The following is a 120,006-nucleotide window of genomic DNA, read 5'->3' as shown; positions in this document are numbered from 1 at the left end:
CTGATTTCTAGGGTGACCAAATCTAGCTAGGGAAATTCCTAAAGATACAGAGGCGGTGCATAGATAACGTGAAGTTTGCAGAGGGGAAGGATATAATGCCATCGAGTTTGCCTTCTGAAGATGTCATTTATTCCATGGAAATGTAATTTCTGTAGTCTAGAAATCAGTTGTAATTCAGAGAGAACTCCAGGTCCCATATGGAGGCTGGCAACCCAATCCTTCACATACTGTACCTGCAGCGTGATTAAAAGTGCTAATTTTTTTTTTACCTTGCTTCTTAGTCCAAACCCCCAACTGGCTAGGCAACATAATTTAAAAGTTAATTTTTAAACAGTGCTTGGAGAAGGAATAACTGCACTTATATGCCACTCTTCCAGATTAGTGCCCCACTCAGAGCAGTGAACAAATTTAGTGTTATTATTATCCTCACAATACAACTGTGGCTGAAACGAGTGACTTACCCAAGGCTACCCCTTGAGCTCACGGCAGTCATGAGATTTCAGCCAGCAGAGTGCTGATCTTAAACCCAAACAATTAACCACTATACAGCAGCTCTTGGGGAGATCTTTCCCCAGGCATGAAAGAATCTGGGTTATTATTACTTCTCCTTTGAGAACTTCAATGCTAAGTTTCAGTTGAGTCGCTGTGTTGGTCTGTAGTAGAAGAGCAAGATTCAAGTCCTGTAGTACCTTAAAGACCAACTAGATTTCCAGGGTCTGAGCTTTTGAGAGTCAAAAAGCTCTTTGTCAGATAGATGCAGTGTTGAGGGCTATTGCAAGGTATTTTGTTGCCCCAAGCAAGGAGTATTGTTTTCCTCCTCCTGTCAACTGGCTGAGCTTAAGCGGAGCTTGGCTTGACCTGGTTGGAAATAGTACCCATATAGAAAGGGAAGAGTGTTGTCGCCTATGCCACTGAAGGCTGGGAATGAGTCCTCGTTATGGTGATCCAGACAGTTGCTTGTACAAAGAACCTTATCAGTGGTGGTAAGGGAGTAGGGGAACTCTCTGCTGCATCACATCCTAATCATAAAGGAAAGGTGTGTGGCTGCTGCTCCTCCTTCACATGACCTTGGTAGTTGTGCTTGGTCACTGGGAGGAAGCTCTCAGAAAACATGATGTGACAGCATATGCCTGCATCCACTTCTCCCTCTAGCCTCAGCAATAGCATTTGGTTGCTGGAGAGTGCTATGTTACCTGTGTCTGGATCCAGGTGTGGTGGAAGAGGACTTGGAGGCTTCCTGTTCTTCCTGTGACTTAGCCTCACAGACATAGGTCTCACAAACAGCAGGTTAGAGGATAAACCTATGTCTGTGTACCACTTCAGATTACAGACACAATCCCATGTTTTTCCATCAAAAGAGCTTCTTTTCTCTTGTAGCAGATGGGCTGATGCTGTGTGCTTTGATGGTGGTTGGTGTGGTGCACTTTGGTTGCTTGCAGCATACGATGGCCTGGAAAATACAGAGGTTAAACCTCACTGGGCTGAAGCACGGAGGCTGTTCTCTTGATCCTCTCCTGAGTCCATTTTGGAGCTGACGGATCATTTGGACATTCTGTTCCAAATTATGCTACATGTAAAATGTATGCGGTTCAAACAGAATTTGAGCAAAATCATAATGGCATATCTTGATGGAGTTGCAATACTTTAGACATCTTTGTAATTTTCCATTTTTGTTTTAGCATATTTAGTTGACACATTTCTATCCTATCTCGAATGGCCTTGAGATGGCATGAATGGGATTATCCCATTTTATCTTCACAACAATCTTGTGTAGTAGGTTAGTGACTGGCTCAATGTCAGCCAGTGAGTTTCACAGCTGACTGTAGATCTGAGCACTGATATTCCACAATCCAAAAATATCTGCTCAGCTCAGTAAGATCTGCTTTCATGAGGCTTTGATTTCAAATACTGTAGCACTAGTGGAGTAAGTTTTGATTCCAGTAGAATTTTGAAGACCTCCAGGCTATAAGCATTTCCAAATGTGACTTCGGCTGATACCATTAATTTTTCATTGGGCCACCTTGCCAAACTTAACCCTTTTGGATGGGATCAAGTGTTTTGTCATGGTAGTTCAGAGCGATTAACAGCTGCATGGTGAGGACTTCCATTTTGATAATTTTCAAATTGGTAACATCAGAGATGCGGCTTGACATTGGATTGGCTCCCTGGAAAGGACCTGGTAACAACAGCCACCACTGAGGGATACTATGAGAACATCTAAACTAACTTGCTAAGGTGTTGTTCTGGTGCACTTCTAGACCAATAAAGAAATAACAAGGTGTAAACCAAGAAGAATAGTTTATAGAAAACTATGTAGTGTCTGTGCAGTAAGAGTAACATTCCAGAGAAATATACTGTGCTAGATAAGGCCAAAAAGTGTCTATATAAAGCATGGTTTATTATAAAGGTGGGGGGAAGGAAAGAGGTGGTTGGATTACAGAAGGGATTGAAAAATTACAGAGAAAAGCACACAGTAATTGTACTAAGAGTATCACAGTAGCACAAGCGGTTTCCCTGTTCAACTGAAAAATTTCAAGTTTGTTCAGCTTTAAAAAAAACCCGAATACAAACTTTCTGATCTGATACATTATTATATTTTATCACCTCCACAAATTAGAATGCTTGTTGGCAGATAATTTAAAAAAACAACAGATTGGGTTGAAAAAGAGAGAGGGAAAGTGTTATTTCTTTCATTTTTCTCCCCAATAGGCGTAATGATTATTTGAACATAATTACCAGATATTGGTGAATATCTCAAAAGTGTTATGATTTTTTAGAATTAATTGCTTTTGTTTAATATGATGTGTGTATTCTTTTCTAACTTGTTTGTTTTAAGGGAGGGAAATGCTGCTGCTGTTCAGTACTTCTGCACCAAGACCATTAAAACGATCTTTAAATGTAATTAGAATACCTAGGGGGAGCTCTAGCCACATGGGAAACACTAGTGGACTTATGTTCTAAAGGCTGAAAACAGAACTGTAGTCACAGATTATTTTCCCTCTTTCTTAAGATTTTAAAGCAAATATAAGGATTTATTTTACACTGTAATGCACAGCTGAGGCTATGGATCAACACCTCATGAACGTAGCTGAAGGTGCATGTGCACTCTCTGTGGGGGTCCCTGCCCTATGGAACAGCCTGCCTGAGGAGGTCAGGAGAGCCCCCCCCCCTTTCCTGGCTTTCGACAAACAATGCAAAACTTCATTATTCAAGAGAGCTTTTTGCTCAGATAGGAGGGCTGTACTTTAGGGACGAGGTCTCAAAGAGATGCTTCACTAAAGAGACAGGGAGTGTAGACTTCACCACTATGTTGCCTTATGTCCTATCTGTCGCTTTAAGTGTGTTCCCCCTATGTACCAGCTGTTACTTTAGGTATGACCCTACTGGGTAGTTCTATGTTGTCTAATGTCAGTCTTAGAATTGCTTGTGCTCTGTTTCAGCATTTCTTCAACTCTGTATTGGATTTTTGCTAATGTTATGTCTTTGTAAACTTGTATTTATTTACCCTATGGCATTGTTTATGGAAATGTCCTTGATATTGACTGCACTAATCTATGTAATCTGCCTTCAGTGAGAAAGGTGGACTATAAATGACATAAATAAAAATAAATTAAATAAACAATCATAAGAAGCCACTGTATTTTTAAAAAATTTCTTAATTCAGCCTCTCCTGAGTCATGGAATTAAAAATGCAGCCAGCATTAATGGAAGGTGAAGGGACCAGCAGCACTAAAACTTCCTTCTGCACTTCAAAGTGAAGCAGCACATCAAACCACAACATTTGCATGGGGACGCATACACGTATCTCAACTCCTCACCCTCAATGTTGACAGTGTCTCTGCTGTTTGATTCCTTTATAGTCCTAAATACATGAAAAGAATAATCCAACATTTAACAGTGACATTTGAAATATATCACTCTCCCCTAATGAAACTTTATTCCTTGATCTATATGTCTTTTTTCAATACCTTTTCAAAACCAAATGGTTCAATACAACTTAGCTTACTTTTCTTTCCTGATTCTAATCCCAATCAAAAGAATAGATGCAGAGGTGTTAGCCGTGTTAGTCTGTAGTAGCAAAATCAAAAAGAGTCCAGTAGCACCTTTAAGACTAACCAACTTTATTGTAGCATAAGCTTTCGAGAATCACAGTTCTCTTCGTCAGATGCATCTGACGAAGAGAACTGTGATTCTCGAAAGCTTATGCTACAATAAAGTTGGTTAATCAAAAGAATATGTCTCCCATCAATCTACCCTGAAATGGTATCTTTACACACCCCTATTTCCAGCTGTCATTTCAATCATTCATCAATTTCTACCTTCCTGAGACAATAATTTCCTGCCAAGCTGTTTCCAGTGAAATCTACCAATAAAGTTTAAACTTTGGATTTATCAAATCCTGATTGAGGTACATTCTAATTCCCCACTGTCCATGCACTTTCGGGTATAAGTATAACCCCTAGCACCCTCTAGAATTGAATTTGATGTTCCAGCAGTTCTACACTGTATTCCATCACCGGATCCCTTAAGATCACTAGCTGATCTGTGGCTTCATCCTGCTTTCCATTTGTGGTGTTCTATTCTTTTCACTGAACCTTCCAGGACTTTTGCCTCAGGACAGACTTGTATATTTATTTTGCACCTTTTATTCTGTTAGGACTATAGGGATTAGGATTTATTAATAGTTAAAAGTTTACTGTGATACTGTGTGCAAATGTGTGTATATATCTATCCTTTACATCTGCCTTATTCCATTTATTCTGTAACCTTGATTTTTTAATAAATCATTTGTGTCAGTTACATTCTGCCTATTTGAATTCCTTTACTTATAGCATCACCCAGACCCAGGACTCTGGTATACACCTGGCTGTGGACCCTTTAATGAAGTTATCCTATCTGCATGTGTTTGTTTGTGTGTGCTTTACATGCAAGGAGAATATTCCGAGTGTCAAGGGATGTGCACATACCAACACAATGCCAGACCACTATTTGGTGCTACATAAAGAGGCTTAGGAGGTATAATTCTTCTTAGAATGGCATCGCAAGTCAGGTTATTATAACTTGAGCACATTTCTTTTTTGAACCACAAATAATGACATCCTAATCAGAGTCTAAACCCTTTGACTTCAATGGACTTATGGATGTAACTCTGTTTAAGATAGTACTGTAACAATCCTATTCAGAAGCCTATGCATACTGAAATCAATGGACTTACATAGGATTGCACTGTGAGTTTGTACAGCAGCAGGGATGCAACTAGGCAATTTATTGTTTGTTTGTGTTCTTTAAATTGAGTGATATTCACTGGGGTATTCATTGGGAACTACCTAGGTTGCATCCAGGCCAAAATTCTTGTAGCAGCATATTAAGTTCTTGTACCATTTCATTTCACTTTTGGTTTTACTGTGATATTGTCTTTCTTTCTTTCTTTCTTTCTTTCTTTCTTTCTTTCTTTCTTTCTTTCGTTCGTTCGTTCGTTCGTTCGTTCGTTCGTTCGTTCGTTCGTTCGTTTGTTTGTTTATTATCCCGCCCTCTCCGCAAGCGAGCTCAGGGCAGGTTACAATAATAGATAAAATTGTCCTTATATATATGTCAACCCTGCTCTTGTATCCACATCAACATTCCTTTTGCATTTCGGCTCTTTTCACCCTGGAAATTGTTTGAGCATATTTCCTGTATATCTGCATTTCTTTTCCTTGAAACTGAATCCAAGAGATTTATGCACATGCACCATAAAACACTGCAGAAAAGAGCTGCACATGCTGCTGCTGCAAAAAAGTAATCCATATATTTATTTACTTCCTTTATACACCACCTTTCTCCCCAATGGAGACTCAAAATGTTTTTTTATCATTCTCTTCCTTTTTGTCCTTGGCAGAGTGGAGATTCGAAACAAGGCCTGACACTCTAACCACCACACCACATTGGTTCTCATTTCTGAAACTGCACTTAGTTTATCATTCTGTTTCACAATGTGGCACTGTGGTTTAATTACTTTCTTCTGCATAGCAACAGTTATAAAGTTTTCCAGGCCATAACAGTGTTTATGTTTGCAACTCGAAAACAAGCCAACTTCATTGCTTTTCTATTGTAATTGCTGAAAACTGGGATGCAGCCCTTAAACAAATCTCATGGTTGATTTAAGCTTTTAAACCATGTATTTATTCATTGCCCACAATCTACGCTCTTGTCCTTGTGTGCAGGATCAATCACAAATGGCCCTGTTTGCAGAAAGCTCTTCCTATTCAAAAGGTTATATATTATCTTTATCACTCGTAGACAGAACAGCAGAATGAAAGCTGTTAGCAGTGAATGAGAAGCTGATTGATGCAGAAAGCAATAAATAGTATTTCCCATGAGGGAGTAAGCTTCTGTTGTGCCAATAGGTGGCATATGAAATTATATGAAAATTGTGAAATTATGTATTGCATTTGTTGTTTAGGGCTGAGGGTAGGGTTCCCAGGTGACCCTCAGTGGTGGGCAAACTCCCAGCAGTCCCTAGATGAGGGACATCTGCTATTGGTTATTTCTCCTCTACAGACTGATGCATAATTATATGAGAACATACTGGTGTTACGTTGAGAAAAATTGTTGGGCAATGGTCAGAGCTAGTATAGCATAATGATTATAGCAGGGGTCCCCAACCTTTTTGATCCTGAGGGCATGTTTTGGAATTCTTAAATGGTGGTGTGCACAACTACAAAATGGCTTCTGCAGGAGGTGAAGCCACATATAACATTGTATCTATTTACCCTATGGCATTGTGAATGGAAATGTTCTTGATATTGACTGTACAAATCTTACACTGTGTAATCCACCTTGAGTCTCAGTGAGAAGGACGAACTATAAATGACATAAATAAATAAAACAAATTAAAAAAAATATCAGGGAGTTATGCATAACTGTAATAGCAACTCTTCAACATTTCACGCAGAAGTTCTGCTAGTTTGGTGTAGTGGTTAAGAGCAGCAGGACTATATTCCAGAGAACCGGGTTTGACTCCCCCCACACCTCTGCTTGAAGCCAGCTGGGTAACCTCAGGTCAGTCACAGCTCTTCTAGACCTCTCTCAGCCCCACCCACCTCACAGGGTGATTGTTGTTGTGGGGATAATAATAACATACTTTGTAAACCGCTCTGAGTGAGCATTAAGTTGTCCTGAAGAGCAGTATATGAATCAAATGTTGTGTTGTTGTTGTTGTTGTTGTTGTTGTTGTTAACAGGAAGTCTTTCAACAAACACATTGTTGAAAAATATTTTCTTGCTTACACACAGCTCATCTTCAGTCACACAATGAAGATCCTTGAGCCGTGGTGGCAGCTAGAGTTGCCAGGTGTCCAGTATTCACTCAGACAGTCTAGTATTCTTATGGGCTGTCTGGAGAAAATGAGATTAAAATACCTGGTCCGACTGGCTGGCCTTGCTCTGCTGCTCTACCCCTCGCCCTGCAGAGTCATCTCGGTAGTGGCAGATGATGTCATTTCTAGAAGCTGGCCTTGGGAGAAAAATTGGTTGTAAATTAAATAAATAAATAAGGGAATCCAAGATAAGTAGATAGAACAGAAATACAGCCCTTCTGCATGTGAAATATAAAGGGAGCTCTGCTGTGCACAAGTTCTGGAAAATTCTGGTGTCAGAGAGGATGATAAGAAAACAATAATTATCTTAACTGGGAATCAATGAGGAAAACAAGGTGATTGGATAAGGTCCTCAACAATGATCATAACGTTCAACCTAGCTAGAGAGACTAACAACCATAGAAGAGTTGGTCCATAATGTGAAACTACTATTTAAAGGCAGAAGCTTTTTATAATAAAGATGCTGGGGCCTTACTGACTCCCTCCCTCCTGGGTTATCAAAATTGTTAGGTTACTTTTTGATGAGCTAGATCCCTAAAATGTGTTATTCATAGAAATTACCCTAATTGGAAATTTGAAAAGGAGATCTTTGTATATCTCTGTCTCAAGATGGGAGACTCAAAGCATTTTCCCACATGGTTAAAATACTTAAAAGTAGCCTAGAAAATTGATTATTATGTGCATACAAACATACTGAGTCAGAGAAGACTAATAATTTTGTAAAGATCTCCTTAGAAATGTGAGGGGGGTGGCATACTCAAATAATTATGGTACATCTCTGACACCCAGAAAGTTGAAATTTGATATATATAACTTTTACGTTGAATACTAGGAAATTCTGAAAATGGGACATTCTTGCACCCAGTAGTCAAAGCCTGGAGCCTGAATTTTACCTCAGCATTCCAGCACAGCCAATGTTCACATGTGGCATGACGGGAGACTTATTTCTTCTTGGACTGTAGAGAGGCATGTCCAGCTGAGACAATTTACTAGTAAACCCATAAGTGCATAGTTGGGCAATATATTTGTCTTTTTGGAAATGGCATAAGCACCAGGATTTATCACAGGGTCCATTTAGGAAAGTGTACAAGGGCACTTTGCCCTGTTGGGCAGTGACAGGGTCACACAGCCCATCAAGATCCTATGCCACTCTGTGTGTTCTCTTTTTGCATTGGACCTGGCTAAGATGGCACCCACACGAACTTGGATATTGCACTTACGGATATACACTAAAAGTTCTTTCCCCAGATTTGGGCATTGGAAAGTCCATAAATATAGATTTTCCCCTAAATTCAGGTACTCCCATATTGGTTTGATATTCAGATCTCGGTTGGAAGGAGGGAGAATTCTGAAATTAACTGGGCCCATTATTCCCTAGGTGAGAAACTTTTTGAGAGGCTGGAGTGGTTTATCATGGAAATTACACCAAAATTGCCATGGAGCTGCTTCTGTCTGTCCTCTAAAGACACCTCCAGTTTTCAAGTGGATTGGGTCAAGGAGTCAAATTCTGTGGGCTCCTGTATTGGGTGCCCCCAAGTACTCTCCATTGTTTCTTATAGGGGAATCCCAGAGTAAAGAAGCCTTAGCCAAACATACAACAGCAACCAGTGACAAAAGCCTCCCAATGCAAAAATGAACCAACAAAGCTCAACAGAACCAATGCCGAAGCAGATAATCCCAGCAGATCAAACCTGGCAGTTGAAGTAAGACCAGAGTAGCCCAAAGTAGTAAAGAATGCGCTCTAAAACATCTCGCCATGAAGCTGCAGCCAGGAGGTCAGCTTATCTGTGGGCTATGAGAGAAATGTTGTGATTAGACAGATAGTTGAGTTCCCCCTAAGTGCAATGCCATTCATCCGTTTGAGTCGCCTCCCTCCCCCTTCAATTTTTTGCCCAGGAAACTGGCAAAAGCGAGAAAAACAAGCTGCTGAGACCTTTAGCGTGCCAGCCCAATTTATTCAATTAACAAATACATTGCAGAAATTTGAAATGGGAATAAATCAGACGCAGAAATGAAACACTGCTGAAACAAACTGTAAGTAATTAAACATGGCATCTTTAACAATGCAGAAACTAACTGGTAGGAGCATATCTACATCAACAGACAGTAGCTGGTAGAATAGTCTGCAGACCCTGTCCCAGTTCTTATAGCACAGCCCTTTTACCTGAGTAAAAAAGCCATCCTGGTCCTGAATCATTCAGTTTTTAATAGTTTGCAGAAAACTAGGAGAGTGGGAGTTTTTCTGACCTGCTCTGGCAGGCCACTTCATAAGGTAGGGGCTACCACAGAGAAAGTGCCAGTGTGAGCAGCTGTTGATTTTGCCCAGCGGCAGGGTAGTATCTGCAGAAGGCCCCGTCCAGATAAGTGAAGTTGCTATGGTAGAACATAGGGGGAGAGGCAGACTTGCAGATATGAGGGGCCAAGTCCATGAAGGGCTTTGTATGTGATAGCCAAAAACTTGAATTGGGCCTGGTAACTGATGGGTAGCCAGTACAGTGACTGCAGAATGGGAGCAATAAACATGCTTCACCTAGCTCATGATAGTAAACAAGCTGTGATGTTCTGTTCCAGCTGTAGTCTCTGAGGGGAGATATGGAATGCATTACAGTAGTCTAGTCTCAATGTTGCCATAGTGTGAATCCAGGTGGCCAGATAGGCCATGTTAAAGTACGGGGCCATCTTCCAGGCTAGTTTGAGTTGGGATAAGGTATTTACTTGCTTCTCTAGCAGCAGTACTGGATCCAGAATAACCCCAATGCTCTTAACTGAGTAAGCCAAGGTCAACTGAACCTATCCAAGGTCAGAAGCACAATGTCCTTCAGGATCTCCACCTTGCCAACCAGCATCACTTCTGTCTTGTCTGGGTTTAATTTAAATTTGTTTCCTTTTTGACATTTGACCACAGATGTCAAGCAGCAACTCTCCTGCATCACCAGGGGATTTGGATAGCAAGATACACAGGTAGATACCATATGTATATTGATGGGATCCAATTCCATACTTATGAATTATTTCACCTAAAAGCATTACATAGAGTTGAATCACATGGGAGATAAGACTGTGCCTTGTGGAACCCCAGAAGACAATTCCCACCTTGAAGATAGCTGGTCTCCAACAGCAACCCTTTGAGTCCATTCCATGAAGAATGACTTAAACCAGCCCAAGGCACTTCACCTGATACCTACCTACTTCTACTTCTAAACACCTCAGCAGAATAGGATGGTCTACTGTACCAAAAGTTGCTGATAAATCCATGAAGAGCAATAACAATCCATGGACTTTGTCTATAAAGCCACCAGAGCAGTCTCTGTTCCATAGCCCAGTCTAAAACCAGACTGAAAAGGGTCCAAAACACGAGTTCTCTAAGAAGGCCTAGAGTTGGTTACCTGCTGATCTTTCAGTCACTTTGCCCAGGAAGGGTAGATTAGAGACCAAGCAATAATCGGCTACCTCTTTTTTGCCTAGGGATGTTTTTATAAGTAGTTGGTGGATGATTGTCTCTTTAAGTGGGTGAGGGAAGGTGCCCTGAGTGACTGATTTATGATAGAATCAAGGGTGCCTTTATGTGGTCTTTACAAGATTTTAACAGCCAAGATGGGCAAGGATCCAGTGCACAAGTAGTGGCCTTCACAGATGCAAGGATCTTGTCAGTATCCATCACTGTAACTGGACAAAAATGGTTTAGAAGTGGACCAGATGGTAGGGCCCTTCCTCTTACGTTCAAGCCATGGAGCCATCTTATGTCACAGACAGACAAATAGACCAGCTGCTCAGGAACTCTTCAGCAGAACTGGTTTCCCTCAGTTCCAGGAAGACTGGAGAAGGAGTGACTAGGATGATGCCAGCTTTCAGAAGCTCAGCAATGGATAGAGGCATCAAGCCGGCCAGCTTGAGAGGGAAAGTGCAGTGTGGCATGTGTATGAAATAGTGGCAGAGGGGGAGGAACTTGCCTTCTAGGCAATGCCAGTTAACTGTGCCTTCTGGATAATCAAGTGCTGGATAACGAAGCCTTTACTATACTGAGCTCATATTTAGTAACATGAAGTTTCTGCTAGTGAGTATGAGTAAACACGTTACCTATATAAACATCCTTTATATAAGGCTTGCATGTTTGGTATAAAACAGATTGTACAATGTTGAAATGCATTTCTTTTGATATGCTAGAAGATGATGAAATATTTAAAGAATTTTTGTAGACTAGAAAAAGTCCAAAACACAAGGGTAACAACAAGTGTCAGCAGTAATTTTTTTCTATTGTCCTAAGTTTGCTGAACTTAAAAAATATACCAGAAGAAAGTTGTTAGGATGGTTTCTATAGGAAGGGGGAAGAAAAACCTACTGCTTTTGTTTCAGAATAGATAAAAGGAATTCAATTAAGTAAATTTGCCTACTTAGCTTTCAGTGTCATTGTAGTTTACTGCTCAGTTGTAAATTCAGCTAATTAGTTATACTTCTAATTGATTTTCAGTTGATGTGTGTTGGGAGAAAGGTCAAAAGAGGGTGAAAAAGATGCCTGTACAGAATTATTGCAATGAACAGTTCAGATGATCAATTCTTATGTGCCATTGTGTTGCCTGTTAATGTATTCTTAAATGATTTTGGATTTATAATGAGCACTATAATTGATAGATAACATTATTAAGGATTTTAAGAGTAAAACCTGTTCTATTTTAAAATCAATCAATATTGTTTATTGTCAAAAATTTCAGTGCATGCAGTTCTACTGAAGATGGAAACCCTATTACTTGAGATCCTTTCTTTTAAGTAGAGATGTTTGGAATTGAACCTGGGACTATATATATGCAAAGTATATGCTCTGCCACTGAATTATGGATCCTCTTCTGCATATGTGATGAATCTTTTAACCTCTTGGCTATGGCCTGCAGTTCTCTGTGTCTAATAAATCTTTTCATCTGTTGTTCATTTCATCTGTTGTTCAAAGGAACACCCGGAAACCTACAAACACTTCCTATGGAAACTGAACATCTTTTCTCTTTGTCCATATAGTCGTTTCTTTAGTGGGTAGGTATAGTGAAAGTTTTGGAAAATATTCTCCAGTCCTCTAGAAGTGATGCAGAAAATTGTTCTCCACTAAAACGGTGAATTTAAGCATCAATTGTGTACAATCATATATTCTAGACAGATTTAAATTATATCTTGTTTTCTTTGTCCTGGTATCCTGATTTACAAATAGGACACATGAATAATTTATAATTGGGAATCTCTGCAATATAATATAAAGCTATATCATTTCAAACAGTCATGTATTGCTAGTGAATAACTGTTTACGGTATTTATTATCCTCATAGGTAATATTCTAGGAATTCAGAACAAGTACAGATATTCAATACTATGCTTCCTAATTTTAATTTTATTATTAATTTTGAATTAATAAACAACTATAACCGTTTGATGTGGTCACATCACAAGAAGACAAGATTCTCTGGAAAAGTCAATAAAGCTTGGAATAGCGGAAGGCAGTAGGAAAAGAGAAAGCTAAAACAAGATGGCTTGACTCAAAAGAAGCCACATCCTCCAGTTTGCAGGATCTGAGCAAGTCTGTTAATGATAGGACATTTTGGAGGTCTTTCATTCATAGGGTCACCATAGGTCAGAGGTGACTTGGCAGCACATAACACACACACAAACACACACAAAAAAGCTTATACCTTTGAACTGATAAGGTAACAAGAGTTTTTTGGGGCGGTATTAACTTTGGAACCAGTACAGTGCCATAACTAATGCTACTGTACCAAGTTTAGATTGAGATGTAACAATTATTTTGCACACGTATGATTTCAAAATTATTAATATTGCAATAACCAGATATTTAACAGACTGATGTCAATATGGTGTAGTAGTGTCAAATTAGGATCTTGGAAACTGAGGTCCAGATTCCACTCTACTATGAAAATTTGCTGGGCGATCTTGGGCCAGTTGCTCTGTTTCAGCCTAACGTACCCCACAGGGTTGTCATTGTGAGGATAAAATGGGGGAAGGGGAAACAATGTTATAAGTTCCTTTGTGTCCCCATTAGAGAGAAAAGCTAGGTATAAATATCTAAACAAATCCAACAAACGGTAAGTTTAGTTTTTTTAAATACATAATTTGTCACCATAAAAATACATTCAAAACTGCTTACAAATAATAATAATAATAATAATATGTTTATTGCTTTTCCGGCCAAAGCCATAAGCCATACAAACACCAACAAAATATGAACTGTACACTTGAACATACCCAATTCACATAGACATAACTCGTCATTATCACTTTAAACTATCTAAACTCATGAAAATCTTGTTTATCACCGTGGCTAAAAAGGAAGCCTCTATAGCAGAGGTTTGATTGTCAGGAAAGTTATCAGACTACAAAAAATAATGGGACGCATTAGTTCACATTACTATGCTTTAACAACCTAGCATAGGACAGAGGGCGGTCAAGACAGGGAGGCCATAATTTAAATAATCCTCTAGAATACTGCCATGTTGAGAGCTTTGGACTAGTGTTTCTTAAGGAGCAGTGCCCCATTCCACAAGGGCAAACCTTTTCTGAATTAGAGAAGAGTTTCAAAAGCAATTACAGCAAGGGTCTGTTTAAAGGGGGGGGAAGTCTCATTGGGAATCTCTAATAATAGTCCTTGGGATCTTAGGTAGCTAATGTTGTCCCCTGAGTCACATTGAGGTGACGAGAGAGGAGGTTATGCGACTGCTAGATAATTTAAAAACTGATAAATCACCGGGCCCAGATGGCATACATCCAAGAGTTCTGAAAGAACTCAAGTGTGAACTTGTAGATCTCCTCACAAAAATATGTAATCTGTCATTAAACTCTGCATCTGTTCCTGAGGACTGGAAGGTAGCTAATGTTGTCCCCATCTTTAAAAAAGGTTCCAGGGGAGATCCGGGAAATTACAGGCCAGTCAGCCTGACGTCAATACTGGGTAAGTTGGTGGAAACTATTATCAAAAATAAAATTAGTGGGCACATTGATGACCAAAAGCTGATGAGGAAAACTCAGCATGGGTTCTGTAAGGGAAGATCTTGTCTCACCAATCTGTTAGAGTTCTTTGAGGGAGTGAACAAACAAGTGGACAAGGGAGACCCGATAGATATTGTTTATCTTGACTTTCAGAAAGCTTTTGACAAAGTTCCTCATCAAAGGCTCCTAAGTAAGCTCAGTAGCTATGGGATAAAGGGCCAAGTCCTCTTGTGGATCGAAAACTGGCTAATTAATAGGAAACAGAGAGTGAGTATAAACGGGCACTTCTCACAGTGGAGGGTGGTGAGCAGTGGGGTGCCACAGGGGTCGGTATTGGGTCCAATGCTTTTTAACTTGTTTATTAATGATTTGGAATTGGGATTAAGCAGTGAAGTGGCCAAATTTGCAGATGACACGAAATTGTTCAGGGTGGTGAAAGCCAGAGAGGATTGTGAGGCACTCCAAAGGGATCTGTCGAGGCTAGAAGAGTGGGCATCCATGTGGCAAATGAGGTTCAATGTAGCCAAGTGCAAAGTAATGCACATTGGAACCAAAAATCCAAAATATAAATACAAGTTGATGGGGTCTGAACTGGCGGAGACTGACCAAGAGAGAGATCTTGGAGTCATGATAGATAACTCACTAAAAACGTCAGCACAGTGTGCGACTGCCATAAAAAAAGCTAATGCTATGCTAGGGGTTATTAGGAAAGGGATTGAAAACAAATCAGCCGGTATCATAATGCCTCTGTATAAATCGATGGTGAGGCCTCATTTGGAGTACTGTGTACAGTTCTGGTCGCCACACCTTAAAAAAGATATCATAGCACTGGAAAAAGTACAGAGAAGGGCAACTAAAATGATTAAAGGGTTGGAACACTTTCCCTATGAGGAAAGATTGAGGCGCTTGGGGCTCTTTAGCCTGGAGAAAAGACGACTGAGGGGAGACATGATAGAGGTTTACAAGATAATGCACGGGTTAGAGAAGGTAGAGAAAGATGTGTTTTTCTCCCTTTCTCACAATACAAGAACTTGTGGGCACTCTATGAAATTATTGAGCAGTCGGGTTAGAACAGATAGAAGAAAATACTACTTTACACAAAGGGTGATAAACACATGGAATTCGTTGCCACAGGAGGTGGTGGCAGCTACAAGCATTGCCAGCTTCAAGAGGGGACTGGACAAATATATGGAGCAGAGGTCCATCAGTGGCTATTAGCCACAGGAGATAGATGGTATTCTCTTTGTGGGGAGGTGGTGCTCTGTTGTCTTGGTGCTGGAAGGAAGGCAGTGGGAGGGCTTCTGGTGTCCTGGCCTCACTGACAGTCCTTTAGATGGCACTGGATTTCTAGCCACTGTGTGTGACAGAATGTTGGACTGGATGGGCCACTGGCCTGATCCAACATGGCTTTGCTTATGTTCTTATGTTCTTAGTCACAATGTTGTATTTCAGAAAAATGTACAGTAAATCATTACCACAATATCTTTTTGGATGGATTGCTAGAGGACTGATATGACATAAAAGCAATCTGGGGAACATATTTAATATCGAGGATGAAGAATAGTATTTTCTTGGAGTTGCTGCTAAAGTTAAAACAGCAGAATATATTTCTGATAACTAAAACAGTACTTGAATATGGTGTTTTGCAAATCACTGACACCAATGGAATGATGAAAAATACTTACATGTTGAGTTCAAATGATGTGATGTAGCATTTCTGTGAACCGGCCTGAAATCCTCATATATAGTCATGATGATACAGCCATTGTTGCAAACCATTGATTTCAGTGGGAGAGATTGAATAGCTGAATCCCAATCATGTTTACTTAGAAGTAAGTCCCACTTAACGGTATTGGCAAGTTAGAATGTTTATGTGAGCATTAAAGCCTTACAGACTTTGGCATGGAGGTCATGATGATCTTTGTTCCCCTTCTCTGTGTTTATTTCTGTCCATATATTGTACGAACAGGGCTAGTATTGTTCTCGAATATTTTATTATCAAGACCATGTTTCCAGTGGAATGGTAGAAATTAGTAAGTCGTAAAAATGTGTCTTTAAAGTCACTAATGCAGTACTTAGTCATGTAAATTTTGATTGATTTTTTTTATTGCATTGCTGAATATGGGCTTTCATTTAATATTATAACATTCTCTCTTTTTTTAAAGCTATTGCTTGTCAGTTAATGGGTTGCCATTTCTGTGGGGAGGAATACATGAGAAAGAAATGGCCTGAAAGGTTACACAAATGAAGGTGAGGGATCCATACTGATCGTAGCCATAAAAAAGTTCATATGTTAATCAAACATAAAATACAATTTATGTAGGATGTTGTATTTGTGAAACTACAGCAATAAATAATTTCCTTTCCATTAAAGGCATAGCTAAAGGACACTGCATGTTAAAGAAAATTGGTTTAATAAAAACTCATGTATAATCCTTAACCTTAATAGCATAAAAGTGCAATAAATCAGCATAAAAATGTAACACATTTGTTGTTTCAAAGGGCAAAACCATCTGTTGTAGTTTTATTAGCCCTACTGAAGTAGTTTTCTAAAGCATCACACTGCTCATGTATTTAGTCTTTGGTTTGTCTTTGTTTTCTCAACTTGGTGAAATTACAATAGCATTTAATATCAGTAAATTGGTTTTCTTTGTCAGAATTTAAATAATATATTCCAGAGAGCTGGATAATCTGAAGATTATTAACACTCTCATGCTTCTTAAAATATTTGTTGTGTTTAGAAAACTTGTAGCAGAACATCCTGAATAGTATAGTATGTATATATCAAACATTCTTAGGAATTAATTAATGTGGGATAACTATCTTCCTGACTATGAATACAATAATTAACATGGATTTTAGTCATAATCTCATTTTTATCCTCTTTCCTACTAGAAGCTATTGGTGGCATGCATAGTTTCCCCTTCCCCCATAAGAACTCTCTGAAGTTTCTCTACAGGAGATGCCTCAGCATGAATAGGTCAAATGTAATGCTAGCCAAGAAGCATAGTTTAAAATGACAGAGCCTGCAGAGATCACTCCTCAGAGAGTTTGTTAAATTAATCTTCGCTTCCTCTGAAGGCTCTGTCAACTTCACCTCTCCGGTCTGTATGGGATCACAACCAGAGGGCATGTCATGGGCTGGGCCAGTCCAAGCAAAAAGGTCAAAGTCTGTTCCAAGGTCAGAACACAGGTCCAAAGCCAAGGGTGAGTCTAAAGTCTAAAAGCCAAGTCAGGAGGTCTGTCAGTTACCGGTAAGTTCAGAGCTAGATGCAGGCAGAGATAGGGCATAGTCCAAAAGCTACAGAAGCAAGGCAAGGTTCAAAGGCATGGTTACAGCAGTAGTAAGAATCCAACACATTGCTTCCATACCTAACAGGTCTCTTTGGTGGGTCTTTATAGCCATGCTCTGTTTACAGCCAGCTGCTTGGGAGCTATCCTGATGCTACTCATTGTCGCTATCCCCAAGCATCTGGCATCAGCCCAGGAGGTGAGCACTGTGCCATCTTTCCTGCAGCTCCATACGTTGCCTTTGCCTATGATGCTCTCTGGGTGAAGCTGGAGGGTTGGAAGCCCTTCGCTGAGCTTCACCTGTGGTGTTCAGGCTGGAGGTGTCATGGCTGTGCTTCAGCTGTTAGCTGTGGACTCTGATCACCTGGCAGCTGCTCTTCCTGATTGCCGGCTTCTGCTGCATCAGGGCTTGGCAACATGAGGCTCCTCCCTTCTGGAGGAGTCCTCCCTATCGCTGAGCCCCATGACAGGGCAGTGAGGAATGGAAATGGATAGAAAAGTAGACTATAAATGAAAATAATAATAAATATAAGGAAGGTGCTGAGGTTCTTGACCAATGCCTTCTGCTTCCAATAAGTGATCTAGAAAGATATCCTTCAGTGGTGTCAGTGCTGCGTTGAACATAGTTGTGCATGATTTTTCTTGGGTGACATAACAACTCCAATTTATGAATATTTAAAATCTTATTTCATCTTAAAAATTTAAGATTCTGAAGGTTTCCTTTCTATACCACTTAAGTGCAGAAACTAATGAACTTACACATTATACACAAAAAAGTAAAGTTGTCTGGGTCTTGTAGAGTTCTGAGCAGAGAAAGATGTCCTAGCAAAGAAGCTTGTCCTTAGCAAGCAGATTTGTAAAGACCTCAGTAAAATGTCTTCCTGAAGCCGAGCTACCCATTTGGCCCTAAGAGTGCTTATGTCTATTGACCTGTGGCCAAAATCTGTGTTTTTTTTAAAAAAAAGTTTATTTCTTCTAAGCATGCTGACAAGAAATATAAAACAGACTAATTTAAAATGGATTAATAATCTATCCTTTTAACTGTTCTGTCATACTCTGGATTAATTTAGAATACTATTTTCAGCCACTCCATCTATCCAGTGTTGTTCAGAATCCTTACTACTCTGACTGGAAGTTTGATAGGTATTTAAGGGATAACATACATATGGTGTGGGACAAGTGGATATATATTTCGAGTTAGATGGAACAACGTGAAATGTGGAACTCATTGAAGATTGAAAAAGGGTGTAGGGTTGTAGGTTATTTTATTTTTAAATATTTCATGGAATTTTGTAGCTCTACTTAAATACTTTGGTTTCTAGGCCTTAAAAATTGTAAGCCACCCAATTTACAAGTAACCCTCTCTCCTCTGGATTAGAATAAACACTCTTTAATTCACTTTCCTCTTATGTTATATTCAATGTACAGATGCATTTTTCTCACTTTTCAATATATATATTTACGGACGTGTTGTGAATTGAAGGGCGGGGGGTTGTTATCATTTCTATGTAATTGAGGTTTAGTTACGCCGGAATAACAATTGTGTCACTAAAACCAATAGTGCTTGAAACAGCAGCAGCTGAATGGACGGGGCAGGTAAGGAAGCCTCAGGCGGCTTGAGAGAGGAATTGGGGCGTGAGGCAGCTCCGGGCAAGAGAAAAGAAGCGAGCGGCTCTTTCTTCCGCTAGATGGCGCCATTGCCCCCGCCTCGCTATTTCTCGCTTCCTCTCAGGCTTCCCGGCGCCTGGTGCTGCTGGGCGGCGATGCCCTCCTGAGGCCGCTCGGGAGTCGGCGGTGCTCCTGCAGCAGAGGCGGGAGAGCGGCCAGGACAAGCCGACTCTTCTCCTCCTCGCAGCGGCGGTGCTGCCAAAATGCCGCGGGAAGAGGAGCGCAGCTGCCCCTTAACGTCTCTCGCCGTAGCCGCTTGCCTCCTCTTGTCGCTCTTCACCCGGGGTGAGTAGCCGAAAGGGGGGTGGACATTTTGTCGTGCCGGAGAGGAGAAAGGGAGTCTCGCCACCGTCCCCTCCTCGCCGGGCGGCTAAGAAATGTAAATAAAGCGGGGTTCAGCCGCATCCGCCGCCGCCGCCAGGCTGTCCTCTGCCTGCCCGTGAGGGGAAGCGGATGCGGAGGCAGCTTCCCCCTTCCTCGAAGTTTGTTGATGGGATGGGCTGGCGAAAGAACGGAGGAAGTCGCCTCCCCTTGGCCGAAAAGTGGGCGACTGCGGCCACCGGTCTTTTCCGCTTCAGGGCTTAACTCTCGTTTTCTGAAGCCGAATTGTAGGTGGGAGAACCGAAAAGTTGTTGCGCGCCCAGGCGAGAGTCGCGGCTCTTTCTGAAAGAGGGGGGAAGGGTCGGGGGCTTAAAGGGCGGCCGCTTTCGTGGGCCGAGGCGCGCTTCGTGAAGCGAGCTGGTGCCGGCGGTCCGTGAAAGCTTCTGTTCTGACCTAGTTGTAGCTGAGTAGCCGTGTTGGTCGAAGAGCGAGATCCGGGTCCAGTCGCACTTTAAACACCAACTGGGATAAGAGCTTTCCAGAATCAGACCTTTCTTCGTCAGTCTGGGAGCTTTGACTCTCTAAAGCTCATACCTTGGAGATCTAGTCTTTAAGGTGCTTTTGGACCCGGATCTTAGTTGTCACCTAACTGGGTGCCACTTGGCTCTCGTTATAGCTGCAACAGAATGGCTTAGCTCCCCTCCTATAGACCTTCCAGAGGTTTTTTTTAAAAATGGGGGACGGTATTCGTGTAACAGCCCAAGGAATCCAAGCTCGTCAGAACTTGTTATCAAGATGCGAGACTGCCAAAGAAGACTGGGATGGCTATGCAGAGGAAGGCAGTTGCAGACTCTCTCTGTTCCGCTCCCGTCTTGAATGCCCCATGGTTGGGGTCACTGTGTCTCTGCAACACGTTCTTCTTGCTCATGCAGATGCCACATGATAGGAAATCAACCCTTTTGCCCCACAATGAGCAGTCCCAGAGTAAAAGTCAAGTTCTTCCAGATGGATCAGCTGCTTTCAGAACCACAGCCCACCCCTCTTGGCATATCAGGACTGGGAAGAGCCCCCCTTTTCTGATTCTGAGCATGGCATTGTGCCATAAAAGGAATCAGTAATCTGGGTTTGGTGATAATTAAGAATATGCATGCCTCTAGGGGTCTGGGTCAACAGTTCCTGTGTGGGGCATTTAAAAGTTATGCCAGCTGCCTAAGAGCTGTTGGTGGAGAAATGAGAAATAAAGAGGAGAACCTCCAGATGTGCAGGGCAATGTGTGTCTGTTTGTTGAAGTACCGGTCTTGCCAAGTTGTGTTTGGGGTATTTATAAAGAAGAGTAATAATACTTGAATTCTGTCCGCTGTTGGGTTTTGACCTCCCCCCATAACCTTCAGAGAACCTCATCTGACATATTCACCACTGAAAATGTTTGTAGAAGGGGTGTAGTTAGTTTTCAACTGTAGATTCAAACTGTCAAAAGGCTTGCTTCCTATTCCTATCATGAATTGATGTACTCTATGTTAAACAGATTTCAGATTTCACTTTTAAGGGCAAAATTTGTAGCCTGCGTTTATTGCAGGAGGAAAAATTACAACCTCTGTTAGTGTTGACAATGTCATATCAAATATATGGTGAGCATGTAGCTCTTACTGGTCTTTTTCTGCTCCCCCCCCCCCGTATTATATTCTAATGTTAGATTGAGGAATGAAACCGTGTGTATTAGTTGCTGTAGTACACAAGCTTGCTATAAGTCCTGCAGGAAAGGGGACAGAGCTATAATTGGCCCGAGAAAAGCGCATTTGTGGTTTAAAGTCACTGGGCTGAAAGCACTGGCATTTGCAGAGATCAAAATCAAAATTGTGTGCCTGCTTCAGGAGCATCAGAGTTGCTTCTAAGTGAAGATGTGAAAATGATAGTATTAAAATATGACATATATTGATTATTTCTTTCCAAGGTAGGTTATAAACAGAGAGATTCACTATATTGTTAATCTGTGGCATTTAATGTATGAGAATATCATGACATAATATTTCGGTTTATGGAATTTAATTCTCGCAACACAGTTATAAAGCTAACAATTCTTGCTCAGCGAAGTCACAGGCTGTTGCTGTTACGCTGCAGCAGCAGTCAAGAGAGTTGGTGTGAAAAAATCACTGTAAAAAACCTGACTGATTTATTTTGCTGCTTTACCGCTTCTAGCTGCCACTGTATCAAAGATCCTGAGCATCTGAGTAATAGCAATATGGAAGTAGTAAATCGTGAAAATGTATTAACTAATAGGTTTGAGGTTCTGCCAGTGTAGATTAGAAAAGAAATATAATACTGGACAGGCAGGTGGGACTGGGGGCTCTTGTTAAATGATAAATACCATGTGATCTCTGGTGATTGCTGTTGTATGATCAAAATACCAGTTATGGGTAACTGTTAAAGAAATGAAAAATCTGGGACAAGTACAATACAATCCCAATTAGCCTGATTTATTGTGAGGATGGAAATTTTAGGCAAATTAAGAAATTCTCTATTGCAAAGTGTTCTCAAATTTTGCCAGGAAAGGCTCCTCAAATGTAGGGAAGAAGTAACGTCCCATGTCCAAGGAGAAGTAACGTCCCATGTCCAAGAAGTAACTTTCCATGTCCTAGAAGAAAAACGAGGGAGGAAGACATGCAGAGCTCAAAGTCTTTTTTTTAAGTGGCTGCCATTTGGCTGCCATTGTGGGGTCTCATACAGATAGCCAATATCAGGGAGAAACGCTGGTGGTGAAACATTCTCAGTAGTGGTACTGCAGTTATGAAACATTCTCCTTAAGGAGAGCCATGGACTGTTTCAGGTGGCAATTAAACTTTTGTTTCAGTAGGCTTTAAAAATGATGTCCGGCTTTTAAGGCACCTCTGTTTCTTTTGTGTTGTATGGTATTGTTTGAAAAACTGTCCTTAACAGCTTGTAAAAGGCAACTAATAATTTTCAAATAATTATTGTACAATCATACATGATTCATCAATAAATCACATACATCATTTATTAAGCTAACAAGTTCATTCAGACAGCAACTTCCTCAAAGGAAGGAATCATAAGCATTTTGCTTGGAAAGTCAGTCTTATTTTATTCAGTGGGGTTTACTCCCAGGCATGTGGGCTTTGGGCTATCACTGCCAATGTGGTAGCACTAAATTTACAGCTAGAGCAAGGGCATTTCCAAGTGGGGACACCAGGCAGTGAAGAGTTTTTGTCATACTTTAGTACAGGGTTACCCAGGGCTTTTCGTTCCTGTACACAGTACTGGCACCTCTTTTGGCTCAGGCCCCCAAGGCAGTGAAAATCATGAGTATTGGCACCTTTTTTTTAAAAAAGGGGAGGGAAAGTACTGGGGTAGCCATTCTGATCATATTATAGCCCATTGCTAAATACACATGGAAAATGCCACAGTTACCCCGTGGTTTGTGTCTCTTTCTTACACTGAATAAATAAATGTACACTTGAACAATTCTTTCTTGGTGCATCATATATAGCAGGGGTGTGTTGGAACTCTGTATTTTGCTTCTCATGGGGTGAGGGCCATTGCTACAGTTTTAAGATGTGCTGCTGTATTGCCATAGTATGAGATTGGCCACTCAAAGGTTAGGCAGATAATAAATTGCAATAAGATAATAAGTTGCAAACTCCTCTGTAATGTTCTTTCAGCAACCTCTCTTTCAGTGTGATCCAAGAAGATGGGTAAAATTCGTTTTCCTGTTTGCGTTGATTTGATTACAACTGTGGAGGTCTCTGGACACTTGCGTACACTTGCGTTTCTAAAAATCTCTCTTTTGGAATATCAGAAGTATACCATATGCCTAATGACTCTCCTCCTTTTGGGGGGGGGGGCTAATGAGCCCTGTCATTTAAAAAAAATTATCTTACAGTTATCCATGCTAAATTTGAAGTATATTATAGCAGACTTTGTTTTAAAAGATCCCCAGCAAGTTCATGCGGACAGTATTGATCAACTGGGGAATGTTTACTAGATTAGTAGTTTCTCCTTGATTCATTTGCCAGCAGTTTGAGAGTCACATCACAACTTTTAGAGAGGAATGAGGGATTATCAACAGGAGAATTCTTTTTAGAAGTCTGTTCAAGCAGGATTTTTTTAGCAGAGAGAGACAGAGTCTCTTCACATCCCAGCACAACCCTGCAGACTAATGATAACACTAGTGTTCTGTGCTAGATGAGGTAGAATTTATTGCTCTGAATATACCCTGAGATTGCTACAACATGTCTATATCAGTAACCCTCAAGAGGTGAGGTTGGTGGTGTCTTTACAGGTTCTCTGGAAAAAATTAAAGACTTTTTTTTTTGTTCTAGAAGGGCTTTGAACTAGTAAACTGGCTTAATTGTCATTGTCAGTGCCATTTCTTTTGATGGATGGACCTTCTGTCAATTCTAGGATCCTTTCCATATTTTAGGTTTGTTTACTATTTCTGTGAGCTGCACTGGGAGCCAGTTTGGGGCCAAACACTAGTGCACCACTGGCGCAGAGGGCATAAGTCTCACCCGCGGAGACTTACGGATCCAATTGGTTTCCAGAATGCTCTGCGGGATCCTATGCTTGACGGCGGTTCGTTAGATGAGCTGGTGGAGGACTGGCAATGCCGGCTCTCCGAAGCCATTGATGAAATCGCTCCCCGTCGCCCTCTTTGCCTCCGTGTAAGACAGGCTTCCTGGTATACAGAGGAGCTTCGAGAAAAGAAGCAGGAGCTAAGACGGCTTGAGCGAGTGTGGCGGCGATCTCGCGACGAAGAGGCAAGATCATCCTATAGGAAGTTTATGAAAGCCTATGAGATGGCAGTGAAGGCTGTGAAGAAGGAGTTTTATACAGCCTCCATCGCATCAGCTAGCTCATGCCCAGCAAAATTGTTCAATGTGGTTCGGTCACTAGTCTCCCTCCCAGGGGGAGGCCGCCAGATTCAGAATTCGGACATCAGCTGTGAGGCTTTTGGGAGCTTTTTTGCTGAAAAAATTTTGTCTCTCCGCCGTGACCTGCCTGCCAGCCACAGTTGATACAGTGAAGGAACTAGAGACCCCTTGGCCGTCTTTAGGGTCAATATTTGATCAGTTTAGTCCACTTTCTGGGAAAGAGATTGACAGGACCCTGCAATCAGTTAGGCCTACCACGTGCCCCCTGGACCCATGCCCATCGTGGCTGGTAAAGGCCAGTGCCGATGGTCTGCGGTCCTCGTTGGAGGCCGTTGTTAACACATCCTTGGGCACGGGTTTTTCCTGAGCCACTAAAGGAAGCCGTGCTGAGACCGCTCCTGAAGAGACCATCACTGGACCCCACTGACCTGGTCAATTATCGCCCAGTCTCAAACCTCCCATTTCTGGGAAAGGTGATTGAGCAGGTGGCGGTGGGGCCAGTGTACCTGAGGGACCGTCTCTCCCCATATATTCCCCAGAGAACCCTCTGATCAGGAGAAAAGAAATTGTTATCAGTCCCTGGCTCCAAGGAGGCCTGCCTGTCCTCGACTAGAGCCAGAGCTTTCTCAGTCCTGGCTCCTACCAGGTGGAACGCTCTGTCTACCGATACCAGGGCCCGGCAGGATCTACTATCTTTCTGCCGGGCCTGTAAGACAGAGTTGTTCTGCCAGGCTTATGGTTGAGGCTGGGCCTCCCCTGGCTGGAGGATACAACATCTCCCCTCCTTATGAGAGCTGCCCACCACTGTTCTTAAGCTGCTGCTATGTTCAACTGCACTGTTTCACTATTTGTAATTAACGGTATTGCCGCCATCAAGAAAAAGAGTGCTGCTATTTTTTAATATTTTTGTACAGTTCTTTTAAATGTTTTATATGAAATGTTTTAAATGTTTTAATGTTATTATCCGCCCTGAGCCTGCTTGTGGGGAGGGCGGAATATAAATACGATAAAATAAAATAAATAATAAAATAAATAATAAATTTAAGCTCCCCTCTGTCTGGAGATCAGGGGGCGGGGCCACCGGCCATGTGACTATTTTCACTGAGGGCGATTTAAACTTTAAAAAACTCCCCCCTTGTTCCAGCTGGCCCAAAGTGACGTCATTGTGCGGTCCTGAGTTCCACCACTGAGTTCCACCACCTCTTCTTTTCCCAGAAAAAAAGCCCTATTGCTGACTTGAATTTCTCACTTTTGCTGGCTTCCAAACTTTAGAATCCAGAGTTATAGATATAGGGAGTGAATGTGCTCTTCTTGTATCTATTTCTCCCTTCTCATGAGACAATAGCCTAAAGAATGGCCTTATCTAAGTTCCCTAGGCAACTCAGAAAAAAAAAAACATTTTCAGCCAGTTATGCTGTTCTGAAGCAACTTTCAGCAAAGATGGAACAGTGAAAGAGAGAAAGTGGGGGGTGGGTCTGTTTGCAAGCACTATTAATTCATTCTAAAATATGTATATTAAAGTATGAAAGATGATAATAAAAGATTATAATAAAAGATTATAATAAAAGGAATATTAAAAATCTTAACTCTACAGTATCAAGAACATTTCCATAAACAGTGCCATGGGTAAATAAATACAAGTTTACAAAGACAGCATTAACAAGAATCCAATACAGAGTTGAAGAAATGCTGAAATAGAACATAAGCAATTTTAGGACTGATATTAGACAACATGAAGCATAGGAGCACATATTTAAAGCAACAGGCAGTACATAAAGCAACATAGTGGTGAAGTCTAAAGTCCCTAATGCATTAGCAAAGCATCTGAGGACGCTCCCCCTACAATATAGTCCTCCTATATGAGTAAAAAGCTTTTTTGAATAATTGGTTTTGCATCATTTGTGGAAAGCCCATAATTGAAAAAATCTGATTTTATGGGCTGTAATAATTCCAATATGCCATACTTGGGAAAAAGTATGCGGGAAAATGATCCAAGGGCACATAGTGCTGCTAAGCTTAAGGCTAAACAAGTCTCAAAGCTTGGCAAAGTCAGTTTTTGAACGGGAGACAATCTTGGAAATGTGCTGTGATCTTAAGCAGCATATGTATTCATAATATTATCCTTATAGTGTCTTAAAATAGAAAGTTTGTCAAAAGCTTTAAAAATAGTGGTATGGCAGCAGTTTTTTAAAAATTTTAGTTTCAAAAGAAGCTTTCCACTGTTACTGCAAAATAAGGTTTCATAATAGCCTTCTGCTGGCACTCACAAGATAGCACTTTAAAATTGTTTTTACTTACTGAACATTGAAAAGGAGTTTTCATTTCCCTTTCTATAATCTATTGGCTTTCCCCAACCTAGTTCTTGCATTGAAAATAGCTTGAACATAAAAATGAAAAAGAAAAAAAACCCTATTACTGGAAATGCATAGACATAAAGTTATTGGGAAAACGGTGAATATTGGCAAGTGTGATCTCTTCTTTTGATTTTCATTTCTGTTATCTGGGGAAACAGACATCACAAGTGAGGACAGAGAGGGATTAAAATACAGCACATCTGTAAGACAAGCTTCCCTTTACCTTCTGCTTCATTTTTATGGAAGTAATATTGAAACGGCTGCTGCTATTTAGCTAGAGGTGAGAGTTTCTCATATGGAAAGGATAGCTACTGTGGTCTGTGCTAGATCAAATCAACTAAATGTGTCAGCACGATAAAATCTACAATACACCTACCATAAAAAACAGGGAGGTAAGAAGAGCAAGACTCAAAGTGATTCCCCCCCAACCTACTTCTGAAGTATGTACTAAGATTAAAGGTCTTTATACATTAACAATAGTCATAATACCATTCATGGTTGAGTTAAGGAAGCTCTATTGTTTAAATGATAGTAGAAATATGAGATCCTTTATTATGGCAGTATGTAAGTGAGTTCTGGTTTATGAAAGTTTATGCTGAAATTAAAATTGTTAGTTTTCAGGGTGCCACTGATGATTTATTTTGCTGCTGCAGACTAACATAAGTTACCCATCTGGAATTAACACAATAGTAGTTAGTATTTGTGAATTTACTTGTCCGTGTACTAATTACTTAGATGAACATTTGAAAAGTCATCTTGGGTTGTTTCATTTCTTCAATTTGAAAAGTGATCTTGGTTGGGCTGATCTAATCATTTTGATCTAATCATTCTTTACATGACAGCCAGTATAGTGTAGTGGTTAGAGTGGCAGAGTAAGATTTGGGAGACCCAGGTGTGACTCTCTGCTCTCCCATGGAAGCTTCCTGGGTGACCTTGCACCAGTCAAACATCCTCAGTCTAACCTACCTTGCAGGGTTGTTGTGAGGGTAAAATGGTAGAGAATAGAATAATATTAGCAGCTTTGGGTCTCATTAGATAGAAAGGTGGGGTATAAATGAAGTAAATAAAAATAAATTATTATTTGGGTGTGGCAAAATTGAAAGGAGATACCTATGAAACTGTATAGAGCCATATGAGGAAAGGAACCGAAACGAGCAAAGCAAAGAGAGAAAATAATACCATCATTTAGACAAAAAATGAACCCAACTGTTGGAGGAGCAGCAAGTATGAGAATTACTCTGGGTTTAAAAGAAAATTTAAAAGCATGTGAGATGAAACAAGGGGAATAGGGGCCCATATTTTTAGCAGTGCAAAAATGACTGTGAGAGGTATGATGTTATAAATAATTTCTTCTGGAATTTCTACCCTAGTGTTTGGAATATAGACCAGTTGGCCTCTTATTCAGGCTCACTCTGTAATCCCTGATTTGTTTCTGGGTTGTGTATTAATATTTTATAACCTGAAGATACTGTATGCTGCATGAGATATTCAAAAGTTATGATGAGACAAGCAGTGTTTTAGTCTCAGCTGCATATTTCAGTTCACATCTCATCTGGCTTCTCACTTGCATGCAAACATCTCAGCACTGTGAATCCCATGTTTTTATTGAAGTTTTGCAAAATAATACAATTTCAGTGCAATCCTAAGAATCCTGCTCAGGATTGCACTGTTAATCAAGTAATGTATTATTTTCTAGGTTAATACAAAGTTTTACATAGGAATGCTTTAGAGCAGCACTTATGAGTTGACCTTGAAATGGCAGATCTGAAAACAAAAATATGCTGTTTGCATATGCAAAGTTTTTCTTCTGTGGAGAGCAAAATGCAATTAAAATTCTTGTAGCCTAAGTCTCAACAACGTTTACAGAAAAATAATTCCCAGTTATTTCAGTGGGACTTAATTTCCGGTAAGTATATTTAGAATACTAGGCCTAGATTCTAAACTATTATTTCAAGGAAAGATGTTGTAGATGCTATAAAATATATTTTTGTTGGTAACTTACAGGATATGGAGACTTTCCAAGTTACTTCTTGAGCTTTGTTTCTCTGCTTCTATTATCTAAATTGTTTTCTTGTCCCACTTAGGCACAATTTGTCAAATATGAAAATGAGATACTATTCAATTTTACATGCTATATGTTTTATATACTGAGTAATTTATTTTGTATTTAAAAGACATGCAGGAGGCCATTTATAAGCCTACAGATCCTATTTGTTGTTCTGAGGTTATGTATCTACTTTGTAGAGCTTCTGGAGCAGCGTAGCCATTGTTTACAGGACTGTTTTAATTACACGTCTCCTTATTTTATTTGGTATGACTTTGACATGAGTAGTAATTGTGGCTTCATTGTGGAACAATTGCTAGGTAGACTTAAGTTTAAATGATGCAGATTAACATAGGATGGTAGTGAATTTTTTATGTTGAATTTTTGTTTGACAAATAGGTGATGAGTTTGTAATCATGGCTGGTGAAATGGAGATTGTGTGATTTGTGATATTTTTTCATGTAGAATACTTTAAGGAACAATAGACATTTGTTGGTATTTCTTACAAGTTTATATACTATGGTGAGACACCAGTAACATTTTTAATTGTGGTCCAAATTCAAATATTATAATTTTAAAGAATTTGTTTAAAAGAAGAGCAGGCACTTACAATTTCACTCAGGTGCTGGAAAACTGAAGTATATTAAGTAAAAACATGGAGTAATTTAAGGCTGCCAATCTAATTTCTAATATGTGTGGGCAGTGCAGATGTTGTGAGGACTGATATTATATGCTTGTTTACAATTAAGACTAACTGCAGCAATGTTTTCCCTTTGCAGTTTTTTTCTAGATTGGCATTGCTGTTACATCCATTCCTTCAAATGAGAGTCCTGTGGATCCGTTTGGCTGGGAGAGGTACTTTCCTCTGGGGGAAAGAGATTTCCTGTAATGCAAAATGTTCAGAAGAGCCAAAAGAGAGCACCTTTGCTAGCAAAACGGGTCTGTGGGATCTAACCACATCATTAATTTTAACATCTAAATAAGTTCACGTTAAACACGTATAGACTACTGACCCTATGTTGAATATTTCAGTACCCCAGCTTGCTGAGGTAGAGAACTTAAGGTTAAAACAACTCAGAATCGATACAAGAAAGAGGAACTAAAATGACCAGAGAGTTGCTGCAGTACCATAAATATGCTAAAGCGCATGGGGCTTTTTTAGTTAAAAAATGTATAAAAGTGTGCAAGGTAAGGACAGAATGGGTAGAGATTTTCACTCTTCTGTGATATAGTGAAATTGATTGGTTCTAAAATAGAAAAAAATTCTTATTTCACACAGCACATAGTTAATAAAGAATATGTTGCTGCTGGATGTGCCTGATGACCAGTAGCTAAGATGACTCTAGAAAACCAAATGCTGGGGGACATAGTAGGGAGGGCTGTAGGCCTTCTTTGTAATCTTTGTAGGAGTTTCTGGCTGTCCACTGTTGGAAACAAGAATCTGGACTAAATGATCCTACCTAGAAGAGCTGGTTTTATGTTTTTAAATCATGAATTCCTAAATCATGAATGTTTCAGCCTTTTACTTCAATTAGCTATCTTGCATGCATTCCTTTTTGTCTTAAGAAAGAAGCTCAAATTCCTTCCTTAGCAATTCATTGAGCAATTTCCAAGCTTATGCAGTTTTCTGTCACTGAGAATGCACCATTTCTTCTCACCTCCAGTTGCCAAATACAGTATCATTCTGGCAAGTTGATAAACTTATTTTCTACGTACATGAGGTAATAATTTTTAAAAATCAGGTTTCTGATGTGTTTCCACATTATCAAGATCAAACAAATTGTCATTGATACATTAGTGGCACTTGTGTTGCTGTTTACAAATCACAGCCCAGATGTATAGCAGCTTTTTGCAAGTCTAAATGAGCCCATGTCAGTTCCTGGCACTGTTTCAGGAAATGGGAGCCTGAACCCCTCTTCACCCTGAATTCTTGGGAGGCCTTCTCTAATAATAACTTTTAACCTAAGGGTAAAGAGATATTCATGACTGTTACGTGCTAGCACATTGTTCAGTAAACCAAAGTGCTAGAGTAGCCAGATGTTATTTTTATGGGATTTGTTTTGACTTGAAGCCAAAATAAATTGGCTTCACATCAAAGAATGGTTTTCTGTCCGGAGAAGCATGAGGGTAAAATTGTCAGACTACAGAAAATGATACTACTATTGAAACAGCAGAATTGTCTAGTAGTTGAACTGTTCACAGGCATTCTATGCATTGAAGAGATACTATTTTGTATCTTATATATTGTTTATTAAATCTTGTTTTGTTGTAGATTTCTCAGATTCGAAAATGAGATAGTTTGAGAAAAAGGTGGATAACATGCTTCTCCCTTCTTATTTACAGCTTTGGCTTTACATATTGCTGCTGAAGAGGTAAAGGATCAGAGCAAGGTTCTGGTATCACAGGTACTAAATTCTTTTTCTCTCCAGGAAGACACCAACATTTCAGAAGATGTACTCTTCCTTTAAATCTTACACTTCCTTCATTTCTGTTTCCCATTTCAAGTTCATAAGAAGTTCATAAATTCCACCAAGTATTGTTGCACACAGGACTTCTTGAAATGAAAGAGATGTATAGCAGTCTGATGAATTGTGTCCCTGTATTTGGTTTTGTAAGTTTTTTATATTCTCTTTTTTAAAAACTTCAACTGTAGTACAGCTCCTTTTTCTTAAATTTAAATAATAGCTTTGTTGCTTCTCTTTCATGGCTCTTTTCCTGACTACTCTGGTAATGTTAAAACAAGGTGGTCATACGAGAAAGACAAATAGATGGTTATATTTCCAGAGCCAGATAAGCTGGAGTGGGAAGTTGTTGATGTCATTGGAGCTCCTCTGTTACCTCTGACATTCTAATATTACTGGACCGGTGTTAAATGGGACTGTGAGGGAACAGCAGATGTATTGCTTCTATAATATAAGAAGCGCGAGCGCCCAACTTACCGGGCGCTCGGTTTGCTGCCGCCAGGGTGGGGAGGCGGGGCGGGCACCGCGGCTTCTGGGTCGGCTTGCCTGGCGTCCATGGGGGCAAGCCGACGGCCAATCAATTCAAATCCCCGGCCAGCCAATCGCGGGGGGCGGGGCGGGGTCTGCTGCCGGACCTTGGGGAGGCAGTCTTCCCTCTGGTCCGGCGGTTTCTTATTTAACCAGCTCCAGCCCAGCCCCGCCGCATTCCGTTCCTGGCTGTGAAATCCCACCCTCCGCTCCCTCTGTACTTGGGTTTGTGTTGCTTGTTTGTCATAACTTGTTCCTTGCGGTTGGTCATTGCATCGGATCTCTTTTGGGGGGAATCAGGGCCTCTGCCCTGGTTCCCGGTAAGGGGATTCCCATAAGGAATCTTGGGAGTGAGTTACGGAGGTGCATGCCCAGCTCGGGGGCTGCCAGGGCGTACTCACTACCAGGTGGCAGGGGAATCATGCGGGGGTGTACACCCATGTGATTCCCCCCCAAATGCCACTCCTGGGTTCCCCCCTTCAGCACGGGCCTGAGGGGGGAGGGGCCATCGGCTGGCAGGCAGGCCAGCCGATGCACAGGGATCCAATCCACATGACTGCCAATGCTCCTCATCTGCTGTTGTTTATAATAAAGTTATGGCCAGAAATGTTCTCCAGTCACGTGTGTGGTCTCAGTTTGTTGCCGCGCTCCCCCCCCCTTTTGCCTCCCCACCCCTTCAACACTAGGCTGCAACAGTCTTTTATTCTGTTTAATAATCTTCTATCTGTGCTTGCATATTGTAGGGGCTATACCCTAATTAGCGTGGAGTGTTTTCCCCTTTCCAATCTATGTTAAATAATTTCAGCTAAATTTGTATGTGTATGTGCGTGCTCACGTGTGTGTTCTCCACAATCTAAACAGAGGGGGCAAACCTGATCTCTCAAAGTAAGGTCTATTCAATGGGTGCTATAATAAAAAAGATCTGCTTCACACCATCTCTGATCTAAACACGGTGAATGGTGGTACAAATTGTCTCCCAACTACCTGAATGAGCAGAGTACAAATTGTCAGATTCTGCCAGGGATGCCGCTATGTGAGGCGCTGGCATGCCTGACCTTGATCCTGGCAGACCATCAGGTACTGTGCAGGATCCCGCTCTGTGGAAGGAGGGGAGTATACATCACCCTTGTTCCCTCTCAGTCCACTTGTAGGCCTGCTCAACCTGATGGAGCCCCGGCTGCCTTCCCTTACTCCTTGCCTTCCAAAGCCTCCAGACTCACTCCTCCTCTCCTTCATCTTCCTTACTCTTCCTCCTCCCAGCTTCTCACTCACCTAAACTCCACCACACTACTACTCAACCCACCCCACCCTGTGGGTGGACTTCCCTTATATCCCTTCACCCATTCCCAGCTCTACTTGCCAGCCATGGCCCCGGCTGTCTTAGGCAACCACACCTGGGGTTGCTCTGTTGTTGGCTTTGGGCAGCCATACCTGTGCCTTCTCTGCTGGCTGCTAGGCTTTCTTTGCTGATTGCCTCAGGCAGCCCCACCTGTGTTTGCTTTGCTCCCAGCCTCACCTGATCCTTGCTAATCCCTTCTAGCCTGCCTGCAGGTTGGGGTGTGTCCCTGTGCTACCTTTTCTCCACTGCCAGTAAGGTTGCTGGCTGGCTTGCTGCTGGCTGACTGTCCCTGCTTCCTGTGCCTTCTCCCTCGGGTCTGGTCCCCTCCTGGTGGTCCTCACTCTCCCTGCCTGGTCCCTGGCCTCCCACCGGAGGGTGGGGCTAGCTGGCTTCCACCTGCCCCGTCTGACCCTCTGTGGTTTGGGAGCTTCTCCCCCCCCCTGTTGTTGGCACATTCGGGCCCTGGGTGTTCATCGGGACAGCTGGGTAGCTGTCCCAGCTGCCTCCTGTCCCCTCCTCCTCGTAAGTCCTGGGGCTGAGCCCAAATATATTCAAGCCCTAGCTATTTGGGATCTTAAAAGTAGTAAACTGCACTTTGTACATAATGCCTTTCAACAGAATTGAGTATGTGGGAAGCAAAAGCTATTGGTTTTTCGTTCTATGAGGAAAAATACTGAAGAGAACTGTGTGTGTTCCATTTGGAGAAGCATCATAGGCCAGTTGTAAAAGAAGAGAGCAGTCAAAATGTGAGAGAACTACAGCTGAAGTCCAAAGGGTTTTTTAAAAAAACTTTCTGAGATAGTAGTCCCTTTCAATGTTGTTCTGGTTAGAGCAGCTCATGTAAGCATGCCAAAATAGTAGAAAACTCTGGTAGGAATTTACCATGATAGATAAAGCAGTTGTAAGGAGTACAGCTGTGATACTTTCTTTGATGTAGGAGCTTGAAAGACCGCAATATTTTTGTCAGATAAGTTCATTAGACCAGTAGCGTCAACAATGTAGCCCAGATATTAAATTGAGGACTGAAAGAATTTATGCTTGCCTTGGCATGCCTTCAGTCACCAGTTTTCTAAACAATTCTCTGACTGTATCTAGATTCTGAAGATGGTTCTTTTTGTCTTTTCTTGTAACAAAGCTGTCATTAAATAGCACTGGACACCACTGAGTTCAATCAAGACTTCATCCATGGCTTTTTGAAACAGGACAGGTGCAGAAGTAATGCCAAAAGGATATCTGTTATAACAAATACCTGTGTGTATTGATAGTGAGGTATTTGAGAGATGAAAGCTCGGCCTCTATTTGGAGGCGTAAATAACTGGATTTATAGTCTCTTTGAAACCTATACACAAAGTTACCTGTATCATCAATTTTAATAACAGGTGTTGCCTATTCACTTTGAGAAACAGGTGTCAGCACTCCAGTCTGCACAACATGATCCAAATGAGAGCCAATTTGGTGTTGTGGTTAAGAGCGCAGGGCTCTAATCTGGAGAACCGGGTTTGATTCCCCACTCCTCCACTTGAAGCCAGCTGGGTGCCCTTGGGCTAGTCATAGCTCTCCCATGCTCTCTCAGCCACACCCACCTCACAGGGTGTTTGTTGTAGGGGTAATAATAACATACTTTGTAAACCGCTCTGAGTGGGCGTTAAGTTGTCCTGAAGGGCGGTATATAAATTGAACGTTGTTATTATTATTTTTAAATCACCTCTTATAAGGGATCTGAAAGTGTAAAGAACCACTTATGGTTTGCAATACTTAAGTTTGCAGCAGGTTTCACTGAAAGCTTTACCAGTATATTGTTCCTACCCCCAGTTCATGTTTGAGTTTAAAGTGTACATCCAGAATTTGTTTTGGATTTGCTTGTGATGAAAAAATTGCTTGAATGTGGTTCCAGTTCACTTAAAGCCTTTTTAAACTGTCCAGATAAAGGTGAAACAGCTGACTGACCTTCCAGTTCTACTGTTGTATGTAGTATCCCTTTTTGGCACCAACTTATCACCTGTGCTCATCTTCAGGACTATGAAACTCTTTTCCAGTGGAACTTTAGACAGCATCTGAAGGTAGAGAGCCCCAGGGATTATTGACATTACAGCTGTGGTATTTGGCACAATTGTAGTAGGAACATCTCCAGAGGCAGGATGTGACGCTAATGCTTTTTGTTATTCTACCTTCAAATAGCACATGCAAGATAGTGAAAATGAGCCTATTATTTGAATTATCTTCCTATAAATTTTGTATTACAAACCTTTCTAGTGTGTACTTGTCACAACCAACTTCACAGGATCTGTTGTAATTTGGTTGGCAGAGCAACAGGCCTCTGTAATGTATCCGTTCTTCTGGCATTGTCTACAAATAAGTTGGTTTATCCAACATTCACTCTCGGCATGTATACTCTAAGCACAATATGTATGAGTCTGTCTTTCATAAGTCTTGGCTTGTTGCTGACTGAGACGATTAATTTCCCAGTTCATGTTCTATCCAGACTGTCATTCTCAGAAGCTTCCATAGCACTTTGAATAATAGAGTTGAGACAGACAGTAACTTTTTACATATCTGATATATAAACTAGCAACAAATTTGTCTCTCAAGGCATAATTTAACATTTGTCCAAATTGGCAGTGCTCTGACATCTTCCTGAGTGCAGCTACAATCTGGGCAGTTGATTCTCTACTTGTCTGATTTTGCTGATGGAATCTGTAGCATTTTGCAGTCATTGATGAGACAGGAGATAAATGAGATACCATTCTGTAATGTCTGCCTAAGTGGTATCACCAACTAGTGGTGGAGACAAGTTGTGCAGCATCCTATGTACCTTAGATTCTGTCACAGCCAGCAAGATGAGGATTCTTTGTGTATCCGAAATGGAGTTGTAGACTACAAATTGCTCAAACTATTCAATATAATGTACTCATATTTCATTTCCCGTCACTGAATACCCGAGTACCATCCAGAAAACTTACTATTGTTTGTTTAAAGTTTAGCGTATTTCTTTTGATTCTTGGATTTCCCTACCTTTTTAAGTACTTCTTGCAAGTACAGAGAGTTGTTTTTCTAGATTTCCACAAGAATAGTTATTCTCTTCAGCCAGACTAGTTTTGCTATTGCAGCCAGAAACTGCTCCACTTTCTAGTTCCCAGTTTTACTTTCCTACTTCCCTTTCCCTTCCCTAAGGCTCTGATGCTTGTCCTTCATAAAGCCCAGTACACAAAACTGTAGTGGGTCAGAGGATCCTCATTGCCGGATGTTATATATGTGACCCCAGTGATGCAGAAATGATTGCCCTCTCAGCAACCAAGCATTTAGGGTGATTTTATCTCTTTTATTGAACTGAGACTCAAGGAAATTGGAAATAAAAATGAAGAAAGTGTAAGATTTAAAGGAACAGCACATCACAAACAGTACCATCAGAATCAAGTCATACTATGGGGACTGCAAACATCTCTCTCTAGCACTTACACTTTTCAAAAAGGGCCTTGGTCTTTCCTTAACATGCTCCCATGTTTATTTAATGGAAATATGTTTTGCACATCTGCATGAAGAATTGAAGGGGGGGGCATACCAAGGCAAAACGAAGAAAAAAAGGCAAACGGTGCAAGGGAAGAGTCTTTAATGTTTATATAACCCCTATGGGTTTTGCAACAGCTTCATCAGGGGGATCTGTCAAGAATACAAAATATAAAGTCATAGTGAATATTAAGTATTCATTATGAATTGCACTCTGTACTTGCTCTGTGAAATTGTCCTGTATTTTAATTACATGTTTTAGTAATATGTTTTATTAATATTTAAGATGTTATAGTTATTATGACTTTATTATATTCTTGATAGATTCCCTCCCCCCCCCCACCATGAAGCTGTTGTGAAACTTGCAGGGTTTATATAGACATTAAAGACTCTTCCCTTGCACCATTTACCTTTTTTTCTTCACATCTGCATGAAGAAATTTGGAAAATCAAGAGTCTGCTAGGAGTCTCTGATTCAGGAGTGGGAAGGAAGGACACTTATAGAAAACAAGTTGTTATGAGCCAACAGGGGACTCAGCTACCTGGATTTGACTAGCAGGTGATGTTTCTGAAGAAGTGAGCTGTGGCTCATGAAAGCTCATACCCCACCATAAATTATGTTAGTCTTGCTCTTTTCTACTGCTACAGATGGATTAATGTGGCTACCCATCTAGGTCATGTCTTGAGTATTATGCTGCATGTAGAATTTACGCTAAGAGAAAGGCTGGGCTAGTTGCTCCATTAGGACTCCTCAAATGCTTGGAATTTAGATAGAATCTTAATTTGTACTTGTGGCATATCCAGTAACTTTGTCACTGCAGCCTCCCGGCAATCCCAGTGTGTCTACTTTTTCAGGTTAAGGGGCTGAATAACAGCAGAGATATTTTTAAAAATTGGTTTCCTGGGTGATAGTGCCATGAACTCTGCTCTTAAATACAGTGTTTAAATTCTGATACAAATTGCTCAAACTGTGTTATGAAAATAACATGGAATTACTAGGTTTTATTTTAGCATCTGCAGCAACCTTTTCATACTTGTTTAGACTGCCATGTAATTTGGATTTCAGGCTTTTCCCCCTAAGATGAATATCCTCATAAATATTTGTGTGTAGATCACATTTTTTATTATATATTTAAAACATTTATTAGCCGCCTTTTCTCCAAAGGGGCTTAAGGTGGCTTATAGTGTAAAATATAAACATCATATATTAAAAAAAAATTAAACCCAGAGTTAAAACACCATTAAAATACATTAAAAAGCTGCCCTGAATGAAACTATCTTCAGCTGCCTCCTGTGGTTAGAGTGAGAGGGCCAGGCACACCTCTCTGGGAAGATTGTTCTACAGTTGTGGGACTGCCATTGAGAAGGCCCCTCTCGTGTACCCCACAATGAAGGTTCTTGGTTGATGGGACAGTCAGAAGGGCCTCTCCTGTGATCTTCTCCTAGGCAGGAATATATGGTAGAGAAGATGGTCCTTCAGATACCCTGTCCCAAGCCATGTAGGCTTTAAAAAATAGAACAAGCACCTTGAACTGGAGCTGGTTCAGATCAGTAGCCAGTGTAGTTGCAGTAATATCAGGGTCACATGTTTCCAATAGCTGGCTGCAGCCAGCATTCTAGGTGCAGTATTCTGCACTAGCTGCAGCTTCCGAACACTTCAAGGGTAGCCCCAACTAAAGAAAGTTGGAAAGATAAAATGATAGAATATGTGGCAATGGCAAAATTAACAAATTATATAAATAGAAGACTCATTAAAGAATTTGAAAAAAATGGGAAATTTACTTCATCTATTATAAAGATGAGAAATAAAAGATAATTATAATACCATTTGATTTATATACCACCCTTCATGACGACTTAATGCCCACTCAGAGTGGTTTACAAAGTATGTTGTTATTATCCTCATAATAAACACCCTGTGAGGTGGGTGGGGCTGAGAGTACTCCTAGAAGCTGTGACTGACCCAAGGTTACCCAGCTGGCTTCAAGTGGAGGAGTGGGGAATAAAACCCGGCTCTCCAGATTAGAGTCCTGCACTCTTAACTGCTATACCAAACAATGTAAATTTGGACATGAGCCTTGACTAACAGAGGTTATAGAAATGTTATTTATTCTAAGTTTCAATTTTTCTGAAATAGAAACATATATTAATTAATTTAACTGATAATTAGTATAATTTGGTATATTATAATACAGTTAATATTAAAAATGGTTAGATTATAATGTCTTATATAATTAATTTGGAGGTAAGAAAAGTATAATAATGAATATTGTTAAATACTTTAAAATACAATATTATATCTTTAATATTTGATTTAATTGCAAGATACAGTAAAAGAGAGAGAGAGGAAACGTTTTTGAAAATGGTTGTAATAAACCCGCACATGATATTTAAATGATACATGGATATTATACTCTAGACAATCTTGCTAATGGGTACTTTAATTTTCCTTTAGTGTGATTTGTATTCCTGTTCCTTTTTTGTTTTGTATCCATTTTATTGTTTAGAAAATAAAAAAGATATACTAAAAAAAAATGGTAGCCCCAAGCAGAGAGTGCATTTCAATAAATGTCCAATCAAGATGTAGCTGAGACTTGGATGACTGTGGCCAGATCTGACTGAACCAGGCATGGGTGCAGCTGACACTTTAACTGAAGCTGGGCAAACGTATGCCAAGTCACTGCAGCCACCTGGCTTTCTGAAGTTACTGTTTCAAGCAGTACTCTTAAGCTGTCATCCGGACTTTTCAGGTGGAAGTTAACCCCATCCAAGACAGGAGAGATCAGTGTCACTTCAGTGAGATGTTCTTTTCATATTTAATTATTTATTTATTTATTTTGTGTGGGCTTTGAGTATTTATTCCCAACTGATTACAACATACATTGTAATTTTGTTTTCATTCATTAAGCATTTTAAGTAGAGGGAATTAGTTGAATCAAATGAACTTCAGTTTAGGTATACGGGAAGATTGTGCGGTATCGCAGCTGAAAATGTGAGCAGGAAAGTACCTGATTCAAGTCCCGTTTTAGACATGAACTTCCTTAGTAGACTTGGGTATCATACTGTTCTCTCAGTTTCAGTCCCTGTCTGGAGTGTGGATATCAATCCTGGTCTTTGTGAGGATTGCTGAGATGTGAGGCACTTTAAATGCTTGAAATGTTCTGTCTGATGATAATGTCACACAGCTAAATACTTCTTTTGTCTTTGAAAGCAGAAAAATTGTTTTTATAACAGTGGTGGCTGCATAGTGTCTTCAATTGTTCTAAAATCTGTAGCATTTAATTCAGTGCTTTAGTTATGCATGTACAGTTACATTGTTTGCATTGTCATATGCTCTTTGGTTTCTTAATGCAGACATCTGAAAAAAATGGAAACTCACGTGAAGTAAGCAAGGGTAAGTAAGCCTTTCTGGCAAGTCAGTCTGTCATATTTCTCATAGATGGGCTGTGCAGTCCTAAACAGAGAAACCCTCTTAGGATTGCACTGCAAATCATATATAACTGATACATTGCTGTCATATTATCCTGAGGTTTAACAGCTACCGGTGCTGCAGGATCTCACCACAAGATCATGCACTCTTGCCCCCCTTCTCATCTGCAAGCTTCCTCTGTTCCACTCTGCTTCTGTTATGTTCAGCTGTCATCAGTCCTGGTTAAAGGCCTGGTAGAGGCTTCCCTTAATTTCCATTTGGCAAGACCCCTTGACATCCACATCAGGCTTTTGTGGGATTAACATTGTTACAAATACGTTTGCAAATGTGTCTGTGTAAAATGTTAATATGGAGTACACAGTTGACAGAATACTTAATAAACATGATGATAGTAAACTCTAAAATGAATGTTTCTAGACATTCCACCCCTCAAATTAAATGTGTAGTGATCAGTCTTTTGGCTCCTCCTTTCATCACAAGATTGTCAGTGGATTTTAGCATGTGCTGGCTTGTTCATTATAGTGAATACGGCCATGAATAAAAAATATTTCAAGTATGGCATTTTCTAAGTCTGTTGTAAACTCTTCCAAAAGACAGTTCTAGAGCAGCTAAGTGATTGTACATGTTATGTGTGATTTTACAGGAAACATACTTAACAGGGTTTACCCATGATTGGAAATTAAAGAATATTGTCTTTGCTACTTTAAGCCCAAAATAAGTGAGATTCAGAAGTCTCCTAGCAAATACCTCTACAATGTATTTATAGCATACAGAACAACAGTACTTTGGTTCAAGTTTGCTGGTATGAATTCTTTGTATCTGAATTGGTTTGCTTCTGTTCATCTTAAACAAAAAAAGTCTGTAATCTTATGTGCAGTAGCAATCTTAACATTGTAAACTAGCAGTCAGAAACACACAGTGCAGTCCTAAGCAGAGTAACTGCAGACTAAGCCTATTGAAACCAGTGGGCTTAGACTGGAGTAATTTTATTTACTGATATTCTTGTTAATTGGTGAAACTGGAAGTGTTTCTTTTAGTTTGGAAGAACTGATGCATCAAAGAATTCTGCTGCATTCATGCAGTGCCATTTCCTATTCTGTGTCTATCTGGTAGAGGAAAGAACAACTATTTTTATCAGTACTGATAAATTCATAATGGTTATTTAACTGACAAGCAGTTACGAGGATAAATATACAGATCATCGAAAGTTCATTGTATCTTTCACAAAATTGCATTAACAATCTAATCCTCAGAACATATTCTTCGAGGAAGGCCCTATTGAATAGACCTATGCAGGGCTTTTTTTCAGCTGGAACGCAGTGGAATGGTCACATGAAAATGGTCACATGGCTGGTGGCCCTGCCCCCTGATCTCCAGACAGAGGGGAGTTGAGATTGCCCTCCGCGCCAGCCATGTGACCATTTTCTCTGAGGGCAACCCACTGAGTTCCACTACCTCTTTTCCCAGGAAAAAAAGCCCTGGAACTATGTACAATTCTGAGTAGACCTGTTTAGGATTGCTCTCTGTTTTTCCCATTGTTCCTGTGGGCCAGGTATACTTTTTGTTCAATTTCACAGAAGGAGCAAACATATGTTTAAGGGGGAAAAACTTCACATCAAAAGCAGAGCAAAATAAAGTTCCCTATTTATATAGGGTTAAGCAATACAGGTTATATAGGGTTAAGCAATACAGATACAAAGTAAACCCTTTATAAAACGGCAGCTGCAGCTTCATTGACTTTAAGACCTTTGTGCTGAAAGGCATGAGCTTTCAACCAGCTGATATCATTAATAATATATATATAGCACTACACCAGTTTTCAGCAAGATGGTGTGTTTTACTCAAGATAATTACGAACTTTGGGGTATCTGAGCACCTACATACTGATACCAGCAAGCTGTAAATCAGTGAGGAGAAGGGGTGATTGTAAAACATAATAGATTACATTATGTATGCTTTGTAGAATATTAAAATTGTCAAAAATTGTAAGAACATTGTATGAACTATTTTTGCATCTGTGGGACAGATTTGTTTGTACTAGGGCTTAATAAGCAATCCATAGAACTCTCTATGCTTCAGGTCAAAGGGTAACTGCTGTAGTCCCAATATAAAGTTTTTGAAATAATTTTGTTTGTGCCAGCTCTTTAAGTTTTATTGGGTTGTATCTTTCAGATTTGATTTTATATTTATGGCTAGTTAATGAACATACATAGTCAAATTCAAAGATAAATGAGAAATTTTATCCTTTGATCTAAAGTGTTTATTTCTGTGTTGTTCTCCCAAGGGTTTGCTACTGTCCAGAGTACTTTCTTTGTTACAGCTGTCTGAATAATTAAAATTTTGTTTACTTGGTTTTTATTCTCTTCTTATTATTTTTTTGATTCACAGAACTAAAAGAAATCGTGTTCGTCATCCAGAGCCAAAGAAATTCTTTTCATTCAAAGAGAGCGAATGACCTAAAGCAAAATATTTTAAAACAGGCTGCAGTTCTTGGGAAGGTACGAGTAGATATAGTGGTAAATCCGATGATTGTGTTTATAGAAAACTTCACATTTGGGAAATACAATGTATGCATTGTGAATTTCCTCCATTATATTATTCTTCTGTAGATAATATGTACCCATTTCACCTGTTAGCCTCCCCTTCAGAGGATTGGAAAGAAGAAAATGTAATACATTTTAACCAAGTTATCTGGAGGAGATCCAGGAAATTACAAGCAGTAAAGACTTCATTCCTCCATCCATCAGACAGTTTTCCATATATCTAGAAGGGGAAGGATATACACTTAGGTAATAAAAAGTCTGTAATAGGAAACAAGGCTCTCTAGAGACTGTTTCAGAGAGACAGCTGTTAGTCTATTGTAGCAGAATAAAACCGAAGTCTAATGGCACTTTAAAGACTAACAGCATTTATTACAGCATGAGCTTTGTGATTCAGAGCTCACTTCTTCACATGCTATGATGAGAAATTAATTTTCCTCATTTTTATAAGTAAAATTACAAAAAGCTTGGTGTGTATCCTGTCCTAAATCTTTCAAGTGTAATTCTCTGTGTAAGAGGCTAGAACAGATTAGTTTGTTACATATAATGGACGGGAGAGGTTAGAGGTTTCAACCTCTCAAATGTGAACTATCAAGTTATGGCATTTCTGCTTAAAAAAAGTTGTTGATGTAAGTGTCTTTACCACTGCTCCTTGGAATGCGCCCCTCTATTGCCAAATGTTTTAATGTTTATTTAATTAATTTATTTATGTCATTTATAGTCCGCCTTTCTCACTGAGACTCAGGGCGGATTACATAGTGTGAGATTAGTACAGCCAGTATAGAGGACATTTCAATAAACAATGCCATAGAGTATATAAATGCAAATTTACAAAGATGTAACATCAGCAAAAACCCAATACAGAATTGAAGAAATGCTGAAACAGAGCATAAGCAATTCTAAGACTGACATTAAACAACATAGAACTCCCTAGCAGGATCATACTTAAAGCAATAGATAGTACATAGTACCACATAGTGGTGAAGTCTATGGTCCCTATTTCTTTAGCAAAGCATCTTTTCATGGTGTCATGAACAACTTGCGTATTCAAGTTTGGCCAGCCTGAACTCATGGTGATCATTAATGTATGTATCTAACCTGGGCTGTGTGTGATTTCAATAAAGCTTTGTTTAAAAGTAACCTTACCTGGGAATCTCTGTTTGCTGTTGGATTCAAACCCACAAGGTCTGACTCTAGAGTCTCTCACCCCTGGGTTTGGTCAGCCCAGGGACGCAAGATCTAGGACCGTATACTTAACACAGGTGGGAAAGAGGCATAAAGTTCCAGGGAGGATATTATCTTGAGGTAGGTGGAGCCTACAGTTTGGCACAGTTTGGTTGAATGCTTCATAGTTGAAGTTTCTCATTGAACCACATGGGATTTGTGGGATGATCCCTGTTCTGTATGCTGATAATCTTAAGAAGATTTGGGTAGAATTTCTGCTTTGTTCTAATGACATTTCCCTGTGCATGGTTTTAAGTGAGAGAAAAGAATGGTAAAATATTTATAATAAAATAAAGGAGTTTTAGAGATGTTTTGTTCTATTCCTGAATGCCAGTGTTAGATGGGTGCACCATTCCATATACTACAAGTTAGATGTTTTTAATAGGCATATTTAGGATGAGTACTAAGTTCTTTTAGTTGGAATTGAAATCTTATGTTTTATTGGTTTGTAAAAAAAGAATATGTAAGTGATTGGTAAAATTTGTAGTCCTGCAGCTGATAAGGAAGGTCCCTTTTAGATTCTTGTGGAGGAGAAGCAGGAATTGGAAATTGAGAAGTGATAGTTGGGAATTTAAGACTGAAGAGAAAAAGCAGTGAGGTTAGAAAGAAAACAAGTTTTATGTTAAAAGTTAGTACAAACCAGAAAAGGTCACAGTTAACCATTTAGAATAGGACATCAATACACTAACTCGGTATTTCAGGCCCTGTTTCTATCACAAGGTTTTTACTTGTTGGATCTAGAAAATAACATCAGATGAGAAATCCTGTGTGTAAATGATGCATGAAATAAATATGCACTACGAAGACTTTTGACTTCACAGACAGAAGCTCTTCTTGATACTTACACTTACACAATAAGTAACATTCGTGACAGTGACACCCATGCTTAAATGTGCCCTGGTCTAGAAATTTGGGTGGGAGGGAATATTAATTTGGAGATCAATAGAGAAAACATCTAGTCTAGAGAAGGGGATTTGAGGCAGGTCACAGATGAGCAATTTCAGCTTTTAGCACAAGATCTGCTCTTTAAGTAGAGCCATGCATTTACTGTTTCACCTAAATTAATTATTTATAATTTGCTAGGTTACCACTAGATGTCAGTGTTATGTGCCTTGTTAAAATGTAATTGTTTTTTGCTGCACAACTTTTGTACAGATTTTATGCAAATGATTCTAAAATTCAATTTTCCCTGAATGAGGATGTGTTAAATGTGACCTCAGAGCTTGCTCCCTATCTGCTGCGTTCTGTGATTAACATTGCATTAACTGCTATTTATCCTCTCTATAGCTTACCCTTCCAGCAATTTGTGATTTAAGTTGAACTGAGAGATTGGCTGACTCAGGGTTATGTAGTAATGTCCATGACTGTATAGAGGTTTGAATACAGACCCCTGTGATCATGTAACAATAGACACGTCTAGTACACCATGTTGGCTGCATGTTACAGGATTAGACAGTATTAATTTGGTAGGTCAGGTTTGTCTTCTGTCCAACTACTTGCTCATATCTTTTCCAGCCTTTGCAGCTTCTCTGGGAGCAAAACTTTGGCATGTGAGTTTTGGTCTGCAGGCCTTGTATTGTGTGTCTGTGCTATACCAGGTTTTTTTCTCTGTTAACAAGCTTAGAATAAGATTTGTCCTCTGACCAACTGGTCAGTTACCATTAAGTGATAGTCTATTGTTGGAGATACCATGAAGAGAATCAGTGTTGTGCAGTGGTTAGTGTGTCAGCATGGGATCTGGTAGACCTGTTTTGAAATTCTCCTTGTACCATGAAACTCAGTGGAAGAATTTTGGTCTCTGCCTCACCTCTCTTAGAGAGTAAAGTGGAGTTGAGGAAAACTATGTATGCTGCCCAGAACTACTTGGAGGAAGGGCAAGCTGAAAATGTTACTGTGTAGATGCCAGCTTACCTTTTAAAATTTATGATGCAATCTGTTAACAAGGTTAGCAGGGGGTGGCTACTTGCCCCTTGGCCTTGCAGCAGTCCAAACATACCTAGCAGCATAACAGAACTTGGCTATCCCCCAGCTAAAAATTCAGGCATCTCTAAACAGGAACACAGGCTGTCATCAGTGACGAAGGTCACTTGTAATACCATTTAAAAGTTAATCACACTGTTTTTCAGTAATAATTGTATTTGTAAGTAGCAAATATTAAACCTGTTAATGATTAAATTATATTTCCTGTTCCAATAAAGCTAATACTTTAAAATTCTTGACCAGTATTTGATTACTCAATCTTTTTTGGCCTGTCAGATGTGCAATACACGTTTAAAAATGATTTCTACTAGTACTTAGAAAACATAAGTTGTAAAGTATTTTGTTTATATAGTCCTGCTGCATATAAGCAAGAGCATCTGGTACTGCAGTAGACTCAACCTACCAATTATATGAGAGAGAAATGTAGAAAAATGTGAAGGTGACGTTCCCAGGATGTGATTTCTACTTTGTGTTTTTCTAGAGTGTGCGTTTTTCCTTTTATGGCTTGATGGTAGTAATGCAGATCTATAGAATTCCCGATGATGGTAGTGACAATTATGTTAACATGGGGATGAAAAGAAACCATAGAGGGATGTATAGGAAAATGGTGACAGAATAGCATGCACCACTGCTTCAACAATAAAACGCTGTTCATTTCCAGCACACACCGCAGAAATTCTTTCCTTAAAACTCCATATTGCATATTGCGTCTTCCACACTTTCCTTTTTTGTATGACAGTTTAGCATTCCTAGGAAAATATTTTTGAGAATAGCTTTGAATCCTGGCAGCAGTCCCTTCAAAACGTCTTTCTCTTCCTCTTGTCAGCATTTGATGAGTATTATGGAAGCTGAGGTACTTTGACCTCACTGAAGGATAACTGTAAATTGGTTTTTTAAAGGCTGGACACTTGGCTTATGATAAAGGTAGCAAGTTCCCTACTTATTTTTTAACCTTTTGATTATCATAATTATCCGTTATTTAAAATGGGTGCTTTTCTTTTTGTCTGGAATGCACGTAAATTTGAATATAACAGAGTCAAGTTCAAAATACCATAATCAGTCGTGCTTTGGGACTGTTAGTCATGGAACCAGAAGGAGGAGAGAGAACTCTTGATTTAATCCTAGGCATTACCTGTGATCTTGATCTTATCTTTGGTAAGAACTGCTCAGTCTCTAACCCTCTGTGCTGTGGAGTTCCTCTGCCATTTTACAGCTTTATTTCCTTTTAGACAGCACTTATTCCAACATTTCCATGTTCTGCCTTCTAATCCTTTGATGACCTGGGAAGCTTCCGTTGGAAATGTTGTTCTCTTTTTGTCTTCTGTCATTTCTGCCCTCTTTATTTTCTGTGTTCAGCTAATTTCTCTCCTCCACTTATTTTCTCTGCTTTTCTAAGAAGTATTTGTCCCTTTAATGTGGCTCATAACTTCCACTCAGTACTTGGATTAATGCTTGGGCAAGCATAATATCTCTGGAAACAAAAAGAATTGTCAAATTTGGTCCACTATAAAACTGCATAGGATGGCTCTCTAGAACTACTATTCCACTCTGATACTGCAAATCTAGGAATCCTTAGTGCCTGTTCTCCATATTTACGCCTTGTTAAGACTTTCATTCTTGAACTTCCCCACTCCTCCACTTGAAGCCTGCTGGGTGACCTTGGGCTAGTCACAGTTCCCTGGAGCGCTCTCAGCCCCACCCACCTCACAGGGATAATAATGACATACTTTGTAAACCGCTCTGAGTGGGCATTAAGTTGTCCTGAAGGGCAGTATATAAATCGAATGTTGTTGTTGTTGTTATTAACTTGCTTTCTGGCCAACACTTCAAAATCAGTCAACTCTCTATCCATTCTGTTTCAGCTCTTGCTCCTTCAACACTTCCCTTAACTCTTTACTCCTTCCTCCTACTCTATCTCACTTGATACATTTTTACTTTATTGTCCTGGTCTAATCCTTCAGTTTGTTCCTTTGATGCTATCCCCTTCTCTCCAGGTTGTCATCTTCCCTGCTATTCTTCCCTAATTCCACCATGAAATTGACTTTGTCCTCCATCCCTAATACATTCAGACATGCAGCATTTTCATTCTTTTCTCCATACTTCATACAAAATGTTCCTGATTGCATGGAGAGTTCTCTGCATCCATAAAGCTTTATGCACCCAGACTATTCAGGTTTTCAGATCAACATGTGGTGGTTAGGAGCGGGGACATCACATGTGATCCCACTTACCCTCCTACTAACACATTGAAATTAAATGTTGAGCTCCCAATGGATCAAAAGCTAGAAAACGCATAATAAAGTGGTGTGTGCCAAATACATGAATGTTAATAACATTTGCAGTCTCTTGAGAAGACAGGAAGATCACAAACTCTCTGGCTTCATGTTAAAAACTGATGATTTTTCAGAATGGTCATTCCAAGAATTTTCTCTCATTTTCTTTTCATGCATTTTTTCTTTACCATTATTTTAGATAAAGGCAGAATACTAAGGCTTTAGAGAGGCAGATGTTTGCATCCTTGGGCTATGGAAGCCTGTAAGTATTACATGTTGATTCATAACCAAATGTAACAGATTGCTGTACTTTACTTTCTAACAGGAATTCACTAACGCTTCTGAAATCTCGATTGGGAATGATAGTGTTGAGTTAACAGGCAATTGATATTACAAGTGTGAATAGTTAATGAGACTATAGTAACTTTTTATTAGCCAGATATAATTAGGTCAGTATAGTATTATGTTGGCATTAGCTGTCGGAAACCCGGGTTCAGATCTTGCTCAGCCTCGTAGTGGCTGTGGGTAGATCACTATCATAGCCTATCTGACAGGGTTGTTGTGAAATTGAAATGCTACTCTAAGCATCATGTGGAAAAGGGAGTCTTAAATATTTAGCAATGATTAGAGGGGGAAAAGCTAATGACAAACTTTAAAAATTACTGAGAACAATGTCCAATTACAGTGCCATATAACAACAAGTATTTCAGGTTAATATTTCCTTAATGAGCTTTTCAGTTTTGGTTTATTATCCAAAAGCATAATTATGGGTTATTTGATATAGTTTCCATCTGTCTTGCTAGTGGCTTGTTAATTTTTTCTACGATTCATTTTTTACTGCAGTTTGATCACATTTATTTAGATGCGAAACGGTATTCTTAAGACATATAGTTTCCTGCTAGTATTTGGGAATGTTAATTGGCATAAACAAGGTAGTTTAGTAGAAGTGAAAAATGAGGCATAATTATACTTCTAAAAACATATCTTTACTGAGAGAGAACATCTTTTATTTAAATGATAAATAATCTATATAGGGCAGACAAATCACTGAAATAAATTGGAACGCTGCAAGTCACTAGTCCTCTGCATATTTTACACTTGTGCAGGGTTCTTGAAGGATCATGCCCAACAGGGTGCAGTTCACAGATATGATATTCTGCATAAATTCCTTGGAAACAAGTGTGAACTTTCTGTTCAACAAGTCATGTGAAGATTTTCCCATTACATTTTTTGCTAGTCTGTTTCATCTATTGCCGTTTGTGCGTTTTAAGAAGTAAATTAACCTATACTACTGAGTATGATTCCTAACATGTGATAGCAATGAACATGCAACTAGTATGTGGTTGGGAAAGTTCTCTCTGCAGAAAAAATTCCGGCACAGACTTAAGATTATTATCTTGGCCTGTATTAATGAAATTAAATCACATGAACAAATGAACTTGCCTTGTACTGGGTCAGACCTTTAGTCTGTCAAGGACAGTATTGCCTCTTGACAGGCAATAACTCTCCAAGGACCCAGGCAAAGACCTTTTACATCACCCGCTGTTTCATCCTTTTATCTGGATGTTCTGAGGTCTGAACCAAGGACCTTCTGCGTCCAGAGCAGATGATAATGAGTCATTCCCCTTCCCCAGTCTAGCTTTTCAGTCCATCTATGTATCAGAATGGCTTTGGTCACCCTAATGAATGATCTTTACCTAGGGGAAAATGAAAGAGGGCAATCCTTTTGATTCTCCTGCATCTCTTACTAGCTTTAAATACCACCAAGCCATGGTATCCTGATTGATTGCCTAACAGATTTAGGAGTTGGATGCACTATTCTATATTGGTTCTGCTCCTAAATGGGTGGATTCCAGTATAGTCCTAAGGGTTTTGCATGGAGATTGTTAGATATATTGAATACTTTTAAAGATACAAGCAGATAAATATCTGTTAAAAAACAGCTGTATTTTGTCATCTTCTATGTCACCAGTAACATTGTTAGGAGTAGGATATACTGATACCTGTGCCAACATGCTGTCATAACCAATGGTGACACTCTGCTGTTGTACATTTATACCAGATGTCTTGTGAATAGATGAGTATAGGTTAGTGCTAATGTACAGCCCTCAGTTGTAGATGCTATGTAGTGGCATTGTACACGGGTACAGCTGTGATTTTGTTACGTTAGATATCCTGTCTTTATTGCATCTCAAGAGATACTTTGGCTATAAAGGATCCGAGTATATTGATAGAATCCTATGTTCCTAATGTGGTAGTCATTCTATATATTAGAATAACAAGGGTAGATCCACCATAGTACCATGCTTGCGTCACCATAGTAGCTGTATTGGTCAGGACTGGTCTGTGTGCTGTGGAAGCTATTTGTATAGCTGCTTTCATTGGACTCTGAGTGAAGTAACTCTGCAGAGGGATTGCACTATAATTCTCTTACATGTAACCTGCAGTTTCTATATCACGCATATTCATTACAGGGACTTGATAATAATCAGATGTATTTGTGTATCTGCTCTTTTCATATCACCCATTGTTCTATTAGCCTTTCAAGAAACAGGCTGGTGATGCTTTCATAAGAAAATTCATTTCAAAAGGTATATGAAACAAAAGGGCATCAGGAAGAATCTGAGGCATTTGTTTGAAATATGATTTTTTAAAAAATGACTTCTAAAATTAACATCACATACTTTGAACATTTGCACTTTAATTTTTCTGTTTAGAAAAACATATAAATAATCAAGATAGTAAAGTTACCTAAAAATTCCATGTGAATTAGATGTTCCAGCCTTATGAAAACCCATTTGAGAGACCTGAGTATTATTCTCTTAGGGATACTTACTCTATGATCCCTTCGGAATGCTCACTTTATCATTGGATTAAAGCCAAGTAACCAGCAGTATAAAATGATCGCTATACATTCCACTTATTACTTAGTATTTGCTGCAGGCTGTGTAGACAATTTGGCAGTATGCCTGCAATTATGCTCTTCATTTAAATTCAGATTACAATTTGAAGAACTAAATGCATTTCTGCTTCTGCTGTTTTGGAATATAGAGTCCATTGCTAGAACTGTATTTTAATGGAATTCTGCCTCTACCAAAGTGGCATAGAGCTGCTTATTATCCAGAGATGTAAGAATTTCATATATGAAATCCCAACTTCAGTTGCAAAACTTGATATGCAATGTTTAACATCACTATTTCATTTATGAGAACAGATATTGTTCCATTCATGTGTACATTACAAGGGAATTTCTATCCCTTTAGTCTGCTACAGAATAAATAATGCATCATTCATATAATTGTATCTTTTACATTTTATGTAATACTAGCAACAAAGGTAGCAACAAAATACAACGGGCTTTAGAAAGGGCAGGGGGGCTGGCCTAGCCATTGCTACTTCTCTTGTGCCCTGATTGCTGCCGGGGGAGGGCAGGGCAGCCAGGCCGGGCATGGACGCCTCCCCTGCCCCCTGAACCCAGCCGGTGGAGGGCAGGGTGGCCAGGCCGGGCATTGCCCCCTCCTTCATGTCCCGATCGCAGTGGGCAGATGGCAGGGTGGCCGGACCAGGCACTGCTCCCTCCCCTGTGCCCCTGTGCACAGTGGGGAAGGGCTGGGAGGTGGAGCTGCCCGTCCTGCTGCCCCCTCGCTTCCACAGCTGTGGAGGTCTGTGCAGACAGGCGGGCCCTTCCAACCACCGGGTGATCGCAGCAGGAAAATGCTGGGAGGCAGGCCACCTGTCCTGCTACCTCCTTGCCCCGAGCTGGCTGCAGAGGGCTGTGTGTCAGAACTGTGGCTAGATAAAATCCTTACTCCAGTCTGCCTTCTGCAATTAGACAAAAGTCCATTGTTTCCAAAAAGCATTTAATGAAGAAAAAGATTATTATAGTCCACTGGCCTGAATGCAATATCCAGGTTGGTACATATGCATTGTTACCAATGCCAGGCAAAGCAAGAGATACATATTAAATATCATAGCTGACCCATCCTCCCCCCACAGTTCTCAAAATATTCCCTTTGAAGCTGCAAAAGCGAAAGCTTCCCCAAGGCTGGTTCTTGGTGGAACGTCGGTAGCCAAAACAATGCTGGTCTGAGAGATAGCTGCCTGGGAACCTCTGCACCTGGGGAAGAAAGCACTGAACACTGAAAGGATTAAATATGGAGTCGGTTAAGCATAAGTATACAAAAGAGCATTCTGATCCTGACATTCTGCCCCCCCTAAGAAACCCCTCCCCGGTTTATGTGGATAGCGAGAGTGGAACGCTTTCACCAGCCTAGGGGCATGGACATGTACAGCACTGACCCATTAATCAAACCCAGAATCAAAGTCCTTCCACCTAATTAGGTAAAACAGCTGGTTTCGTTTAAGTTTAGAGTCCAGTATTTGGTGTACTTCGTAGTGGGTCTGGTCATCGATTAACGTTGGAATAGGGGGGCCTTTGATGTGCCACTGGTTATCTGTTGGAGCCTTTTTTAGGAGGCTGACATGGAAAGTATCATGCACGTAGCGTAGGTTTTTTGGCAAATCTAAAGCAACAGTCACTTTGTTGATTACTTTACGCACTGGGAAAGGTCCTAAAAACTTTAAAGCTAGTTTCCTGCTGGTTTGAGATAATTTTAGGTTTTTTGTAGACAGGTAGACAAGATCGCCAGGTTGTAAATCCCATTCCGCCGCACGGTGGCGGTCTGCGTATTTCTTGTAGTCCTGTTTGGCTTTGTCGGGGTGTTTTTTGATTAGAGTCCATTGTTGAGCTGCTTCCCCCCACCATTTGGTGACGTCCTGAGAAGCTGTAGTTGGAGGGGGGAGCGCTTCAAACGGGAACGGCTTGAAATGGAAGCCATAAACTACTTTGAAAGGAGTTTCTCCGGTAGACGCGTGTACACTGTTATTATAGGAGAACTCTGCTAGCGGGAGCAAATCAATCCAATTGTCTTGTTGGAACTTGATGTAGCCTCTTAGAAATTGTTCTAATATCTGGTTAGTTTTTTCGGATTGTCCGTCTGTTTCTGGGTGATGGCTTGAACTAAGCCCTTGTTCAATTCCCAGTAGTTGCAAAAGCTCCCGCCAGAATTTGGCAACGAATTGCCCGCCGCGATCCGAAATCACCTTGGATGGAAAAGAATGTATTTTCACAATGTTTTTCATAAAAATATCAGCTAGTTTTCTAGCGGAGGGAATGGTGGTGCACGGTATAAAATGTGCTTGCTTGGAAAACAAATCGACTACGACCAAAATACAATTATGTCCCTTAGAGGGAGGTAGATCAGTAATAAAGTCCATAGAAATAATCTCCCATGGTCGACTTGGCGTTTCTAAGGGTTGCAAAAGCCCCGGAGGTTTGCCCTTTCGGGATTTGGCGCTGAGACAGATGGGACAAGAGGCTACGTATTGGGAAATGTCCTTGCGCATGCCTGGCCACCAAAATTGGCGTTGCACCAAGTGGAGCGTTTTTAAGTAACCGTAGTGTCCCGCTGTGGGGGCATCGTGACATCGTTGTAAAACATCCTTTCTCAGACATTTAGGCACATAAAAACGGTCTCCCCAAAGCCATTCCCCCGTGGCGGATTGTTGCAGTTTGTCTTTGGGCGCCTCCCCCCCTCCTTCTCCACCTCGGCTTTCAGCTTTTCTCTCCACCCCTGATCGGGTGACGGGGAGGGCTTAGCGCGGCTGCGCGTAGTCATCACACCCCCTAATTGCGTAGGCGAAAACACCGTGTCGACCGTCTCCTCCCTTTTGCTTTTATGTTGGGGCATGCGTGATAGAGCGTCAGCGAGGAAGTTAGTTTTGCCTGGTAGGAAGTTTAAGGTAAAATTGAACTTCGAGAAAAATTCCGCCCACCGCAATTGCTTGGCGTTTAGTCTGCGAGGGCTGCGCAGGGCCTCTAAATTTTTGTGATCCGTCCAGACTTCAAACGGATGTCGGGCGCCTTCTAGCCAATGTCTCCAATTTGTGAGCGCCGCTTTAACAGCGAAGGCTTCCTTTTCCCAGACATTCCAGTTTCTCTCTGCCTCAGAAAACTTTCTAGAGAGGAAGGCGCAAGGTTTAAGATTTCCGTCCCCTCCTCGCTGCAATAATACACCCCCAATTGCCATATCGCTGGCATCGACCTGTACTATGAAGGGGCGGTTTTCATCGGGGTGTCGTAGGACGGGTTCTGAGACAAATTGCTCTTTTAACTGATTGAATGCTGCCTCGCATTCGGGTGTCCATGAGAGCTTCGCCCCAGGTTTTTTTTCGTGCTCCCCCTTGTCTTTCGTTTTTAACAGTTCAGTTAAGGGGAGTGTGGTCTGGGCGAAATTAGCAATGAATTCTCTATAGAAATTGGCAAACCCTAGAAACGACTGCAATTCTTTTCTGGTGGAGGGGACTTGCCAATTTAATACAGCTTGTATTTTCTCTGGGTCCATTTTCAAGCCCTCTGACGATATACAATAGCCCAGATAAGTGAGTTTTGTTTTGTGGAACTCACATTTTGAAAGTTTAATAGGCAGTTTGTTATTCATGAGTGTAGTTAGCACCTTTTGTACAAGTTCCACATGTTCCTCCTCCGTTTGTGAGTAAATCAACACATCATCAAAATACACCACTACCCCCTGGTATAGAAATTCATGTAGGACTTCATTGATCATGGACATGAAAACCGACGGGGCGCCAGTCAAGCCGAAAGGCATTACTAAGTATTCATATTGTCCGAGTGGGGTATTAAACGCGGTTTTCCATTCATCCCCTTCTCGGATACGAACATGAAAGTAAGCATCTTTCAAATCCAATTTAGTAAAGATCTTACCTTGGACCACGACGTTGAGTAGATCTTTGATGAGTGGAATGGGGTAGGCGTTGCTAGCGGACACAGCGTTTAGTCCCCGAAAATCAGTACACAGTCTCAAGCCCCCATCCTTCTTTTTCACGAACAAAACTGGGGCTGCATGGGGACTATTAGCTGGGCGGATGAACCCCCTTTGCAAATTGAGATCAATGAACTTCCGAAGTTCGTCTCTTTCGTTGGGGCTCATAGGGTATAACCGACCCTTCGGCAGTGAGGCCCCTGGTAAAATCTCCACAGCACAGTCTGTCCTCCTATGCGGAGGGAGCATATTGGCCTCTTCTTCTGTGAAGGCTTTAGTGAATGCTCTATATTGTTTAGGTATTTGATTAATTTCTTCTTGGGTGAGTAGAGCTGAATCAGACATAGTGGGATTTCTTCCCCAGTTTTGATCCCAACGATGATTTTTGCAAGATTCATGGGTGAAAGTAATACTCCCTTCTGCCCAATCAATGTGGGGGTTGTGATCACACAACCATCGGCTTCCCAGTATCAGGGGATATTTAGCTGTGGCACTAATGACAAAGGATCTGACTTCTCAATGTGATCCCATGCCGGTTATGATCGGAGCAGTCTCTGTGGTAACCGGATTCATGTTAGTGCCATCCATTTGTTCAAAAATGACAGGTATATCCAAATCTTTCACTGGGAGTACTAGTCCATTAACTAAGGCAGGTGCAATAATGTCTCTAGAGCATCCCGAATCAATAAGCGCTTGCACATGGATGTGCATCCTCTTGTCAGCATTTACTAACGTTACAGGAATGAACAGTATGGACCCCGGGGGTCGGTTTAACACCGGACCAGACTTACGTGTGATCTGCCGTTTGGGTCCTTTTACGACAGATCCATTTCGTTTCCCGACTCCGGGCTCTCGGGATTTCCTTCCCCGATCAGGGCTGTTTGATCGTTCTCGGTGATCTCCTCCAACTCCAGTCCTCTATCTGGGAAAGTTTTTCTTGGAGCTCCCCTACTCCTCGGGGCAGCTCTCGGTACCGGAGAAGGGCGCGGTAGCGCCGGGCTGGTTAGGGGAGCTGGGCGTCGTAATTGGAGCGGAGGTCTTTGAACAGGCTGATATGGGCATTGCGCTGCGAAATGGCCACCCTGGCCGCACTGTAAGCACAATCCCTGTTGCCATCTAGCATCTCGCGCTCCACGGGTGGCATACCCAGTTCCCCTGCTCCCTCTCAGAGACAAAGGTGTGGAGGAGCGTCTTTGGCTCGGGGGTTGCTGATGTTGTTCCACTAGGCGAACTTCCAGGAGTCGATTTTCAACTTCGCAAGTCAACTGTATCCATCCTAACAGTGTAGGCGGATTGTCTTGCATGAGCGCTCGGTCTAGTAATTTTGGATTCAATCCTTGTTTATACAAGATGATCTTGGTGGACTCCTCGCACCTCGGGCATTTGGCAGCGAGCTGTCGGAATTGTGTGGCATAGTCTCTGGCCGACATGCTGCCTTGTCTAATTGCTTGCAACTCCGTTCTAGCCCGAGTTTCCTCCAAGGGATCTTCATATTGTGCCCGAATGGCATCCACTAACCCTTGGAGAGTTTCTAACTCGGGGGCCCCCACATTATATAGTCCCACGTACCAGTCAGCAGCTTTACCTTGGAGACGCGATCCCAGATGCTCTGTCTGACTGGCTTCACTTCCAAACAGGTGTCCCCAATGATTAAAAAATTGCACCACTTGTACCCGGAAAAATCCCAATTTGGAAGGGTCTCCATCAAAAGTAGCGTCCAGTTTGACCCATCCCATGGGTAAATCCTGTCTGGGGGTTTGATCTGGCATGGGATAAACGTCCATTGGCCCCAGTTGCAGCGGGGGTTGGCGCGGGTGGGAATACGGTTGAGGTTGGGGGGCCGGTTGCCTTGGCGTCGGCTGCGGGTGCAGAGGTTGTAGGGGCGGAGGGGCCACCGGCCCCGTTAGTGGTATCGACCCCGGAGACGGCAGGGGTCCCCTCGGTGTCGGCTGGCGCGGCGTCGGTCGGGTTGGCGCTGGTCGGGTGGGGCGAGGTCCCCTCGGCGAGGTCTGCGTTCCTTGAACCACCCGCGGCGTAATTGGTTGACTTGCTTGGGTTGTCGGTGGGTAAACTATAGGGGAAGTCGGCCCGCGTGGTTGTGTCGGCAAAGTTCCTGGAACCACCGTCGGTGTGGTGGGCTGACTCGCTTGGGTGGTTGGTGGAGGAATTATAGGGGAAGCCGGTCTGCGCGGCGGTTCTTCCTCCTCCTCCTCCATCTCCTCGCTGCTGCTGGTATCAGTGGTTGCAGGCTGGTCTGGGTACCGGTCGTCCGGACACGGTTCACCACCTTCTCCCGTCAAGAGGGATCCCCCTCCAGTGGCCCCAATCTCCTCACCCGTTTCCGACGGTTGCTGCGGCCATATCTGGTCTTGCAAGTTAGCCAGACTCTGGCTAATGCCAGACAGGCCCGTTGGCGGGGCCCTGTCTCTGTCTCCCGCCACTAAAACTGAAAGCAGATGTACAGCGTTGGCTAGACTCTCTTCCATATTCTGTAGTCTGTTCTCCAACCTCTGTACTCTGTCTGTGGACTGCTGCGGATCCTCCGTATCCCCAGTAGTTGGAGGGGTTATCGGGTGGTCCGTGCTCAGCGTCTGCTGCCACGGCAGGGGTGCTTCCACCCCTTGTTCCTCCTGCGACCGTGCAGCGAGTACACCTTTGGTTAATCCAGTGATTGCTGAAATCCCAGAATCAATGGCAATGGTTCTACTCTGGAGCTGTGCCCATTGGTGCTCTCCGACATCTGGTTCCCCCACTCTCGGGGTGACTTCGGCATAGTCCCAGCTCAGAGCACTTCGTTGGGAAGTATCCCCTTCCGTTCGCTCGGCCGTCCAGTTCCAGAACAGCCATGGACGGCCCTCAGCTTGCTCCGGTATAGATCCCAGGCTACGCCGGCTATCCAACTGTATTTGGGTAAACATCGCGCTGATCCTCCGCTCTCTCGTCTCTCTGGGCCGGGCGCCCCACTGCGTCGGGGTCGGCACGCTGAACAATGGAACGGCTGATGCGCTGGGCCTCGTTCTCTCCGTACTGGGAGCGAGGGTAAAAATGGTTGTAACCGTAGATCCTTGTCTCCTTGGCACAACTTGAGAAGATTCCGAGCCTCGGGGACCGGGAGAGACATACGGATCGAACAAAGGGTCCCAGGGCGGGACAGCTTTGGAGTCCGTTTGATCCGGTTGAGGCATTGGGAAGATGATTGGTAACAAAATGTCAGAACTGTGGCTAGATAAAATCCTTACTCCAGTCTGCCTTCTGCAATTAGACAAAAGTCCATTGTTTCCAAAAAGCATTTAATGAAGAAAAAGATTATTATAGTCCACTGGCCTGAATGCAATATCCAGGTTGGTACATATGCATTGTTACCAATGCCAGGCAAAGCAAGAGATACATATTAAATATCATAGCTGACCCATCCTCCCCCCACAGTTCTCAAAATATTCCCTTTGAAGCTGCAAAAGCGAAAGCTTCCCCAAGGCCGGTTCTTGGTGGAACGTCGGTAGCCAAAACAATGCTGGTCTGAGAGATAGCTGCCTGGGAACCTCTGCACCTGGGGAAGAAAGCACTGAACACTGAAAGGATTAAATATGGAGTCGGTTAAGCATAAGTATACAAAAGAGCATTCTGATCCTGACACTGTGCAGGTGGGCAGGTCCTTTCCAGCGCCGGCTGATCATGGTGGGGAAGCGCTGGGAGGCGGGCCCATCCTTTCCACTAGTGTGCAGACCATGCCTGCACCACATTAAAGGTGAGTTGTCAACAATACAGCTCACCTTTTATGTTTAAGGATGATAAAAAGCATCCAAATTTTTTTTTTTAATGAAGGTACTAAATAGCATGCCAGCTGATCGTACCCGAAAGTAAAGTTGATGTGCAAATTGTAACTCTTGATCGTCAATTAAGAGAGTTATCCATCGCTAGTTAACAACTATAATTACATTTTTAATAGTTCAGCTACTTGAACTAGATTCATATAAAAATCTTAGCCACGTTTTGAGATATTGCTGTTTTGTACTCTAACATAAAGTGCTATTCTATAAATTACACATTTACGCATTTAGATGTTACATATAATTTGTAACTCTTTATATTGTTGGCCATACACAAAACATTGATGAAAGGATACAAGCTGCAAGAAATAACAAGAGCGGGAAAGCAATTTAAAAATCTTACCCTGCCTGCCCCAGTAATGTCCTCTCCAGAGACCTCAGAGCTCTTGGAACAGGCTGATGCCACCACCCTTTTCCCCTTAACCCACACTCAAGGTTTTTCAACATTTCATCTCCTCTGGGCATATCTAGTTATCAGGCCAGTTTTTGAGGGTTTTTTCCTTATTTTGGTTAATTCATAATATATTTTTCTTCATAGCTGGGGAGTGCCCTTCCCATAGAGATCTTACCTTGCCTCTGGATGGCTGCTTTCATCATCATGAAACAGTAATAACAACATGATGATAAAATTCTAAAATTGTCAGGCTAAAAATAGACATGAATGAAACTGCTTTGATTTTTCAAAAGTTGCTTGCCATATGGCATGGGGGAAGGGGATCAAGGTGGGTTCTTTGTAACTAAACACAGAGTTGGATCCAAATTGATATTCGAGTGGGTGCAAGGATTTTCACCCACTTTAGTGTGATTTTCCTGTCTTACCTTCTCCCATGGCATCCCAAACTGTCTACTCATGCTGTTCTGATGAGAGTCCCATCTCCCCCAAGAACAGGATTTGGGGGCATTTCAGGCTGCCATAGGAGGTGAAGGGAGGGGAAAAAATCACACAATTCCACCACATTAGGTGGAAATCCTTGTGGAAGTGGAAGTGGAAGTGGAAATCCTTGTGGAAGTGGAAATCCTATGGAAGTGTCCAGTCTTGATCCAGGCCTTAAAGTTCCATTGGACATGAAATTAGGGGTGTGCACCCCCAAAGAAGGTGCCCCTATTCACCTCCGATTTCCATTGTTCCCTACTGGGAAAATGGGGAGGGGGAGTTCCTAGGTGGATTGGGGTGGCATTTTGTAAGCAAAATGCACTGTTTGTAGGGGACCTGCTCCTACCTGTCCTCTCAAGACCCCGCCCCCCAAGTTTCAAGGAGATTGGACTTATGCCCCCCCCAAAGTGCCCCTAAATTTTTCTTAGTGTGATTCTCTGGTGTGAAGGTTGGTCCTCATGGGGAACAATGGAGATTGGTGGTGGATAGGGGCACCTTCTTTGGGGCGGGGCATAACATGGTCCCCTGTAAGTCAATCTTTCTGAAACTTAGGTGGTTGTGAGAGGAGAGTTAGGAGAAGGTCCCTTGCAGGACATTTTGCTTGCAGAATGCCATCCCAGCCACCTAGGAATCCCCCTCAATTTTCCTCATAGGGAATAATGGAGATTAGCGGTGGATGAGGCACCTTCTTTGGGGAGGCATGTTATGTTATGTTATGGCCCCCCAAAGTCCAATCTCCCTGAAACCTGGGGGATCTTGAGAGGACAGGTGGAATAGGTCCCCTGCAAATTTGGTGCATTTTGCTTGCAAAATGCCATCCCCATCCACCTAGAAATCCCACTAGCAGCAGAAGCACCATTTTCTCTTGGTGTTCCTTAGAAACGGCAAGGGAAAGACTGCTTCTGCACTACCCGAAGCTTAACAAAGTGTTCCGAAATGCTTCGGTAAGCTTTGCTTCAGCGTTCCCGAATCGCTTCAGCAATGCTGAGGCTGATTTGGGAATCGATCCCGAATTGGGATCGATCCAGGTTAAGGACCCAGATTCAGAACCTGAAACGCACATCCCTACACATGAAATAATAGACTTAGCTCTTAAAGTTTAGACTATGTACAGAAGAAGCAGAGCAAGAGAGATGTCTATTTGTTTTCTGCCTGTTTCATTGCTGTCTTGAAGAGAGATCAGTTTGCAAATAGATGATGTTAGATTTCTCAAAAGGTGCTCAGAGGAGGCATTTGTATACTGTCTTTTCTATATAGCCAAAGGAGGTTTTCTATCATGCTTATAAGTTACATGACATAATTAAAATAATACAAATATATATGAATAATTTCCCAACAAAAACAATGCCACATTTGTCTTCTGCTCTTTTAGCTCTTTGCAGTATAACTTTAGCTTCAGATCTGATGCTGGGGTGGGGGGGAAGCCCACAGAAAAAACATGGCTTTACAATCCTTTTAAACAGCTGCCAGTGTTGGTGCTTTTCAAACAGCCTTTGATGGCCCATTCCACAATACATGGGCAGAGTAGAAAATCCTGGGATTTCTCCTGGGAACAGGCACAGACAGAAACCTCTGCAAGGAGTGCAGTTGTTGCAAAAGTTGATACACAGAGAATCTTTCAGCTTTGTAGGCCCCAGGCCATGACGGGCTTTAAAGGTAAGAACTGACACATTGAATTGAAATCTGAAGCAAATTAGAAGCCAGTGCAACTGCTTCAAGATTGGTGCTTTATGTACATAGCAGTTAAATCCTGCAAGTAACCAGGCAGCTTTATTTTATGTTCATTAAAGCTCCTAGATTATCTTTACAGGCAGCCCCATGTAGATTGTAATTATTTTGTCTGGAGTTTATAAAACAAGGGTCAGAATACCTAGGTCAGTAGAATCTTGAAGGAAGGACAATTTCTGAACCAGATGTAGATGAAACATTCTTAGCAATGGCTCCACTCTGTTTTTCCATTAATAAGATTGGGTCTGAGAGCCCCTTCAGACTCTTATCTATACCTATAGATAGGTATAGGTACCTACCTATAAACTCTCTGGATGTGTGAATATCCAAGAACCACATATAAATCATTTGAGGAAAAGTGAGAGAGAAGGACAATAAATACATAAATATGCCAGCTTCATTTCAGATACCAAAAAGTTTTCTCCTGGGAAATATCTTGAAATGCAAAACAATCAGATAATGTTGCAGAAAATATAATCCTAGATATCATAATGTCAAAATGGAAAGGCAAATTTCTGGTGCTGAGTATGTAAATGAGGCACACAATTACACCCAGGATTCTGTCAGTTCCTTTCAAAGGAAATCAAAGCATTTGCTGAAGTTTTCTCTCATGTAGTTCCCCATTTTTCTCTTAAAAGACATCTGAGATACGAAACACAACTTTCTCTGCTTCAAGAGAAATGATTGAAATAGGGCCAATCTTGCATGCCCTCTTAACTATGAATAGTTTCCCCCCCTTCCATTGATACTAAGGAAAATTTTCTATTGATGATGCACTTGATATTTTTATGATAGGGAACAAAAATGTACATGATTGACTGCTAATGAAATAAGTGGAATAAATACCCCAGTTTAAAAATTGTTAAAAGGTGTGTTTTTAGCTGTATATTTTTTCTTTTATCTATTTATATTCTTTTTTTGTAATTTGCAATATATTTTTGTTGTATTTTATATCATTTAATAATAAATTTTACGGCAAAAAGAAAAGATATGTGCATGGAGATTTCTGTTCCCTAATCTGAGTTTATGGAATTTATACACCCATTTAAAAAGCCATATACAGCTGACAGAGACTGGCTATGGCTTTTGTTCTTTGACTTTTATGAAATGTATTGTCAGCAAACTGAACTTTTTTTTAAACCTTTGATTTCTTTTGTCTGGAGCTTTCCATGGAGGGCCTATGAGTTAATTCCCACCTGCCCATCTTACTGGTGATCAATAAAATAACTAAGTCTGTCTAATCAACTACTTGAAATTCATCCTTCATTAGCGGCATATGATTTTGGATGTGTGTATGCGAGGCTGCTGTACCATGGCTAAGGGGAATGAGCTGTAATATCATTTGTTCCATGTCGACTTAGCTTCTGTCCGAGCTAAGGCTCCTGAAGTCTTCATTACTATTGGTTGCTTCCTGCTGGCAGCAGCCAATGTGCTGTATAATAAAGACTGTACTGTAAATAAGTTACTTTGTATATAGTTAATGCAAACTAAGGATTCTAGTTATGTGTAACTTTGACGAAAGCAAGCCGCTCATCCTTGTCTGTGATGCTTCGCCTTATGGAATTGGTACGGTCCTGAGCCATTGGATGCCAGATGGGTGGGAGGCCCCTATTGCTTATTTTTCTCGGACCCTGTCACCGGCAAAGAGGAGCTACACCTGAATAGACAAAGAAGCTCTTGCCCTGGTCGCAGGGGTTAAGAAATTTCATGACTATGTCTACGGGCTCAATTTCAAGATTGCTACCGACCACAAGCCTCTCCTAGGCTTCTTCGCTCCTGACTGACAGACCCCGCAAGTCATGTCTCCATGGATGCTGCTCTGGTTGATGTTCCTGTCGGCCTACAACTACAAACTGTTTTATCAGCTGGGCAAAGCCATAGGGCATGCTGATGTCCTCCGTCGTCTACCACTACTGGGCCCTACCGCCGACCCTTCTCCTGCGCACGGGGCCATGCAGTTGGAGGACCTGCTTCAGCTGCCCCTTGTGGCATCAGACATCGCTGCCCATTCCTCCAAGGATCCCTGAATCTCTAGGTTCATCAACTTGGTGTGGAGGGAGTGGCCGGCCAGTAGGATGGACTCGGAGTTCCAGCTTTACAGCTCCCACCAACACAAACTTTTGGCGTACAAAGGCTGCCTCCTCTGGGGGAGCAGAGTCATTGTTCTACCCAGGCTAAATCAGCGGGTGCTTGAGGCACTTCATGTAGGGCACCCACAGATTATGAAAATGAAAACTCTGGCCCGCAAATATGTGTGGTGGCCAGGGATGGACTTAGCAGTTGAGGAGTCTTGCCCTAACATGCGACAGGCCCCTGTGCAATCCTGGGAGACAACGTGTACACCGTGGTTGCGGCTCCATATAGACTTTGCTGGGCCTTTTCAGGGGCACGTCTTCCTGATTGTCATTGTCTCATTCTCCAAATGGCTGGAAATCATCCCAGTATCGGCCATGATGTCCACAGTCATAATCCGTTCCTTATGGCGCCTATTTGTGACCCACAGGATACCAGACACCATTGTGTCCAACAACAGCACCCAGTTTACATCACAGGAGTTCTGGAGGTTCCTTGATAACAATGCCATCCGACATGTCAAGTCGACACCCTTCCGCCCATCTACAAATGGACAGGCGGAAAGTATGTTGAGGTCCACAAAGGACTCACTACGCAAGTTAGAAAAGAGTCCAGTAGCACCTTTAAGACTAACCAACTTTACTGTAGCATAAGCTTTTGAGAATCACAGTTCTCTTCGTCATGTATCTGACGAAGAGGAACGTGATTCTCGAAAGCTTATGCTACAGTAAAGTTGGTTAGTCTTAAAGGTGCTACTGGACTCTTTTCTATTTTGCTACTACAGACTAACATGGCTAACTCCTCTGGAACTACGCAAGTTGGGTTGTGGGGACTTGAGCCTGCAGCTAACTGAACTCTTGCTGTGGCAGCACATCACTCTGCATGCCACTATGGGCTGAAGCCCTGTGGAACTTTTAATGGGGTGTTGGCTAACCACTCTGCTCAATCAGCTCCACCCAGACTTTGCTTTGGACACCTGGCAGAAGCCGGAAGTATTAGGGAAGTTCCCACCGGGCAACCTAGTCTACACAAAACTATGGGGATGGGCTGGTCTGGTTTCCGGCATTTGTGATTGGGGCTGCTAGGCTGGTATCCTGCAAAGTGGCCAATACCACTGGCAAGGTTTTCAGGAGACACATCAACCAGCTATGGCAGCAGTGGCTGGAGCAGGAGCAGGGGCAGAACAGAGACTTTTCCCCTTGCACCACGGACACAGGAACTGAGCCAGCCGCGGCACCCGAGGACCACAGGGACTCTCCAACCGAGGACAACTGAGACCGGGCTGCACCATCAAGTGGGGCAGAAGCTTCCGTAAGTGAGAGGGGATCCTCCACTGAAGGGGCAGAGCCCATCATGGAGACACCAGTCACTGGGCCTGCAAGTACAGTAGGATTGTGCAGGTCCCAGGGGGCTCGCCATCCCTCAGCATACCTTGGCGACTTAGGGGGGAGGGGTGTTATGTATTGACTTAGCTTCTGTCTGAGCTAAGGCACCTAAAGTCTTCATTAATATTGGTTGTTTCCTGCTGGCAGCAGCCAATCAGTGCTGTATAATAAAGACCAATCACTGTACTGTAAATAAGTTACTTTGTATATAGTTAATGCAAACTAAGGATTCTAGTTACGTGTCTATTGGTTGTTGCTTGAAAAGGGGCATGGCTTGTGTGTATATAGTTGGCTCCTGTTGAGCCTGTCTTAAGTCTCTCTGTTCCCAGTCTTCAATAAAGCTGTTACTATGAGCTGAAATCTCAATGCTTAATATCATTTATTTAATTCATACCCCACCTTTAATTCTAATGGGGACCCAAATTCCCACCTTCTCCATTTTATCCTAACAACAACCCTGTGAAGTAGGTTTGGCTGAGAAGTGTGACTGGCCTAAGGGATCCAGGAAGTTTTTACGGCAGAGTGAGGATTCTAACAAGGTTCTCCCAGATACTACTCTAAAACTCTAACCACTATACAACACTGGCTCTCAAATCTCATTTTGGCCATGAACTCAGTAGGTGTCTTTAGGTAAACCACTGTTTCTCACATCAATCTCTCATCATCAATATGGGGATGATAATATTGGCCTGCCTCACAAGGCAATTATGCGGATTACTGTTATAATGTATTAAAGTATTTGGAAACAAAGTACTACACAGATGCTTATTTTATTATTATAAACGGAAGATTTATTTGTTTGTGATATTTGTTTGTGCTTCCCTAGGGAGCTGTTCGAGATGGCTAAGAAAATAAAAACAATTTATGATTTCATTTTTAACGCCCATCAGATATAAAATCAGCAATTAAACCTGTATAAAGGGGATTAAACCTGTATAAACAGCAACAAAGCAATTCCAGCAGAATCATAAAACTGTAATCATAAAACAGCACTCAGACATGAAGCTGGCCATAAAAACAAGCAGTGAAAACAAAAGCTAACAAAAAGTTGTGTTAATCATGGTCTCTGTCCAGACAAACAGAAAGGAGACCTAGGGGCTTTAAGAGAAGATGTTTGATTACATTTTAGTGTGGTACACTTCAGTGTGTGGCAGGCAGCGTATTGTTAGTAGGAAACAGTAAAGTATAAGTGTTGTCCATATCACCAGTGATTTTAAAAGTATTTAAAAATAGGTTACAGTGGGGTGTCCTATGAGACTTGTGGGGTGAGAATCACATTCCCCCCACTCACCCACTTACCAGGTCAGCCAGGCTCCCCACCTCCTCTCTCTGCCTGCCTGGCTCACATAATTGCGGTTGGGGGGGGGCTGTGGCAGCTCCCTTTTCCCTCCTTACTTGCTGCAGTGACAGCTCTTCCTCTGCTTGCCTGTCTGTCCCCTCATTATCTGGGGTAACATCCAGTTCTGCCAGACTCCCTGCACTTACCAGCAACTCTGGGGAGTGGAAACAGGGATCTAGTGGCCTCCCAACATGTCAGCACCACTCCTGGCCCTCAGAGGGTGGAATAGACCAATACAGCTGTAGGCATTAAGGCAGCCTGTGGAAGGACCGAAGCTGGCAAATCTGCCAAATAGATGGCAGGGGTACCCATCCCTTGCAGGGAATGGGAGGGGAGGTTAAGTGAGGCCACTCCACCCATTTTGCTTAGGACAGTTGCTCCCATGAGAGGAGAAAGGGCACTCCCTTAAATGGTGGCAGTTTCCTCCAGCACTGCAACGTGTTTTTTTTTTATTCTTCTTTTTTATGTTTGTACAAACATCTCCTTACTCAGTACCTGACTCCAGTGTGTGGATTGTAATGATCCATACTCCAAGCTCCCAAGTCAGATGTAGATATATGATACTTTATCATAGTGTTCTGTATAAGTTGTCATCACTAACTTAAAAAAAAAAACAGCCATAGCTGTCCTGACTGTAGATGGTGGTCTACAGATGGTGGTCTGCATACTTTGAGATATGTAATCTTTTAAAATACACTTTGAAGTTATGGTCACTCACAAAGTTTTCCATAATGTTTAGTTCTCTCCTTAAAACGCTGGTTCTCAAACTTTGAAGTCAGCAATTTAACTTGCTGATCTTTTCAGGAAACCACTTGCAAAGTAACCCCAAACCATTATTTCTATCTTCAGGAATCTGACATCAGTTGTCACTGAACTAGGTTATGTTTTATTTTTAATGATTAGCATTTACAGACATTTAGCACTCTAAAATAGAAGGCTATATATTTAATGGCCGTTTTGCACAATTAAGCAGAGATAAAATCCAAATTTGCTGTTGAGCCTCACAGCTCACCCTATTCCTCCTTTCTCCTGGCCATGCAGTCCACCCGTGAAAGTGCTGCAACTGACTTTTGAGTTCCAGTCTAGAATTTGACAACTACTACCTTAACACAAGATGAATATGCTGCAATTTTAAGCCTCCTATGAGACCATTAAACAGAAATTTCACAGACTTCTTATTTTTTCATTGATTAAAAATGTTCAGTTAGCACAGTGGTTGAGTTACACCAGCAAAGTTTTGTATAATATTTTATGTTTTGGCACGTTCCATAAGTAACCTCAGCATGTGCCTTTTAATCAGCAAAGCCTCATGGAAAAATACAGTTGTGGATAGTCCAGATATTTTAGTTCTATTTTTTCCCATTGTGTTCTGAATATTAGAAAATGGTTTCTCAATAGTAATTCGTTATACACAAAGGTACTTTTTTGGCCATCAGAAAGAGAAATAGAATGAAAATACTTGGACTCTTCACCGTTCAATCCTTCTTATATGACAAAACCTCTTCTGTCATTGCTGCTATTGTACAGCTGATTTGACCTTTTGGCTTTGATGTCTGTCAGAAGAACTTGCTGAAAGAACCACTTGAATAAAAACATATTATGCACATTTTCTGCTTTACTGCTGTGGCAATATTATCTAAAAAAAACACCCAAAGGACATTTACTGCTATTGAGACAGTGTAGCCCAGCCCAATCAATGTGAACTTACTGGACAGGCTCTTTTGTCAGGCAAAACCTGCATGGCAGCAAATAAAAGTACTTTCACCTATTCACATTCAGTTGCACCCTAAAGACCAACTAGATTTCCAGGGTATGAGTCTTCGAGAGTTAAATCTAATAATATTCTACCTTACATCCTTACTTTAAATACCCCTCCCACCTTTTGACTGGATAAAAACCTACATAGTTCCACTTCTAAATGTATCTGAAGAAGGGAGCTTTGAATCTCAAAAGTTCATACCCTGGAACTCTAAGTTGTTTTTAAGGTGCTACCGGACCTGAATCTTGCTCTTCTACTGCAGATCAACACAGCTACCCATCTGAAACATTCACATGTTTTTGAACAAACTATAGGCCAACACAGTCATTCTGCATGTACCTTTGTGTGAATACGGTCTCACCAATGCAGCACAGAAATCCTTCAATGCACTCAGGCTGTAGAGAGTCAATTGGAAGTGATATGCTTGGGACCATAGAATCATAGAGTTGGAAAGGGTCTTACAGACCATCTAGTCCAATCGCCTGCCCAATGCAGGAACAGCCTAAAGCATCACCGACAAGTATACTCCTTGAAGACTGCCAATGAGGGGGAAACCATCACATCCCTAGGCAGCCAATTGCACTGTTGAATTACTCTCAATGTGAAGAAGTTTTTCCTAATATCCAGCTGGTACCTTCCCTCCTGTCGTTTAAACCCGTTATTGTGAGTAGCGGTGTGCAAAGGTGAGTAGGGGTGTGCAATTACCGAAACAAGAAACCGTTTCGGTAATTGCTAATACTGAAACGGCAAGCCGTTTTGGTATTCATGATTCGGTAATCATTTCGGTATTTCGGCTTGTTTCGGTAATGCATTTCAATGGGGAAAAGCCTCCCCCAGGCTTCCCTGAAGCCTGGGGGAGGCATTTTCCCACCAAAACAAGCCAAACTTGGTGGGGACCTTCCTCTAACTCCTCTATAACAACTCCTCTAACTCCTCTATAACAACCCCTCAAGTTTCAGCCTAAAAAGGGAAAGGTTTTTGCTTGCTGCTGCTAATCTCCTATTTTGTGCTTGCTGCTGCTGATCTTCATTATTTCCTATGGGGGGGAAATGAAGAGGCAGGCTTGTCTTTCCAGGGGTGGCATCTTGCATGCAAAATGCCCCCAACCCTCAGGGGCCCTTCTCCCATCTTTCCTCCCACCCCCCACCAAGGCTCAGCCTGCTCCCACTTGGGGGGCCTCCCAAAGTAGGTGCTCTCCCCCTCCTTTCTCCACTATTTCCAGCTGGGAAATAACAGAGGCTTGTCTTGCCACCTTTCCTCCCACCCCCCACCGAGGCTCAACCAGCTCCCACTTGGGGGGGGCATTTCATGGCCTCCCAAAGTAGGTGCTCTCAGCCCCCAAAGTCCACCCTCTACAGCCCCACACATACCCAATTCCCCCCACCTGCCACACACAGACCCAAATCCCCACATTAGCCCCTCACAGAACCAAATCCACCCCCAGTAGCCCCACACCCATAACCCCAGGAACAGGCTGGCTAGCCTTCCCCCTTTGTTCCCTATGCTGGGAACTTCTAAACTCTCTTTCCCAGGGCAATTCTGCACAGCCCAGAATTCAAGAAATAAAGTGTTTTTGACAGGAATTGTGTTTTTGTGATTCTCTGATGTTAAGTGAGTTGTGTTATTTTTCTGTGTGGGGGACTGCTGTTGTAATGTGTCATAATGCTTTGCCTACTTGTACTTTGAAAGTGAGAATATAATTTTTAAAAAAACTTTATTCTGTGTTTGTGTTTTATTCTTTGTTGTGCAGTTGGTTCCCATCATAGGGAGCAATGGGGCTGGCTGGCCAGCCATCTCTGTAGGTGGTGGGGGAATTTGAGGGAGGGTGTCTGTGGTTCAGGTGCTCTTTCACAGGGACAAGCTGGCACTCAGAAGTGTGCCCACCATTGTGGCACCCCTGGGCTGTGCAGAATTGCCCTGGGAAAGAGAGTTTAGAAGTTCCCAGCATAGGGAACAAAGGGGGAGGGCTGGCCAGCCTGTTCCTGGGGTTATGGGTGTGGGGCTACTGGGGATGGATTTGGGTCTGTGAGGGGCTAATGTGGGGATTTGGGTCTGTGTGTGGCAGGTGGGTGGGAATTGGGTATGTGTGGGGCTGTAGAGGGTGGACTTTGGGGGCTGAGAGCATCTACTTTGGGAGGCCATGAAATGCCCCCCCCCAAGTGGGAGCTGGCTGAACCTTGGTGGGGGGTGGGAGGAAAGGTGGGAGAAGGGCCCCTGAGAGTTGGGGGGCATTTTGCATGCAAATTGCCACCCCTGGCAAGACAAGCCTGCCTCTTCATTTTTTCCCCATAGGAAATAATGAAGATCAGCAGCAGCAAGCACAAAATAAGAGATTAGCAGCAGCAAGCGAAAACCTTTCCCTTTTTAGGCAGGGATAGGGGGACCTGGTTTGGGGGGCCATAACATGGTCCCCCAAAGTCCAATCTGTCTGAAACTTGGGGAGTTGTTATAGAGGAGTTAGAGGAAGGTCTCCACCAAGTTTGTCTTGATTCGGTGGGAAAATGCCTCCCCCAGGCTTCAGGGAAGCCTGGGGGAGGCTTTTCCCCATTGAAATGCATTACCAAAACAAGCCAAAATACCCAAACGATTACCGAAACATACCGAAACATTTCGGTAATCGCTGTTTCGGTATTATCGAAACGTTTCGGTAATCATGAAATGTTTCGGTAATACCGAAACAAACCGAAACAGGTATGTTTCGGGTTTTTTTCGGTAATCTGACTACCGAATTGCACACCCCTAATTGTGAGTCCTATCCTCTGTTGCCAACAGGAACAGCTCCCTTCACTCTTCTAAGTGACAGTCTTTTAAATACTTAAAGAGAGCAATCCCGTCTCACCTCATGTCTCCCTTCCCAGCCATGTTGTCATTGACTGTCCTTACAGGCAATATCTATCAGCTTGGTCTTGTTTAGTGTCTTGATATACTGCAGAAAACCACTGTGACACACTTAGAGAGATCGCATTAGGTCGTCTCATGGGTCAGCCACCTCGGAATCACTCTGGATGTGTAAAACAAAACCATAAGGCAGCTAAATCAGTCCACCCAGTGAATGGAAGAAAATGAGTTTAATTTGAACTTATACTTGTGGAAAGGCCCTTTGATTTGACTGCTGGAGCATACATTCAGTGGCAATTTAATTTTTATGTATTAAAAGTTACGGTTGCAGCAAGGGATGACGGTGGCCATAGAGACTAGAAACAAGAATGTATGAGATCAGGAGGGCTATCAGTTGGCCTCCAGACTTTTTAATTAACTGTTTCAAACTCAAGAACCAGAGCTGGTCATGAGCCAGACTTTCCATGTACATGCATTTCACACGGGTCCTCAAGTGGAAATGTTCTATTCATGGAAATGGCTCAGACATAATGGCAAAGCATTTTTTAATTCTATGTGAGCTAATCAGGGAGATCCTCGGCTGCCCTGTCCTTTTCCTTCCTTAGCTCATCCATGGTCAGATAACCCTGCTTTTCCATTATGTCCAAATCAGTGCTGTTTTCCACACACCACTATTACAAATTATGGTTTAATCCTGGTTTGGAAAGTTTAGTAAAACCATGTATGATGTGTTGCCCCTTTATGAGACCTGTGGTATGTAATTCCTGTAATGGCACCTTACTATAAGGTTCTGAAATGGCCTGTATTGTATTGTGTCTCTTAGTGTACCTGAATGATTTTCATTGCCACCAAAGGCTCTTGCCTTAGATCTCTGTTTGACTTGTAGTATAGGAAGGCATATTTATATTTGAGAGGTTGGTAGAACAAAGCTCCTGGTGGTGGCTATGAGGAAAATGGGATTCTTTATTGATAAGAGATGTTTTGCTTAAACAGCAATAGAGTTTACTTATAAGTACATGTGTGTATTGGTTTCAGAGGAGTTCATAAGCATTTCTAAACAGACTTAGTCACAAATACTTATTTCCCCCCCACTTAGGCTACTAGAAAAGAACACACTAGGGATGTGAGTTCAGTATTCCCGAGTCGGTTATATATTTGGCATACCTGGAGAAATTCAGATATATTCAGTATACCAAATACTGGATTCTTAAGTATATACAAATTATTCACGTTTATCTGGGAGTCATCGTATCAGCCATTTTAAAGCTGACTGGTTTGTCCCTTGTCCCCCCCCCCCCGGGCTTTCCCTGCCTCTAGGCAGCAGGGGGGCGAGGCGTGTGTGAGGCAGGGTGGACGGAGGATGAATAAGTAACTAAGTTGGAAGAGCTCTAGTTGTATGACCAATCACATGGATTCTTTGATAGGAGAGTCTTTTTCAAATTCTTGCAAGAACATAAAAGCAGGCCTGGCTCAGAGCAGACTCCATTTTAGAGCGAGATTTCTGGAGAGTATGCTGTGGATGCTGTTAACCTCTGTCTGTTCTAGGAGTTTGCCTTTTTGGATGTACTACTACCTGTTGGATCTGCACTTTGGATTACTGTTGCCTGCTTAGAGAATGACCTGAGGAACTGCTTCCTGCCTGTATGTAGGACCCCGAGGAACTTCTGCCTGGTTGAAGAAGTGTTGGTTTCTTTCTGTTTTGGGGGGGGGGGGTGTCCCGGTATTGGGGTGGGGTAGGGTAGGGTAAAGGAAAGGGGTAAGCTTTTTCTTTCCTTTTAAACTTTCTTTTTAAACTTTATTCAATTTCTTTTGTTGTTATGAGTGGGTGCTTTTTCTGGTGGTTGTGTAATACTTGTTGCTGCTGTTGTGGGGGTGGGCAGATTGTTTTTTGCTTGTTGGTATAGATTCATATTTAAAGGGTTGTTATATATTTTAAGAGCTGCTGTTCTGATAGGGGGCAGATTGCTTTTGTATTTGTTGTTTTATATGTTATATGTTTTATATTTTATATTTTAAGTGTTGCTAACCTGCACTATAGTACTATAGTCCAGTGGCACCTTGGAGACTAACACAATTTTCAAAGAGTAAGCTTTTGAGAGTCAGAGCTCCCTTCTCCCCCACAGGAAACTATGAAGAATGTTTGGGGGCATCTTGCTTAGGGACCCATAGAACTGGACCCCTTGCTCCAGTCTTCTTGAAACTTGAGGGTGGGGATGTGGGGATGTGTAATGGACAGTGATTTTGGTGGAGTTTGTACATAAAATCTCTCTCTTTCTCTCTCTCTCTCTCTCTCTCTCTCTCTCTCTCTCTCTCTCTCTCTCTCTCTCTCTCACACACACACACACACACACACACACACAGAGCGCCCTCTGGATAGTCTCCTCCATAGGGAATGCCAGAGCTGAATATGTTTAGATTCCTGAATAAAACCCAGATCCAATTACTATACCAGTATTTTTGGACCTGGATATCAGGAATATTTATTTTATTTATTTTATTGTATTGTATTTGTATTCTGCCCTCCCTGCAAGCAGGCTCAGGGCGGATAACAGCATTAAAAACATTAAAAACATTCCATATAAAACATTTAAAAGCATCATACAAAATATAAAATAGCAGCACTCTTTTTCTTGATGGCGGCAGTACAGTTAATTACAAATAGTGCAGCTGCACAGTTGAACATAGCAGCAGTTTAAGAACAGTGGTGGGCAGCTCTCATAGGGAGGGGGGGTAGATGTTGTATCCTCCAGCCAGCGGAGGCCCAGCCTCAGTCATAAGCCTGGCGGAACAACTCTGTCTTACAGGCCTGGCAGAAAGATAGTAGATCCTGCCGGGCCCTGGTCTCGGTAGACAGAGCGTTTCACCAGGTAGGAGCCAAGACTGAGAAAGCTTTGGCTCTAGTCGAGGCCTAGTGGGCCTCCTTGGAGCCAGGGACTGATAACAATTTCTTTTCTCCTGATTGGAGGGTCCTCTGGGGAATATACGGGGAGAGACAGTCCCTCAGGTACGCTGGCCCCAGTCCGCACAGGGCCTTACAGGTCAATACCAAGACCTTGAACCTGATCCGATACTCCACTGGCAACCAATGCAGCTCGTGCAATATTGGTGTAATATGCGCCCTATTTGGTGCTTTCATAATGATGCGCGCCACTGCATTTTGCACCAGCTGTAATTTTCGGGTCAGGCTCAAGGGTAGGCCCGCGTAGAGCGAGTTACAGTAATCTAACCTAGAGATGACCGTTGCCTGGATCACTGTAGTTAAGTCACAGGTAGACAGGTAAGGGACAAGTTGCCTGGTCTGCCGCAGGTGGAAAAAAGAAGACCTGACAACCGCTGTGACCTGTGCCTTCATTTTCAGGGAGGCATCTAGGATCACCCCCAGGCTCCTAACCCTTTGAACTGGCACAAGCAGTGCCCCATCGAGGGCCGGGAGCCAGAGTCCCGAATCCAGTCCTCCATGGATCAAGTACAGGACCTCCGTCTTTCTTGGGTTCAGTTTCAGTCGACTCTGTTTCAACCAATCAGTTACGGCTGCAAACGCATGTTCCAGGACGTCTGGGGCTGAGCCGGGCCAGCCGTCCATCATCAGATACAGCTGGGTGTCATCTGCATATTGATGACACCCAATCCCAAAACTTCGCACCAGCTGGGCAAGGGGGCGCATGTAGATGTTAAACAGTAAAGGGGAGAGTATTGCCCCCTGCAGGACCCCGCACACCAATGGGTGATGGGGTGACAATTTCTCCCCAAGCGCCACCCTCTGTCCCCGACTGTGGAGAAAAGAGACAAGCTACTGTAAGGCAGTCCCTCATATCCCCACATTGGCAAGGCTGTGAATCAGAAGATCGTAATTGACTGTGTCAAATGCTGCTGACAAATCCAGTAATATCAGCAGCACTGAACCACCTCAGTCCAGATGTCTGCGAAGGTTGTCCATGAGAGCAACCAACAGCGTCTCCGTCCCATGTCCAGGCCGGAACCCGGACTGAAAGGGATCTAGGGCCGAGACATTCAGAAAACCCTGTATCTGCCCTACCGCCGCCTGCTCAATCACCTTTCCCAGAAACGGGAGGTTCAAGACTGGGCAATAATTGACCAGGTCAGTGGGGTCTAGTGATGGTCTCTTCAGGAGTGGTCTCACCATGGCTTCCTTTAGTGGCTCAGGGAAAACCCCCAGTGCCCAAGGATGTGTTAACAATGTCCTCCAACGAGGACTGCAGACCATCGGCACTGGCCTTTACCAGCCACGATGGGCATGGGTCCAGGGGGCACATGGTGGGCCTAACTGATTGCAGGGTCCTGTCAATCTCTTCCCCAGAGAGTGGACTGAACTGATCAAATATTGACCCTAAAGACGGCCAAGGGGTCTCTAGTTCCTTCACTGTATCAACTGTGGCTGATAGGTCATGGCGGAGAGACAAAATTTTTTCAGCAAAAAAGCTCCCAAAAGCCTCACTGCTGATGTCCGAATTCTGAATTTGATGGCCTCCCCCTGGGAGGGAGACTAGTGACCGAACCACATTGAACAATTTTGCTGGGCATGAGCGAGCTGATGCGATGGAGGCTGTATAAAACTCCTTCTTCACGGCCTCATAGGCTTTCATAAACGTCCTATAAGATGATCTTGCCTCTTCCTTGCAAGATCGCCGCCACACTCGCTCAAGCCGTCTTAGCTCCCGCTTCTTTTCTCGAAGCTCCTCTGTATACCAGGGAGCCCGTCTTACACGGGGGCAAAGAGGGTGATGGGGAGCGATTTCATCGACGGCTTCGGAGAGCTGGCATTGCCAGTCCTCCACCAGCTCATCTAACGAACCGCCGTGGAGCATAGGATCCCGCAGAGCTTTCTGGAAACCAATTGGATCCATAAGTCTCTGTGGGCGAGCATAAATCAGCTTGCCGCCTTTGCAAGGGGGGGTGGCATCCCCAGTCGAGCCCTCAAAACCAAGTGGTCTGGCCATGGCGCTGGTTCTATTGCCTCTAGATCCACATCAAGCCCCATCCCGAAGATCAAGTCTAGCGTGTGGCCCGCTGTCTGTGTGTGGATCGATACAAATACTAAATATATATGGTAGTCCAGATACCCAGATCCAAACAATACCAAATTTTTTGGGGGGCGGGGGCGGTTTTGCATACTCCTAAAACACACATACTTCCCTCACATTACAGCATCTCACTCCCCTCTCTTTCTCCAAAACAGGTCTCCACAACGCTTGAACAATGAGCTTCCACACATTCTTTCTCTCAGAATAACTCTCTAAATCTTGCAGCTCGCTCTGTCTCCCTAGTGCGCAGCTACCATCCAGTCGCAGCCTGCTATTCACCCCCCCCCCCCACTTCTTGTTTTAGAGGCTTGCAATTTTAATCACAGTAAACATATATTGAAAACCCCATATTAATTAGCGGAAATATAACACACAACGTTTATGTGGTAAAATGTTACACCGCGTTTTTGGTTTAAAGATGGCTAATCTATGGTTTATTGCTGCGTGAAAGTCTTCCTTTAGTTCTCCATAGACGAGGGGAGGAGGAATCATAGAAGCCCGAGTATGACGGAGGCTCATTAATGTTGCAGGAAGCCGTGAATTGGAATGACAAATAAACATGGTCTATACATTGTTTAGTGTATGCTCAAGGAGGCAGAATGGCATATATAGAATAGCTCAGGCACCATCATAATACCATTAAGCTTGTGGTAGCAAAAAGTTTCCTGTTGGAAATTCCTGTTCAAAGAAATTGTATATAGTCAAAGGATGTGGGAAGCAAGGAAAGTAAAAAATCCCAGTTACTGAAGGATAAAAGACAAAGGCTAATGGCAAGCTGTCATTTACATTGCTGGATTGACAGTAATTGAAATGTAAAGAGATTTATTTTAAATTCCAGATTCAAACAGCTACTCAAATAATTTGGTCTATCTGGCTCTTTCAAAATATTGAGTAAGGATATGAGCATGAGCAAAGGTCTACTTTAGGTATGCCTAAGGGTTTGCTGATGCCCTGTGGGCATTTTGGCTTTCTCCGCTTTTGAGCAGCAGACACACATCACTCCTTTCCAATAGCCTTTGAAAATGAAGTGAGTTTCAAAACCTTTTTCCCATGAAGCATTTGGGACTGCATTTCAAATTAAGTTTAAAGCCTGTTTAGGTGTTCATAGTAAGTCATAAGATTATTGTGACAGCCAGCCCTGCCATCATCACATTCAGATCTGGCATCAGCAAGGGGACGTGTGCCTGCTGAGCTTGCGGAGAGGGCAGTCAGAGAAAATAGAGGGAGACAGCAGCTGGCTGTGGCCCCTTCTGTCGGTAGAACCAGAGAGCACTGCTGACCCCCCACCCTGGTGTCCCTGGTTATGCCCACTCTTGGGGGGGGGTGTCGAGGGCTTGGGAATTGAGTCCATGGCCCTTTAAGGCTAAAACCATTAAGCTAGCGCTGGAAGAGCATTTAGGGGAGGAATTCCATCTGGAACAGGGAGGAATTGGAGGAGCCCAAGCAGCTCAAAAGCCATAGAATGGGAGAGAATGAGGGCAGGAGGAGATCTCTGGCCAGATCCAGAGAAGAATTTCTTGCTACTGGAGCCTGACATCTGTCTCAGGTGAACCTCTTGGCCTTTCCTAGGTCTCAGTCCTGGGACATGGTTTGACTCAGACCATATGGCGGTTTGAGTCAAACCACCATGTCTCTGTATTTTATATATAGTTGAAGTAATAAATGCTTTATTAAAGAGGGCCATACATGCAACGTGCCCCCTTGGCTCCTGGAGTTGTCACAGTTACCTTGTTGCCATTGCCTTAAAGCAGAAAGTGTGGTGTTGGATAGCAAAGTAACATTCTCCTTGCAACGTCTGCATATAACTTTCTTCTTACATTGCTTACCTCAATGTGCCACTGACCAGTTATGGAGAGAGTAATGAGATTTTCACAAGCATTTGAACTGGCTAAAGAAACGTCGTTCTGTGCCTCCCTCTATGAATGATGCTTGCACTAAGGAAGGTGACTGTGCAATCCTAAGCAGAGTTATACCATTCTAAGTCTGTTGAAGTGAGAGAGTTTAGAAATGTGTGACTCTGTTTAGAGCTGCACTGTGAATTGTTTGACTCTACTATTTTACTGTGAATTGCCTGCTTGCATTGGAGTATGTTACACTTGATAATATCTGAAGTACGTATTAATTTAACTAAGATTGCTGTAATACTGAGTTGTAAGAATGGTTGTTTGGGACCAGCAGCTGATACCTGCTTGTGCCGTAATACTGATGTTTGTCCACTGTCTGGATTTTGAGTATGCTCTAGTGTCTATACCACCGGATGTGGAATAAAACAAAATGAGTTGTCAAAAAAAGAAGCCTTATTTGAAAATAAATTTCTTGTGTTAAGTGAATACTTGTTCTACTGCAGTCGGGGTAGACCCCCTAAGTGTATAGCTCATCATTGTGGTCATAGTGTAATCCCACATGGGTACAGTGCATGCTCAGTTTTACCATAAAACAAACTTCTAAAACTCTTAAGGCAATTTGAGTGCTCTCCCCCCACTAGAACTGATGGCTCCCAACCTCAGAACCAAAGAAACCACAAGGAGTGAGGAATGCCTTTAGCCAGGCAGGCGTGCAGCCAGATGCCTTTCAGAAGAGCCAAACAATCTATTTGACCAAGCCTCTGGAGTACACAGCCTGCCCACCCCTGGGACCTGACTTGGAGTGGGGGAGTGCTGTAAATCAGGCTGCCTGCATCCAAAGCCTTTCGCAAAGAGCACTTTCCTTATTGATATGACTGCCAGGTTCCCCCTTGGCAACCAACAGGGGATGTGGGGTACTCAGCAGCGTTCACACAGGTGCATATCCCTGGCTGATGATATCACTTCTGTCACAACCCAGAAGCAACAGCATTGCTCCTGGGCTGATTCTTTAACTCTTGGCTCACATTATGTTTTTGGCTGAGTGTTACAGAATTAGCCCTGGTGTGACACTGTCCTTTCTGGGTTGTGCTGGAAGTGACATAGTTGGCCAGGGACTTAAGTGCACTCTTTTTCTAGGCCTGTGTCGCCTGCTGATCAGCTGGCGATCAGCAGGCAGAGGTATAAATTTTCAGGAGATTGCCCACCACCAGTGGGCATCTGGCAAGCTTATCTATAAGTCATGGTACGCTCCCGACAGAATCAGCCAGCTTCATTGTGATTCCCCAGGCAGATACGGAACAAAGAATGGTAATCTGTTAGGCCAGGGGTGGGCAATTGTTTTGGCTTGGGGGCCACTTTGTGGGAGTGGAGGTTAGTGGAGGGCCGCACCTTTTAAAATGATTGCATTCATTAGTTAACTTTGCATTTCAGAAAAGGTATAAATTGTATCATAAAAATCAATAAATATAAATTAAATAAAATAGTGATAGTTTTATTCAATTCATTTATTGTGCTAATTTAATATCATCTGTAGCTGCAAGCACATTTAATTTTAGAATCAGTTTAATGAGACAAATGTAGGAATGAAGGAAAGGAAGGAAATCTCGGTTCAAGGCGGATTTTTCTGACTGTCTTGGTGGGCCACAAAAAACTCTGTAGCGGGCCGCATGTGGCCCGCGGGCTGCAATTTGCCCACCCCTGTGTTAGGCCATTATAGTGCACTGTCAACTTGATCTGAAGAGTTTCCTTTGCCAAAAGACAAAGTTAAAAGCCTAATATATCTCTTCTCTAAAAAGGAAAAAATTCTTGGTCTCAAGAGTGACAGGAAGAAATAAGCAGAGAACAGCAATGGAGGTTTATGTTTTCCCTCAGAGAAGGGAAAAGGTGGAGGAAAAGCAAAAACAAAAAAAAGTTTGAGAAGAAGCACAGCAGAGAGAGAACTGAGGGATATTGCTCCCTCTTCACCCCTGACAAAGGCAGAAAACGCCAGTGCAGGTGAGGGGAGAGAGTTCTCAGATTGCTTTAAGAGCTCTAGAATGTTTCTTCTACGTCAGGACTGCTCATGCACAGTACCCATGTGTGACTGTACTGGTGACCACTCTATGAACAACAGTTACCGGTAAGCATAGCCATGTTTTCTCAGAAGAAGAGAACTATATTATTAAAATAGGCTGAAAACTTTTATTATCTACGAAGTGGTTCATTTAATTGATAAGGTACACCATTTTTAAATTGGAAAGAGTTCCTTAGAAACAGGGTAATAAAAATGGAAAAGCTAAAGCCAAAATGATCCGTCATTTGAAAATAGATCCAGAGAAGTTAGCCATGTTAGTCTGTAGTTGCAAAATAGTAAAAAGTCCAGTAGCACCTTTAAGACTAACCAGCTTTATTGTAGCATAAGCTTTTGAGAAACACAGCTCTCTTTATCAGATGCATCTGATGAAGAGAGCTGTGGTTCGCAAAAGCTTATGCTACAATAAAATTGGTTAGTCTTAAAGGTGCTACTGGACTCTTTATCATTTGAAAAGAAAGCATTCTAATATTAATCTGTGGGTCACAGAAACATTTTTGTTTTTCTTAAAGGAAATACCCACAGTTCTGCTTATTCACCTGATGGACAGACATGAAGGTGCATGGACCATTCTGCCACTGATGCATGAGTAAGTATGCAACTCTGGTATTGTTATGGAGTATTGCTTTTTTGACTAGTTCAACTGATGTGTTCCAGTAAGAGGCTATCGATTACGAGCAAAGAGGTGAGAATACGGCAAAAAGGAGTAGATAATCTCCCGTAATAATTTTTTTCAGCCCAAGTTCTCTACTTCTGTCCATATGACTTTTCTATATATGTTAGGTCTCAGCTTATAGAATTTAACCTAGGAATTGGGCCTCTTTTTGAAGGATAAGAGAGCAAGCTGTTAACAGCTTCATAACCTTTATCCCTATGAGAAATCTTTGTGTGTTTAAAGGGAAGAATGGAGAGTGGCTGTAAGCAGTTTGTTCAGGAGTATTTGGGTACTGGAGGGGGGCTTTGGTTTGTTCTTTTGGGCTTTCTCTGTGTGGAGCTTTCATTTGGGAGTGTACTTTGGCCATGGTAGCCTTGCCCCAGTGTGTTTCTGTAGTGGGAGTCAACTTATTTGACTTTTTCCCATAGGAAACAAAGGAGTGGCTGGGTGCACCTTGTTCAGAAGCCATATAATTGGCCTCCGGGATCCAATCTTCCTGGAACTTGGGAGGTCTTTAGAGGGCAATTGGGAGTAGTTTCCCAGCAAATTTGGTGGAGTTTGCTTGAAAAATGACCCCACCAACTCCCCCAGATAGCTCCCAGACAGTTTTCCCCACAGGGAATAATGGCCAAATAAACCCAGATTTCTCCGATCACAGACTCTTTCCTGGAGTTGGAAATCTGGGGGGGGGGGGGTGTTGGGATCCCCAAATCCCGGATCTGGAGTTCCCAGATTTTATTTTTGGTTCACACCCCACATGGTAGTTTTTAGTTTGTGATCAAGAGCGTAACTCTCTATATTTGGGCTACTAATCAGTCTGGCCAAATAGTGTAAGTCTGATGTCTGCTTGGCCATACAACAAAATGTATAACCTTTCCATTGTTCCTTTTGGTTACATGAATAAGCCCTTCAGTCAATACATTTTAAAGAAATCCTTATACTTCCATCTAGGATATTTAATTCCTTCCTAAACTATGCTCACAATAAATCAAACTCTTTCTTCTATCAGCTTTTCTGCTTCGTACAGCAGAAACTCCTCATGGATTTTTTTCTGTGAAGAAGATACAAGAATACATATTGTAAAGCTGCTGGAAATACTTAGAAGATATGACAAATCTAAGGTGAAACATCCTCATTGGTTATTTGTTTGTAGTATATGTTAACATAAGAAAACGTTTGTACAAAATATTTTTAAATTTTTAATTTATATAGTGCTGCAGCCGTTTGGGGTGCTTTGCTGAGTAAAGGAAATGCAATTCCTGGCTAGAGACAATTTAATAGAATAAGAGTTGTAAGTAACTAATGATGTGGGATGTTATGGAAGTCAGTGGTTGTCCTGAGGCTGTATGGGCCACTTCTATGCCCTTCTAGGAAAAGTGATCCTGGCATGGAACAGATTGAAGAATATCTTTCATCCCCTGTATCTTGGCTCTGAAGTACATCAACTGGGGCCACTGGGCTGCAGTGTACCCCTACACTGGGTGCCTTTCTGGATGTCAGAGCTGACTGGCTCTTCTACTGCTGGTTCTCTGCTTTGGATCCTTTTGCCTCCATCTTCCATAGGGAGATGCCTCAAGCCATCTTTTCTGGCTCTTCTCTCTATAGTCAGTGCCAATTTTTAACACCTTCCACTTCCTGGCATCTTCTTGTCATTCTCCTTACTCCTTTTTCCTGGTTCTACTCTTCTACTGTCTTTGCCTCTTCTGGTAAGTGGGCAGCCTTCCACCTTCTTGCACTTTCTCCAGGCACCTTCAGCGGAGTTTCCTGACTGCTGCCCTTGGTGGTATACGATCCAGGACCCTGGACCCCTAATTCTGGGCGCTGACCTACAGCCATTCCAGACCTTAGGCAGAAGGAAGGTTCCTGTTCCTATGTGAGACTTTTCAGTCTCTGGGTTCTCTCTGAGGTTGTACCCACATGCAGCGCATGAATCCAGACACAGGGTTAAATAAAAACTTCAGTTTATTGGTTAACAGTGTGTTGCTCAGCATAAAGCACTCACATTCAGACAAAGACACAAAACAAATAATCTGTCTGTTGCTAACTAAAATCTGCCTAACTAAAACTTACAAAGCTTGCTACTTATGCTTCTCTGAATAGTTCTTAGCTGGTTGTTTCTCACTGGTCTCATCTAGCAGATGTGCCCTCTTTCATGCCGTGCAGCACACGGCATGCTGAAGCGCTGAGGAGCATGAAGCCTGCAGCTTCTCTATCACATGATGGTGAAGGAAAGATAAATAGAGAAGGGAACCAGGTATGCTGGGAAACCATCTTTTCAGGACTTTAGCCATCACCCTACCAGCCAACAGCCAATCAGGGCCAAACTGCCTGATTAGCATTTCCAGCCCTGTGAAAACAGAGGAGTGAAAGTAGGAAGTCTGAGAGACAGTCTCCCAAGATCGAATCTATAGGAAACAGAAACTGACCTGCAGGTGTTAGAATCGGTAAAGGTCAGCACATTTTGAAGACAAGCCAGAGCCTGGGCCTGCAACCACTTACACACTAAACCAAAGTCCAGCCGTTCTTAGTAAACTTCTGGCCTTAACTCTGCACTCCTTTACAGGTAGGCATAGCCTCAGTAGTCAATAGGCTAAAATATTACACAAGGAAGCTGTGTTTGCATTACAGATGCAGCAATGGTTTCAGTATACAAGAGACCACCGTGTCCCTGTGCTGTGCTGCTGTGATCAAGTTGCATAGAAAGATAAGATCAAAATCATCTATGTACCATACTTGGACAGCAGTCATGAATTACTAGCTCTTGTTTTTTTATGAGTTACTATGGAAGCTCTGGAAAATTACATACTTGTTCATCCTAAATTGGGGGGAAACACTATACAGCTCTAAAATTGATAAGCATTTGAAAAAACGAGCTTTCATGAAAGAGAATGAAAAATCGGTTTGGATTCTGTCTAGGGAAGGCTTGCCCGACTAAATTTTTAGGAATATCTGAGGATTATTAATAGATATATTAGAAACGATCCAGAAAGACACTGACAAAAATTATGCCCCTGTCCTGCATTTCACCATCACCCATCCTATGGGGCAGGAGTGGGGGAGTGTTTCTTCCCTTCCTTCCTTGTACTGATTATTTGTCTAAATTGTGATTAGGGATCTGTCTTTGCTTTTTTTTTTTTAAAAAAAAGCCATAATACCATAAATACTATATGATTAAATTTAATATTACAAGGTCAGAACAATATAGATTGAAATTGTTAAAAAACAAACAGTTTTCAGTTAACAATTGCAAATAAAGCAATAAAAAGTGAAATGGTAAACCAGTGAAAATCCTACATATATTAATTGGGTCCCTTAAGAACCACATTAGCCCGTATTTTTTTTGCAGCGAAGGCAAATAAGGCCATTTTATGGGAAATATTGCTGTCAGAATCGGCTAGTAAGGCTACAATCTTCTCAATGTCCGAGTGGGTACAGAGGTCAGACAACAGACAGGAATTTAGTCCTGGGTTGAGTGTACAGCGTGCAATTAAGAATGTAATGAGGTAAGTCCTCAATTGCGGAGATTCCGCACGGACAAAAGCGCTGGTCCTTACGTGTTTTACTGTGGTGACTGTCTAAAACTGCAGTTGGCATTGTTTCAAAGCGTAGGGATGTAAAAGCTGCTCTAAAATTATAATTTGTGATACTGAATAGGTAAGAGGCTCTGGAGTGGTTACACTTAAAAAGTTTAAACTAGGAGGCCGAATAGCAGTTCAAGGTCGCCTGTCTATCTATCAGGACATCGCCCTTAAAGACCCAATTTCAAAGATCTAAGTTACTTGCTGAAGGGCTGAGAAGATAGTCAGGGATGGAATATATGTCTAATATGTTATGAAGAAAACACTGGCGTATCAGGTCCTTGGATATCATTTGACTGAATGCCAGATAACTGAATAGATCCTGGCTACTTTGTTTTTCTCCCCAGAATTTTAATACAACAAGCTGCACCCGCCCCCTTAAGGAAGGCAGACCTGTTTCTGCTATCATCAGGGCAGCAGGCGCTCCTTTAGGAAGTGCTAGAATTTGTCATAGGAACTGATTTTGAATTGTTTCTAGATTAATAAGAATATCCTCTTTCCATCCCCACACCTCGGCACCATACAAAAGATGCGGAATAACCTTACTCTTAAATAGTTTTAAAGCAGGATCAATAAGTGCTCCACCCTTGGAGAAAAAGAACCTCAAAATAGAGCCTGCAATCCTTGACACAGAGGCTTTATTATTAGTTGTTTGTTTGTTTACTTACTTATTTTATTTTTAACCTGCCCTCCCCGCAAGCAGGCTCATGTAGCAACATGTACATTCCAATTCAAATTTTCTCTATATGTATTTCCCAAATATTTGAAGGAACTACACCGATTTATTGAGTTGCTTAGTATATTCCAGGAAGAAATTTGGGCCCTTTTCCTGAAGACCATAAGTTTAGTTTTTCCAATGTGTTATAAACTTTCTTTTAATGGTCATGCTTATTGGTGGTGATAAAACTCCACAAAAAGAAATAATGTTCCGTCTAGCAGTGTACCTGATTCTTTCCATTAATCGATACCAGGAAATTAATTGGCTAGGTATATCATGCAATTTCTTTGCTACCTTTGGTCATGAATATATGCTTATTTGCACTTATTTCATGTCACTTACATAGTAAACACCAAAGTAGATCATTCTTCTTTATTCATAGTAGCTTAATTAAAAAAAATCAGTGTGTTGCTGAAGTGTAATCATAATGTAGAAATAAGTATCAAGTCCTAGAATAACTTTTCCTTTTGCCACTTTATTCTCTTGACAACTACAAAATCTATTTTTAAAGTTGATCACTCATAGGGCAGTGTTTTTGATGAAATATTTACTGATGAGTGGAAGGATAGACCCAGGATTTGAAGTGTCTCCTGTTCTGGATTAGGGATGGGCACAAACCGGAAAAACCCTGAACCATGCGGTTCATGGTTCGTCACATTTCACGAACCACGAACTTTCATGAACCTGCCCTGGTTCACGAATCGGTTCGTTTTGGTTCGTGGAAATGTGACTTCCAGGCCAGCAGAAGGCCACTTTCCAGGTCAGCAGAATGTCTGCAGGAAGTCCATCCCCTGTTGCCTAGGAAACTGATTGATTGGTGCCAGGCTGTCTGCAGTGACGAACCAAATGAACCAGCCTAAATTTTGTGGTGGTTCATGCTGAATTTTGGTTCATATTTCGGTTCATGCCTATCTCTATTCTGGATGGTGTTGCATTCCCCGAAGGAGTAGGTCTATAACTTAGGGGTGCTGCTGGACCCAGGTCTATAGCTAGAAAAGCAAGTGGTGGTGGTGACCAGTAGTGCCTTTGATGGTACATGCCTTGGTAACATCTAGATTAGCTTGCTGTGAAGTGCTGTACATGTGGCTGCCCTTGAAAAGTAGTCAGAAACCTTAGTTGGTACAGAATACTGCAACCAGGATGTTAACTGGGGTGGGTCATAGGACACATATCACTCCACTCTTGGTCCTTCTACAGAGGCTTCCAGTTTGTTTCTGGACTCAATTTAAAATGCTGGTATTAACATTGGGCTGTATGGCTTGGGACCAGCATACCTTAAGGACCTTCTACTCCTCTACAAACATACCCAACCACTGTGGTCAACTACTGAGGCTTGCCTCAGGTACTGCCTCTCCTTTCTGAAGTTAGATGGGTGACAACCTGAGAGAGAGAGCCAAGGATATTTAACTGTGAAGACTTTTTTGTTTAATTTGGAATTCCCTGAATTGCCCTCTCCTTCCTGCCTTATGTTTTAACTGCTGTCTCTGTGTCATATATGTATTTTAGTTCTGATTTTAATTGGTTGTATGATGTATTTTAAGAATGCTTTGTTTTAATTGTTAGATACCTTGGTGGCCCTGAGATGCCTTGGTGGCCCTGATTGGGCAGAAAGGCAGGGTATAAATTTGTAAATAAATAAAAGGTCAGAGATGTTTCTCTGAAAAATGTACATGTGGAATACGATGTTTGAAGTTCTAGGTTTGTTACAATTGAAAATATATTCAACAGTGTCTTTCTTCTCTCACAGGAATTTTTTTTAGGCAAAGCATTACATGATGATGAATCTACAATTATTCACCATTATGCCTTTGCTGAAAACCCTACCATTTTTAAATTTCCAGATTTTGCTGCTGGCTGGGCACTCAGTATGCCGCTAGTAAATAAGTAAGAATTCAGCTTTGCGTTTGTTTCTAAATTGGTTACTAACAATTGATATTTTGAAGTGTTTTTGGAAGGGTAAAACATTACTGAGTATTAAGCATCTCTTTTTGTGGGTATGCATGCAAATAAATTCTTTGATATGCAAAAGAGTTTTTAAATCTAAAGTTAAGTAACTGTAAGCACCTATAAAAACTCTTCTTTCTTGCCCAAAGTATAACACTAGGGAATTATAGTAAGTCATATTAATAAGCAATTAAAGTTCATACATGCGCATGATAGAAAATAGGTATTTGCATATATCTTTGGTAAAATTAATATTCAGTCAAATTTAGGTCACAGCTTAATTCTTTTTAGGATTTTGTAGTGAGATATCTACATAAATGAAGAATATTTAAATGTTACAGAATGAAAACAGTAAATAGTTGAATAAGAACCAGTGAAGCCTTTGCACATTTAGAAGCAAAGTATCTTGGAAAATGTGAATATGCTGAAGAACTTCTGAAGACTTTTGTCTTCCTTCTCCTTTGACTGAAAATACTGATTATATGAAACTAATGAATATCTTTTATATTGCCAACTCATTGCTAAATATTTCCCCCCATTTTATAAAGGCAACTAGAGGTGTCATCCTAAGCAGAGATGGCAATGTAAGTTTTCAGTTAACCATTTTTCTGTTTGCGTGGTTATTGCCTTTGGATGCATAGGCAGGCATATTGTAGTCTTCTTCTAATAGGTCCTAATTTATAAAATTTGTGGCTTGTTTTCCATTAATACGTTCAAGACAACTAACAAAAAGTGGTTGCGGCAAGGATAGTTTATGGAGAGCTTTCCTGGGGCAGTGCAGGAAAATTGAGCTGCCACTCTTAGCTCCAGGGCTGGCTCAGCTCATTTCTCACTGCAAACAGTGATAGCATAGCACAGAAAGAGGTGGCGCCTCCCCACCAGTGGCACAGATGGGAGCACTGGCTCCTTTGCACTCCCACAGGCTCCTGGTGGCAGTCACATGACAGAAGAGAGTGTGTGTCTCTACAGACCATTGGAATGGGATGAGCTGGGAGATGGCAGAAGATGCAACCACACTTGTTGTACCCTTCCTTGTGATACTTGCTGATTTGGTGCTCCAAGAAACTAATTGGGTCAGCTTGGCAGTGCTAAAGAAGGAAAGAGACAGTATTGTACTGGCAGCAAAGGACTGAAGAAAATAGAGGAATGGGAAGTTCAGAAGAAAAAGATAGGATTGGATCAGAGCAACTAGTGGGTAAAGAGATGATAAAGAATTGTTTAAAGAACTGAAAAAGGCAGCAGAACACAACATCACAAAATACACTGCAGATGTCACCCCAAATATGTTTGACAGACAGACAAACTGTGTGATCTCCCAGCCTGTTCAGATTCTGCTGAAGAGCCATGAATTCCTGCTGAATGGGTTTGCATTGGGGGTTTTTTTGCGAAAAAGTGTATGCACAAAGGTACTGTTGTATCAAATTGATGGACATCCATCAGTATGGACATCTTAGATGAACACTGAATGGAAGGATTTTATTAAAACACAGTGCTTATATATAACTGACTTTCATGACTTGTGACTGATCAACTTTTCTGTTGAAACAATTTCTTGCTGAGTGGAATAGTCATGCCACAATGATGGGAGGAGTATAACTCAATCAGGCTGTGTGAGTGTGCATGTGCAAAAAGCTGATGGGGTTGTACAGCATGGTTAGGAAGGAATAATATGAAGCAGTGTGCCAAACAGCTATGAAAAGGTTGACGAACAGTTGAACTGATCATCGAAAAATCAGCTACCTGTTTGCAACTAGAGAATAGGAATTCAGCTGAACTGGCAGGTATTCAAGCATCCCTCATAAATCCTACCTGCTCTAATTTTTCAGAAGTAACTGAATATTTAAAAGGTGAACTGGGGAAGAAGCACAAGTTCAAAATCATATTCTTTGTTCTAATATTGCTCATGGTATGCAGCAGTTTTATAGATAAGAATAATACCTTAAAAATCTTGAAACATACTTTTAAATTGTACCTTGCCTTTTAGGATATGACTGCAAATCATTTGTGTGCTAGATAATGGTTTTGCTAGTAAAAAAAATCTCTGTTTTGTGTTCATATAGAACATTGTTACTATAGGAAATCTTTTTATTATCTTTACTCCCCAGGCTTGCAAAGAGGCTGAAAAATGAACCTTTAAAGTCAGATTTTACAATAGATTTGAAATATGAGGTAAGTCTTACTCTATTTCTGTGGCACTTCTGGTTGTTTACCTACTCTTGCTCTGCAAAAGAGAAGGAAGTTATATATGTACATTTTTATTCTTCCTTTTTTATTGTTTGTACATAAAGATTCTATTACTAACATTTAATAAAGTACTGGAAATCTGTGCCAGGATCCTAAGAACTTCTTAGCCTTCTGGAAGGGGCTTTAGTAATGCAGTAGCACCTGCCCCCCCATTCCTTCCCCCCCCCCCCGCTAACCAGCTAAACTCTGTGCCATATATTGCAGCCTATTTGTGAAACTCTGCTCAAATTCAAAGAGAGTTCGTCCCATAAACTAGAAGGAGGAGGTTGTTGTTTGAGGAAAAATAAGCCCAAAGCTTTCTTGAACGTGTCAGACTAGTTGAGAGGTTCAACTTTCAGTGAGATATAAGGAAATGTGAACATACAAAATGTGCATAGAAGCATTATCCTAAGACATAAAAGACAAACAGTGTTGCTGGCAACTCACTTCTTATCCCCGCGCATGCACAGAACATGGGGATAAGATGTGTGTAGGGGCAAAACTGTTTGCCTCCCCACCGCCTCCTGGGGCCTCCAGAGGCCAAGTGCAGCTGCGGGAAGGCCCAGCACCATGGCAGATAATTGCATCTTTCATTTATGAACAAAATGTGTAATGAAATGCAATGCATAAAACTAATGAAGTTCTCTGAATTAGCAAACTGGTTCAATACTCTCCTGCAGAGTACTGAAGCCTTGCAGGAGCCCTGGTGCGTGTGTGGAGCATTCACATGAACTCAGTGTTCACTTCATTGGGGATGCATTTAGGAATGATGTTTAGTTGTGTTAATGCTTCAGGCTTCATTCCTAATGTCTCAGGAGCTTCACCATTTTTTCAGTACACTGATTCAAACTGAATTGCACACTAAAACAGAAGGGGCAGGAGAGACTCACTCTCATTCACCGGTGGTGTATCTTAATTGCCAAGATAACTATATGATAGCTAGATGCAACTTTACTAACAGTTCACAATGGGCTTAGAGTGGAGTATCTCTGCTTAGGATCTCACTATTAGACAATGATCTTTTGGGTACTAAAAACAAAGTCTAAAATTTGAACTTTTTAAACCTCTCTCCCGCAAAAACTGGGGCATGAATTCTGCATCAAAACAGCATTGAAAAAGGATAGATCTTGGACACTGGGAGTTCTGCTTTAACAACTTCATCTTGGTGGAAGGGATACTTGTATCATTAACTAGGGATATTTATTTTTGAAAATTGGACTGAGCCACAGACATTTAGGTCGTCTTTCAAATAGAACTGGGTCAGGGGAGAGATCTCCTAGTGGCAGTTTGGAGTCTGTCTGTGTTGCTGAATGGAAACTGTTTATTAGTAATGATACATCTTGTTAAAGGCTACCATCTTTTTTCCAATTCTTGTGACTGTTTACTGTAATGCTAGACATTATTGAAAGTGAAGAGAATTTTGATTTGCTCCTCTGACATCAAAAAAGCATTGGATGCCCCAGGTCATAGTTTCATTCCTGCCTCGCTTAATGACATTCAGTGTGCTGCTGTGCCTGTCCAGATGGAATACAATCCATTTTTGGTGCATTTTGTTACAACCCAACTTTCAAGTCTATCAATTCTTTATTTTCCAAAACACGCCGAGTCTACTGTTGTTGACATTACAATTCATCTTTTCAGGATTTGGTTTAATACATGGTCTTCAGTAGGAATCCTAAACTGCCTCATTCCCATATCTTAACAAGCCATAAGCTTTGGAACCATTACACTACTTTTCACAGTTGAAAGGAATAATCTGTGGGGCAGCACTGACAATAAAATGTTATCAAGCAGCTGTCCAGTCTTTAAAATGTTCCACTGGTAAAAACTAGGACTTGCAACCCTGAGTCATAAGATTTTACAAACTGGTATCATTAAAGCATTTTTGAGCCTTTGGAATTCTGCCACAGTGTGGTGGGCGAAACCACAGAATGGCTGTAATGGGAAACAGAGCCAACCACAAAATTTCAGGGAATGATGTTATGCATAACTCAAATAGTCAATATTTCAGGCAGAAGCTCTGTTTAACAGGATGCCTTTTTAAATTAACATATTATTTTAAACCCTTGTGCTGTGGTCTCAGCTGCTGCCAGAGCAGTGTTTTTAAAAATCTGGACAGCCAATCAGATCTCTAATGGCTATTCAAAGCCCTGCTGGACAAAAGGCCCATGGCCCCCGTCCCACTTTCTAAAAACACTTGGCAGGTGCCTGGAAAGGTGTCGGCAGGTGCCATGGTGCCCATAGTTATCACATTAGGGACCCCTCTATGAAAGCATACAATAGACAAAATAGCTGGGGTCTTAAAATATACTTCTTCTAAATGTCTTTATTACTGTTTGTTGATTCCCCCCCCCCCAATCTATACAGGAACTAGTTGTTCAAGTATTAAAAGTAGCTACAGGGTAGAATTTACCATGTGTTTATACAGCTGCATGAACATTTACTAACCTTCCTCAGCCATCTGTTCCTGTCATCCTTAACTAAACTTATTTTCAGTTTGTGTTGTCTTGTATTCCATTTGGGCATAAATCATTGTTGCTGAACATATTTGCAATCTCATGAGACATCATCTACAATAGCTAAATTTAGAGGTATGTGAGAAGATACACTGATGACTTTGTAGTGAGGAGAGCTAGTAGCTGATTGATAATACACCACCTGCCTGCATGGATGGAATTATTAGCATAATCTCCAGCTCAAAATTCAAGATTTCTTTTGTTCTGAGCACAGTTAGTCCATCTCTTATCTAATACATATGCTTTTTGTGCTGCATAGTATGAAAAGATTTCAGTGCTAATTGATATTTACTGTACCTTTTAAAAGATTGCACTATATATCTGGGGAAAAGGCAATGGACCACATCTGACTCCAGTGCCTGAGTTCTGTACAGAAGACTTTGACCCTTCCAAGACTGCTCATTGTGCCACTACATTCGCTAATTTCCTCCCACTTTGTGTAAGCATTTCTAGATTTTTTCCCTCTAAGATTTATAGGACAAATAAGAGACCTATTCAAAACCACTTTAATATGTTTAATTGTTTAAACAGTTGAAATTTCTGCATTTTCAAATGGAGACAGAAAAGGTAGAATGTGATAGAGAAATTATTTTCTTTGAGGTACAGAACGAATATGTGAAGTTTGTACTTTTATTTAGGTTCTAATGTTGTCATGGTTACTGTCATGTTAACCAGACTAGACATGGTGGGAATAGCTATCTTCATTTATTCATGATTATGTTGCACCACATATAAAGTGTGTGTATGTGGATGGTGGAAGTTTTAACATAAGAAGGTGAACTGGTAAGGAAAATAGACCCCTCCCGTCCCAACCTTCTACCTAGCTACTCATTTGCTTCAGGCACTTTTCTTCCAGCCTGACTCCAATAATGGAAATGAGCTAGACTGGAAGAAAAGTGCCTGAAGCAATGGAACATACTTTTATTGTTTTCGAAACAAGCCTATTCTACTTCCTTTGGAAAATGGTAGAGTGTGTTTTCTAGCTAATGGAAGAGAAATTCCTTCTAATAATTATTTCCTGTGTATTCCTCCACCACAAGATACTTTATTAAATTTAAACTACAGAATGAAATGTTAATTGCCTGCATACAGCTATGAAACTGGGTTAAAAGTATGTACATTGCTTGAGCCAAAGGAATGCTGTGTGTGACACACCAGTGCCTACTAAGAACCTAACTCTGAAACAAGGGTGTGAGTCAATCAAGAGCAGAGGCCCTTCTGTGTCTCAGTGGTTTCAAGTGTGGTAGTTGAGCACATGCTGTCTTCCCATGGAGTCTGACAGTTACTTTTCTTTAGCTGCATCAGATCCTAAATACTCATATTGCAGCAATTTGTAATTTCCTCTTGTTCATTAGCTTCCTTAATCAGTTGCATCTGGCTTCAACCAGAATTGCAATCACAATTTTAGTGAAAATATGATGCCAGGCAAGACTGATTCAGTTTAAGTTACTGAATTCGAAAGATTAAAAAATCTTGCTATACTGTCTTCCTTCATTTGTGTATAGAACTGTAGTGTGAAGTCTTTTTGCTTGTTCACATGATACAAACTTTAATAGAAACAAGACATTGATGGGGTTTTAATTTTAGGGTGATCCTGTGAAGAAAACAGATATCTTTGTTGCTGTAAAGACATGCAGAAAATTCCATGGAGACAGAAGTAAGTTCTAGATTTAAGGGTATTTTTATATAATTTCTTCAGTTTCTGATAATCTTGAATGAAAGAAGGGTTGGGCATTTTTTGTTTTTCACATCTTGTTAATTTTTTTATGTTGCAAACAGCAAGTGAGAAGTGGGTGGAAAGTAGCTGGATTATTTTCATTTAAAGTCAATGAAGGCCTTCAAAACTGAATGTTTTTAAAAATTGACCTATAGATGCCAAAATAGTCCCGTTCCCAAAAGCAATGCTTATTTGCTCTCAGCTATTTTTGTGACCTATTTTGATGTTTTGCATTCTTGACAGTGAGGAAATGTTCTCTTTTTAAGGAGCTAATAAGTCAGGTACTTGGTCTTTTGAACTGTGAAAATAAAGAGGTCAAACAAATCATTTGCTAGAATACTGATGCTGGAGATGGAATTTCAGTTTTGTTTCTGTTCTGAAAAAGGCTCATATTTCAAATCTTATGTAGGAAGAACATTCCTTATTTTTAAGGCAATTTTTATGTCCATAGTCCTATTCAGGTTACATGAGACTCCTTAATTCTGATAAATGAAAAGCAGAATCAAGTGATTACCATCTCCTAAGAGTATTTAGCAGGCTTGTGTAAATACTTGAATACCTATCAAAGAAGTTCACTCCAAACTATTCCCTCTCCAGAGAATCACCTTCTCCTGTTGCCGTCTTCAACAAGTGCCTGTGACAGTAGACCCAGGCGGAAAATTATCTTAGAATGTTGGGTTAGTGTTCAGCTCTAAAATCTATAACACCACAATAACTTCATTGGGCAGCATAAAAGCAAGTCCCCTACTCCAGTCTCTACCAGTGAGAAAATGACTAGAAATCTTGTATATTGGTTAAAGTGGGATAAAGGGTAGGGGGAGATGCAGTACTGGAATAACAACAGGGCAGATAAGGGGAAGGGTCAGCAGACAGAAGGCATTTGTTCTTATCACCAGGGTGATGCATGTGACTATATCAACATCCTGCTTGGCTGTAATAGCTTGCTTTTAAATGCTAAGTCAGTTACAGGCAACACAGCAGCCATCCAGGATTGAATTCTGGATGAGAAGGCTGACCTGGCATGTATCACTGGCAGGGGGAGTGGGAGGGATTACATCTTCCAACTCTGTCTCCCCCCCCCCCCAGGTTACTTAGTGATGCATCACCATAGGCCTGGCAGGTGGAGAGAAAGTGCTGATGTACTCTTGTCAGAATTCCATCCCCCAGACTTGATGCCCTGTCCAGAACTTTGCCAGTTTGGGGAGTGTGTCTCTAGTGCTGGGAATGCAAGACAGGATTGGGATTCTGTTGGTGTACCACCCACCCCATTGCCTAGCCATCTCCTGCTTGAGCTTGTGGAGGTGGTGTTGAAGACTCCTAGGCTAGTTGTCTTAGGGGACTTCAGAATCCATGCTGAGGCTATCCTGTTGGGATTGGTTCAGGATTTCATGGTCTCCAGGATAACCATGTGCCTGTCTCAGGCAATAACAGGCTTTACCCACTGTGCAGATCACATGTTTGAGCTGGTGTTCTGTTCTGAGCAAGAAGGAGGAGATACGAAGATAGGGGGATTGAAGACGGTCCTCTTGTCATAGATATATCACTACTCCCTGAGTTTTAAAGGGATACCAAACCTCTGCAGTGGTGGGAGATTGATTAAGATTATCCGCTCCCACAGCCTGATGGATCTGACTGGTTTTAAGATGGCATTAGGGGATTTTCCTGCTGATACGGTTGACACTTCTTTCAGTGTCCTGGGGGACCTATGGAATGAGAAAATGACCCAGGTAATTGACATGATTGTTTCTAAGTGCCTTGTCTCAGGTCTAAGAGCCCAAACAGCCCCTTGAGTTATTGAGGGGCAGCAGATGATGAAAAGACAAGGGAGCTGGCTAGAGCAACAGTGGAGAAAGCCTCAGGATGAATCCAACAAGGAACAGGCTTGAGCTCATTTTACATCCTACTTCATAGCAGTGATGGTTACGAAGAAACAATATTTCTCCACCACCATTATATTCACACAGTGAATTCTTCCAAGTGGTCAGGGGTCTATTGAGTTCCAGCCTATAGGAGGAGGTGGTCTGCTCCATATCCTTCTGCAATCGTTTTGCTAAGTGCTTTATGGATAAAATCTCCCACAACTGTTCCAGCTTGGACTCCACATGAACTCTGACAGGATCCGATGGTCCCAGGATGCCTGTTTGTTCAGCTGTGTGGGATACCTTTCAGCTAGGCCAGTCTGGAAGTGTGGACAGGATTCTTGGAAGTTTGATATCTACCACCTGCTTGTACAACCCTTGCCCCTCCTGGCTGCTTAAATCTGCTGGGGAGGAGTGGCAGCTGGAGACTGGGTCTGGGAGACAGTAAATGCCTCCTAAGAGAGGAGTGGTCGCCCCTGCCTAAAGCAGGCAGTGGTGCATCTACTCCTAAAGAAACCTAGTTTGGACCCAGGAGAACTGAATAACTACCACTCAATCTTGAACATATACAATTTGTGAGCAAGGTGATTGAACAAATGATGGCTGGGAAATTTCAGGGATTCCTGCATGAAACAGATTGGCTCCATTCCAGTCTGCTTTCTAGCTGATTATGGGACTGAAGCAGCCTTGGTTGCCCTGGTGGATGATCTGTGCTGGGATATGGACAGAGAGGGTGTGACCCTGTTAATTCTATTGCCTTTCTCAGCTGTTTTTGATATCATTGATCATGGCATCCTTCTGGGGGGACCACCTTTGGGGGTTGGGACTGGGAGATGCTGTACTGTGGTAGTTTTGGTCTTACCTCAAAGGCAGGTTTCAGAATGTGGTGCTGGGGAACTTCTGTTTCACAATATGACTTCTGGTTTTCCAGGATCTGCAAGGCTCTATCTTGTTCCTCATGCTTTTCAACATCTACATAAAATCACTATGAGAGGTCATCCGGAGATTTGGGTTGAGTTGCCACCAGTATGCAGATGACTTTCAGCTGTATCGTATGCCTACAGTAGATCCCAGGGGAGGCTGTAGAAACCATGAACAGGTGCCTGGAAGCAGTTTTGGGATGGATGAGGGCTGACAAGCTGAAACCTAATCCCAATAAAGCAGAAGTGCTTCTGGTGGCAGAAAGGCTTGACCCAGAAAGGGGATATCTCCTGTAATGGATGAGGTTGCACTCCCTCTAAAGGAGCAGGTTTGTAGCTTCGGGCCGGGGGGGGGGGGCGGCTGCTAGATCCAGGCTTCCTGGTGGATAAACAGATGGGAGAAGTGGATGGGGATGGCTTTCACCACCTCTGGCTGGTGAGTCAGCTGCAGCCCTTCCTGGGAGGAAAAGACCTTGCCATTGTGGTGCATGCCCGGTAACATCTAGATTAACGTATGTTTTAGAGGAGAATAAAAGAATCATGGGGTCATATACTTTCTCACCATCCTCCTCTCCCTTCTTGTGATGACTTTCATTTTCCTTTATAGCACTTATAATAATAACAACAACATTCTATTTATATACCTCCCTTCAGGACAACTTAATGCCCACTTAGAGTGGCTTACAAAGTGTGTTGTTATTATCCTCGCGACAATCTCTCTGTGAGGTGGGTGGGGCTGAGAGAGCTCCGAGAAGCTGTGTCTGACCCAAGGTCACCCAGCTGGCTTCAAGTGGAGGAGTGGGGAATCAAACCTGGATCTCCAGATTAGTGACCTGCTGCTCTTAACCACTATACCAAACTGGCTCTCAGTTTGTACCGGTAGGAAAAAAATGAAATCCTGCCCTCGAATCATAGCTGACATTGGCGACCCCTGGTGGGATTTTCATGGCAAGAGATTAACAGAGGTGGTTTGCCATTGCCTGCCTCTGCAACCCTGGTCTTTGGAGGTCTCCCATCCAATTACTAACCGAGGCTGAGTCTGCTAAGCTTCTGAGATCTGACGAGATCAGGGTTGCCTGGGCTATCCAGGTCAGGACCCTTGTACTTGTGGACAAGAGGGTAAAAGTTCACTTTTTGATTATGCCTTGGAGGATAGTCTAAAAGAAGCTAGAGATATTTAATACTGAAGTCCCTGGCATGTTCATTATTTTTCAAAATAGTTCTTTTGTGCATTAATAGCTTCAAATTACCATTCCTCGTGCAAAACTATAACAAATTTTCCCTAATGATTCTTGGAAAATATCCAGTGACACTCTATTCATAGGTGAACACGTTTTTATTTCACATTCATGTATGGAAGTTTAACATAACACATTTCTGATCAGCATTGTGTTATGAAGCCTATCTGGGTAAAAATTAAAGATTTAATTATAGCAAGAGTTAGCTGGGGTTGAAGAGTGGCTTTGTCCAAGCTTTTGGACCAGATGGCATTTGTTACTGATGGCAGCTGTCTAAAACTTGAAGAATTTCCCTTTCACCATATTTGTTTTGTTGCTCATGCATCCCTTAGATGTCACACTGACTACTTCAGTAGCCTGCAAGGCAAATGAATTCAGCCGTGTCTTACGCTGAAGGATATCAGCCTTCAGCTTTTTCTCTGCTTTAAAATATATTTATCTCATTTCCTTATTAACTTTCTTCTACAGATGAATTATAGAGTTGGCAACTGATCTTCAGAAATTAAGTTTGCTGTTCCTTGGGTGGGAAGAAGGAAGGGAAAAGGGATTCCAGCGGTATGGGTACCTGTAAATCTCCAGTTTAAAAAATAATCCAGAGGAGCTTTTTACAAAGCAAGAGGAATAGAGATTGTAAAGCCATAGAAGGCATCTCTTTTACCTTTCCAATGGCATACTGCAAAAATGTACTGATGTGGGAAACCAGAGCCAGGGATTTGAGTCTCACCAAACAACATTCTCATCAGAACAACAGAAGGAGGAGTCAGGAGTCGGACTAGAAAATACACACCCTGTACTGCAGTTCATTCCTCCCAACTACACTGTCAATTGGGCATTAGAAAAACTGCATAAATCAAGAGAAATTTGGGATGCTCATTGGCCCAGTATATAGGATTGCTGGAAAGACAGCAGTGAAAGTCCTGATGCAAAAGAACAAAACAAATTTAAGGGGAGAAGCTTTGGCTGTGGTAGAGTGTCTGCTTTGTATTCAGATTCAATCTCCTGAGAAAAGGTGATGTTAAAAAACTTCTGCCTGAGACCCTGAGCAAACTGCTGCCCATCAGAGTAGACAACACTGACCTTGATAGACCAGTGGTCTGATTCAGTATATGCGTTCAGGACTGAGAGATTCAAGCCCTGGGAGAAGTCCAACAAACAGACATCATTATCAGTATCATCTTATATTCTAATGCCAAGTGGAAAAGATCTGGGAATATTTAAATCTGGAGATTGGAGCCATGAGCAGACAAGACAGATCTTCCTACACACTTGAAAAATGCCCCAGGGTTGCAGAAACATCTGAAAACTAACAAAATTACCTTGAGGGGGGTTAAACAACCCCAAAATGATAACAGTAGCACCTGTAACTTTAACCAGATGCCCTCAGTGGCTGTTGCTAGATAACCATAACAGCTTAGCCAGGCTTGGTTTCTGTTAGTAAAAGACAAGGGGCAGGGTCTTTTCTGGGGCTATTTTGGCGTTGGGGGAGGACTCATTGGGACCAGACCCAGATGCAACCACCAGAGGACTTGATACCACATGACTTGCACGCTATAAGGAGATAGAAGGTGAGAAGGTATGAAGATATAGTAGGATGATGCTTTGGAATGGTAATTGCCAGAGTGCCGGTAGGAAGTTTTGGGCTTGGATGCAGTGATAAAAGAATTAGAGAGGAAGCACACACAGAGAAAGAGGTAGAGATATTAAATCCTACTTTGCCTGATTCTGTTGTCCTGGAGTTAGAATGCCCAGTGGAGGACAGTCTGAAGGAGAAACAACCTGTTTTGTGGCTAAAATTCCAGTCCTTATATATCTAACATTCCCTTTGTTTTAATTAATTCTGTGATAATTTCATATTAAATTATCTGCTAGTTTCCTAGTTCAAAGAAAATCATTTCCTTGCTTAATGTTTGCTTTTGGTAATAGCTGATCATGATATGATTAACTTATGATGAATGTTTGTTTAAAGATGTGTTATGACTCAGGAGATGAATCTTTGCCCTTAAAATTAACTCAGCAAGGAGACTAGGTTTCTCCCTTGGATGTGTTAGACATTTAGATTAAGAAAATCTCTTTATGCCTTCTGTATGTCATCCTTTGCAGTCACAAATGCCATTTCTTGTGGCTTGAATCTGAATTATCTAAGCTAATCAAAGTGCTTGCTTTTAAGATAAGCTTATTTGCAAAAGGGTGCCTCACTTTAAATTTCAATTAATTTTAACTAACCATTGATTTATTTGTGAGACCGAGAATCTGAGCCATGCTGCTGCTGCCCAGGGTTTTCTGGCCTCTGTGCTCTGGATCTGAAAGTCGGGGAGTTGCCTTTCGGGGGGGGGGTGCCTTTAGTTGCCCCTTTTTCCTGTGTTCTGGAGCATCTTCAGACCCTAAATAACTACAGGGGTGCTGGCATAACACAAAGGCCACCTGTAGGTTGCTGTTGCCACTACTAATCACTCTGTTCCCCCACTATATAGTCAGCTCAGCATAGTACACCGTTGGCATTCAGGGGGACTCTGAACTCAGACGGTATGTTTATTCTGTGGTTTATTAAAGTTTTTAATGTAAATTATGTTTCACTGTTGTAACCCGCCCTAAGCCCACTTGCAGGGAGGGCAGGATAGAAGTTGACTGACTGCCTGACTGACTGACTGACTGACTGACTGACTGACTGACTGACTGACTGACTGACTGAATGAATGAATGAATGAATGAATGAAGCTGAAGCACAATTGATGAGTCCGTGGATGTCCCTGTCAGCTTCCTAGTGAGAGTGCCATTCTGAAGGCAATGGAGTTGGAACCTTGCAGCGAGAAACTTCATTGTGCTTCCAGTTTTCCCCACCCAAATGCACAGCATCATAGTGAACAGTTGTACTATCATCAGCATTACACATGATGCTAGTGATCTTAGTTTATCTTAGAGTTCCCCTTTTCTGTGCAATGTGCACTTACCCTTTGTCCCCTGAGTGAGAGACACTGCTAGCAGCTGTTGATAGAAGAAGGGTTGCTAAACCAGTATGTAGTGAGTACATATTGTCAGCATGGTTGTAGGGTACATGCAAGACATTTGCAGCAGTCAAACTGATGAATGGAATCTCACTGTCTTACTTGTATGGGTTGCATTGCTCTTGGATATCTAGCTGGAAGAATGGAGAGGAGCTTTCTGTTGAGTGTGCCTTGAAGTGGAATACCTGTAAGAGTTCTGAATAGGCAAATATTAGCAATATGTTGTTCTTGTTATCAGTTGTGGTTCTTTTTGTGAAGTGCCCTTATTCCAGGACTTTAAAAGTAATAAAATGAGCCCTGCCTGCACCTCATTCTACCATTGTGGTGTGGAATTTACTTAGTAGCCAAGTGGCTTCAGTGAGAAGCTTGCCTCTTCAGGTTTATTCCATCACAACCCATACACCTAGGATTCGTTTTCACTGCTACCACCCAGTCACAGGTTAAAATGCCAGGTAACCTGGACCAAGAACTTCCATTCCTGTTACCTACAGGCTCCTCTCAAATTGAGAATTACTGTTGTACTCAAAGCTACTCTTGAGGCTGGTAAACACTCAAAAGGGGTTTTTTTTCCTGAAATGGGGCGTGATTGGTCTCTTCACATCCTCACATGAAAGTTGGATCATGCTTACAAAGAGAGGTTAGGGAAATGCCTACTTGTAACCCTAACAAGTGAGAATTTATCAGTTGTATAAGCAGTCATTGGTTACAAAGAAAAAGCATACAGTTGAATAACGCTTGACTAACAACTGAGAAATGGGAAATAAAATAGGCAATAAATGCTATACTCTCTCCTTCTGTCTAAAACTTACCGCTATCATAGTAAAGAAGTAGGCAGAATACCCTTAAATTATTAACATTTCCAAGATTTTTGTTCATGCTGCTGTTCATATCTTTAACTTTCACTGCCATATTGTTGGCCTCCTTCCTCCAGGAATCCAAACCCTTCCTCCTCCTGTTTGTTCCCTTCAGAAAGGACAAACATTCTCTAAATAGTCTATGAGACTGGTCCAGTGGTATCTCAGGAAAATTTCCAGCAGTGATGTGGAATCCTAGAAGATTCTAGTAGTCTCCATTGAAACGAGAAGGTTCTAGTAGCTCCCCCAGGCGGGGAACAAGTCTATTGTTTTCTGAACTTTCTTATTATATGAATCGCTATCCTGCTACCTTTGCAAAGTGAAATTTGAATGGAATGTAGGAAGAAAAAAAACTTTGGACTAGGTTGATTTAGCTTAGCTTCTGAGCATCCATAGAGTGCAAATTCAACATTCACCATGTAACATTTTCAGTTCTTATACACACATCTGAAGCAAGATGTCATTACACCAAAATTTGTACTTGTGTGTTTCAACTTTGCCACACCATGATGGCAGAGAGAGGTAATTCTATGCTAGGGGTGTGCACCTCAAAAATTACCATTTTAATTCAATATAGGAAAGTCAGAAAGGATATCATTATTGTTTTAATCAAATGTTGGGAGTATTGTTATCATTCCAGACAGTTGTGTTGGGAAAAAATTCCGTTTTAATAAATATTAAAACAATACTCCCACTTTAATGATTACACTGTTAAATATTTAGGTAATTTTCGTGGCTCGTAGTAATTCAGTTACATTTATCTTTTATAATTGCTTTCTACTAATCAAGCTTTAGTGTTACGGCACCTTAATTTTGTGTGTTTGTTTGTGCATATATATTGTGGTGTAAGAAAGCGACTAAGAGGAGTTTGCTGAAAAATGTTTCCATATTTTTGATGCACATTATAACTGAAGACAAAAATTGATGGTTCAAAAAAATAGGTTGCTATGTCAGAATTCACGAAAATTATAAAGAGAGGATGAAAATTGAAGCTAAAGTTTAAATATCCTTCATGGAATACATTGTAGTGAGAAAAATGTTTGAACTTTCCTCACAGTATCAAGTGTTACCGTGTGGAGGATAATCTTGTTCAAGAATGTGAAAAATTAACAGATGCTAGTTTCAGAGAATCCTTTTTATCCAGTAAGGTTTTTTTTAATCTGCCAAAACCAACTTCAACGCAAAATTAAGGATGAGAATTTCTTTCTATTAAAGTGATACAATTTAAAAAAAAAACATTTCAGCTCCTTTTCAGTCCTTTGGAGCTTGTGTTATATGCAAGCCCCATGTGTAGGACCTGCCATCCTTTTTTGTGACTTATTTTGTGCCTGCTTAGGGATTTCTGTGAATTCAAACTTCTCACTCAATAATTTAGCAAGAGCAGAAAGCACAAATAGGCCACAGATTTAAGTAAGCCAAACAAAGGAAAATGCTTCTTTATACAATGCATAAATATCTTGTGGAAAGTAGGGGTGGCGATTCACTGAGATGGCTTCAAAAGGCATTACACAAATTCACAGTTAATCCATCAGTGGCTCACCCCTGTGAAAAAAACCCACCCTAAAAATAGCACATTAGGTTCGAAGTCTAGCCCTTCACTGTCTGTGCTAGTTTTCCACTTACAGAATTATTAAGGATGGGGAACTTTGAAAAATATAATTCCTCATCCTCCAGAGTGGTAAAATCTAATATTTCACCTTAGCCTACCTTACTCAGCTGCATGTCTACACTAGGCCTCAAGGAGCTGTTTGGAGCTCAGGCTCTACTAAATAACTAGCACAGGAGTCCCCAGTGTGGTGCCCATGAGTGCCACAGCAGCCACTTAACACCTTTCCTGGTGCCCACCGAGGTTTTTTTAAGAAAGTGAGTATGGCCAAGTGGGGCACTTTGCCCATCTGGGCTTTTTACTGGCCACTGGAGATCCAATTGGCTGGGCAGATTAAAATAGCCTTGTTTCACTGGCAGCTGCCACTACAGTGCTGGTTTGTTCTCTCGCTCCTCCTTCCCACTGTATTGTTTAAATTACTCCTCTCCAGCATTTGGAAAGCTGGAATGGAAGGAAGAATAGACTTTGGAACGGAAAAGCTCCTGGAACAGTAGGCCCTTAAATGAAAAAGCCCAGGAATGACTGGGAAAGAGAGATGCTTCAATATGACTAGAAACAGAAATCTGGTAACTTTAAGATTATTCTGCCTAATTTTCAGCGGGGTAAGTTTTAAACACAGGGAGGGACAATTGAGCTTGTTGCTTGCTTTATTTTCTTTTCGCTTGGTGATTATTAGGTAATCTTTGCTTAGCAATATGCCTTCCCTTTTGTAAATTAATGACTACAAATATAAGTAAATGTATTAATGTTTAACTTTGTTTCTAAGGTGCTATTGGACTCAAATCCTAGTGTTTAAATGGATACAGTTTCACCTACATCTGAGAATTGTTGCTTATTTTTCAGTCCCCATTGTAAAACAGACCTGGGAAGGCGAGGCTGCTCTTATGGAATATTACAGTGATTACACAGACAGTTCTATTCCTACGGTTGACTTAGGAGTGCCAAACACTGAAAGAGGTGAGTATTTAAGCAGCCTTAATATTGTATGATACTATTTTGGTTCAACAATAGAAAGTTTTCACAAAGGAATATACAGATTATGATGAGAAACCCGTGTTCTCTCCCCCCTCCCCCATACACATGATGACCTCAGTGCAATGCTTTAAAATACGGAATACTGAATCACAGACCTTATCTCCTTCTGACAGCTGCTGCTGCTGCTGTTCTGTCCCTTTGTCCAATCCATCTAGGGTTAGTTTTTGAAGAGAGCGTGGGCAGTGTAATCTTAACAAGCTATTTTTCAGTGACATTATTTATTTATCTCCATGATATGACCCATAGAGGCAACAGTAAGAGAAGCTGGTGGGAGGATTGGAGATCTTCCTTATGACTAGCTGAGGTGGGGTTCAGTTTGGGTGGCTGTTGGTAGCTATGAAAGAAGAGGAGGCTTATGTTCTTGACTTGTTCCTGCCTATTTTTTGCTGCTAGTGCCCATCACAAGCTGCTATAATGTGAGCACAACAGCTCTCTTAATTGCCTTCTTAGCTTTTCCCAGCCATGCACACAAAAACACAAGAAGCAGCGGTCCTGTCTGTGCATTGTGAGGCAAGAGAGAGTGTCGCTACATTCCAGGTGCCTTCCAGAGGGAAGGAACTAGGAAGAGGCTTTTCCTCAATCAAAACAAGAGGATAAGAAGGATCTTTTAAGACAGGGGATCAGGAAGTCCCAAACATCTTGCTCTTTTCTTTCCATCCCTTCTGAGTTCAAAGGGTTAGTACTGTATTACTCATCTCCCTCCCCTCTCTCCTTGACATTCTTAGTGGCTGAGTGCTGACATATTCTTGAGATCACACCCTGCGTGGCTCTGGTAAGACTAAAGAGGCCAAGAGAGGAAATATTGGAGATACAGGAAAGGCAGAGCTTTACAGACACTGGTCCATATAGATAGATTTATTGCTGTGTAGGTGGGGGTGGGGAGTGGCAGCACCAAATCTTTGTTTTCTGCTGTGCTATCCTATTGTTCTTTCCTTGGTCCCTAATCTTCCTTTGTTAGGTTCGCCCTTTCTCCTAGCCATTCTACTCTTTTTTCTTCATTGGTCCCTTTAGCTCACACCTCTGGTCTCCTGTGTCTTCCCTTGCCATATGTATCCCCTTCTTTCCTTAGAATTCCAAGCTGACCCTTTCCCAGCTTTTAATAACATTTATATACTGCCCTTCAGGACAACTCAAGAGCGGTTTACAAAGTATGTCATTATGTCACAACATTCAACAAAGTATGTCGCAACAATCACCCTGTGAGATGTGTGTGGCTGAGAGAACTCTAAGAAGCTGTGACTGATCCAAGGTTACCCAACTGACTTCCAAGTGGAAGAGTAGGGAATCAAACCTAGTTCTCCAGATTAGAGTCCTACATTCTTAACCACTACATGAAACTGGTGTTTGATTTTCTTCCTGTTTTCCTCACCCCTTTACCTTTGACTGATGACTTCCCTGCCACTTACATCAAACTCTTTTATTCTCAGTTTTGTTCAGTCAGTAGGAGGGATTTGTCATCATGTAAATAGGTGCGGGAATAAGAAGATAATTCATTCATTGACAGAGGCACAGAGTCCTGCTGCGTTCTTCGTCTTTGCTTGGTTTTTTCTACCACAGTTCCTAGGTGAAGGGGCATCGTAGGATGTCTTTGCCCAGGTGACAGGCTGCAAGGTCCTCAAACACAGTCTGTTGTCTTCCCCTTACTCTTAGTTTTATAGTCTCTTCCCTGGTCTAGTAGTTGTCTGATAAATCAGGCTGCCACAATAACTAAGATAAATCTTCATATTCATAGCAGAGAATCTCTGCTGGTGCCAATTCAGGTTGTTGGCGCATGAAGGACTTGATATATGGCGCTAGAATAATAGCTGCTTATATCTATCGTATATGCAAGCTTGAAAGTTTTGTGGAAGATTCAAGAAGTAATTTCATGCATAATGCTCAGTAGCTTAAAATAGAAAATATATGGTTCCTCTATATTCCCAGCATCTTTTACCAAAATTCCCTGCTTCTGTGGTATGTACATATATTTAACCACTGTGTGTGGGACTAGGATCTGGGAGACCTAGGTTTGAATCCCCACTCTGCCATGGAAGCTAGCTTGGTAACCTTGGGCCAATCACACACCGTCAGCCTAACCTAGCTCACTGGGTGGTTGTAAGGATAGAATGGTGGAGAGGAGAACAACTAATGCTCTGGGTCCCCAAGGCAGTGTATAAATGAAATAAATAAAATAAAGATAAACATGCTACTTCTAAATAAACATCATTGACCTAAAGACTTAAAATATTTTATCACTGCTACTTGATGAAGTGAATTATTTTATTGCATTTACTGTTGATTCATCTCTCACGTAGGTCATTGTGGAAAAACATTTGCCATTTTGGAAAGATTTTTAAACCATCACCCTTCTACAACTCCTTGGTTAGTCATTGTGGATGATGACACTTTAATAAGGTATGGATTTCATAATCATAGAATCATAAAGTCGTAAGGGGCATTACAGACCATCTAGTTCATCCTCCTGCCAAATGCAGGAAGAGCTTAAAGCATCTCCAACAAGTATTCATCCAGCAGTTCTTTGAAGCCTGCCAATGAGGGGGGACCCACCACATTCCACTGTTGAATTACTCTTCAAGTGAAGAAGTTTTTCCTAATATCCAGCTGGTACCTTGCCTCCTGTAGTTTAAACCCATTGTTTTGAGTCCTATCCTCTGTTGCCAACAATAACAGCTCCCTTTCCTCCCCTAAGTGCAAGCCTTTTAAATATTTAGAGAGCAATCATGTCTCCCCTCAACCTCCTCTTCTCCAAACTGAACTTTCCCGAGTCCCTCTGTTACTCAAATAGGAGGTCTCCTTAATTAGTTGGGGGAATTAGCATTAAGGAGGCAGCGAGAGAAGGTAACCAGGATTCTCCACCTATGTTTACGAGGATTATTCCTTAGAGAATGCTCAAATTAATCAGGCAGATGGTCAACAGGAAACGTTTATTTATTAAGGAAAAATAAAAGGCAAATGTACAGGAAATCACTCACAGTGTGCATACAAGGCTAACTAGGAAAATCAGGGAGGAAAGTGGTGGAAAGCAGTTAGGGAGGGCAATAATTGCCAGTGTTGAAGATAGGAAGGGTCCACGGAGGTGGCAGCAAAAACAACCATTGTTTCATGGTGAAAAGGGTCTCAGGCAAGCTTGAAGATGGGTGTATGGATCCAGAACCACACACACGGAGCACATGGCTGGAAAAGCCCAGTTACAGGACAAAATGTTCCCTGGGGCAAAACAGGCATCTTGCTCCCCAAAACAATAACTTAATGGTTTGTTTGAAGGTAGAATAATAACTAGGAAGAGGTTTGATATGACTATCTGAGGTAGACTATAGGTGATAATATTGCTTGATGACCTGGTAAGTACCGGACGGGAGGGGTATCAGGTGTGTTGAATAGCTTTGGTTAGGGGAAATTGGTGAGGGGAAATAAAGGAAGGTGTTGATGGGATTAGGCAGGGAGTTTTCTCAGGGAGCCTCCTTATCTCTGCGTCTCTCTGGGACGTGGAGGGATAGTCAGTCAGTTACCCATCTCTGATTATTGTCCTGGTAACTTTCCAGTTCTCCTGCCCAGATGGCATTCACTCTGGGCCAATCTCGAGTATCTGTAGAGCAGCAACTTGGTCATCCTCAGATACATTCGTGAAACACTGTGCAGTGGATATGGACACTTCACAGGATACAGCAGTGGCTAAGGCATTATTGCAACCTCTTTAAATAGAAAGAGTAAATTTGTATATATAAGGTTATGATATTGCTCACAAATGTCAGCACTTATGGTATTTTATCTGTATATAGTTATATGTTTAATAGTTTGTGGAATGTATACAGTTTCTTGTCTGTGGCAAGAAGTTCGGGGTTATGTCTGCATAACCTGTTCTGCCTTATTTTAAAGCATTTTTATGTTATTAATAAAATTGAGTTGAAGTTATTCACCCTGCCTCCTTATTGTGTGTATATACCTTGGTAATCTCCCATGTGGGACTGCACGGAAGAACGACAATGAAAACAGGGTTGTACATACCTGTAACTATTGTTCATCAAGTTCTTCTGTACAGGCACACGTACCCTCCCTCCTGCCCCACTGTGAACTCTGTGATGGTAGCCAGTTGTAGCTTGCGGCGGCTCAGGAGAACTGAGGGAAGGAGGTTGCGCCTTTGGTGGGTCACATGACTATTTAGGTAGGAAAAGCGGTTGCTAAGTGGCCTGGGAAGGACGACCCCCCCCCCCTCAATGGAGCTTTAAAATAGCTATGAAAAGTTCTTCGGTCAGCAGGCCTGCACACATGCGCAGTCCCATGTCTGCCTCCACAGAAGAACTCGATGAACAATAGTTACAGGTGCGTACAACCCTGTTTTCTTCTTGAATAACTCATACCTATCCAGTACCGCATTCCAGTCATGGGAATCATCCCACCACGTCTCTGTACAGCTGCTAAGTCATATCTTTCTGTCTACATTAATTAGAGGTAGCAACATTGTGTTTTTTCTTATAAGTACATACATTTCTTATAAGTACATAAGTACATCTTATTTGGAAGCCACTGTTGGAGAACTAGTATGCAGCAGCAGAGATCTTGAACACAAACTGTCAAACAGGAGATCCAAATAATTTAGAGCTAATCCAAAACATCTCTCAAATGTTAAATTAAATTAACAACTAGATACATTTAAAATTCAATATAGCAGAAAATTGTATCAGTGTCCTAAAAGATAGCAGCATAGTTTTCTTTCAGTAACAATGCCAATTCTGAAATAAACAATTCACGTTGGGGAAAGAACTGCAGCAAAAGTCTAGGAAAAGACAATCCCTCCAGCAGCTCTCTTGTGTCTTTTAGTGGGTCTGTGCCATGTTTAGAAACCTGAAATCATTTTTGGCCATGAGATTTCATAATAAAAACTTTGTTTGGAAAAAAAATGTTTTTCTCAAAATGTGTCAGCAATTAGATACTGTCTTTTCCTATGCAACTGCTGCTATTTTCCTATATGGTGTGGGCAGCTGTTTTGATCTTGTTCGGACTATAATACTGAGATAATATCATGTGTTAGCTTCACAGGATTCTCAAAGGGAGAGATGCAAATAAGAGTTATATTTGAGATGATGATGATGTAAAATGAGAAGAATAATTTGAAGTGTGCAATGTAGACAACAAGGGGGTATGGCAATTGCATTTTTCAGTTAATACAAGGAAAAGTATTTAGGAGTCTATTCTTTATATGGAAATATCATAAATCTAATCCCGATACTTAGAAGAATAAAATGCCTGACACATGTTTAAAATCTGAATTGCTTTTGAATATGTTCAGATTAGATGTTGCAAGCAACAATTTTATCCTTCACAAAGGAAGTAATGGCATAGAAAGGACAATGCATAGCACAGAAAGATATCTAGTGGCTAATAGGCTGGTTTCTGTAAAATTCTACAATAGTGGTACTTTTATGGAATCTAGCATAATGTATTATAGAAACTTCGACATATCCTATCTCTTTCCCATACTGTGTCTCAAAAATTGATGTTTGCTGCTTTGAAAATCCTTTGAGAAAAATGTGCTATTTTTGTCCCTTTGTTTAGTTAATATGTTCTTTGAATAACTCCATTTGTTCATGCTGTGTTACAATGAAAGACTGTTCCTTGCCCTCACAAATGGTTTTAGGAGCCAGGCTTGTGTTGTGCCATGGCCAGCAATACCAGCCAGACAACCTGGGCAGCTGCCGTTCTCCAGCTTTAAATTTGTTGTGACAGTGATGCACTTCACAGAATAACTTTCTGGCACTGAAGACCTGCCTCAGTCTCTGTGGGTGCTGGAGGCAAAAGCATTGTTTTATCCACTGATTCATCCTTGATGCATTGAACTGATGCCAAAGTCAGAAGCATTATCTAAGCATTATCTGATTTGAGTGTAATTTCTTCAGTGCTTTAGACAGAATGAAATAGAGCTGCCTACCCACCAGTGAGTAGTTCTTACATGTTGGCTGCGGTGTCACTTGGCTTGATAGGAAAATCAATGGCAGTGTGGAGGGAAAGGATCTTAACCATGAATAATAGCGAATGAGATGGTAGGGAACACTTCTGCTGTACCTCACTTTTTATCTGAACTGCGAAGCACCCTAGTTCTTTAAATCAAGAGTACTCACTTTGAGACTTGTTTGTGCCTCTTTGAATCCGTGGTATACATTTAATTTGATATCTATTCTATGTGGTCTTCCTGAAGGGATTTGACCCTTACAACTTTCCTTTGTCTTCTAATATCCTTTTAAGCAGCTTCATTCTCCTTTTCTGTACATGTCTAAGCAGTAACCTGGTTCCATAAAATAAAATGAATGCATTCTGCTGATATATTTCTTTTTGAATACTAAATGGTTATAAACAGAGGCCGCAATGAATAGAGAGAGAGCAAAACTTAGCAAACTTTTATACTATCTGGGGATGATTCAATTAAAGGGCAAGAGAGATAAAAGCTTGCTGTGAAGAGTTAACAACGTATTGTTGCAAACGCAGTCTGAAGTATTTGCTGTTGTATTTTTTCATAATAGCATATGGAAAACTTACACCTGATTTTTGATAAAATATGAAAATAGCCCTTAAAATATATGAAATAGGAGAATAGTCTTTGTAAATTGGACATAAGACCATTTTAAATTCACACTATTTTATATTACATAGACTTTGGGGATTGTTACAACATGTAACAAGCAAAATATAAGCCTTGAATATACTTAACTATCATGTTTTTGAGGGAAGAGCTAATTTAAAAGAAAAACAGAGGGTAGCCTTGCCAAGATGGGGAGAGACATTGGATTGCAAGGTGAGCTTTCCACTGTCCCCTGCCCCTGGCTATCCAGATGCATTGGTTCTCTTGATTCAATATGCAACATCACTGAGTTTTCTGAACTTCGCATTATTGACAATTTTGAATGTTCCCCAGCTGCTCTGACATGAAGAACTTTATGTTCCACGTAATTTTACTAGAATCAAATTAACTTGCAAGTAATTTACCTTGGCTCATCTCATGCCTTTGTAGATACATACTTCAGAATGATGCTTGTTGTATGGTGCACCACTGCCATGACCCCATAAAGAGTGATTGCTGGGGCATAGCGTATCTTTTACCAACCCTGTATATTTAGGGCACTTCCAGATGGAGGTTTTTGAAAGACAGTTGTGCTCTACAGCCATACTGTTCAGCGATCCAGTTTGGTGCTCCATTCACCTTTCTGGTTGCTGGGAAACACCATCTTATGTGCCAGAACATCAGCTTTATATGGTTTGGATCATGAGATGTAGGTAGAAATTTTGAAGTAGGAAATACTACTTTTACATTGTACAGAATAATGGTGCTCTAAACCTGCTTAGCTCTTCTTGGGGCTGCTGTAATATAGAAATATATTAAAATGATAAAATTGTCGTAAGAGAGTTTTATGAAGATATATTTGGCTTTTGAGATCTGAAATCATTCCTGTTTGCCATCTATAGGGAATAGCCTAGAGAAAATGATGGATGTTTACTTTAAATTAAAGATTCTGTGTGGCGGGCAAACTTATATATTCATTTTAAAGTGATATTTCATAAAGTATATAGATCATACTTTGGAGCAAACCCAAGAGGTTTTTTTAATCCACCTCTTTAATAATATATTTAAAGTGAATGCCTTCCAACTATTTTATCTTCAATGTCAACAATTAATATACATGTGTTTTGCTGTCATAGATCTCATACTGCCACTTAGGCTGTCAGCTTAAAGATTTTGAAATTGTTTAAAGGAATTAAATGTTTCGTTTTGGAATAATTATAGTTGAATTGCACTGCTTTATATTTTAGTATATCTAGGCTCCGGAAACTTCTCAGCTGCTATAACCCAAGTGAACCAGTAATTCTTGGAGAACGTTATGGCTATGGATTGGGTTCAGGAGGCTATAGTTATATCACTGGAGGAGGAGGGTAATTCATCTAATTTCAATTTCTCTTAAGAATTAAATATAAAGAATTGCTATCAGTTGGTAGCAAACTCATAATGGGAAAACTTTTTCCTCACAGAATGTTGCTTTTTGTAGATACTGAGTACTAGGTGGAGAATTACAGTATGTACATTTCAAGCGACTGGATAATGGTAAGGCCAATAACAAAAAAATTATTCTGTGTCCTATACTGTATTTGAGAAAGTTAGGAGCCAGTTTAATTCATCATGAGAGCCAGTTTGGTGTAGTGGTTAAGAGCGTGGGACTCTAATCTGGAGGGCCAGGTTTGATCCCCCACTCCTCCCCTTGAAGCCAGCTGGGTTACCTTGGGCTAGTCACAGCTCTTTGGAGCTCTCTCAGCCCCATCGACCTCACAGGGGGTTTTGTTGTGGGGACAATAGCATACTTTGTAAACCGCTCTGAGTAGGCATTAAGTTGTCCTGAAGGGCGGTATATAAATCAAATGTTATTATTATTATTCACTCTGTCTTCCAGGGCTATGTTATAACTTACTCTGCTATGGAAAATAAATACAAAGAGGATGCAGTTCTTCTGAGATAACTGCTTGTTGGTCAAAAGAAAGTATTTTGAAGAGTTCCCAATATTTTTAAACCCTTGGGTTGTCCTTTTAGTTGTGATTGTAGGTGATGAGCCTTGCCATAAATAGAACTGCCGTTTTAGGTACATCTAGGGCCAAACATTTTTTTTTTGTCAGTAGTTTTAACCAACAGTTAGAAATGGGTGCATATTCTGGAAAATCTACAACAACCTATGATTATTGTTATTATAATGCCATTGTTGGTGAAGGAGCAACACAATATACAGAATTATTTGTTACTGATTCATACCGGCATTATGAACCTAGTATTGATTTGTTACCTTGTCCAAATGCCTTTTGCAATAGGAGACTGTTAGTACTATGGATCTGTCGCTGTGGCAACCATTGACAGTTTTTATAATGAAACAAAATATATCTTATTCACTTTATCTTTTAAGGATGATCTTCAGCAGAGAAGCAATCCAAAGATTATTTGCTAGTAAATGCCGATGTTACAGCAATGATGCCCCTGATGACATGGTAATTGGAATGTGTTTCAGTGGCTTAGGGATTCCCATAACACACAGCCCTCTCTTCCATCAGGTGAGCACTAAGAAATGTATTTATCTATTCAACATATTTCTGTCCTACACTCTCAGTTTTAAAAGTTCATTAGGTCACTTAAAAATAAAAAATGACAATCTAATATATAATTGGTCAAAGGCTGCCATCCCTACATTGAATACCCAAGATCTGGCCTTCATGTGGATCAAAAAATCTGCAAAAAGTGTCCAGCCCCAGCTACAATTTACAGGTCTGTGAACCTGGGGCAACCCGAAAGTTTATAGAAAAATCTAATTTAAAACAGTGGGAAAGTCACTTCTCCAAGCAGTAACAGGGATGCAGATGTTGCAATCTCTCAGACCACCAGTGCTTCTTGGCACTCCCATTGTGCCTCCCATTTTGCTTTGGGAAATAAATAGTTTAGTTTAGTGCTGTCCCCCAAGTTGCCTAATATGGGGGTGCACTAAACTCTACAAGCAGTGCCCAAAGCATAACACAAGGCAGAGGACCAGGCATGGTGAGGAGTTGCCTAGGCAACCTAGAATATTGTGCCATCAGCTGACCTCAGGAGAAGAAAGTGAGAGGGGGAAGCAGAGAATGAAACATGAGCCAGAAGCAGCTTGCAGGGGAGGGGGGTGCACCTTTTCCTCCCCAGGAGTGCCCCTTTTATAATACTGCTTATTTCCAGCATGACAGCATAAACACAAAGCACTGAAACTTGAATACAGTGTAACAATAAAAATCAAATCCTCTATCAATATTTCACAAATGCCTGATTGTCAAATTGGGTTTTAAGCGTGCATTTGTGGAGAGGGAGTTTCAGGGATGAACCCCCACCCACCCGACTGAAAAACCTCTCTCTCTCAAAACTGCCTCAAATCATGGTCTCTGAAAACGATCTTGACATATGTGAAATGATGATCCTTATACTCCATATTGTTTTATAAGTTCATTGCCAAACAAACCATAGGTATTTATTTATATTATCCTTAAAATAAAATGCAGTGTTAAAATAGTATTACTTATTGTGCATGTCCTAGTCAGTTCCAAGGCCTGGACTACAAGGAGGAGCGATTACAGCCTCTAAATGGAGTGCTGTCACTTTATTTGGCAGGAAAATCAAAAAGCATTTAAGTGATTAAGCTGCAGAATGACAAAAGCTGTTTTCTTTCTAGAAAACAGCTGTAAAACCTTTAAGAAGAATGAAGTAGCAATTATAGTCAAAGTTAATAATACCTCAGTGCTTCAAAATCATCCTTTAAAAATGTGATTCATGTCCTATTGTTTGTTTGACACAATATGAAAACATTTGAATATACTGCCTTATCTGCATGTATATACAAAATTTCTTTTTCTCCCTTTCTGATTTATAATTGAACACTGAATCAGTTCCTTCTTTGTTGATTTCCCAGAATGTTGATTTCAAAATAGCTGTTTACAATATTTCACTTTTTACAATGTTTAACTTCTACAGTAAAACCATACTAGTATAATAGATGAATTTTCCTCTATGGTTATAGCATTTTTTTATCTTTTAGATCATTTTTTTGTATCACTGTACATTTAATTCTGTCTACTAGTGAATGCTTTATTAGTATGTCAAGCGGAATACTTAGCTATTAATTCACCACTTTAGGCGCTTTAGATGCTGGGACAGCACTGGGTGAGCTAAAAAAGTCCTCCTCTCGGAGGGTATAATCCTCACACAACCCTGTCAACATTCTGCTATCACCTGTTGGGACCCCAGTCAACTAGTGCAGCGCCACACTGTCCCACAAGTGTGCATCTTGGGTCCTTCTGCCCTGCTGAGAGGGCAGTCTGCAATGTCTATTGCCCCTTCCTCCTGCTCCTCACATCTCCTGCAGGATCCCTCTGATCCATCGTGACAGTCTACCCTACCATATTTCCTTAAAATGTAATGTTTGTTAGCTGTTGTTATAAGATTATGTGCAAATGCCTGCTTCTACCATATCACTACACTGGCTTCCAGTTTGCTTCTGGGCCCAATGCAAAATGCTTGTATTAAGCCTCAAAGCTTGGGACCAGCATACCTTAAGAACTGCCTGCTCCCTTATGAACCTACCCAATCACCACAGTCATTGTCAGACTCGAACCAAATGCAGGGTTAGACAGGTGGCAGCCTGAGAACGAGCCTTCTCAGTCATGGCACTGAAGTTATGGAATTCCCTCCCCGGAGTATTTGTTGTCTCCCTCTATCACTGTTACCAGTGGGTGAAGGCTTTTCTGTTTTGTTTGGCAGTCCCCCAGTGACCCTCATAGACCCGCCTTCCTATTTATGTGTATGTGTCAATGTGTTTGTATTTAACTGAATTGTTTACTCTTTTATTATGTGTGAATCAGGCCCCAAGTCCCTTGACGTTACATCCCCAGCAGAAACTCACAAAACAATCTGAAAATCCTCATAGCCAGTCTAAGTCAATCATAATGTGTTTTTAGGCCCTTTGGAATAGTTGTTACAGATTGGATGATGGAATGTGCTTTTCTCATTTCTTTTTCTTCTCTTCTTAGTTTAGTTTAATTTCAATTTAGATATATGAAATAATTTTACAAACTAGCATGCTATATCCATATCCCTATGCTAAAGAGCTCTAGATGCGATTGAATTTAGTATGAAATAATTTACAAGTATACTGGAGGGTACAAGTGGGTGGTGGCTTCCGTTGACCTCCTGAACAGCTGCCTGGCTATGGCTCTGAAGGACAGGCCTTCTCTCATCTGGGCATTCAGCATCTGTGAGGAGGAAGATTCCATTTGAGCTCCTGTTCTGTATCTTCCTGCCATTCAAGGGTAACCGTGCTCTCTGGAAGGAAAGGACTTGTCACATCTCTCAAAAACATGTTCCTCTTTAAAATTACTTTTATTAGATTTTGAACTACTGTTAAGAAATAATATTTTTAAAATCTCTTTATTCCTCCACTAAAAACTACTTCAGAGGCAAATATAAATAATTAACGCATCTACTGTGAGAAAAATGTTCTGCTTTTGCATAATGATTCTCTGATGTTCAGTTATGACACAATGAAAAGTAAATCCTGTTGTGATGCTGAGAAGTCATTCATAACTGAAAGGTTTTTAATTGTCTTCATTTATTTATCCTGATCCTCAGTAGACAACATCTTACTTTTCCCACCTACCCTTGTTCCCTTTCCCAGCCAGATTATTCCACTGCCAAAGAGTCTCACTTCTTTGTTTTTTCTAGTGGCCTTGTCTTTTATTGGATCATTCAGTGCCATAAGGATTTTGGCAACCAGTTTTTCACAGTTAGAGCAAAAGTGGAATTTGAATTTAATTTCCTTCTCAAAACAATGAGATAATAAAATTATAAAGTGCATCAGTAGTACTATTGCAAAATTGCACTGAGTAAAATTGTGGAACTGCTAATATGGCAGCCTCTTAAAAACATATTGCATGGCAGCTCTAACAATGTGGCTAGGCAGCCTTCTGTTGCTTCCAGCAACAATGTTTGTCCAGCATTATGCCCTCGCAGGGAGCCATAAGTGAACTCTTCTCAGCTCAGTTTGGGAATGAGGTCAGTAATTACAAGCTTTCTTAACGAACATTTGGAAAAATTTATCTTCTTTCCAAAATCTGTCTCTTGGTTCATAATATTTGCATGCTGATGGTGTCATATATATGCCTTGTACCAAATCCCTTCCCCTCAAATGGTAATTCATATGGAATTATAGTGGACGGCTGCTTTGAAATTCAACAATAACTTCTTTCCAAAATGAACATACCTGGAAATCAGAGAGGAGTTTTGATCTCAGCAAGGAACAATGGAATGTTTGCAAGTAGAGAAAATACCAAATAAAAAGTTAGATTAGTTCACAATGATCAGTCAAAGTTTGGGTACAGGTTTTTAACACTAATTGACTTCTGTACATGCACCTTCTTGAGTACACATAGCAGATCTTATTTTACATTCTGACCTGGAGAACATTTAGGGTAACACTGCTCTATTTATAATATAGCTGAGTATTATGAGTAGGAAACATTCTTATTCTGAACTAGATACAACCTTTAGTGACTTTTAGTATTCACAACTGCTTGAAAATCTGAGGAAGTATAATTCTGGTGACACATCTTCCCATATAGGCTTTCTGTGTGCTTTGAGTTGCTGCACAGAATTTCTCTGAAACAACTAAGTAGTGATCATCGAATAGAATGCAAACTCTGGAAAGAAATACCCCACCAAATATCTTGCTTCTCTAAATGAAAGCATGACAAAGAGCTATTTTTAAAGACTAATTATGGATCAGTACTTAGACATTTTTATTCATTTTATCTAGCTAAAATGTATAGTATTTCATTGTTAGAAGGGTAAATTATCTAAGTTGTTTCCTTAATTTCACTAGACCAGTTCCTCAGTTCTAAGCACGCTCTCTCTGAACAGCAGAAAAGAAAAATTTTTTAACAGATTTGAGAAAGCAGTAGATTGGTACAAACTGTGTTTAATAGGTAATTTAAAGTATTGTAGCTGTTTGCATCTTCCATTTCCTTCAGATGATAATCCTTCAGTTCCTATATACACTGTAAAACTAGAGTCACACCAGCCTCACTGCTGTCTCATCCTCATCCACTCAGCTTTATGTTGGCATAGGGCCTTTACATGTAGCAGGTGTAGGCAGTCTTTGCAGTTTCAATGTTTACAGAATGTGGATATCTTCACCTCTAGTTTAAGAATAATTGACATTGAGACCTAGGATTTATGGAATTGCATTGTTTTAATTTTAATTCTACTTAATTGCTCTAATAAAAACTCATATTATACATTATTTCTTTTTTTAAATCCTACATATTTAGGCTCGACCAGTGGATTATCCAAAGGACTATCTTTCCCATCAAGTTCCAATTTCATTTCACAAACACTGGAACATTGATCCAGTAGAAGTATACTTCAGGTGGCTAGCACCAAATCTGGAAGATTTGCAAGAAGGGAATATACGTGTCAAGGAGGATTTATAATCTGTAGAAAAACATTAATATTTAAATATTGTTGTAGGCTTATATTGGAGTTACTGAATTTGTTGTTGTATTTATACTTGTCACCCATTCTGTATACAGTACTAAAGGCATGGTCCACTACCACTGCAAGTACAAGGCCTGTTGTGTGTGTAAGACTAACAGAACATAATAGAGCCCTGTTTTCTCCTTCCAAAACTCAAATAACTTTTACCACATACGGATAGGGATATTGGAGGTGTGTACAAACCTCAGATTCCCCATAATGCCCCATGATGCTGGCAGTATACCTGAGTCAATAGGGGAGGGGAGGAAACAGAACTCTGTTGCATCTTCTGGAAGTCCTCCATGGATAGGGACTGCAGAGGAACTGGTTCATGCCTTAAATATCCCTGTCCTAGATTTTATTTATACACACAAACTCCCATGTAAATACATTTAATGAGTGAACTTCAAGGCTTGTAATATTACGTATCTTTTGGGTTTCAGATTTTGTAACTATTGCCTGTTAAATATCAGGATTTCTTAAAAAAATTCTCAAACATAAGCAACCTGCCATTCCACCCCCCCCCCCAGTTGACAGTGGTATATTAGAGTCATAATGATAAAGCGTGTTAAAACTCCTTTTGAGTTACAGAGGATTTTGTGATTCTTTATCCCTTGATATCTGCTGATGTTTGTAAAGAGAAAGAGGCCTGGTCATACTCTGTGTGAATCAACTAAAGAACCCGTTTATTGTCCTATCTGTGTATCAGCTTGCATCTTTAAACAAATACCATTTATAAATAATTGAAAAAGTGAAGACAGTGTTCCTGTACTGACCACAAGATGTCACTACTGATACTCCTGTTTTAGATACTTACCTAACTTATGCCCACATTGTGTGGGTCGTTAATGCAAGACTAAAATTTAGCTGAGTACTCCTTTGCCAGATTTGTGTTATTTCAAACATAGTACACATCTAAAATCTACACATTCAAAATGGAGTCCAGTTTTATAAAGTACGGGTGAACTAGAATGAAGGGGGGGTTAAGAAAATACATGCACATCTGTCAGGGAGCTGTAAAATGGGACAAAAATATTTGTCCATTCAGAGTGAGGGCAGGAAGCAATGTCCTCACTCTGATTTGACTTTGTGATGTCATAATTTAGCCAAATCTGAGTGGCTGCGTGATATGGTGACACCCTGATTTCACTGTGCTGCCTTTAAAATCTCCGGCTGTCTGGGAGTATCTTGGGAAAGAAGCCCCATGTTTTAAAAAATTGTGCTGAACATAGATTGGAGAAAGAAGCTGTAGATATCTAGCATACAACACAAAAAAGGGTAAATAAAAGCAGTGTGGGGTTTACATGTACAGTTCTTCCTTTTATCTTGAAGATTTTTGTCGGTGAAAATTCATTGCAGACATAGGAAAGAGGTTGTATAAAAAATTTTGTTACATTTTTAACATCTACAATGAATTTCTTCTGTTGAAGGCATTTCCATCTAACATCACTTGTTATTTTTTTAACCAAAACAGTCATCTTGCATAATTTTTCTCATATATGTTAAAGCATTTTTCCCTTTATCACAGAACTCACTTGATGTGTTCCAAAGTAATACAGTTCTTACCTTTGGGAACAGAATTTGTCAGTCAGGAATTACTGAAAGAGTGTGATCATGCTTGTGAATGTAATTTGGGTATTTAAAGGGTATGAATATTGAGCACATTTTGGACAGATAAAGTTTGAATTGGAGGAACTGGCAACATGTATTTTCCCTTTGTCCTCTTTCGGTGCCTTATACTATAGATATTTTTACTGATAATTCTATTTTTTTTTACTGTATGCAACGTATTGTTATTTATGTTTATTGTTTAAAACTGTGTAAACCTAAAATGGAATAAAATAATTATTTAAAGTTCTGGGATATGTTGTGCTAGAATCCTTTGCTGCCATATGATAGTACAAGTTTTTTTTAAGTGAATAGGAATAACATGATGAATTTTTCAGCCAATCCTGTCCTGTTTTATTCTGCTGTAAGTACCATTGACTTTGATGCAGTTATATATTTGTTTATTTACCTACTTACTTCATTTATACCTGCCTTTCTCCCCATTGATGACATAATGCAGCTTACATAATTCTCCTGTCCTCCATTTTATCTTTGCAACAATCCTGTGAAGTAGGTTAGGCTTAGAGTATCTGATCGGCCGAAGGTCATCTGGCAAGCTTCCATGGCAAAACAGGGATTCAGACCTGGGCCTCCTAAATCCTAGTTCAAAATGCTAACCACCACATGACACTGACTCTCTCAGTTCATTCCCAGCTAAATTC

At 41.2% G+C, this 120,006-nt stretch overlaps 1 protein-coding gene across 1 annotated transcript; it reads left to right on the top strand.

Annotated features, from left to right (window-relative positions):
• Nucleotides 1-19,401: 19,401 nt before the first annotated feature.
• On the top strand, nt 19,402-119,594 carry B3GLCT (beta 3-glucosyltransferase). Its single transcript, XM_054973064.1, has 15 exons — nt 19,402-19,582; nt 31,246-31,307; nt 40,089-40,128; nt 42,553-42,662; nt 80,316-80,392; nt 81,468-81,579; nt 86,502-86,638; nt 88,804-88,867; nt 91,745-91,876; nt 93,025-93,094; nt 103,477-103,590; nt 105,963-106,062; nt 111,469-111,588; nt 112,602-112,746; nt 117,532-119,594. Exons 1-15 carry the CDS (start codon nt 19,501-19,503, stop codon nt 117,691-117,693), a joined length of 1,527 nt encoding a protein of 508 aa, XP_054829039.1. The 5' UTR covers nt 19,402-19,500; the 3' UTR covers nt 117,694-119,594.
• The last annotated feature ends 412 nt before the right edge of the window (nt 119,595-120,006 follow it).

Source organism: Eublepharis macularius, chromosome 3, assembly GCF_028583425.1.
Source record: "Eublepharis macularius isolate TG4126 chromosome 3, MPM_Emac_v1.0, whole genome shotgun sequence".
NCBI classification, from domain to species: Eukaryota; Metazoa; Chordata; class Lepidosauria; order Squamata; family Eublepharidae; genus Eublepharis; species Eublepharis macularius.
The sequence above is the reverse complement of the archived record's forward strand: the minus strand, read 5'-3'. Positions and strand labels throughout refer to the sequence as shown.

Coding starts and splice junctions, on each gene's coding strand:
- B3GLCT (XM_054973064.1), top strand. CDS start 19,501: ATGCCGCGGGAAGAGGAGCGCAGCTGCCCCTTAACGTCTCTCGCCGTA. Junction 86,639..88,803: donor AGTATGCCGCTAGTAAATAA/GTAAGAATTCAG, acceptor TTTACTCCCCAG/GCTTGCAAAGAGGCTGAAAA. Junction 88,868..91,744: donor CAATAGATTTGAAATATGAG/GTAAGTCTTACT, acceptor ACCTTTTAAAAG/ATTGCACTATATATCTGGGG.